The 142,252-nt window shown below is 47.3% G+C and overlaps 2 protein-coding genes and 1 pseudogene across 6 annotated transcripts; 1 reads left to right on the forward strand and 2 right to left on the reverse strand.

Moving 5' to 3' along the window:
• The first annotated feature begins 14,215 nt into the window (after nucleotides 1-14,215).
• Nucleotides 14,216-88,940, forward strand: LOC123817276 (speckle type BTB/POZ protein). 2 transcript variants are annotated; one of them, XM_045836879.1, is made up of 11 exons: nucleotides 14,216-14,377; nucleotides 34,517-34,619; nucleotides 66,204-66,347; nucleotides 66,999-67,120; nucleotides 69,441-69,592; nucleotides 69,714-69,841; nucleotides 76,299-76,476; nucleotides 81,858-81,913; nucleotides 82,601-82,723; nucleotides 86,085-86,227; nucleotides 87,701-88,940. In XM_045836879.1, exons 3-11 carry the CDS (start codon nucleotides 66,270-66,272, stop codon nucleotides 87,843-87,845), a joined length of 1,125 nt encoding a protein of 374 aa, XP_045692835.1. In that variant the 5' UTR covers nucleotides 14,216-14,377; nucleotides 34,517-34,619; nucleotides 66,204-66,269; the 3' UTR covers nucleotides 87,846-88,940. The 2 variants fall into 2 exon arrangements, with proteins under 2 accessions (XP_045692835.1, XP_045692836.1); XM_045836880.1 differs by lacking the exon at nucleotides 34,517-34,619.
• Nucleotides 37,022-37,626, reverse strand: LOC123817176 (annotated as a pseudogene).
• Nucleotides 88,941-104,670: 15,730 nt separating the features above from the next.
• NXPH3 (neurexophilin 3) lies at nucleotides 104,671-109,611 on the reverse strand. 4 transcript variants are annotated; one of them, XM_045837039.1, is made up of 2 exons: nucleotides 109,478-109,611; nucleotides 104,671-106,308 (listed from the first exon to the last, which is right to left on the reverse strand). In XM_045837039.1, exon 2 carries the CDS (start codon nucleotides 106,225-106,227, stop codon nucleotides 105,604-105,606), a length of 624 nt encoding a protein of 207 aa, XP_045692995.1. In that variant the 5' UTR covers nucleotides 106,228-106,308; nucleotides 109,478-109,611; the 3' UTR covers nucleotides 104,671-105,603. The 4 variants fall into 4 exon arrangements, with proteins under 4 accessions (XP_045692995.1, XP_045692994.1, XP_045692992.1 ...); XM_045837038.1 differs by having other exon boundaries at nucleotides 109,469-109,611; XM_045837036.1 differs by lacking the exon at nucleotides 109,478-109,611 and adding an exon at nucleotides 108,696-109,122.
• Between the last annotated feature and the right edge of the window lie 32,641 nt (nucleotides 109,612-142,252).

The following is a 142,252-nucleotide window of genomic DNA, read 5'->3' on the forward strand; positions in this document are numbered from 1 at the left end:
TTCAGGGGGCGCATAGTCTAGTGGGGAGACGGGTTAACGAATCATCGCGCCTCAGGTGTTCAGGGGCAACAAGGGAGGAAGGCATCTGGGCAAGGTGAGGCTTGAGCTGGAGAGAGTGGGAAGATGAAAGGAGGAGGGAGTGAGCTTTGGCTCCGCCGCCAAGTGGGGAACGGGGTTTTAAACGGCCTGGCTCCTCTCCACGCTGCGGCCTCCAACGGTTCCAAGTGAGAGCTCGGGCAGAAGAGCGGCTCTGCAGTGAGACATCTTCCAGCTCAACTGAAGATGTTTGAAAATGTCGTGTGAGCTGCCAGTGCATCTGGGATGGCGTGCTCACCCACAGGGTCTCCAGAACTGAGCGCACCAGGTGAGACTCAATCCAGCAGCACTCTGTTAGGTTATAATAGGGCTGATAAATGTGAAATTCCAGACAAGTTTGAACAAAAGTATTGTTGATCCCTAACCCTGGGCGGCCTGATGCCTCCGGTTTCTAAAGATCAAAGGCCTTTCACGTGCAGTTAATTCTCAGCTATGTGTATAAGGGAGGGAACCAGCCTGGGTTTTTCCAAACACTGTTTTTAGTTTGGGGTGGACTGTACTTAAGTCTGCTTTGGTCAAACCACCAGGCCCACCTCCCCAGCTGTTCGTGCCCAGGTTCCAGGTAAAGGGTTTTTTGTGTGCCCTGAACACCCCTTGCCTGCCCACAAATGTGATTTGGGGTAAAACCATGGAGAAAGCTGTTATGGAATTAAACATTAGAAGACAGAAAAATTACACAATACTTTTCAAAGGACTTAATGAGGCAGGAATTAAACACTGTGGCTAGTCTTCAAGGGAGGTATTTAGGAATGCATGATGTGTTTTCTCCCAGCCCTGTGACGCCCTCATGAAGAGGACTGGGCAAGCACCTGCACCTTCTAGAAATGAAACAAGAAGTTCGAGAGGGTTGGGTGACCTGCAGGCAGTCCCTGGGTGTGTCCCTGAGATTAGCCAGAACTCAGAGTTCCCCAGCTGTAGTTGTGTCTGGGACCTGGGCGGTTTTGAGGGAGGGGAAGCAGAGCTCCCCAGGGGGCCATTGCCTCTGCAGCCCGGTTCCACCTGTCACTGGGACAGTTTGCACATTTCATGAGTGGTGCCGGTCACTTTCCCCAGATGCCCTGGCAGGGAAATTGTCCCGGGTCTCTGCGGGATCGTTCGGCCCCGCCTTCCCAGAACGCGCCAGCTGTCTTTCGGAGCAGCAATCTCCTGTGTTCGCTGGGCCCCTCCTTTCCTGAGGCTTTTCGGCCCGTGGCCTGTTGTCTGTACAACACTCCTGGGGGGAGCTGAGGCCAGGAACAAGTCTCCCGTGTTTGGGACAGGGGGCTTGAAATGCGTCTGCCGAACGTCACAGGGCTGCGAGAGGGCAGGGCCCCAAAGCCGGTCTCCGCTCCCACGGGTCAGGTCAGCGGGCGGCGCCCTGCTGTTGGCGTCTTCCATTCTAGGAGAGCTCCGGATAGTGTGGAGGGCCGACGCAGGTGTGCTGGCTTTTTTTTTTTTTCAGGTAAGAACATTAAAAAAAATCTAGTATCACCATTAGTGGCTTATAAAAGGACATTTTAAACTAAAAGTTTTAGGAAAAGCTATCCTTCTTAGAATAAAGGACGCTTCTAAAGAAATGAAAGTCGGAAATCATAACACCATACAGAAAATGACATGTTAATTTTTTTTTAATTGCAGAAAACGTTCAATGCAAAACATCCAATGCAAAACAGTTGGGTATTTCATTATGATTGTATGTCTGAGACAACGAGGTCAGTTCAGTTTGGGGGCGTATTCCACAGTGCGGTCCACAGGAGATGGGTTGCCACATGAGCATGCCCACAAAGAGGAAAGCAGCCTGCAATGAGGTTTTTCATCACCTAGAACATTCTGAGAGTGGAAACCACATCCTCTGACCGGGGCCACTCCCGCCTTCCCTCTGCCGGCCAGGAGCAGACTCTGGAGGCCGAGGGGCTCCCCAGTTAGGACTCCACTCCCCTACTCCAAGATCTGCTCCCAGAATGTCCAGGCCATGGCTTTGCTCACCCAGCTCAGAGTGTCCAGAACGTACTCTGGAAGCATTCGCCTGCTGGCGAAAGCCGATTTCTGGCAGACTCAGCCCTCAGACTGGGAACCAGCGGGCTGTGCCTGCCATGGCAAGAAGGACGGGAAGAGGAGCCAAGAGGGTCTTGGAGTGAGGGGTGATCTCATTCAGCGCCTTCCACGTGGCTGACGAGCAAGTGCACGAGGGTGGCTGGGTTTTCTGTCCGAATATGCCCAACTCGCTGTTCCTTCTGGGAGAGGTGGAAGAGGGAAAAGGCTCCAGGCATTTCCCAAGGGGAGAAACGGACTCTCTTCCTGCCCACTGCTGTATTTCGTCACGGTCCGTGGGAGGCCAGAGCTGCTAGAAGCACCGTGTGTCAGCTTAGGCTGTGACTAAGCACCATTTCCTCCTCCTCAGAATCCAGAACTGCCGCGTTCAGACCCAGTGCCTAGAAGGAAGGCATCACTCTTACAGGAAGGCTGGGAACTCCCTGAAAATTTATGTAAAGGTGTGTGTGTGTGATAGCGTAAGTGCTCACACGTGTCATTCTTCTGTAAAAAAGAATCCATAGCACTCTTCAGATTCTCAATGGGGTCCATGCACACTGTGTAGGGTCTTGCATTAGCGGGGCTCATTTCATTAAAAGCGATTCCCCAAACCGAGTCGTGTCATTGGGCGCCGGAGTGAGAACTCGTGCAAATGGAGTGAGAACTGGTCTCCAGTGCTGCCTGTGCTGTGCGGTGGAGTGGGGACTGCAGAGGCGCCCGAGGACAGCGGCCCACCCAGTGTCGTTCCCGCTCGTCTCCCAGCTCCTCCACACTTGGTTGGGGACCGTCAGATTTAGTGAATAAAAATAATGCCCAGCTAAATGTGGATTTCAGATAAACAACCCATCATTTTAGACATACTTCATCTAAAAATTATTCCTTCATTACTTGAGATATACCAAACAAGCATGGGTTGTTTTTCTGAATTATGGAAATGCAAATGTAGCCAGCATTCTGGATGTATCTGACAGGGCTCTGTGTGGTGTTAGTCATTACCACACATGTTCCTAGGAAAAGGAGGGCACTCTCCAATACATACATCACTGCTTGCAGTTCTGTGCACAGGGCTTCCAGGGATTTTTCTTCGGGGCCCAGGGGAGGCGCAAGCCCAGACTCAGTCAGCAGGGGGCACCATTTTCTTTAGATCCCAGTGGAGTTTCAGGGGTAAGGGGAGCATTGAATTGAAGTCTATTTGCTGTTTCTGTCTCTCTCTGGAGCTCAGTTTCCCCCTCCACCACTGTGCCAGAGTGACCTCCGTGAAACCAGAATCTGATCCTGTCACTGCGTCACTCCTTACGTCACGTCCAAGGTTCCTGGCGTAACTTAATGCGGCATCAAAAGCGTTTCAGGGTCCCAGTGAAGTTTATTTTCCCTGGTCCACGGCTGCAGCTTCCGCCCTATGTAATCCCACACACCTCACACTTCCCGACACCCTCATTCATCACGAACTATCTGCAGTTTCCCTGCACACTAACTACAAATTGTCGTGCCTTTGTGCCCAGAATTCCCTCTGCTTGGAATTCCCTTTTCCACCTGGTGCTTCTAATGGCTCCATCCGTTCAACACATCTCCCAAGTACGTACTGAGACCATCCGTGTACCAGGCTCGGTGCTGTTCGCTGGACCTTGGGTGGGGAAGGTGCGGACTGCAGCCCTGCCCTTATGCATGTCACCATGGGGGATGGGAGAAACAATAAACAAGTAATTAAACCAGTGAGGTGCTTGGACTTAGCTCAAGGGTTAACTCACCTGACTTCCTGGAGCAGAGTTAATGGTTCTCTGCTCTGCGTCCTCTGATGGCTTTTCATTTTCAGGGTCCTGTATTCTAACACCTGCAGTCACAGCTGGGAATGCGGATGAGTGAAGAGCCTGCTGCGTTAATGGGGGAAGGGGCTGGGGTGGGGAGGTGGGCAGGCATGGCCTGTGACAAACTGGGAATGTGTGTCCCAGCTAAAGGGGACAGTGGCTTTTTCACCTCCTTCCAATTGTTCCCAAATCTGCTATTAAAAAAAAAAAGGAAATACTGATTTTTACCTGAACTTTCCCAGTTTTAAAAAATTCATTGCCAGCGATACTAACTAAGCATGCCTGTAGGTCAGATTTGGCCTGTGGCCACCGGTTTGCCACCCACCATCATGTCACATGATATCATTGTCTTGCATCTGATCAGTATTCACATACACTTTCTCCCTGGAGACTGTGTTCTTGTGTCTTTAGCCCCTAACACAATGGCCACACATGGTAGGTGCCAGTCGAACATCAATAAACGTTGGCAGAAGGACCAAAACAGGGAAGGGAGGGAGGCAGGGAGGGAGGCAGGAGGGAGGAGGCAAACTAGGAACAAGTTTATTGATGGGAGTTTTTATTACAACTGCCTTGCGTGTGGGACACATGGAACAAGACAGCCTGAAACTAGTTATTTCTGAGTGTGCAATGTATGCATGAGTGTGAGTTCTCGTGTGAGCAGGTATGACAGCTGAAAATTGTGTGAGAACCACCAGGTCCTTTCTGGGTGGGCTCCCAAGCCATCCCTCCCCCTTCTTGGCAGAGGAGGGGAGGAAAAGAATGCAAGGCTCATGGTGGACTCCCGGCTTCCGTCCAGGCCCCGTAGTCCTTGGCACTGAGATCAGAAAGAGCTTTTATATAGGCTTTTGGCTCCAACCGATACATCCTCGGGGGAAGGTGTCTAGCAGCTGTTGCCGCCCGCTGGAGTGCCCACTGCATAGCAAGCAGTCGTGGGGGGCAAAGTAAAATGCATTCTCTTCTCACTTGTCCAAGACGAGATCGTCAAAATGACCCTTCCCCCTGCACTGGGGATCAAAATTCCCAGGTTAAAGAGGGGTGCGGGTGGCTTAGACTGCCCATCACAGCGCCCAGGAGTCTGAGCAGGAGCTTGACCACTGAAGCAGGAATCTGCTGATTGCTGCTACTGGTACGCTGTCCTTTTCATCAAGAGGGGATGCGCCTTGAGCCCACACAGAGCATCATCCCATGTGTATTCTTGCTGCCCAATGAACAAGGACGTATCTTTGGAAAATAGACATCTGAGGCTTAGAAAGTATATTTTGCCTAGTTTTTAGGAGAAGTAAGTAGATCATGTAGGAATCAGAGCTTCCATCTTTGCTCCAAACTCTTGTGAGGTCTGGAAAGTGTGATTTTCTGAACTGGAGAGGGTGGAAGGTATTGGACAGCCCGAAGTACTTTGGAATCACTTGTTAAGCTAGACTCTGGAAATTTCTATCCCATGATGCTCTCTCTGGTGAGAGAGATCTTGAAAGCCAAAGCTATCTCCAGCCTCCAGGGTCCCTCTTGCTTCCCACCAGCACTCGGCCAGCTAGAAGCTTTGAAGCAAGACTTTCCAGGAAGCAATCCTTCTTACAGGCAGTGCTGACTCAGCCCGGACTCCAAGCTCCAAGCCTGGTCCCTGTCCCAGAGTAGCCAGCAGAGGCACAGGGACATAGGGAGCCGTGACCCTGGGCTGTGGGTGTGCTGCTGGGCGGAGGGGGAGTGAGGGGGGTGCAGGAACAGTGAGGCATGGACCCCGAATGGTTGAGGCTTTCACTAAGGGAAAGGGGAGAGAGACTCAATAGTGGCTTGAACCCAGCACCCTTGGACAAAACCTATCTTTCCTAAGTTCCCAGAGGCAGGGATGGTGGCAAAGTCAGACCCTTGAATCTGAGAGCGAGAACATTCTTTGATACATTCCCCGGCGGCTGTCACTTCTAATCTGCTATGGGGCGAGGGCAGGACTGTCTCTTTGGGGCCTCCGCTGGGCTCTCAGACATTCTCCCTCCCAAGTTACTGCACTTGGGTGAACAGGAGTACCAGCTCCCTCTCTCCTCCCCACTCCCTTCCATCTCTGCTGCTGCTTCCTGCTCCCCTCCTGCTTGCCCTTCCTTCCTCCTCTCCTCCACTGGCATTTTCCTCTCTCCGCACTCCCTCCTCCCTTCCCGCCATTCTGATGGCAAATCCTTTCCCTGGCACAGGCCCTGCACTTGCTTGCCAGCCCTGCTGGGTTACTCTCCTCGTTTCTGTAGCTTCTGTCCAATTATTTCTTTGGCCAGGCTCATTGGGAGCCCTCTCCTCTGGCCACCCTGCCTCCTTCTTTCCTGCTGCTCTAGCAGTGCTATCTATCACCCACGATTCCTATCTATTTGGGGATGGAGGTGGAAAGCTCGTTTGAGTAGACCGGGAGATGCCAGGCAATCCCTTCTGTGTTCTGCTCTGAGGGCCCCAGCAGAGTTAAGGGAAGACGGCATCATTTCACAGGTCACTAAGGGCCGCAGGACCTAGTTTTAATGAACGTGGGATCAAAAGCTCTTTAGAGTCGGACAGTCCTTAAAAACCAGGGCCCGGTGACAGGAGGGAGTGGAGGCCCTGGCCATCCACGGAAAACAAAGCGGTGACTCACAGGCGTCGAGTAGATGCTCCCTCGCTCATCCACGTTCCTGAGTTTCTTGTCTTTGGCTTGGGAATTAACTGTGAGACTTTTCCAGCATAGATAAAAATAGAGCTCATAAATGCCTTCCTAGGCACTTTTCAACAAGGTGGCCTTTTAAGGCAAAGCTGGGCTCCCAGCACTGGGCGTGAGTCAAGGAGCCCCTTGGGCCGGTGTTCAGCGTTCTCACAGGCTGCTTGCTGACGGCCTGCTGACAAGCCTGTGGCCAAACAGTGGACGCAGGAAGAGGAAGCTGCTGGAGGCTTTTGTGCGTGAAACTACAGCAACCAAGTTCCTGCAAGGAATGTTTATTTCACTCATTCATCCATTTATTCATCACACAAGCATTTCTCTGAATGCTTATTACGTCCCAGGAATGCTGCTTGCTGCTGGAGATACCATAGACACAAAGGAATAGGAATCCCTGTCCCCAACACAGAGAGGGTATCAGGCAACCAAGAATCAGAGGCTATTGCAGTGGGAGGGGAAATACGGGGAGACGCAGCTCAGGGTTAGAGGACACACACAGCTTCCCGGAGAAACACACTAGGTAAATCAAAGCCTGGAGACTCAGCAGGGAATTAACCTGGGGAAGGTGGGGGTGGGGGCAGAGGAAGGTGTGGATGGAGATGACTGTTCTGGGAAGAGGTAACAGCATGTGCAAAAAGAAGAACTTGGTTTACTTGGGGAATTGAAAGTAGTTCTGTATATGACTGGAAACCATGTTGCTAAGCGGTGTTGGGAGGGTAAGAGAGCCATTAGAGACCAAGGCACGGTCACCGGTAAAGAGCCTTTCACACCCACTAAGGAGCATGGACTTTATTTAGAGGGCAATGGGGAGCCACTGAAGGGCTGTATGCAAAGAAGTGACTCGAGAAGATTGGCATTTTAGAAAGCTCACTCTTGTTGCAGAGCAGAGAATGAACTGAAACGGGGAAGCCCAGAGGCTGGGAGGCAGGTAAGGAAGCTGCTGTGATTCAAGGGAGAATTGGGGAAGTGTCAAGAAGATGGGAGGAAGTAGGCTGCACTGGGAGATAACTAAATCACAGAATTGTCTGAACTTGTTGTTGAATGAGAAGTGGGTTTGAGAAGTCAGGAATAATTACCAGTTCCAGGCTGGAGTTACTCGGTGAAACAGGGAACACTGTGGAGGAGAAGCGAGTTTTAGATCTGCTGACTCTCAGTGCCCACGGGACATCCAGCCGAAGGTGTCAGGTTGGTAGTTGGGTGTGTGAGTCTAGAGCTCAAGAGAAAGACCTGGCTCAAGATAGACTTGGAATATTTTTCGGCAGATGGATGGCAGTGGAGCTGTGAGAGGGAATGAGTGATCTCAAGGCAAGTGAGGACAGTGTGAAGAGGAGAGGAAATGAACGGAATCCAAGGAAAGCTGGTATTCAAAGGATGGCTAAAGGAAGCAGCCAGAGAGGTAGAAGGAAAACCAGGAGCAGAGGTCTCTTGTCATGGGCCTCTGAGCTCATTTCCCCCTTCTCCTGCCGGGAGCTCTCCTGTGGTTTGGATCCCACGGGAGAGACACCGGCTGGTTCTGCCTGCCCTTTTGACCCACCTCCCACAGACTCCCACTTGTTCCCTGTACTCCAGCCACACAGATTTTCCTTGAGTTTCTAAAAAACTTCATGCTCCTGGCTTTAGGATCTTTGCCTCTCTGGACCGCTCTCCTTCCTTATTCCCCTTCCCCACGCCCTTTGCTTGTGAACCTTCCCTTCAGGCTTCAGATCTCTGTCCAAGCCTTTTCTGACATTCCAGATAAGTCCAGGGCTTTCTGTCTTTGTTCATCCAATCATTCATTCATTCATCCATTCATCCACCCATCCACCCATCCATTCATTACATACTAACCACCCTGTATGTGTCAGCACTGTGCTGAATGCTGGGACATCATAGAGAGCCAAACAGACAGGTCCCTATGAAGCTGACAAATGAGGAAGGGAGGCTGATAGTAAACAAGTAAATACTCCAAACAATTGCAAATGCTTGTTAGTGTTGTAAAGGAAGTAAACAGGATACCTTGATAGAAAATAACAGAAGGCCCTTCTTTTGGATCAGGTGGGTGGTCAGAGAAGGCTCTCTGTGGCTGTGAAAATCAAATGAGATCTGAAGGGAGAGGCAGAATCACCCATGTGAAGAGCTGGGGGCGGGGGGGGGGGGAGGAGTGTTCCAGACAGAGGGAACAAGCAAATACAAAGGCCCGGGGAGGGAAAGAGCTTGATGGGCCTGATCAGTTCTGGACATTGATAGATGCCTAGGCTCGAGTGAAGACAGAAGGAAGTGATGGGAGACGTCTTTGAATACGAGACTCGGGTGGGTGGTGGTATAAAGCTGGGATTTTATTCTTGATACAGAGAGAAGCCATTAAAAGGTCTTAAGCAGGGATCAGCATGATGTGACTTAAGTTTTAATTAGATTGGCCTGGGTGCTGAGTGAGGAAGGGATCGAGGGCCGAGCAAAAAGAATCAGGAAGCCTAATTAAGATCCTCTCATTGTGGTGCAGGCAAAAGAAGACCGTGGCTAGAACTTGGATAGGACGGGGGAGATGCAGAGAGTGGGTGAGTCTGAAACTAGAACTTACAGGGACTCCTGATGGATTCGATGGGAGGGATCAGGGGAGAAGAGGAGGCGAGGGTGTTCATCTAATTTCTGGCCCGAGTGAGTGGAAAGAGAAGCAGGCTGGTTGGCTTGTCGGGCCCAGTCCCGTTTGCCCAGCTGTGGCGCCTTGGAGACAAATCGTCAGAAGCCCAGAGCTTGAGAAGCACGTGACACTCAAGAACCACTGGGTTGGAGAATCTTCATGGTTCCTTCCAGTTTCGAATTTTATTTTGTATTTGAGACGGAAAACTCTCCATGAATAGGGACAATACTTCTATTTCTTTTGCCTCCTTCTGTGGCGAGGTAGGTAGAGTCCTGCGCCCAGGGAGCATTCAGTAAGCGCTAGTTGACTGCTCACTTTGGCACAGACCTTCTATAATTGAATTTTAGATTAAATTCCCTTTTCAAAATAGGATTCTAACGCAGAGTAAACTTGCAATTGAAATCAATTCTCTTTGATAAAGTAGAGCCATGGCAAGGGTAATCTAAAATTGTAGAATCCAAAGTAATTTCTATTTGAGTTGAGGCAGAGAAAAAAAAATGTGTTTATGCTAAGCTCATTATCTGCATTTAGGTAAATGTTCTTTTAGGGAAAATGCCAACAGGTGGTGGATCAATCCCAATCAGAATAGGACCAAAAAAAAAAAAACCCCGCTGAAAATAATTCATAATGGTGAAGATAATCTATATTTGGTAATATATTCTTTGTTGAAAATAAATTAATCTGCTAAAAACTTGTTTTAAAGCAATGAGCAATGACTTCAGGGCAATTTTTAGACCTGTTTTAAAGATAAATGAGATGGAGATGGAGCTGTATTGTCAGTTCAAGACAAAAATCAGAGGAAAGCTAGACATTTGCAAACTTACCATTTCCCCTTCTCTTTCCCACTGCCGTTTCTTTGCGGTTACTCTACCTTCAGATATGTTTCCTAGCCCTCTTTCTCGGTGAAACCTCAGAATGTCAATATCTATAAGCACATTGATCAAATCCTCAAATAACTACACCGTTCCCAGCCTTTTGTTTTATTAAAGAGAGAGGTAAAGTAACAGAATGCCTTTTACGTGCCAAGCACTTTGGAACAAATGCCATGTCGTTCCGTGCTGCTTATTACCCTGTAATGAATGCCCCGTTTCACAGATGACATGGGAGGGCTGGCAGTCCAGCATCTGACCCGCTTCCTCTTTGAGATGAGTCCCCTGCGATAGATGCTGTCAGTGAGGAGTATGGAATATTACACAGTGGACACTGTGGCAGCGAGATGTGTTTTGTTGCCCACCATAGTGGTGAGGCCTCAGGATGTGGCCTAGGTTTGGCCAGCAGGGTGCTGAGCATGGGGCACATGGAAGGAAGATTAGACATCCTTTCCAGTGGCAGCAGCTGTGACCGCATGTCTGGTGGCGGCACTTTGGGGCAGTGCCCAACAGTTGGACCTCCTGGCCAGAATGGCCTGCTAACGAGGACTGTTCTTCCTCTGCTAGCCTTTGGTTTTTCGGCTGAATTTCCAAGTCTGATTCTTCAGCTCCTGTCCATTTGGGGAGCCAGAGATATTTCCTCAGTAAATTCCAGTTTGGGTTGATATAGCCAGAGGTGGTGCAATTCTTGCAAACCAGAGACCCTGGTGGACCTGTGAGGAAACAGACTCCCCAGCCAGAGAGCTTGTTCAGGGATGCCAGCTTGCAAGTAGTGCTGCTCTGGTTGAGAAGTCCATGCTGTTTCCTCGATTTCATGCTCCCCTAAAAAGGGCACGGAGCAAAGGAGTGAGCATGGTACACAGCTTAGTAGGACTTGAAGACCAGTTGGTACTGGATGAACACTGACCCTAAAAAACCACATTTGGTAACATACCCACAAATCAGCACGGTCTACTCTTTACCCAGGACTGTGCTATGCTCCAATATTATCTCAGTTAACTCGCACAACAATATGATATGTTGGGCATTATTTTCTCCATGGTTTTGATGGAAAAACGGAGGCTCAGAGACATTTGTCCAAGTTTATATTATAGTGTCAGTGCTGGGTTTGAAATGAAGTCTCCAGATAGGGAGGCTGAATCTCACTCATTAAGCCACAGCTGCCTCACTGTGAAATGTAGTCAATCAATCAATATTTTTCCACTGCCAATTTCTATTAACCCCAGCATGGCCCCAGCATAACTTTACCAATGTATTCTTGTTGGCATGCTTCCTTGTGTGTGGTCTTACACCCGGGTCCCAGGGTGTGTCACCTGTCTCTGTTTCTTTAGACTGGAGACCTCCAGAGTACGGTACCACATCCCTACTAAGGATCTTCCTGCTGATCCATCTCTGATTTCTGTGTGGGGCTCCACCATGGCAGGGTGCTGGGCTGGGTGTTCATTGACTGGCCATCTGAATAGCTGTATAGAAAGGAGAGGACTTCATCTTTCAACAGTGCTCATAGCCAAAACGGGAGTTTGGACTCACTTCTGTCCCATTCTGTCCCTCTTTATCTCCCCTGTAACTTACTGGACTGTAAAGTAGAGCTGAAAGTCCTTATTGGCTAAATAAATACCAGGCGTCTCAGGGTCATTCGGGACAAAGCCCTAGCTCAGACCTGATTCCTGAAGGCCAAGGAACACTTTGTCATTTGTGTTTTGGAATTAAGAAAACGAGTTCTGCATGTTTCCTACCGTCACAAGGGGCAGTGAATTGAATTGGTGCCATTGTAAGCTTGATTGTTGTTGCATAGATAAAAGCCTCATTAAGTCCCTCCTGAGGAGAGAAGAATTTTATTCCGAGGACAGCGTTGTGAGAGGGGGCTTCTCGCGGTTACAACAACAAAACAATAAATGCAGCAAATAATGAAATAACTGCCCTCTCCCACCCCCTCAAACCTCGTCAGGAGGCTGGGTGAGTTTTTAATTAGTGCTGCTTTTTCAATAAATCCGTATCTGTACGTGGCGCTGATTCTTCCCTGGATAAGGGAAGATGATAATGAGAATCCTATTTTTCAGCCCCACACTAAAGGGATGCCTAGTATATTTAATCATGTTGTAGAAATCCTGGCAGCTTTCTCTGAGCCCAGCCTCTGCTCTAATTACATTTCTAGATTTTAGTAAATTGAAAGGGAAAATGTAGGAACAAAATAATTAAAACCGAAGAGGAAGTGCATATTAAAAAGGAGAAGCTGTTTAAAATTCTTCTGCACAGTGCTCCCAAGGACGTCGGCAGTCATTTAATCAGATCCACACCAAATCAAAGTCCTTTGTACAGAGGCTGGTGGGATGACATCTCAGGCGGGCGGTATGGTCCCCATCATAGAATGGGAGCCTCATTGCATCCGGCTACAGATGGGGATAGGACTCTTAGGTCCTGCCAGATCTCTAGGGATTCAAGGCCAGCCTGGAGAAGTTGCTGGCAGACTCACTAGCCCCCACATCTGGCTCAACTGTAATGATTAGCCCAAGTTGTGAGGTAGCTAAAGCATATTGTCCTTGCCTCCTATTTCCTTGCTCTGACCATCCCTTCCCCACCTTCATGCTCCTCCTCCAAGGAGTGAATACTCATTTTGTTTCTTTCCCGTTGTCCTGTGAAAGCTAAAGTCAAGAACGGACAGCCTTGTGACACCAGGAGTCAATTACTAGTAACTGCTTACTGGGTTACCGGTGGGGCACTTTGAATTTTCACAAGGACTAAAAACCTTGCTGGCTTCAGGTAAAGGAATGAATGTTTGTTGATAATGTTGATAATGAATCATGTTGAGTGAAATCTAATTGGAAAGTTTCAAGCATCAGCCTAATAGGTGACAAAAGCTCTTTTTGTTTCAAGGGGGGAAGGCACAAATTTAGAATCCCCATTTCTTGATCACTTTTACTGAAATTCAGTTTGGGCAAGCTCTAGGAGCTTGGGGTGTTTTGCCCATGATTCCTAGGACATTTTAAGCTTTGGAATTGTAGGGGCTGCCTGTGTACTTGAAAGTGGAAGGCAGCCTGGTATTGTCAGGGATTTCTTTCCAAACCCCTATAGCTTTCTTTGCTCAGGTGCTCCCAGCTTTCCTTGTCGAATAGACTCTCCAGCCACCTGCACACTTGTGGCGGGAGACAGTGAGCAGTGTCTCCAGGAGACGGTCCCACAGCAGTAGGGCTTCCGGAAGCTTTTCCCAAAGCAGGACACACACTTTGTCACCCCACGACCTGCAGGTTCATTTGGTTGATCTTTTGGGTCCAATGCCTCCTTCAGCATCTGCGTGTGTATGTGTGTGTGTGTCTACATAATGATACTATCTCAGTGTGTAAGAGACAATGCCTGCTCAGGATTATTTGGCTTGATTCAGTAAGAATAATTTTTAAAGTTTAAGCTAAAGACAAGAATCGTAGCAATAATAAACATCCCATCACTGATGTTATTACTGTAAGTGGGAAATGACTTATTTTTCCTCTCAGGGCCAAGATACTCTGAGACTTTTTTCTTTTCCTAAGCTCAGGAATCACTGATGGCCCCTGAGAGCTAAGATGTGAGGCCAACTGGGGACCCAGGTGTCCAAGACAACAAATTACCACTGAATCAGCTTCTTTTCAGTTGTTATTTACATGTCGACCTTCCTCACCCCCAAAATGGTCCTTTTTATTTTTGTTTCTAAATGCTAAATTTTAAGTTACTTAAAAGAATCTCTAGCATTATCATGAAGTTCAAAATACGTTTTACTGACAGAAAAAACGACGTAATGCATGTAAAAGTTGTTGGTAATTCATAAATTGCCTGCAAATATAAGTTGCTGTTGTTAAATGCCTTTATTGTTACACCGCCCACCCCTCTCCCCTCGGTGTGCCTCTATTCGGTCCTCACACCTCGGAGCAGCTTGCACGGGCCCTCATGCGACCCCCTTCGAGTTCCCGCTTATTTCTTCTAAAGCCCCTCCTTCCTTTCAAATCCCCGGGCCCTTGAGATCCTTGAGACGCATGCGCGCTGGGAGAAAGTAGGCGGAGTCCTGAGGAAGTAGGAGGAGGGGCAGGAGAACCCAGAGAGGGGCGGGGAGTAGAAGGGGCGGAGGCCGCGCGGGGTGGGGCCCGGCGGGTGCGCGCTCGCTGCGTCGACGTGCTGACGCTATGACGTTCCGGCCGGTGTGTGTCGGTGTGTGTGTGTGTGTGTGAGTGTGCGCGTTCAGAGTGTGTGTGTATTTGTGTATCGGCGGTCCCGCAGGTCCCGGATGTTGCGGACAGTATGAGGCGAGCGCAGGGGGACGGGGACCAGCAGCTGTTGCCGCCGTTCTCAGGTGAGTGGGGGGGAGGAGAGTCGAGGGAGAGGGTTGTCTTGTCGGAGTGGGGGGCGCCTCCCTTAAGAGGTGATTGACCCCCCCACTCCACCCGCCCCCTCCTCCAGACACACATATACTCTTCTCTGCCCCTTTTCCCACATCCCGGGTTACGTGACTTGTGAATGCCAGAGCTTAATCAGCCGTTCCTTCTCTCAATCCCAAGCATTCAGGAGACACAAACGCGCCCCCTGCCTTCAGCCCCCCCCACATCATTTTCCCAGCCCCATCCCCCTTGCCAAATAGTGAGCTGTCGCCTGCGGCGAGATGGGTGACTGCGCATGCGCGAGTGTGAACGAGCTCGGGGTGCTTGTTCGCTGCCCTCGGGGCGCATGCGCATCGCTGTGTTGCAGGGACCTGCGGGATAAAGAGCCCCTTGACCACGCGACCGCCTTCTTCCCCGGCAGTGGGCTAGACTTGCTGCCAGATAGCGTGTTGCTCCTATCCTAAAGGGAGAATTTAAATTATTCGAGGGCTTTATTGACAGAGGACTGTTTGCATCTGGTGTTGCCTTAGAGACTCCCAGGCTACAAACGCTTTCTAGAGCCAGCGTGCCCCACGCTGACCCTTCTTTTGAAACTGTCACTACAGCTTACAGTTCTAGCATTACTTTTCTTGACTCCCATCGTTGTACTGTGTCTTTAATGCAAACATCCCCTAAATTTTGGAGTAGGTGCCCAAGCCCATTCAGTTACTCTAAGCAGGGGATTTTGGAAGGATTTCTGAGGACTAAGGGTCAAAAAGGAAAGTAAAGGGGGTTTCCTTGTAGCAAAATTCTTATCTTCAAAGAATTAGATAAGGTATAGAAAAAGAGTACACAATGTAAGGTTTAGAGTAGTAGCTGTAAATCAATATATCCAGGTTCTCTCCTCTCCAGGCCTCTTATTTATGTGACCTATTTACCTCTTTCTTAGTAAAAGAAGGCGTTCCTTAGCGCTTTCGTTTTAGCTGTACATTATTGATGCTTTGTGAACGTCACATGAAAACAAAAGCAATCTGAAACTACTGGTGGACAATAACTTATCCAGTGGAGGTTTTAACTCTAAGTAATGAGAGTGCAAGTTACAAACAGCAATTTAAAACTAGGAACTTTACACTACAGTAATATTTCAGTGATCGAGGCCCTGCTGGCAGACTATGCATGATCCTTTCATTTGCTCCTGTGTTGCCACTCTTTTGCATACTTTGCTGTTTCTTACCTCTGTCATCAGAATAGGGTGAGGAGATGATAAACTCTCACAAACAGAGGGTTTGCTGAAAAGCACTGAAATGAATAGCCAAATTGTTGGGCCCCAACGGTGGGGGTGGCGGGACGGGGTGCATTTCTGTTTTTCAGGTATCTTTGCCAACTCTGCCTCCTATCTGGATAACTGGGAATGGGATATATTAATAAACCTTATTTTCTGTTCTCTTTCCTTTGTGTTCTTTCTTTGATATTCTTCTCTCAAGGCTTTTTTTGGTTGTCATTTTTAATTCTAGGCCCTAATGTTCTTGGGCCTTAAAGTATACGGGTATATTCTTTTTCACTTTCCCATTTAACTCTGGCCTTTGCATGGTTCAGCTGTCTTTTGTGCTGTTTTATGTTGCCATGGTTACAGTGGAGCCAAGAGATGACACAGAGGAAACATAGGAATTTGGGGGGCATATGTTGTCCTTGCCCTAGGAAAGAGCTGGAGAGTCTTTTTTTTCCTTGTTTGTACACGAGGAGTGTTAAGTTATAGTGACACTTAGGGAGGGGTGGTTGGTGTCCATTTGGTACTTTAGTGACCTCTCCTTTTAGAGCTCTGGCGGGGCGGGGTGGGTGGGGGGGTGGGGGGGTTAATGTTGTCAGTGACCAGACTTGAATCAGGTTCTGGTAAAATCCTGAAGTAAAACTATTGAGGTAATAAATGTCCATTTCTCTTCTTGGTAGGCTTCTATCTTCTAGGATGCTTTGTTTTTATCTGGAAACATTTCATCTGGTTGAATTTACTGAAGCCTCTTTTAAAATTGCTATGATACCAAGGCATGGTATGCTTTCAGGATGAATATCATTAAATAAGTCTTACTGGTGCAGAGCTGTGTTTAAAAAAAACTCTTTAAAAAATGAGTAACACATTTACATACATATGAAACAAAATTCAAAAGGTACACAGAAAAATTGAAAAATCTTTTTTCTACTGTCCTTTCATCCATCTTGTTACCCTCCCCAAAGGAAATTGTTGTTACCCGTATTGTGTTTACCCTTCCAGAGATGGTTGATGCTTTTACAAGCATGTACAACTATATATTCTTTGTCATTTTTAATAAAGGTTTTATTCACTTACTTTTAGAGAGGGGTAGGGAGGGAGAAAGAGAGGGAAACGTCAATGCTTGTTGCCTTTCATGCGCCCCCTACTGGGGACCTGTCCCAAAACCCAGGCATGTGCCCTGACTGGGAATCGAACCAGTATTCCTTTGGTTCGCAGGCCGGCACTTAGTCCACTGAGCCATGCCAGCCAGGGCAGCATTTTTATTTTTAATTGTTGTTTTACACAAATGTTAAGAAACTATACCCATTAATCTTCACTTTGCTTTTCTCATTTAATATTTGGCATTCAGTTAATAAAGTACATGGAGTGCCTCCTTTTAAAAGCTGGCGGGTATTCCATTGTATAGATGTACTATCATTCACGCAGCTCTTATTATTGGAAATTTAGGTTGTTTACAGAGCTGCAATTAATTTTGTGTATATACTTTTCATGTACATGGGTGTCTGTTGGGTAAATTTACAGTGGAAGGGCAGAATCAGAGAATATATGCATTTTTAATGTTGTTCAGTATTGTTAAATTGCTTTCCAGCAAGGCTGTATGAATTTATATTCCTGCCCGCAGAGTATGAGCTGTATTGTCAAACATTTTTAATCTATGTGTGCTCTTTTATTTAAAAATTTAAAGTTCATTATATAGCTTGTTAAGCTGCATTACACCAGGAGTTGTGGATAAATAGCGTTGCTGTTTTGCACATGGGCGTGGGGGTGGAAGATACTATTCAACTGAAGAATAATGTCATGGGAGTCAAGCCCATGCCTGGATAATACACCAGCCCGTAACAGTGCTGGGAAGACGTGTAAAACCTATATTCTCACTTCTTTAACTATTATATGCCAGTTTTTCTATGTGAACTGCTATAAGTCCATAAATGAGGTTTTAGGATTTTTTGATAGCTGTGACTCAAAATGCTTTATACAAGTGGACTGCCATTCTATTGAGGAATAATTGAAAAGCTAACTCAGTTAAAGTATATTGGTACTACCACTATTTAAAAGTGTGCTGAGTAAAAAATACTTCATTGTGAGCTGTGAGGAAATAGAAAAACATTAAAAGATGTCTGTTCCTGAAGGAGCTTACAGTCCTGTTGGAAAACTAAATCTACTGAGTATATGAAATAATAAGAGAACAGAAAACAGAATGAACATTAATACACTGTTCTAATCTGAGAGGACTTTGTAAACAAAGGATTAAGAGTTTTAAGAGAGTTCATTTGGGATATCTTCCTAGAAGAATTGTATTATGAGCCCCACTTTTTTTTTTTCAACTATTCAAGTTAAAAAATTTGCCCTGGCTGGTGTGGCTCAATGGATTGAGCGCTGGCCTGTGAACTGAAGGGTTGCTGGTTCGATTCCCAGTCAGGGCACATGCCTGGTTTGTGGGCCAGGTCCCCAGTAAAGGGTACATGAGAGGCAACCACACATTGATGATTCCTCCTCTTTCTCCCTCCTATCCCCTCTTCCTAAAAATAAATAAAATCTGTTTAAAAATTTAAATACACAGAAAAACTGAAAGAATAGTACAGTTATCATCACCTTATGCCATTATCCCCTAGATTCAGCAGTTGTTCATATTTTACTATACTTGCTCTATATCTGCACGTGTGTTTATATGTATACATTCTTGTATTGCAGACATCATACATAATACATTAATACTTTAATACTTTGAATACGTTAGATGCATCTTAAAATACATTGTTTTACTTAATTGTTCTTCCAATGCATTGCCATAGTTAAGGCAATTAACAGTAATTTTCTAATACCATCTAATACCCATTTCATGTTCAGATTTTCCCATTTGTCTTGAAGATGACAACTTTTAGCTATTGGTATTTTTTTTCTCCAAACATGTCTCTTTAGTCTCTTTTTAAGTCTAGAACAGTTTATATAGAAGCCACATAATACTGATTTTTTTTTGAAGAGCCCAGGCCATTTGTCTTGTAGAATATGTCACTTCTAGAATTTTCTGATTGTTTTCTCAGTTTTATTTAATTTGTTCCTTTATTCCTGTATTTCCTATAAACTGGCATTGAAGTCTGAAGACTTGATAGACTCAGGTTAAACATTTTTGGTACAAATACTTCATAGGTTTTGCTCTGTACCTCTTACTGTGTCACAGTAAGAGAAATGTAATGTTGTAATGTTTCACTATTAACGATACTGAGTTTGATCATTTTTTAAGATGATAAATACCATGCATCTCTATTGAAAAGACTTTTTTCTTTGTAATTAAGAAGTAATCTGCAGAGTGGTGACTCTTTGGCCCTGTGCTGTTATGCTTCCCCAGCAATCTTTCATCTGACAAGGACGGTCCTTGCCAGTTATTTCTTTGGTTGTTGTAAAATGGGAATTTTCTAATTCGCGTTCCCCCAGTGTTCTGTAAAAGTTGCCCTCATCAGTAAGGAATAAATTATAATTTCTACCAAAAAGTTCAGGTAAATTCTTAGTTTCCCCTTTAATAGTTTTCTGAGTCAGGAGATGGCATAATAATCACCTCCAACGGTGGCAATTGTTTCCTTTTCTTTCTTTTTGTTTTAGCATGATTATACACTTATGGATTTTAATTTATTCTATACTTTACCAAAATTAACTTTTCTTTGATGATCAAGATGTCCCATATTTAGCCTGTGGAAGCCCTTTAAGCTTGATGTATGAGCACTTCCTTGCTTCCTTGCCTTTAGTACAAGAAGTTTCTGGCTCACTTTGTATTTTCCTGTCCCAGATGTGGAACCCTTGCCTCTCTGTGTGTGCATGCACGCATGTGTGTGTGTGTGTATTACATTTTCCCTTTTAATATATTATGTTGTTCATCTCCCTATGGAGTTTCTGGAACCAAATTCTAAAAAATAAAGGTGCCTTTATTTTAACACAATGCACCTAGTGTTTGACTCATTTCCGTGCCACTGGCATTACTGGATTCTGGACCTTAGACTTCCCAGATTCCCTTTCTTCAGGACTCTGTGAAAGACAGGTAGTGTCTCTGAAGAGAGCGTTACTCCCTTACACTCGCCACCCCCTTAACAAAAGGCTGGCTGTAGAGGAGACGGGAGAATTTCTCTCATGAGCAGTGTTGCTTTTTTCCTGAGATGAAGGGTACACAAAATGAACTTGAGAGACTGAAATTGTGTTTATAAGCTTTCTGGGAGATGTGGGGTTTTGATTGTTATATAAAAACATCTTTGTGTGTGTGCATATATGCACAAGTATTTATTTGTCTTTTCTCTCTTTTCCTCAAATTACATACATTTCTGTAGACAGTTGGAGTGTTATGTAAGGTTATGCTATAATAGCATAGTTTTTTCACTATCACTAGATTTTCAGAATAAAAAAGCAGTGAGACAAATTGTTCTTAATTAGGGAAAATTTTCAGATAGGCCATGAACTTTAATATCTAGCCGTCTCCACTCAGTCTGGAACGGTGCTGAATCCTGTGGATTTCTCCTGTGCACTGTAGGTAGACTCAGGAGCAATGGTGGTGCATCTAGTGTTTTCTGAAACTCCATCATACTAATGAAGGTTGATACAAATGAAAGATACAGTGGAACTGCATTCTAAAGCTGGTTTTAGCTGGACTAATTTCTGCCTTAGCAGAAAATGTGTGTATTCCACTCCTATGATGTAGTGGCATTTTGAGTAAACTTACTTGAGTGAACTGATTGCAATTACTCAAAGCCTGACAGTAACAGTATTCTGATATTTATCTGAAATTTTTTTTTCTTTTCACCATCTTGTCATATTTACCTCCAGACATTATAACATTATTCTCAACCTGGTTCCATAAAGCAGTACTGGCCCCACGTGAAATCCCGGTTGTGTATTCAGGGAAGCACACCTGTTTCTCGTGTTTGTTTTCAGGCGTGGTGAATCACTCCGAAAGGCTGCTGACACGTTTGTTACCAAGACCCAGTAGTTTTTTTTTTTTTTAGTTTTGTTTTTGGCAAACTTTCACGCTAGGTAAAATGATTCTAAGTATTCTGCTCTTTGGGAAGGCCTCTTTGGGAAACCCTCGGGCCTTCATTCTCCCAGCTGTGGTCACGTCGTCATCGAGTGGGAGCTGCCTACCTGCTCTGTGTGGCAAGGCTGGTTGTGCCGCTTGGGGAGAGCTGTGTGCAGACCTCGGAGTGGCCATGAAACCTGCAGACAGTAACCCTTATTTGACCACGAAGGCCTTTTTTCTAGACTGTTTCTTTTAAAGAAGCTGTTGGCATAAATCTTGCTGTGACATCAGCTACATCAAAGAAGGGTTTGCAGTAGTTTCCTGAAAGCCTCTCATTCTTCCTATTTACTTGTAGGAAAAACTATGTGTAATCATTCATCTCCTTAATTCGAGATTTATGTAATTCTTTCCTGGTATTTAGGAACAGGTATGACTTCTTGCTTCTGTGATTTTGACCACTTTAGATATGTCATATGAGTGGAATCATGCAATATTTGTTCTTTTGTATCTGGCTTACTTCACTTAGCATAATGTCCATGAGATTCATCCATGTTGTGGCATGTGTCAGAATTTCCTTCCTTTTTATTTACATTTTACTCTCTTTAAGATTTTATTTAATTATTTTTAGAGAGGGCAAGGGAGGGAGAAAGGGAGGGAGAAAGAGAGGGAGAGAAACATCAGTGTGTGGTTGCCTCTCACACGCCCCCTCCTGGGGACCTGGCATGTGCTCTGACTGGGAATTGAACTGGCCACCTTTTGGTTTGCAGGCTATCATTCAGTCCACTGAGCCACACCAGCCAGGGCAGTATTTCCTTCCTTTTTAAAGCTGAATTATATTCCATCTTATGTGTTTATTCATCTGCTGATGGACACTTTGATTGCTTCCATCTTTTGGCTATTGTGAATAATGCTGCTATGAACATTGTAAACGTACTTCTTTGAGACCCTGCCTTCAGTTCTTTTGGGTATATACCCAGAAGTGGAATTGCTGAATCATAGGGTAATTCTATTTTTAATTTTTTTTGAGGAAGTGCCATACCGTCTAATGTAGTGGCTGCACTATTTTACATTCCTACCAACAGTGCACAAGGATTCCAATTTCTCTACATCCTCCACAACACTTGTTATTTTCTGTTTTGTTTTTTTAAAATAGTAGTCATCCTAATAAGTATATTTTAATTTGTTTTTTTAAACTTTATTCTCTTTTATTGAAACTAAGTGTTAAATTTTAACAGAATCAGGTTTATCGTGTTTTTCCTTTGTAGTGTGTGTGTGTGTTTTCTGAATGAAGGTCTCCTCCTCTATACTGAGGTAATAGTTACATCCTATATTTTCTTCTAAAAGTTTTAAAGTGTTGCTTTTTCACATTCAGCTCTCTAATCCACCTAGAATTTATTTTGACATTTGGTGTGAAATAGGGATCTAATTTTTTTCCATGAGAATAGCCAGCTACCTCAGCATCATTTATTAAATCCCCCTACTACTTTATATTTCCAAAATATGAGTATTTGTGTCTGTATTTTCTGCCCTGTACTATTAGTCTGTTTGCATACTTAATCATCATAGCTTTGTAATAATTGGTCATATCTGGTAGGACAAGTCTCTCTAACTTTGTTCTTTTTTGTTTATCAACCTCCCTGAAAAACCCTGTCAGATTGGTATATTTTAATGAAGCCATTTGTGGTCTAAAATATATTGACATGATATATAGAATGGTTTTTCCAGAAAAAAAATTAAGCTTCCCTTATCTAGCAGCTGATCATTAAGTTTGTCTCGTTCTGCATGAGGCTAAAATTTCCATTTAATTTTTAGTTTTTTGTGAGTGATTTTTATTTTTATATAGGGATCTGATCTTTCAAATGGAGGAAAAGAAACTTATTTAAAATAGCTCATATAAAAGATTTATCAAAAGGAAATAGCTGTCATACAATCCAAGGAAAAGCTGAACAATCAGGCGTCAGAAAGCGCTGGAACAAAAACAGTTCCAAGGACTTCGGCAGTAAGAGTTAACGGACGCTAGTGTTCCACCACAAACATACGTCAGTATCCATGAGACGTAGTTCAGACTCCTGAGTGATACGTGATTTGGTCAGCCTAAGGCTTGATTTCCCGTGGGCCAGACATCTGCCCCAGGTTCCACAGGGGTTGAGGATGGGGAGAAGGGAGGTTTGGTACAAACAGCAATGTTGGGAGTGGCTGGATTAAGAGGGAGATCCTCTTAGAGCAGTGGTTCTCAGACTTTCTGGTCTCGGGACTATTTGTACTCTTAAAAAATTATTGAGGCCCCAGAGAGCTTTCATTTACATGACTTATATCTATTGATATGAACCAGATTAGAAATCAAAATGGAAAACATATTTTAGAAATATTGATTACTTAAAAAAGTAACATGTTACTTTTCTCATGGTGACATTAATATACAGGGGTGGGCAAAAGTAGGTTTACAGCTGTGAGTACCTGAAACAGTGTTTATTCTTGTATTATTATTTATTAATTCTTGTATTATTTATTTGTATTACAACTGTGAATCTACTTTTTCCCAACTCTGTATTTTTATGTAAATAACTTCAAAAAGTTAGTGAGCCCTGGCTGATGTGGCTCAGTGGACTGAGTGCCAGCCTGTGAACCAAAGGTCGCTGGTTTGATTCCCAGTCAGGACACATGCCTGGGTTGTGGGCCAGGTTCCCAGTTGGGGGCATTCGAAAGGTAACTGATTGATGTATCTCTCTTTTAAAAAAATATATTTTATTGATTATGCTATTACTGTTGTCCCATTACCCCCCCTTCATTCCCCTCCACCCTGCACACCCTCTCCCACCCACATTCTTCCCCTTTAGTTCATGTCCATGTGTCATAAGTTCTTTAGCTTCTACATTTCCCATTCTGTTCTTGCCCTCCTCCTGTCTGTTTTCTACCTACCATCTATGCTACTTATTCTCCGTACCTTTTCCCCCCTCTCCTCCTCCCGATTGATGTATCTCTTATACATCAGTGTTTTTCTCCTTCTTTTTCCCCCTCCCTTACCCTCTCTTTAAAAATAAATAAAATCTTCAAACAAATTAGTGGGAAGAGTGCAATTTTTTTTGTTTTTGCAAATCTTGTAAATATCCACTTAATAGAAGACAACTAGATTCTCATTTCTTTTATAGTTAGTCTGATATGATAGATTGTTTTGGTTGAAGTATATGAAGAAAATATGGGCTCAAATGATGCAGTTGGAAAAAGGAGTATTTTCAGACAATTGTGCGTATTCTTCTATGGTACTACACCAGAACTTGACAAATGGTAGTTTCTTATATGTTGCAGTGTGGAATCTGAAATCATATTGATGCTACTGTTATGTTAATCCATTGATATATCTTACACTTTGAATGGATCCTTTACCTATACATGATTTTATAAAGTTAAGCAGATCTTCCAAATGACACATTTTATAGTGCCATATCAAAAAACCACGTTAGTTGCCCTGGCTGGGTGACTCAGTTGGAGTGTTGTCCCATACACCAAAAGGCTGCAAGCTCAGTTCCCTGTCATGGCACATACCTAGGTTACAGGTTCAATCCCCAATGTGGGAATGTGGGGGGGCGGTATACTGGAGGCAACAGATCAGTGTTTCCCTCTCTCTCCCCCTCCCCTTTCTTCTCTCCCCTCTTTCCTTTACCCCCCCCCCCCCAATGAGCATATCCTCCAGTGAGGATTGAAAAAAAAACGCCACATGTTAGTTAATATCACCAACCATCTCACCAGAAAAGTTTTTGGAATCTGTCAGGCAGCCACAAGATTTCCAAATTTCTAATGTTCGATTAAAGGTTTAGGTTTTATCATTGGCAACATATACTGTCAGGTTTTTTTTTGTTTTTTTTTTTAAGTGACAGACTCATTTCATTTTCAAGAAAATGTCTGCTAAATAGTCATGTCTGAATAACCAACCAGTTTGTGCTTTGTTCCAAGTGAAAGGAGTGTTCTGTGAAAAAAGCAGTTCAACTTACAACTCAGAGTCACATGTGCTTTTCCTAGAGAAAATCATTGTACTTGAGTATCCTGCAGAAGTGGTTTTTGCATATTTCTCATTTCATGCAGAATATTTATTTACTTATTTATCTTCACCTGAGGACATGCTCATTGATTTTAGAGAGGGGAAGGGAGGGAGAGAGAGAGGAAGAGAGAGGGAGAGAAACATCAGTGTGAGAGAGAAACATCCACCTGTTGCCTCTCGTATTCACCCTGACTGGGGACTGAAACCCCAGCCTAGGCATGTGCCCTGACCAGAAATCAAACTATGACCTTCTGGTTCATAGGGCGGCGCTCCAACCAACTGAGCCACACCGACCAGGGCCATCACACAAAATATTTAAAAGACCTGTACTCAAGAGTTTTAGGTTTATAAAATTTATGGTTTTTATTGCTTCATCAGAAACATTTTTAAGTGAAATTGACTTTTTAAAAATCATCAGTATATGGTGGTAAAAGACATACAACTCTGGTACAGTTGGATGCCATTACCTTGATTTATGCTAAGGCATCAGCAGTTTTACCCATTATTGATTTTATATCACCAGTGGAAATATCAACATAATGAAAAAAGCAAACAATTTCTTAGTATTATGAAAGTAGTTTTGACTTCATGGATCCCGTGAAAGGGACCTCCAGGGATACACAGACGACATACACTTCGGGAACCACAGCCTTACGAGAGGGCATGGGTAGGGGAACAGAGGTCCATAACTTAGGTATAACTAGTGTTTCATGGTAGAGTTTTACTGGGTTGCTAGGATGTTCTTTAATGTCACTTAACAGGACATAAAAATGAATGGAATATTTTAAAAGATCATAAAATGTTTCCAATTTCTTGTTGAACAACTGTGTTTTTCTAGTAATTACTGTTTTCAGACAACAGTGAGTTTAAGGTATGCAGATTTTTAGCCAGCTATTCTTTTAAGTATGTGATAATCTTAGGGTAACTCATTTTAATATAGCTTCTGAAATTTATGTCATCATAGTAGCACATTGAAGTTTAACATTTTTTTCCAAGAATTGAATACATTTAAAAATCTGAGCTCCAAAAATTGCATTTAAGAAGATCTTGCTTTTGCATAGAAGGGAATACCATTCCGGCTTTGTACCTCCCCCTTCCCAATTTAAATATTTTATGACAGAGAAAGGAGTAATGGTGTTAACTGACTTCATTTCACCAAATATCTATCTTTTGACTATAAACAAAAGGTTTTGTAAAAGGTAGGGGAGGAGTTTGTTCTGAAAAGAGCAGGGCGTTAAACCAGTATAGCATACTTTGGTATTCAGAAGAGGAAGAGGCCATTCGATTGGGGAAGTTGGGGTGGGAGTCAGGACTGTCTTTGTGAAGGTTACTTTTGAGCTGGGTTTTGAAGGTAGGTAGTTTGAAAGCTGGAATTTTAATTGGCAGAAATGGGAAGGGATTTCAAAGGAATGTCATGAACAGCAATGTGGTGGTGGGGAAATGCAATGCGCGTTAGTAGTATTGGGTGCGTACCAGAAATAATGAACAGTGTAGCATTGCTGAAGCAGAAGACGCATGGAATAATGGGAGATAAGACAGGAAAGTAAATTGGCCCAGAACATGGAAGGTTTTCTACCAAGGCCAGGCAGTAGGTGTTTAATGTGGTAAGTGATGGAGAGACTTTGAAAATTTTTTATTGAAAAATAGTATGATTAGATGTGCTTTCAGAAAATATATTTGACCTCATTCATTTATTATTTTATTCATTTACTATTTTTTAAAAGATTTTATTTATTTATTTTTGGCCCTGGCTGGCGTGGCTCAGTGGATTGAGCATGGGCTGGGAACCAAAGTGTCCCAGGTTCGATTCCCAGCCGGGGTACATTCTTGGGTTGCAGGCCATAACCCCCAGCAACCGCACATTGATGTTTCTCTCTCTCTCTCTCTCTCTCTCTCTCTCCCCCCCTTCCCTCCCTAAAAAAAATAAATAAATAAAATCTTAAAAAAAAAGATTTTATTTATTTATTTTTAAGAGAGAAGGGAAGGAAAGGAGAAAGAGAGGGAGAGAAACATCAATGTGTGGTTGTCTCTCACACACTCACCTAACCCGCAACCCAGGCATGTGCCCTGACTGGGAATTAAACCAGCAACCCTTTGGTTTGCAGGCCGGCACTCAGTCCACTGATCCACACTAGCCAGTGCTCATTGACTATTTATTTTTTTAAATATATTTTGTTGATTATGTTATTACAGTTGTCCCATTTCCCCCCTTCATTCCCCTCCACCCTGCATGCCCTCTCCCACCCACATTCCCCCCTTTAGTTCATGTCCATGTGTCCTAAGATGGACTATTTTTTAAAATAGTTACTTTGTGACACTTAAGCATGAGGATTGGTGTATACAGAGTAGGATAAGAGTAAGTTGACAGTTTGTATAAAAAATAATACAGTAATTAATAAATAACACAAGAATAAACTTTTGTATGCTCAAACCCAGGGGGCAAAAGTAGGTTCACAATTGTTTGTATGGAAAATAACACAATAAATAATAATACAAGAATTTACTTTGTGTTTCATGTACTCACAACTTTAAACCTACTTTTGCCCTGTATAATGGTGAACCAAACAGAATGTCCTTATTCTCATAGAATGTATAGTCTAGGAAAAGAGCCTCAACAAATAAACAAATAAAATTACAAATTACTGTAAATGTTGTGAAGGAAAGGAATAAATTTGAGGTAAGGGAATAATAGGGAAATTTAGTTGGAGGAACCTGGGAAGACCTTGCTGTGGAGTTAAATATTAATTATCCACCTTATGTCAGATGTTATTCTGGGTGCTGGGGATATAGTCAACCAAAACAGACAAAAATTCCTGCTCTCACAAAGTATATAAACAAGATAAATAAAATATATGTTAAAAAGTGATTAGTCCCAAGGAGAAAAAGGAAGCTGGAGAAAGAAATAGGGAGTGTTGAGGTAGGGTTGCAGTTTTAAATAGAAGGGCCAGAGACCATCTCACTGAGGTTGTAATGTTGGAACAAATATCTGTAGAAGGTGAAGGAGTGAATCAGAATTCCAGACAGAGGGAGTAGCAAGGGCAAACACCACGAGGAATGTATGTGCCTGGCAAGTTCAAGAAACCAGCGAGGAGGCCAGTGTAGCTGGAGTTAAGTGAGCAAAGGAGAAAGGGGAAGAAATGAGGTCACACAGGTTAGTGGGAGAACCTGTAGAGCAGTGCTTCTCACCCCTAATTGCATGTTAAAATTTCCTGGGGAGCTTTTAAAAATCCTGATGCCTGGGCTGCACCTCATACCACTTAAATAAGGATCTTCGCAGGTAGGACTTGGTGGCAGAGGCAATGGAGAGAAATAGATGGATTTAGGGAGTGTGTTAAAGAAAGAATTCATTTAATTATAGATTGAGTGTGGGAGTTGAGGGAGAAGAAAGTGTCAAGGATGACTCCCAGGTTTCTGGCTCGAGCAATTGGATGGGTAGAGGTGCCACTTACTAAGACGGGAGTGGGGGGTAGAGGACTGGGAGGAGTAGGTGTGGGATTTGGAGGGAAGATCGGAAATCAGGAGTTCAATTTTAGACATGTTAAATTTGAGATGTGAATGAAGCTAAGTATAAGTATGTTAAGTAGATAGAAATATATGAGTGGAGCTTGAAGTCAGAACTTGAGTTAATAAATTTATATGTTACCTGCTTATTGGTAGTCTAAAAAGTATCTGAATGAGATTATGTAGGACAAATCGGATAAGGAATGCACTGGTTAGCCCATTCCAGTAATTTCAACAAGAATTGGTGGTAATATGAATTAGGATGGTAGTGATGGCACTAGCATAGAAAGAGAGAGTTAGAGATTTAAGGACCTTGTGGAGCCCACATCTAATAGTAGTGGACAATAGGAAGGAATGAAAGATAGCTTTGAGGTATCAAGTCTGGATGAATGATTGGTCTGTCAGCAGATGTAAAATAAGCAGAAGGAGCTGGTTTGGCAGAAAAAGATAGTGTTTGACTTGGCATGTATTGCCATTCAAGAGAGGCTACCTAGCAGGTAGGCAGTTGAATCTCTTGCACTGGGTTTTGTAAGAGCAGACGAGGTTTCCATCATAGATTTAGGTTTCATTTATATATAATTGACTCACCATGGGAATGGTAAAATTTATGAAAATAACAACATCCAAAATCTTTATTGTGACCAGTTAGGTCTTCTGAGATATATACAGTCCTTTCCTGTTTCTGGTGCCGTGCTTTCCCTTGTTCACCAAGTTGAAGCTGCACTGGCCTGCCTTCTGTTCTTCCCGTGTACCCAGCTAGGTCCTCCTTCTGGGCTTCTGCACTTGCTATTTTCCCATTTTGACTCTTCCCTTCCTCTTGGTAGAGGGAACAGGAGTTTGGAGAGAAAAATTCAGAAGTTAATATCTGCCAAATAGAGAAAATTCCAAGAGATCCTTGCCAAGGTATGCGTGTGGATGAGCTTCTGCAGTGGAATGGCCCTGGGAGCCGTGGAAGTTGAAATGCTGTCAACAGCACAAAGATACAGTGTCTCAGTACATAGGATCGTAGTGTGCCCCCGTGCTCAAACCTGCGGACCGGAGATGTTAAATTGACCAGTGGTAGTGCCCCTCCCTCCACCTTGGTGGTCTGATGGTGCGATGGTGGTGGTGGTGATGGTGACCTTTGGAACACAACTTGTCTTGATGATGTCTTGACTTGCTGCCATCCTGGCACCACTTGTGGAAACCTACTCTGCATGGGTGAGAAACTTCCTTAGTGAAAATTAATGGTCAGTTATTTCAGACACTTCTAGTTTGAAGAAACAACATGAAAATAGAAGCGAAGCTAATTGCATGTAGATTTTTTTAAAAAATAAGATTTTATTTATTTACTTTTAGAGAGGGGGAAAGAGGGAGAGAAACATCAGTGTGTGGTTACCTCTCATGTGTCCCCTACTGGGGGCCTGGCCTGCAACCCAATTGAACCGGTGACTGTTGGTAGGCTGGTGCTGAATCCACTGAGCCACACCAGCCAGGGCTGTGTGTGGACTCCGATACATTTAGGGACTACTTCTCTCCATGAGGTAGTATGTTACTCCTTAAGTGGTGGTGATAATAATAAATGTGAGTAATGCACTATATACACAAATTCTTAAAAAGAATTGTTTGTAATTTCAAAATCTATACTGTATTTTCTTTTCAGAATAAAAAAATTTTGCTTTTTCTGTAATACAAATGGAAACACAGAAAAAAAATAAAAAAAATTTCATGTTACTAAAAAATAATCTTTTAAAGTAAATACATAGATTCTGTTATATAGATGCATCATATTTAATTTGGCCAGTTCCCTACTAATGAATTTATTTTTTCTCCAGTTTTTGCTTATAAGTTATGCTATGATGAAAATTCTTGTATATAAATTATTATATACTGAGCAGGAATTTCTGTGTTAACAGATATGCAATGTTCAGTTTTTTTCTTAATTACTCTTTAAATATTTTTGTAGTTAAAAGGAAATTTAAACAGCATTAAAGGACATTGTAATAAAAGGAAAAATCAATTTTATTTTTTTTAAGTATTTTAAAAAAGATTTTATTTATTTATTTTTAGAGAGGGAAGGGATGGAGAAAGAGAGAGAGAGAGAAACATCAATGCGTGGGGCCGTGGCCTACAACCCAGGCATGTGCCCTGACTGGGAATTGAACCTGTGATGCTTTGGTTCGCAGTCCGAGCTCAATCCACTGAGCTACACCAGCCAGGGCTAATTTTATTCTTTTACTAACTCGTTTGTTTTGGTTTTTAAGCACCTATTCTTAGGTCTCACTAGACCTATCGAAAGAGAATTTTGGGGTAGACGAAGACATATACACAAAACAATTACATTTCTGGGCATCTTCTGTTAATTATGAGGTAAGGGAGTCTAAGTAACATTTGCTAACTGCTAAGAAAGCAATAACAAGTACTATGGGAATTCAGAGTGAACTCAGGTGATTAGGAAAAGCCTCAACCTGGATCCAGAAGGGGGATATTCAAATAGAAGGTAGGAAACCATTCCTGGCTTTCAGAATGGTATGAACAGATTTGAGGAAGGCATGTGGGGGAAAGGACACGTGATTGTACATACGAGCTGACAAGTAGTAGCGTCTGGACTAATGGGAGAGGATGGCTCATGTGGTAGTGTGATGGAGAGGCTTGTCCAGGGTTAAAGATATACCCCACGTGACCAAATTTATTTTTAGGACATCTGAAGTTGTATGGATCTATAAAATAAAGCAGATAAGTAGGTGTGGCCCAATTTAAGAAGAAGTGAATATATTAAAGTCTCTTTTTATAACAAATATAGGTTGTTTATTTATATAAGTTAATTAATTAATTTTTAAATATTTTATTTATTTCTAGAGAGAGGGGAAGGGAGGGAGGGAGAGAAACATCAGTGTGTAGTTGCCTCTCACGCACCCCCTACCGGGACACCTGACCTGCAACCCATGTGCCCTGACTGGGAATTGAACCCATGATCCTTTGGTTCATGGCACTCAAATCCACTGAGCCACACCAGCCAGGGCTGAATTATTTAAATAGTGAACTTCCCCATAGATCTTGAAGTTCTCATCACAAGAAAAAATGTTTTTTGTAACTCTGTGTGGTGATGGATGTTAAGTAGACTCACCGTGGTGCTCATTTTCCAGGATGTATATACAGATATGGAATCATATGTTATACACCTGAAACTAATACAGTGTTATTTGTCAGTTGCACCTCAATTTTTAAATGAACTTCCCAATACTTAAATACTTATTTTAATACGTAGTTTGACAGACATGTTGCAAGTTTTGTGGATCTGGGTTTCTTCTATAAAATCAAAGGGTTTAGACAAGTGGCCACCAAAGTACTTTCTGGCATTGAAATTGTTACATGACCTTTCTAGAATACCTCGATTTTATGAAGTAAATTGGCCTGTAGTTAGGCCGATACTTCTGTCTCTGCAGGCACCATGATGTGCTCCACACCTGTGGCAGCAGAGATCCTCAGCTGGATGATCCTCTCCCAGCCTCAGAGGTTTAGATTGATTCACCTTTAAACACTCAGTTGTTCTCATCATTTATTCCTAAGTGACATTTAGAGATTTTCGTCTGAAAGAATTTTACTGCTAAGATTGAACCTCAAGAGGATGCTGTGAGGTTGAGAGGAATTATTACATAGTAATAGTCCGTTTTAAATTATCCTCATGTAAATTATCTGTGGGAATTTATCTCACGCTGTAGAATGTAGAATTTCTTCTACATTTAGTTCACTCACATGATGTTTTTAATGTATGGCCATGCTATGGAAATACATTTTTTTTGTTAGTTCAGCCCAAATACAATTTTAGATATAAATCTATAGGAGAAATTACACAATACATTCTAAAGTAAAATGTTAAGGACTTCCTTTTTACTGTCTGTTTTGAATTAATTAATTATACCACTTTTCAGCTCCTTAGTGTGGATAATTGAGAGATCACTAATACTTTTTTAAACTTAGAGACTTTCTCTTTAAAGTACACAATCATATTCAAAGCTAATTAGTGACATACTTTAAGTATCTCCTTCCAGCCCTGGCTGGTATATAGCTCAGTGGATTGAGCACGGGCTGTGAGCCAAAGCATCGCAGGTTCGATTCCCAGTCAGGGCACATGCCTGGGTTGCAGGCCACGGCCCCCAGCAACCACACATTGATGTTTCTCTCTCTCTCTCTCTCTCTCTCTCTCTCTCTCTCTCTCTCTCTTTCTCCGTCCCTTCCCTCTCTAAAAATAAATAAAAATAAAAATCTTTGAAAAGAAAAAAGAAACCTTAAAAAAAAAAAGTATCTCCCTCCAGCCTCACAGTCTTTTCACTAAATTGTACTATCTTGGACCAAAATGTTGCCTTTAGAGGGAATCAAGGTAAGGTGTCATAGGTGACCCACTAGCTTTTCTTGCAAGTTCTGTCAGAATGCTGCTAACTTGATGGGGTCTTCAAGATTCAGGATCCATCACTGTTTTCCAAGTAAACTCCGTTTCTTCGTTGTCACCAGGGTTGATTGGTTTCATGGGAAAGTGGCTAACCAAACTGCAAGGGGCTGGCAGATAAAACCTCCTGTACTTGGAGGGGTAGCCTTTTCCATGACCAAGAAAACATGTCTGCTCAGTCCATTCTCCTAGCATTGTGTATTACTAAAAATCTAATAACAGTAGCTAATGTTTACTGAGCACTTACTGTGTGTCAGGTACTACTCTAAGGGTTTCACATGTATTTAACTCATTTGATCTCCACGGTAACCTTATGGGAGAGGTATTCTTTATCAGTATTTTACAGGTGAGGAATCTGAGGCACAGAGAGGTTTTTAAGTAACTTGCCCGAACTCCTACAACCACTGTATTGGACTAAGCAAAAGATCACTTGGAATCTTAACAGAGGGAAGTAATTTGATCTGGATTATCATATATTCATTCACTCGTTTTTAAAAACATTGATTAAGTGTCTACAATTTGCTGGTCACTGTCTAGACACCAAACTTACCAAGGTGAATATATAACACAGTTAAGTGCCCTCTTGGTACTCTGAATCTAGTGGAAAAGACAAATAAATGCAACAGCAAGAGATTGACACATTCAGAGTGATGAAGAGAGCCCTGGCTGGTGTGGCTCAGTGGATTGAGTGCTGGCCTGTGAACCAGAGTCACCAGTTCAGTCCCTAGTCAGGGCACGTGCTTGGGTTAAGGGCCAGGTCCCCAGTAGGGGCTGTGTGAGAGGCAACCACACATTGATGTTTCTCTCCCTCTCTTTCTCCTTCCCTTCTCTTCTGTCTAAAAAAATAAAAATAAAAAATAAAAGAGCTGATGAGAAAGCATTTAATTTTACTTGAAGAGATTAGAGTAGATGTTTGCAAAGAGGAAGGAAAGGCAGTCTGGGTCATGCAAAGATGCCGCAGTGAAAAAACGGCTTGTTCCGCAGGAATGAAACAAGAAAGTATTGCATTAATTAAGGTAATACTGCAGTATACTAATGTTCTGAACTGATTAAGCTGGTTGCTGGTTGTGGGGATCAAGAGAAATAGACCATTTTGGGATATATATCTGAGGTAAAATTGACAAGACCTGGTGATTGACTAAATCAGGGCGGGGAAATGGAAGTGCGGGGGTAGTGAGGAAGCTTGGGAAGTTAAGGATAGCTCCAAGGTTTCTAGTTTGAGTACTTGGATGAAGGGCATGATTACTGGAAAACTAGGTGTTCGGCGGGGCGGGAGGAAAATGGGTTTTCATTTTCATTGTCTAGCCACGAAACAGCTCGTAGCAGGAAGTTAGTTTGTGGTACGGAAGAAATACGCTTGCACATGGTAACTGATACCGTGGGAATTTAAGCAGTGGGGGTGATTTGTAGTGATTTGAATTGGTAGAAGGCAGGAGTAAAAGTAGAGAGGGGCCAGTACTCCTCTATTTTCAGTAAATCCTTGTTTAAATTTTTAGGTCCTTTTTTATTTGCTTTTACTTGGTAGAAAGAAATCTTTTGAAGTAAGTGATTCAAATAACTCTTATTTATGGTTGTTGGCCTAAAATTCACATGAAAACTCTCTTGTTATTTTGATTATGGTGGTAATTGAATGTGCATTTTGTCAAAATTCACAGACCGTACTGTAATTTTATGTAACAGGTAAATTTTACTGTATATAAAAATTCTTTTAAATATGCATTCAGAGTTTATCCCAGAGTTCTGTGGGTGCTTTTCTCCTGTATTCTTTTAACAGTATCTGATTAGAACTTTTTATAATGCCAAAACCTCATTTTAACAAATTCCTCTAAACTTTGTCACCAGTTCTTTGACCAAGCTCACAAATCAGAAAATGGGTAGACTTAAATTTATCTATTCTTTTCCTACTCAGTTATCACTGTTTGAAGACAGGGAGGCAACAAAGGAGCTGAAGAATCTACAAATTGGATAGTGAGCACTGTATTGATTCCAGCCTTTTTTCCCCCCAGTAAATTGTGAGTGATTGCACTATATATATCTACAATATTTTTTAAAGTTTCTTTTTTAAATAAGCTTTCATCTTTAATTATAGTAGGAATTAAAATAAACATCATAATTTCATTCTAGAATAATGAAGATAACAATATTGTCTTTATTGCCAACTATAATGTAAAGATATTTTAAATTAGCTAAATTAACATCAGTTATGAAAGTCAAAGTTTATAGACATGCAATGTTTATAGAAGTGATTGGGTTTTACTTATAAACTATGTGGAAGTCTCGAGGACATTAGACATTAGTTTTTGGTAATTTTTGTGCAGCAGTAGACTGAGACACCTCCATTCCTCTACTGTACTGTGCTTTGACTGCTGGGCCTTGTATAGAGTACATGCTCATTAAAAACCCACACAATGAAAAAAACCCCAAACTACTTATTTTTGGAGGTTATTTGCATTACGTGATTTGATTGGATAAACTTTTGTGGCAAGTAGGGGAAGTAACCAATAAATATGCACTTTGGTTACCAGACTGTCTATAGCCAATCATGAACCATTATTTTCTTTTATGTCATAGTAGCTTGCCATGTAACAGGAACCCAACCAAATATTGCTTTACTTTGTTTTTTACTTAAGTACAAGCTCAGTGTTAAATTTGATGTCTTTAGATTTGACTTTTGGATTAATTTCAAGTATTCAGTTATTTTCTCTTCTTCATCCATTGCCGCTTAATATCAATCTCAAGTCCAAGAAACATATTCTTGTGTGTCTTGGAAACAGTAGATTGTATTGAAGGATGTAATTATTTCATTTTGGTCTGAGGCCTGCTCTTTGATTATGTGATTGGAATATTTGTTTTCCTTTGCTTTATAATTTTTATTTGAAAACTCTTAACCTAAAATATTTATCTACGAATCTGTGGAATTCAGCCTGGTAGATGGGACATTGAATTCCCTTCAGTAGAATTTGCCAGCACCCAGAAGACTTTTTCTTCAGCTGCAGCTAATCTTAAAGGGCCTATCCAAATCATATACTTACAGGTAAGGGATTCTTTATTAGTATTAGAATTTGGGGACCTCCCACATGATTTTTTGGATAATATCATAGGCAGGACACTTTCCAAGTAACCCTTTTATTTCATTTTGTGGCCCATTTAGTTCAGTTCTCCCTCCCTTTCCCAGTTGATGTTGTGTTGGATGCCTGGAACTATGTGCTCTGAGTCCAGTGTCTGGCATTGGCACCGATCATTTGTGATGTAGTTGGAACTAGGGTTGAGCAGACCACCTCATTTTAAAAGAGATGCTTCTGGCCCTCAGTCTAGGACTTCCTGCGCTTGGTTAGTTCATGTGTAGGTATGTATAAGGCTCACCTTGATTCTAAGTGCTTCCCATTAATCTTGAAATTGCTTTTTTTGGCGGGGGGTGGGGGGAAGATCTCTGATAATAGAAGAAACCAGGGGCAATTTTCTTAAGAGAATTAATGTTGGTTATGGTTGATTTACTTGGGCCAGGAGAAGAAAAGAATGTGTTGGAATAATCTCACATTGAGTGTTCCTAGATTGTATTTTCCTACTTAAAAATTAGAGGGTGCTTCTGCTGGAAACAAACATATTGTATTAGATACAGTGCATTTCCCTAATTATAAATTAAAAAAATATTTTTCACATTTCAGTGTAAGACCAAAGTATAATGTTTTCTGCCCCCACCCTCAATTTGATAGCGTTCTATAACTGAAGATAGAATAAATACTTACACAGTTGACCACTTGAACAATGTGGGGGTTGGGGTACCAGTTCCCACGCAGTTGAAAATCCATGTATAACTTTTGACTTCCCCAAAACTTAACTACAGTCCCTCAGTATCTGTGGGAGATTGGTTTCAGGACCCACTGTGGGCAGAAACCAGAATCTTATGACACCCAGGTTCCTCATACACAATAGTGTAAGTGCATAGACTTGGCCCTCTGCACCCCCAGAATCTGCGATTGGGAAATCTGAGGATGCAGAGGGCCGACTGTGTATTTTTTGAAAATATACACTGCTTATAAGTATATATTTCTGCTTATAAGTGGACCCATGCAGTTCAAAGGTCAGCTATAATAGCAAATTATAGGACAGTAAAATGAGAACTTTTGTCTATATTTATTTTGATTTTAGAAATTTATGTGCTCCCCCATACATGTACACACACACATTCACACGTGCACTTATTCCTAAAGTTGCCTGATATTCACATGGTCCTTTGCAAATACTTCCTATTAAACAAAGATGATAATTTTCAAAGTGGATAGTGTGAATAACTTAACAGTTATTATCTACTGCATGCTAGGCATTATTCCAATTATTTAGTAAACACCACTTTTAAAATACAGCAGGAGTTGCTTCCTATGTGCTTTATTAAACACTTAAAAATTTTTTTTTATTAGTATTTATGCCAAATATACTCCCTGGTCATAAGTCTTTGTTTTTTCAGTTTCTTCCAGGATATCTTGTTCTTCTGCACAAACTCTGTTTCTGGTCTAAGAACAGTCTACTCTTTTTCAGTAAGGGTCATTGCAGTGTGGTAGGTCTGAGGGCTCGTGTGTGTGTTAATCCGCCCTGAGCACTGTCGGCTCTGTGCCCCATTTTAGGAGTTTTGTTCACCTGGATGTGCTCGATGACCAGAGAATCAACATCTGCACCCTTAAGTTCAGCATGACCTTCTGCATTTTTAAGCACATGTAGCAAAAACTCGGCACTCCTTTTGGGCCACCAGCTCTGTGTCCAGCCCCACTGTTTGGCCTGGGCACACCTGCCAACTCCACCATTGTAAGGACAGAATGGCACACATTGCTTCTGTAAAGTGACATCCTTCGGATGCTTGGTGGCTTCTTGATGGTGCATACATCGCTCCATCCAGCATGCCGACGTGCATACCTTGATGGCCTGGGCAGCTTCACTGGTGTTCTTAAAGTGAACATGAAGAGTTGAACTTGGTGATTTGTGTGATTTTATGGTGTTTTCTGGGTCAAGTGAATAGCAGACCATTCTCAGAGTTCACCTCTGGCTGCAGCTATTAATACTTTTATTACCTCTGGAATAATGCACTATTCCAATTAATTTTGGGGTAAAAAGCTGAATTAATAGGGATCCTTTACCAGTGGTAAAGATAAGAAACTAAATTGACTTTTTACTGTGGATAACCATCTCTGGATAAAAGTGGCCAGACTGTATATAGAGGAATTCAGTCATACATGTTATTAAATCCGTACCCTGATCTCAGACAGAACTGGGCCTCCTTGTAATTAATAGAATCTGCAATACAGGTTTGCTCACTTGCTCTCCTTGTATTTCCTCTCTATGCCCCACAAATTTATTTTCTATCAGTATCTTTTACAAATATCTGAAGGAAACAATAACACTTAAATCTTGTAAACAAACAAGTACCACATATCATTTCTGGTAAATTTTTGGCTGGAGTTTTTCCACTTAATTCATAAAAGATATTTCTGGCCTTTTCTCTAGGGGGAGATGGTCTAAATCTCACTGGCTCTTCTGCCTAAAGGTTTGTTTCCGTCTCTGTCTCTGACCACCCCGGATGAGTATCAAGAGGATAGACGCTCAGAAATATGGGGAATCAGGCAATTGTGTGGGAAGTATGTATTATTGATACAACATTTGATAGGGCAGTTTAGCAATATCTGTCAAAATAAACAGTGCCCTGCTCCTTGGGCTTGGCTGCACTGATGTTCAGATATACCTATTTGCTACGTTGTTTGCAGTAGCAAAATCCTGACAGCCACACAACAGAATTCTTTGCAGCCGTTAGAAAGAGTAAGGTATGTGTGTGCCTGCAAGAGAATATCAGAGAGGATGTGTGTGTGCTTGCTGATACATGCTCCTTTTGGTTTTCTGTGTTTTTTGTTTGTTTCTAAAGAAGAAAAGAAAACTGGTTATCTTTAGGCTTTGGAAGAGGGATTTGGGTGCCTATAACTTTTGAATTATTCTGTATGTGTACTGCTTTTCATTTTCAAAAAGCATATGAAGAGAGGCAGATAGAATTTTAACAGTATTTCCAAAGGAGCATAGAACTTTAGCTCTGAAAGGGACCTTAGAGATTCTTGGACAGTTGCTCTCAATTTAAAAATGAGAAAATTTAGATTTCCGAAAGTATTTGCAAAGCTTGCACTAGAATTCAGGTCCTGAAAAGGCAAAAGCTTATAAATATATTGGCTTGTATTCTTATTCTAAAAGTTTATTTAAATGATTTTTTTCTTGTTGTGAAAAATTGATTTTGGAAGACCAAATAAAATGTTAACCTTTCTAAGACAGTTTTTTTTAAACTTTAAATTCTTTTTTGTAAAGATTTTATTTATTTTATTTTTAGAGAGGGGGAGGGGAGGAAAAAGAGAGGAACAGAAACATTATTTTATTTTAGAGAGTGGTGTGTGGCTGCCTCTCACGCACCCTAGGACCTGGTATGTGTCCTGACTGGGAGTTGAACCAGCAACCCTTTGGTTCACAGCCCGGTACTCAATCCACTGAGCCATACCAGCCAGGGCTAAATTCTTTTCTTTCAATTGTATTTTATTGATTTTGCTATTACAGTTGTCCTGATTTTTCCCCCTTTGCCCCCCCTCCACCCAGCACCACCCACTCTCTCAGACAATCCCCCCACCATTGTTCATGTCCATGGGTCATGCATGTAAGTTCCTTGGCTGCTCCATTTCCTACACTGTACTTCACATCCCCATGGCTATTTTCTGACTACCCATTTGTGCTTCTTAATCCCCTTACCTCTTCACCCTTTCCCCCATAACCCCCTTCCATCTAGCAGCCATCAAAATGCTCTCTGTATCCATGATTCTGTCTCTGTTCTTGTTTAGTTTGATTTTTAGATTCAATTACTGATAGATATGTATTTATTGCCATTTTATAGTTCATAGTTTTGATCTTTTTCTTAAGTAAGGCCCTTTAATATTTTATATAACAATGGTTTGGTGATGAAGAACTCCTTTAGTTTTTTTCTTGTCTGGGAAGCTCTTTATCTGCCCTTCGATTCTAAATGATAACTTTGCTGGGTAGAGCAATCTTGGCTGTAGGTCCCTCCCTGTTCTTCATGACTGAATATTTCTAGCCTGCAAAGTTACTTTTGAGAAATTAGCTCAACAGTCTTATGGGAACTCCCCTATAGGTAACTAACTTCTTTTCTCTTTCTGCTTTAAAGATTCTCTCTTTCTCTCTAACCTTTGGCATTTTAATTATGATGTGTCTTGGAGTGGGCCTCTTTGCATCCATCTTGTGTGGGACTCTCTGTGCTTCCTGGACTTGCAGGTCTACTCCTTCATCAAAATAGGGATGTTTTCTTTCATTATTATTTCAAATAGATTTCTAATGGTGTTGAGGTCCCCACTGAGTTCTTTGAGCATCCTTATAACCAGTGTTTTGAACTCTATCTAATACATTGCTTATCTCCATTTCATTTAGTTGTTTTTCTAGAGTTTTGATCTGTTCTTTCATTTGGGCCATGCTTCTTTGTCTCCTCATTTTGGCAGCTTCCCTGTGTTTGTTTTTATGTGTGAGGTAGAGCTGCTTTGACTCCGTGTCTTGGTAGTGTGGTCTAATGTAGTAGGTGACCTATAGAGTCCAATGGCACAGCCTCCCCTATCTCCCAAGCTGTGGCCTCAAGCTGTGCCCTTTGTGTGAGCTGAGTACACCGTCCTCTTACAGTTGAGCCTTGATTGCTGTTGGCAGGTCAATGGGAGGGATGTACCTGGGGTCATTCAGCTGCAAGGACTGGCTGTGACCACTGATTACCACCCTCTGCACTCTGTGGAGGATCAGCAGTTCGGGGGCAGGATGGTGGTGCTCTGATGTGGTCCATAGCTGTCCACTGGGTGCACAGGCTCTGGGGTTTCCTGGGTGGTGCAGAGCAAGGTCAGCCCCCACCTGTGGTTTTCCCAGGGCCATTCTGCCTGGGCTGTAAAGCAATCAGAGATGGCTGCTACCTGTGATGGGCTTGGAGATTCCCAGGCAAAGCCAAGCTGTGAATCTAGGGTGGCTGCTGCTAGTGCTGGGCCTGGGGCTCACTGAGGCCAGCTGCTGTTTGAGAGCATTTAGGAAGTTGTGAAGCATGAGCTAAGACCAGCTTTTCATGTGGAAAAGTAGTTTGGGTGGGCCCATAAGTTGGGTGGGGTGGAGTTTCAGGGGATCTCCTGAGCTAAGCAAACAGTGTTAGCCAGGTTGATGGAGTCTCAGATATGGCACCAGCTTGTTGGCTTTGTCAGGGGAGGGTTCAGAAAAGGCACAATGGCTTTTGCTCGCTTTGATGCCAGACACTTCAGTTTCTGCCTGTATGCCACTGGTGCCTTTCATGCTGCTACCCTGTTGATGGAGCTCAGAGGGAGTGAGTCTGAGTAGGAGAGTCTGTGTGTGGCTTCTTTAAGAGGAACTGCTTGGGACTCCCGAAGTTTCTTCCCTGACCCAATCCCTGCTCATTTTTGCAGCCAGAAGTTGTAGGGACTTACCTTCCTAGTACTGGAACCCTGGGCTGGGTGGCCTGGTGTGAGGCTGGGACTCCTTGCTCCCGAGGTATCCCTCCCAAAGTTTATTCACCACAGGTGGATGTGGGACCAGCCCATTCCTTGTCTGTACCCCTCCTACCAGTCTGGATGGATGTGGTTTCTTTAATTTCATAGTTGTCAGACTTCCATTCAACTTGATTTCTGAAGGTTCTGATTAATGTTTGTTTTAGATTTTAGTTGTAATTTTTATGAGGTTGAGAGAGGAAGCGAGCCATGTGTGCCTACACGGCCATCTTGACTAGAAGGAAGTCAGTCAACTTTTTTTTTTTAAACAGTTCTTAAAGTCCTTACCTCTGGCAGTAAAGATAAAGTGGTAACTCTTACCCACATTTTGTAACTCTGGAGGCTCATTCCTCTAAAAATGAATTTATTTTTGAGTTCTATAGGTATTTAATATTTGAAGTAAATTTGTGTCTAGAGTCCAAAGCTTCCCTTTTTTAATTTGAATACCTGACTGTTCTGATTTATAAAATTGATTTTACTGAGTTTTTATTTGTCTAATATCCAGAAGTGAATAGCTGGAGAAATAATTTTTATGACTTTTAACTGGCTTGCTACTTAAAAGCAAAGTATACTGTAAAAGATGGTAATAAAAATTTTTTTAAACTATTTTTTAAAGATTTTCTTTATTTTTTACTTTTAGAGAGAGGGGAAGGGAGGGAGAAAGAGGGAGAGAAACATCAGGCTGTGGTTGTCTCTCACACACTCCCTACTGGGGACCTGGCCTGCATCTCAGGCAGGTAGCCTGACTGGGAATTGAACTGGTAACCCTTTGCTTTGCAGTCTGGAGCTCAATCCACTGAGCCACACCAGCCAGGGAGGTAGTAAAATTTTTAAAGGAGAAAAATTTATATGTTGAGAATTTCTGTTTGTGAAAATATGAACTGTTTTTCTTTTAGCTCTTAGTTGAGTCTTTTCCTGGTTCTTTAAGGCCAGAAACATTTTTTCTTTATTTAAACCAAGCCATTGCAAAGTTATTCTGAAGAAATTGGTAGTGGTCAGGCTGGTAGTTCAACATGGGACTAGCATCTAAATTGCATTCATTGAATATTTTTTATGGTTGATTGACTTTAGGATTCAAACAATAAAAACATCAATGTAAAGATTAGTTGTTGGACTTAGGATAAAAATCAATCTTTGCTTGTGATTCTGCTACATTTATAGGTGGGGAGTGTTACTCTTCCATAATTTAAATCATCCATAGGCCTCTCTCAAAATAGGTACTCTATTTGATAATAATTTGGCTAGGCTGATAAGATGAATCTTTGCTTTTCAAAGGAAAGAATTTTCAGGAAATAGAGTAAAGCCTTTTCACATCTTGAGGATCAGCATCAAATCATGTTTGTGCAGTTTTAATCAGTAAAGCTTTGGTTGAATTGAAAGGAGAAAAGGTTAGAGAAGGCCAAGAACAAATAGAGTTGCAAATTTGTCTTTGTAACTCTACACGCATAGGGAGGAACCCAGTGTGTGTGACCACTGTAATTCTGTCGTGAAAGAGCCGTGGAGTTGGGGAGTTGTCTTACTCTGAACAGTCATACTAGGTAAGATTTTAAAGCTAGGTTGGAGGATGTCAGTGATTGAGGTGTTTTCTGCATCCTTTCTGATAACGGAGAGAAGAATTTGGTCCATTTGGATTATACATAATGGGTAACTGTGCCTCTTCAAGTTCTTTTTGTACTTCAGATAATTTTGAACTCAGTGTCCTTAATTACAGTTTGATTGTTTTTCACCAATGCATTATTTTTCATTTATCCACGTTGAAATTCTGGAAAAATCCTGCTTTTTCCAACATAATTATACGAAGATGGTAAAATAGCTTGGATTTTGGTCTCAGCTCTGGGCCTGGCCTCCTCTGTGTACCATATCACATTGGGCCAGCCTCTGAGCCGCTTTGGGGTTCTGGTCCCTGACATGTAAAACAAAATCATTTAACTGGATGCTCACTAAGTCCTTTTACATGTCTAGATTTATGTTACTAATGTCTTTATTCACCAGAGCTGTGTGAAGCACCTTCTGTGCGCCAGGCACAGTGCGGGACGCTCTGGGTGCAGGTCCCTGTCTTCAAAGAGTAGCCAGTCTGTAGGAGGGCATTCCCTTCACTTTACTCAGGTCACTGCAGTCTTTTCCTCCTGAAGGATTAAGCAGCATTACCAAGTCTTCTTGATCCTTATTATCACTTTATAAGGCATTTGTTAAAACTGTCGGTATTATTTACATCTCCAAAAATACTCTTTATTTGTATGTTTATTTTTCTATTTGTAAGCCAGTTTCCAGTCACAGAAAACAGATTCCAGATCTCTAGTCTCATTATTATTAGTTGAAGTTTTCCTTAATGGATAGAAAATAAACTATGTGCTATACAGTAAGGTTAGTGGTCAGAAAAGCTAGTGATTTCTTTAAGGCAAATACAAAATAATGACAGAGTCTAGAGGCTTGATATTATACTTTTTAAAAAGAGAAGCATAAAATGGATATAATAGGAAACATTTGAAAGATTAACAATGGCTTTGGTTAAAAATGTATACCTGAAAAAAAAAAGGAAAATTTAGGAGAGTTTCTTTTGGATGCCAAAAAGAGAAAGATCAGGGTGCTACTTTTGACTTTGAACAGGCGTTGTATTTGCAGAGCCCTCCACTGTCCAGGTTCCGGTTTTCAGCTTTGCAGGACCAGAATGTCAGTATTAAAAGTGGACTCCGAAGAGATGATCAGGTTGTAGACTGTGGACAGTGTAGAGGATTAATTCATGTACAAATGCTGTAGTCAGAGAAGGCCTTTTTAAAAGATAAACACTGATGGGTTGCCTCTTGCATGCCTCAAGCTGGGGACCTGGTCCACAACCCAGACATGTGCCCTGACTACAACCAGCAACCTTTTGGTTCACAGGCTGGTGCTCAGTCCACTGTGCCACACCAGCCAGGACTGATTTCTTTTTTAAAAGTTCATTGCGGCTGCTATATGGAGACTAGATTGTGCTATAGAGTAAGCTGGGAGATAATTAGAAACCAGTTAACACTGGTTTAGGTAAGAGAAAGTTGCACAGAAATGGACAAAATTAAAATAGGTAAATGGAGTATATGTTAGGAAGCAGGACTGCTGACAGGACTTCCTGATAGATCAGATAGAAGATAGGTTTTGGGTTGAGCAACTGGGTAGAAGATAGTTTCATTTAATGTTTTAGTCATGTTAGATATCTCAAATTGAGTATAGTTAAGTAATGATAGAAACTTTATTTTCAAATTCTGTAATCTTATGGCAAAAGGGAGATAGAGATCTCCAGAGAAAAAGACCCTGTTCCTCAGAAACTCAGACTAGAAGGTTGCTCTGGCATGTTAGAACAGTACACATTTTGGTTTTCAAATGAATGGTGATTAGCGACTAAAGCATGGAGAGTCATTCTAAAAGTATTAGGGCATACGATTTGTTCCCAGGGTCCAGTCTTGCACGTAGATAGGCATGAGCCTATCAACAGTTGGCCCAAATTTCCACTAATAATGGTGCTCAGCCCCTGACCGGTGTGGCTTGTTCGGTTGGGCAAGGGGTCGCCAGTTCCATTCCCAGTCAGGGCGCACACGCCTGGGTTGCAGGTTTGGTCCCCTCTGGGGTGCGTCCAAGAGGCAACCAATTAGTGTTTCTCACATCCATGTCTCTCTCCCTCTTTCTCCCTCCCTTCCCCCCTCTCTAAAAATACATAAGTCTTTAAAAGAAAATAACGGTGCTCAGAACTCATTAGAACAAAAGAGCATACTTTTCAACAGAGTTGCCACTTGAAAAATGAAATTGGAGTCTGAAGCCGGGGTATGTGAATGTGCCTTCCCTCAGATGTTTTTCCGGTTCCTGCAGGGTGAATAAAAGACGGTGCCTGACCTGAGAATCACCTCGTCACATGAACTATAAAGTATTGGATTAGGGAGTGAAAGACTTCAGTTCTGAACTCAAACCCCTTCATAGCTGTGTGACCATGACAGATCGTAACCTCTGAGCTTCTGTTTCCGTATTTGTAAAACACATCCCCTGCATGCCTTACAGAGCTGTTTAAAATCCCAAATAAGATCATGAATGTCAAAGTACTTTGAAGACTGAAGCACTGACTACTGCTTGTGAGAGAATGCTTATACAGCTTAAAGCAACAGAAAAGACCTTGGAAGTTTTTGTTTCTGTTTTTTGTTTGTTTGTACCAAGAGGATGAGGTAGGAGTGTATGGGTTGTGTCTGTACTGTGAATCTTGAGGTTATGTTTCTGCTAGGCTGTAATATTCAGCTGTACAGACATGTTCTACATGGTCTTACTATTCTTAACCCAAGTACCCTGTGAAATAGAGGACTCCAGGTACATTTACAGTACTATAAAGATGATAAAATGTACAAGCAAGTCTGGTTTTGCTCTCTCATTAAGTTGTTAGAACTTTATCCTTACCCATAACATCAAAATGAAAGGTAGCAAAATATGGCTAGTATTTTTTTTTTAGATTTTATTTACTTATTTTTAGAGAGGGAAGGGAGGGAGATAGAGAGAGAGAGAGAGAAACATCAATGTGCAGTTGCTGGGGGTCATGGCCTGCAACGCAGGCATGTACCCTGACTGGGAATCGAACCTGTGACACTTTGATTCGTAGTCCGCGCTCAGTCCACTGAGCTACGGCAGCCAGGGCTTGGCTAGTATTTTTTACTTTAGTTTTTTTCCCCTTTATTTGACCTTTGAGCTATGGAGTGGGATTTTGTTTGGTTTACTTGGGAGTATCCTTTCCTTAAGAAGTGAAATGTAGAAACATGGCAGAGGCTTGCCAGCAGTTGAAAGCAGCCATTGGCCCTGGCCAGGTAGCTCAGGGTTGGTTAGAGCATTGTCCTGGTCATCAAGGTTGCCAGTTTGATCCCCAGTCGGGGCACCTACAGGGAGCAACTAGTGAATGCCTAAGTGGAACAACAAAGCAATGTTTCTCTCTAAAAATTAATTAAAAAATAAATTAAAATGGAAGGGGAAAAACAGGCTGAGGATGGAGAAGGTAACAGAAGGAAGAAAAACATATTTGAAAGAGGAGAAAAAGCTTAAAGCATTTCAGAAAGTCTTAAGTTTTCTTTTAAAAAATCTGTCTTTGTGTATATAGGTATTAAAATTTGAGGTGGCTCAAGAAGGATTGGTCTGTAGAGAGGGAAATGAGTAACGCTGGGGAAGGATGGAGGACAAGGCCACAGGAGGTTAGAGGGTAGAACAGAACAGAGGTCTAAGGAGGTCAGAAGGTCGGAAAGGAGAGAGAAGGTGCTCCACGGGGACATGGTTCCCGGTGAGGGTTGATGGTCTCTCTGAAGATATGCTGGATTACTATGAGTATTGTTTTTATTTAAAATGTACTTTTTTACTGAAATATATGGAATTGGTCTGTTTCCTCCCTCCCTCTTCAAGCAACCCCCGTGCTATGTAATTTCCAACTAGGAAAAATATTTTACCAACAAAAGCTGGACTTCTCATTATTGAGAATATAGGGACTGAATTCACTGGCTTTTTAAGTTTTTTTTTAAAAAAGATTTTATTTATTTTTAGAGGGGGAGGGAGGGAGAAAGAGAGGGAGAGAAGTTTCACACATCATTGTGTGGTTGCCTCTTGCACGCCCCCTGCCCAGGGACCTGGCCCGCAACCCAGACGTGTGCCCTGACTGGGAATCGAACTGGCGACCCTTTGGTTCACAGGCTGGCACTCACTTCACTGAGCCACTCCATCCAGGGCTTCCCTGGCTTTTTTTGTTTGGATTTCGATTATAGTATTGTTTATTGAAAATATTGCTATGATGTCGATTTTTAAAGCTTTTCTAATTCCTCTGAATTCATTGTTTTTTGAAAGTTTTTTCAAAAAGCCAAACAATTAGAGAGATTGTGACAAACACCTTCGACTAAAGTCCTCTTTATTCACTTTCTCAGCTCTTTTCCCACCCTCACTCACCAGAGGCAACCATTACCATAGATTTAGTATGCATTCTTCCAGTGTGCTGTGTGTGAAACACAAAAATGTGTGTAAGATATACATATAAATAAATTCTGTGGAAGTCTTTTTTTTCCATTTATTCTTGTTTTTCAACATCTGTTCCTCTGGATACGTATAGATCTAGGTCCCTCATTTTATCTGTTTTATTTTTATTTCACCGTATGACTGTTTCACAGTTTTTCCAAAACCATTTGATGGATATATACGTTGTTTTCTTTTCTTTCTTTCTTTTTTTTTTTGCCATTAAAGACAAAACTCTAGTGAACAAAACCCTTATACATATCCCTTATGGTTTTCTCCTCTTCCTCATTCTCTTAACTTTTTGTTGTTTTGGTGGTTTGTTTCTATTCTAAGTACCTTTTTTTTTTTTTAAAGGTTTTGTTTATTTATTTCTAGAGAGGGGAAGAGAGGGAGAGAAACATCGATCTGCTGCCTCCCGCATGTCTCCAGCTGAGGACCTGGCCTGCAACCCAGGCATGTGCCCTCAGTTGGAATCAAACCGGTGACCTTTCAGTTTGCAAGCCGGCACTCAACCCCGCAGAGACACACTAGCCAGTGTCTAAGTATCTTCTATTTGAATGTTTCCCCTTGGTCTACCACTTTGGGGAGAGGGAGGGGTCATTTGAGGAAGAAGAAGGGATATGGAAAATCTTCCATAACTTGGAATGGCAATCTTTTTCTAAGGCCAGAAGCCCTGAAAATTTCTTTTCCTGTGGATTCTTTCTGGAATTTGATAAATTTGGCAACTTTTGCATGTTAGTATTTTGTGATTTTATTGTCTCACATCCAATAGCTATTTTTCATAAATGTCAATAACTACTCACCTCTCCCCCTTCTAAGTTTCTTTTACTACTTTTAAACTCCTGCCCACTAAATGTAGGCCTGTTTAGTGATCTCCAGTCCAGTGCTTACAATTCTTATGTTACCTTGTAAGTTCAGCATGATCCAGATACAGCTGATATTTATGAAAGAGTTTCTTGGAGTGTTCTTAGTCAAATTAAGCATTTAAAAAATATAAGCCTTCACCTTAAATTGGAACTGTTGGAGGAAATTTTGCTCAGAAACCATCTGTTTTAATTATCAGTGGTTTTCAGTTACAACTTTTTTCTGGAATCTTTAAATCCACTATACTTTTATTAATTATTGTGAGGTTGAGTATATTTTTAATTTTTATATTTCATATTTTTTCTCTTTAAATGTGGATCCTATTCTGAGCGTTGAGCACTTGGAATGCTGAAGTATTACAAATGAAAACTGTTACTCTTTAATAATAAGGCTGCCTGCTGTGAGTATTTGAGTAGGAATTCTTTAACTAGTTTGGGCAGCTATCTCATGTATGAATATATATTCACCTATCTTAAGAATTTGAGAAGAATTTATATGCTACATATTTTTAAAAACAATAAAACTTAAAATGGAAACCTTAGTAATAAATAACTGTAGAATATCAGATGGCTGTGTATTTTTTCTCATATTTATTAAGTCTTAGGATATGGATCAGGTGTGATTGGAAAGGCACCTTTGGGTGTAGGTTTGCTGCGTCTTTAACTGGCGAAGCAGCTCATGAAAAGAGTAAGCCCTGCCTGCACGCACAGAGGTGCCTGTCGTGTCTCCCAGTGAGTGAGCTTTGTTCGGTGAACTGTCTTCCATGTGCCCTTGCGGCCAGGAGGTTTGAACGGAGTGCGCTACCTGCGCTGTATGACATCAGTCCTGCGTTTTACCCTGTGGAGAAATATTCCTATTTTAAATCTTTCTTTAGAATAAAATTATGTTCTTTATGGAATAGGAGTTTTGTTTTCCTCCCTACTTGGGAAACTCCATAAAATTTCTGTTTCTAAGTAAAAAAAAATTTTTTTCCTAACTGTAGTCCCCTTCTTGGGCTATTTCATGTGGATACACAATAGAAACCTTTATTGTTTCTGTGTTAGTCAAAAGATAATATTCTTAAGTTCTTAAAAGAACTTCTTGAAATTATGTTTTGTTTGCAAAATTTTTAAAAGACACCTTTTTCTCTGACAATAAAAATAAAACATGCTTGCCCTGGCTGGTGTGGCTCTGTTGGAAAGTTGATGCATGGACCGAAAGGTCATGGGTTCAGTTCCCATTCAGGGCACATACCCAGGTTGCAGGTTCGATCCGTGGTTGGAGTGTGAATGAGAAGGCAAGCAATTGATATTTCTTTCTCCCATCGATGTTTCGCTCTCCCAATCTCCCAAAGCACCAAAAAAAAATGTCCTTGGGTAAGGATTAAAAAAAAGTAAAACATGCTTATTTTTTTTAAGGTTTTATTTGTTTATTTTTAGAGAGGGAAGGGAGGGAGAAAGAGAAAGAGAGAGAAACATCAGTGTGCGGTTCCTGGGGGCCATGGCCTGCAACCCAGGCATGTACCCTGACTGGGAATAGAACCTGCGACACTTTGGTTCACAGCCTGCACTCAATCCACTGAGCTACGCCAGCCAGGGCTCACATGCTTATTTGTTAAAAACTTAAAAATAACAAAAAGTATAGCTTTAGTTATATAAGAAGCAATCACTCAGTCTTCATGCTGCATCTTGTCAGGTGGTTCCCACAGCGATTATGCCAGTGTTTACCTGCACCGGCCGTGCAGGAGAGTTCTTGTCTCTGGGCTCACCCGGCATTGTCATTAAAACAGGCGCTGCACATTTTTCAGGGGAGAATACAATTTAGTTTGTGTCAACTTTATATAAGTCTTACCTGTGACTCCTTAGTGTTAATAAGAACATAACCCTGAAACTTGCAAGTAAAACAAACTCTGATATTAAATTTGGCATATAGCGAGGGGAAACATTGTCTGTTCATTTGTTTTAACTGTATGAAGTTACTGTCTAATCTTTCAAGAGAAATCCAAAAGAAAAGATTAATTCAGTCGTTTATTAAACAAGCGTTTATTTCTGGCCTTCCGTGTGCCAGACACTGACAGGGTGCAGCGACAGAACAGACAAGAGTCTCCCTTCTTCCATTGCAAATACAGCTGGGAAGATGACTTTAAGTGTTGTAACAAAAAAAGTTAGAGGAGGAGGAATACAATTGGGGTTGCAGGGTTGGGGATTGCATCTCTACGAGTGTCGAGTGTCGGGGTAGGCTTCACAGAGCTGGTGACTGTTATGGAAAGACCCAGCAGTGTTAGCAGCGTGCCAAGAGAATGTCTCAGGGAAGAGTTATTCAGGTGGAGAGAAGGGCGAGCACAAAGCCTTGAGGCAGGAACAAGCCTCTTTTGTTTGAGGAACAACAGCAGAGAAGGGCAAGGTGGCTGGAACGAGGTGAGCTCAGGAGAAGGTAATTGGAGATGGGGCTGATGAGGTAATGACACCCAGATTGTGCAGGGCCTTTCAGCCACTGAAAGGATTTGGCTTTTAGTTGGAGTGAGATGGGAAGTCATTGGAAGTTTCATCAGAGGCAACAGTCATACAAAGAAGTACTTGTATCCTGGCTTTGCTTTTTCAGAAGCTTTTGCTTATCTCTTGTAATAATTTGGGTATTAAGTAATGGCTCCAGGTGAGTAGATATATGTAGATTTAAACATTTGTGTCAGTATTGAAAATTTTCCTGAAATGCAGATCTTATATATTGCATATAAATTCAAAGAAAGAGGGTATAGTAAGAAAGACTATCTGTAGGTATTCTTCCTAGTGGCCCTGCTCTGTTACTGAGTTCTCATCCTAAATTGTCTTGCAGGGGGAGAATCAAGGGTGCATTCTGCGTAAGACATTTATTTGCCCTTAGACATTGGAAGAAATAGATAGATATTATTTATAGTAAATATTAAATATATTCAGTAAAAATATAAATGAAATTTACACACACACACAAAAAAGTTGACCCTTAAACAGTTCAGGTTTAGGGATGCCGACCCCCTCATGCCATTGAAAATCTGTATGTAACTTTGACTTCCCCCAAATTGAACTACTAATAGCCTACTGATGACCAGAAGCCTTACTGATAAATCCGTGAACACATGTTTTGTATGTTATGTATATTATGTACTGTATTCTTACAGTAAACTAAGCTAGAGAAAAGAAAATGTTACTAAGAAAATCAGGAGAAAAAGTACACTTACAGTGTTTATTGGAAAAAAGTCTGTGTATACGTGGACCCATGCAGTTCAAAACTGCGTTGTGCAAAGGTCAATTATATATACACACCCTGTTGGATTATTTTAACATCTGTTGAACATTTTCACTATGAAATATAACAAAGATACACAGTGTAACTGCATAAAGGTTAATTATAAAAAACAAGTACCTGTATAACTACCAGTAAGTCCTAGAAATAATATATCATTGCCAGCACCCAGAAGAAGCTTGCTGTGTGCCCCTTCTAGTTTATAACCCATACTTCTTTGCACAGGGGTATGACGAGTCCGACATTTATGATAATTATTTCCTTCCTTTGTGATTTCACCATTGAGGGTTTTTTGCACACTAGTACAGTTTAATTTTGCCTGCTTTTGAACTTGATAGAAATGGAATAATACTGTAAGTGCTCTTTTGTGTCTTCTTTCAGAACCCAACAGCGTGTTTGTAACTTTCATCCATGTCACTGTGTAGACCTGTAGTTTAGTTTTATTGCCCCACAACATCTATTACATGATTATACTCTACCACACTTTGTATAGCCATTCTACTGTTGATGTTTTTGGCTGTTATGAACACTGTTGCTTTTAACTTTTTTTCCCTTTAATGTGTGCTGACAGAAGTTTGCAGGAGGAGTTTCTCTGGGCCATCTCTGAGAGTGGAATTGCTAGATCCTTAGGTGTATTAGATAATAAACTGCTTTTCCGAAGTGGTGGTACTAATTTGTTCTGCCAGGAGTGTGAGAGTGACCCTGTTCCTCTTCTGTTCTTCGTAGTCCTTACCAGCATTGTTGCTCTTTAACCTTCGCTGATCCTTTGGGCCTAAAAGTGCTTGTTCCACCAAATTAACCGAGACACCAAAACCTTAAAATATATATAGAGAGAGTAAAGGACTAAAGGTATTGGTTTTGACTTTAAGAGTCAGATTCAGAGCATTTTTAGCTGTTAAAGTTCATTAATAACTTCTGCATAAGATAGTTACTTATAAAATCTTAAAGGCGTGTGTCTGTCTGTCTACCCTCAGAGGGTCAGGAACCTTGTCTTTTGTTTTTTTCTTTTTCTTTTTTTTTTTTTTTAACTACTCTGTCTCAGAGAGTGTCTTGCATAGTTGGTGTCCGGTAAATATTTATTAGATGGACTCAGCCTGAGTCTCCCTGTCTTCTCTTAAATCTTCTGAGCCCGGCTGTCCTGTTTTAACACCAGTAGTTTAAGGTGGTTTTTGGTGAGGGCTCCTTCCATTCCTAGTAGTAACCAGATTTGGTTTACCAAAATAAGAGAAGCTTATTTGTACAGTGTAACAGTTGAAGATAGTGTTTACATTTTCAGGAAAAGATTATGTTTTTAAAGAACTACCCCAGTGCATGCAGCACTTCCCTTTCCTGCGAAAGGGAAGACAACAGCAGGATTTCCTGTCTGCATGAGGCTCCTGGAAGCCTTGCGACCACTTTTATTCCTTTGTCTGTTTTGAGTCACTTTGTAGGATATGGGAGATTTTTAGGGTGGTATGGGGTGGTGTCTAGCCGAGTTATCTCACCAGCCTTCAACAGAAACCTCAGAGTGACGGCTGTTTATTAAAACTATAGGATGCAGCCCTGACTGATGTGGCTCAGTGGGTTGGGCGTCATCCCATAAAATGAAAAGTTGACGGTTCGATTCCTAGTCCAGGGCACACACCTGGTTGGGGGGCGTGCGAGAGAGACTGATCATGTTTCTCTCACACATTTATGTTTCTCTCCCTCTTTCCCCCTCCCTTACCCTCTCTCTAAAAATAAGTAAATAAAATCTTCTTTAAAAACTATAGGTTACATTGCTTTGTTTAAATGCATCTTGTGTTGGTGTAACAGACCCACAGAGCACTTTCTTAAAAGGGTATTTTACATAAAAACTTAATAGCTATTTTTTAAATATTTTGTGAGGTAGCTGGCAAAAGTGATCCCTCCTCTCTTGTTGATGTGGGGGCAAGCCACCTGTTTCATTTTTGCTACATTCATAAGCCGTTTCATTAAAAGAATTAGCTTGGATTTTCTGACTTTAATTTCTAAGCATTATCTTTTTGAAAGATGACTAAAAAGTACAGCACTCAGGACTAGAGATATGAGTGGTCATTTTGACGTGCAAACCCTAGCAAATGCATCACCCGCTTTTGTAAGATTCTCCCGTTTCAGGACAGCCAAAGGAAGGAGGACTTGTGTGAGATTCAGAATCTGGTTAAGTCTGATTCATCGTCTCTATTTCCAACAGAGATTTCCTGTTAGACAAGACAAATTAGTCTCCCTACTGACTTAGTGACTTTTTACATAGTTTTATTTTAAATATAGTTTAAGATAATGAGGAAAAAAGTGGAATGGAATGCATACAAATATTTACCATGACTTAAAAAAATGCACATCTCGAGTGCAATCAACTGTTTCAGTGCAAATGATGTGTAAACTCAAAGTCATGGAAGGTAAGCATGTAAGGTGGTATTTTTAAAAAATGGGAAAAAAATAATGAGCATTACAAACTGTGAAAGAAACATTTTTATAAATGCCTTCAAAAAGAAGTTTTATTCCAAATATTCTTCCCTAGTGTAAGCCGGAGTTATTCAGACCTGTGGTGGCTGTCGGGTGCAGAAAGGATTAGTCTTTTTATACTAAAGGTGGACGGGAGAAAAGATGTTTGGGTTTAAATTTTTAACTAACAGTTGATAATACATGATTTTGAGACCTCAGAGGAAGATTATCTTTCTCCCTAGGACAGACCTTCAGGGAAGTTAGGGTTGCAGTTTAGAAAAGGGGATACCTTAATCCCCGGGCGGGGTCGTCCACCCCACGGCTCTTGTGGCCCAGGATGGCTGTGAATTCAGCCCAACACAAAATCGTAAATTTACTTAAAACCTTTTATTTGCTCATCAGTTTTCATTAGTGTTTGTGTATTTAATGTGTGGTCCAGAGACGCCAAAAGGTTGGACAGCCCTGAGCAGTTCATGGGCTTCGTTTCATTCTATAAAAGGAGTTTGGTTTAGAGCAGATCGGCTTTGTGTGTGTGCGTTGGGGCCCATCTCTCTGTGGGGAACTTTAAAAGATCTTCCTTCCACTCCGGCTAGCATCATGGGTTTTTTCTTTCTTTTTTTAAACATACATAGATATATATGTACATTTATTTATTCATTCATTTATTTTTACTCGATTTCAGAGAACGAGAGAGAGGAAGGGAGAGAGAGAGAAATATTGCTTTGTTGTTCCACTTATTTAAGCATTCACGGTTGTTTCTTGTATGTGCCCTGACCTGGGATCAAACCCACGGCCTTGGCGGGCGTGAATGATATTGTAACCAACTGAGCTAGCTGGCCAGGCCTGTGACTGACATCTTCAAACTTTTACTTTGTGGTATGAGATTCTTGTCTCAAATGTTATGTACGTTTTTACAGTGTTTTAGTGGGTAAAATAGGCGTTATTGCATGTTAATCATTTAAATTCTGACACAAATCATTGGGAGCCAGGACGTTCTGTTAAGACAAACATTCTGTCTAACTCCCTAGTTTTATCTGCCTGTGGGGTTTTACTTTTTCCTTGTGTCGTGAATTTTGTAATGAACATTCAAAGCTGAGAACTTCGTGCCCATCCTTTGTTTCATTTAGGTTAGTTAGAACCTTAACATTTACATAGAAATTGCTTTATTTTAATAACTTCAGAAAAAGAGAGAATTTCTTTCCTGCCAATATTTGCTAGGCCAGGAGCATGGGTCCATGTAAACAATCATCAGATTTCTTCAGTAAGACCATAATTAAAGAAGACGAAAGCACCTGTACACCTTGGTCTCTCATAGTTAGAGGGAGGTCTAGGTGTTTCATAAAGAAGTATATCTAGCCCTAGCTGCTGTGGCTCAGTGAGTTGAGTGCTGGCCTGCAAACCAGAGAGTCATCAGTTCAATTCTCAGCCAGGGCACATGCCTGGGTTGCAGGCCAGGTCCCTGGTGGTGGGCACACGAAAGGCAACCGCATATTGATGTTTGTCTCCCCATCTTTCTCCCTCCCTTCACCTCTCTAAAAATAAATAAATAAAATCTTATTTAAAAGAAAAGAAGTATCTCTAGAAAATACTGCTTCTGTACTTTTAAAAATATTTAAGCTAGATAGTATTATAGTAGTTATTGCTGAAGAGACTTGGTTACCCATGTAGTTAATTGAGGGGGCCCCCCAAAAGCCCGGAATTATCTTCTGGAGGGTGGGCCCCTTGTAGTACAGGTTTCCCCCCCTGGGTTAGTGTTCTAGGAGCCCGTCTGTAATGGGGTGCCAGCTGATGCTGTTGCGAGAGATTGCGTGTGCCTTCAGTGAACTTATTTTGAAGAGTCTTTCAGCACGTTTGCCCATTTCCTGGTGGGTGATTGATGAGCACACCTGCCCACACTGCGATGCATGTTCAGCAGTTTCTGACCAAAAACGCCCCCCACCCCACCGCTGACCAGTGCCCCACCCTCCCTTTCTCCCAGTCTCACCCGAGCGGCTCCCCTGGATGAAAAAAGTCCTCAGAAGGTAACATTTTGCTGATGTGGAAGAGGTGAAACAAAAAAACAGCAGAAGCACTAAAAGGCATCATGAGTTCGGAAACTGTTTTGAGCAGTGAATGAAAGGTCCCGACAGGTGTATTGCATCAAATGGAGAGTACTTTGAAGGTGACTGAAGTTTAAACATGTAAGAATAAGTACACAATTTTTATAAACAAATTCTGGGTTTTCAGGGAAACCTCTCATATACCAAATCCTCTGGAGCAGGTGGACCTTTTCAGCTTCTGACTTATTCTAAATTGCATGTCTTAAGTCCAATTTAGACTTTATTTTTTGATATGTAGTCCTTGGGCCGTTTCTGTAGCCAGCTTGTGTTAGCAAGAAATATTTTTAAATGGCTTGACTAAAGTATACATGGCCAAAGAGAACTGCATGTCGAATTTGGCTTCTGTAAAGGGGGGACCCTGTGGGGTCATCCAGCCTCTCCCTATTTGTTTCACGTAATAACTTGTTCTTGGATTCCTTGCAGATCAGATACGCTTAAACCGTATTAGGGCCAAGCCTTTCACCTGTTAACTATTTGGATTTTATAGGTTCTTCCTAGTTGTAGTGGAAGGGAAAGGGTGAAAAACCTCTCAAATCTCAAAACAACTTTGGGAATATAATTACATATAAATAGAATCTTCTTAGGCATAAGGTTTTATCCCCCTACCTCTTCTCTCTTCCCCTTCCCTTCCCTTCCCCCTCCTCTACCTCCTTCCCCTCCTTCCCTCTCCCCATCTCCTCTTTCTTTAAAAATTCTGTCTTAGCTCTCGTTTTAGAATAAATTTCCTCAACCTAGAGGAGAAATCTTTGATAACACGTGGGATGTGTTAAAATCTTCGTCTTTCCTAACTTTGCTCTTTGTAGCCTTAGAGATTTTCTCCAAAGCCGTTCAGTGGAGTCAACACATTATTAAAATTCGTGAAAAGAGAGAAGTTGCTGATCGTTTGGTTTTGCCTACCTAACTTCATTTCTAAATGTATTTTCCTTTGGAACTGAGACCCACTTTGAAGTGAAGTAGCCCCTTTATAATCAGGTTTGTTTGCTGATTTGGATTCATGTCATCCCATTTCAGATGTCTCCCAAATGATGGAGTTTGACAGTGATGTGCGGAGAGGCTTAATCTGATGAACCTGTCTGCCTTTTTTTTTAAGCAGTTGGAGGAATTTGTTTTTTCCTAGTTGGGGTTCTGTAATTAACAATAGCAGCATACCACCTGACGGTGTTACCCCAGGTCTTGTGAATCCTCTGATGGTGGCAACCATGGTTCATTCTGCTGTCTCCTGCATCCAAGTAGAGACAGGATTTTTTTTCTTTCCAGTCTTGTTTTATAGATATATTTAGCTCAATAGTTATTTTTGTCTAAATTGAAAAACAAGCACAAAACTCAGAAAGTTTCTTTAGGGTCTAAGGAGACACAATCCTACAAGGCTGTTCATCTGCCGGCCTCTTTCCAAAGAGATCTCTGCATTTGTAGCAGAGCATTCGCTACGTTCACCCTGCACATATTTCACATTCACCCTGCACATATTTCGGAGGTAGGGAATTATGCTAATATGTCTGTGTCAACAGCACTCACATAATAGATGGTTTTCAGTGGACGAATGATTCCCTAGCTCTTAAATTGGCAGTAAATTTTTCTGTTCTTTTGATTATTTTGCTAACTGAAAAGTTGCATCCAAAGTGAAAATTATTCCATATTTTAACCTCTGAGCTGGCTGCTAAGGTCTCCTTGGGGGCAAGGACACTTTGTAGTTATTTATAACCTGTAGAAAAGGGCAGAGAGACTGTAAACAGCCAGCGCACACTGAGGTATGGGAGTCAGTGGGAGCATTCTGTTGGTCATCCCACTGCCTTCCATGACGGGAGACTCTTCATGTACCTTCTTGTTCATCTTGACTTTGTCTGGATGAGACTCACTAGCCAGGCCATTCTGTAAAACTCTACCTCATAACACTTACATTGAGGAGAAGAAGGAAAAATAACCAATTTATGTACTGTGAACATACCTAATCCTCAGTCATTTTAGAGTCTGTGCTTGCCTAAGAAATATTTGTAAACTGGGATGATCCTAAAGGTACTGACATGCACATGTAATACTGTACTTGTTTCTGAGTTCTCCTTGTACACAACAGTTCCAAGAACAGTTTCACTCTTAATTAGACAAGTATTTGGCTGTGGCAGAAAACATATTCTGCATCTTAGCCTGGTATAGAAAAAACTTAGTTATGTATCTAGACATGTTTTAAAGATATGTTTATATATATTTATATATGTATACATGTTGACACATATATTTAATGTTACTTATCTTTGCATGCCAATTTTAAGGGAATCAAATCCATGTCAGATAGTATGAAAATTATAGGTCAAATCTAAGTAAATGCCAAGGATCTGCCTTATTTTATCAATATGTTGGAATTTCATTGTGTAGAACTTAACTGGAAACAACTTGGCGTCCAGCCTGCATCCCTGACGGCTGCTGCAGTGGTGCGTCCTGGACCCGGCACCGGCTGACTCCCGAGAGTCTGCTCCTTGCCGTTGTCTTGTGGATTCGGGAACTTCTCATTGAGCCCTTTTCTCCCAAGCTTTCTTGGATTTCTGTAATCAAAGAAGAGTGTAGTTTTGGAATGCATTGAATGAATTTTTAAAAGTTAGAGTGAGATGAACTGATAATTTTTAAAATGTTCTGTTTTAAAAATATGCCTGGGTTCCTATGCTGTTATTCATTCAGCAACTCCCAAATTTTTAACATTTTAACAGGCACTCATTAAGGAAAAATATGATCCCACAGCACAGTGAGTCTAGTTATTCAACAACAATTTCATTGAACAAATATTTATTGAGCATCTGTTATGCTATTAGGCACATGGGGATGCTCTTCTCTCATTAAGCTTAACTTCTAGCGGGGAAGACAACAGACAAGTGAAAAAATTAAAACGATAATTTCAGATGGCGGTAATAAAGAAGAAAATAAGACAGGGTAATATGATGAAAGAATGGGCTAGAAGTGGGCTTCAGATGGTGTGATCAGAAAGGTATTACATTTGATAGGACCTCTAAAGACAAGAAGGAGCCAACTATGAAAAGAACTGAGGGAAGAAAGAGCCTTCTAGGTGGAGGAAAGAGCCTGTTCTGTTCACTAAGCAGAATTAAAGGCCTGAGCGACTGAAGCATGGTGATTCAGAAGGGTGAGTGTTAGATGAGGTCAGGGAGGTGCACTGAGGACTCAGCTGTCGGGACAGAACACAGATTTATTCAGATAGCAGTGGAAGCCACTGAAGAGTTCCTGTCTTGTTTCTCATAAGGGTCTGCTTTGTGCGCCATCTCATAATCTCTAAAAATTATTTGTAAATGCTGCTGATTTCTTTAAATTTTACTTATTTATAAGCCCTGGCTGGCATAGCTCAGTGGATTGAGCTCGGGCTGCGAACCAGAGTGTCGCAGGTTTGATTCCCAGTCAGGGTACATACCTGGGTTGCAGGCCATGACCCCCAGCAACTGCACATTGATGTTTCTCTCTCTTTCTCCCTCCCTTCCCTCTCTAAAAATAAATAAATAAAATCTTTTAAAAATTTTACTTATTTATCCATTTTATTTACAGTATTGATTTTAGAGAGCGGGAGAGAGGGACAGAGAGAGAAACGATGAGGGGGGTGGGGAAAGAGAAACATTTATTGGAACATTTATTGTTCTACTTATTCATGCGTTCATTGATTGATTCTTGCATGTGCCCTGACCCAGGGTGGAACCTGCAACCTTGGTTTATTGGGACAATGCTCTAACCAACTGAGCTACTTGACCAGGATTAAATATTTTAAATTTATTGTTTGGAAAAGTAATATAGTCACGTAATTCAAAATTCAGAAAGTAAAAAGGTAACACAATGGAAATTCTCCTTCCCAACCAAATATCCAATTTCCTTCCTTGAAAGTAACCAGTGTCCCTAGCTTTTCAGAGCCAAGGTATGTATATATCTTTAATATATATTGAAACAAATGTTTTGCCTCTTTAAATAGAATGAGCTTCCTCATTTCTTTTTTTTAACAGATGCTTATTACATTGTCTATCTGAGTCATAATTTAATCAAGCCCCTGTTGATGGGCTTTTACATTATTTCCATTCTTTTGTGATTACAAATAGTGTTATCATGAGAAACATTTTACATTTGTCATAATTAAATACATCAAAAGGGTCAGTTTCTAGAAGTAGAATCATTGGCTCAAAGGGTATACATTTCATATTCATTTTTATATACATTTCCCTTCATGAAGATTGTAGCAATTTATGCTCTAATCAGAAATTTCTTATAACCCTGGCTGGCGTAGCTCAGTGGATTGAGTGCGAGCTGTGAACCAAAGCATCACAGGTTCGATTCCCAGTCAGGGCACATGCCTGGGTTGCAGGCCACAGCCCCCAGCAACCGCACATTGATGTTTCTCTCTCTCTTTCTCCCTCCCTTCCCTCTCTAAAAATAAATAAATAAAATCTTAAAAAAAAAGAAATGTTCTTTTTACCCTGGGCAAGTATTATCAAACCTTTTTTTTAGATTTTATTTATTTATAGAGAGAGGGGAAGGGAGGGAGAAGGGGAGAGAAACATCAGTGTGTGGTTGCTTCTCATGTGTTCCCTGCTGGGGACCTGGCCCACAACCCAGGCATGTGCCCTGACTGGGAATCAAATCAGTGACCCATTGGTGCAAAGGCCAGCACTCAATCCACTCAGCCAACACCAGCCAGGGCAGAAATAAACATTTTGATCTTTGCCAGCTCACTGGTGAACCAATGAGTGGTTTAATTTGCATTTATCTTATTATGAATGAGAGCGTAACATATGTTCACATATTTAAGAACCTTTGGTATTTATATTTCTGTAAACTATTGACTGTTCTTTGCCCATTTTTCTTTTAGGCTATTGACTTTTCTTGATCTTCAAATTTGCTTAATACTAAATACCTCTCTTACAAAATTAAAAAACAATGTTATTTGTCAAGTTATGTCTCAGTTTTTAAAAAGTAGTTATCTTTAACTTACATATTTTATAAAACATGAACCCAATAAGGGACATAAGAGAAACCCAGTTTTTCCTTTGCTAATTGAGATCTCTTTGATTGTTCTTAGTTTTATTTTAAGAATTATCTCTAAATTTTACAGTAGTGCACTTTAAAAAGTATTTGGTTAGGCTAGATTGAACTGCAGAAAGCTTACACATAAGAAATATTCAAAAGTCATTCAAACCTTGCACAGAGAAAGTCAGTATGACCTATAATAATCTGACCTTAGGGTAATGAGAAAGCAGTTACTACCTCCTGGACTATGTACAATTGAAGACACTGTAACAGAAGAAACGTAAATGCTCCTTGGAAGTCACTCAGTTACTCAGAAATATAACCAAGTCTTTCTATAGTTTAGTTTTCTCTCTCTTTCTGTTCTCTCTCTCTCCCCTCTCCTCCTCTCTGCCCTCTCCATCTCTATCTCCATTTCTCTCAATTGTCAACAATCTTTCTGGCTTCTTCTGTTTTGGGAAATGCAAACGTCTCTCAGGTTTAAAATAGTTATGACATTGGGATTTTTCCTTACTTGGAAGCTGTACAAGTCTTTAAACCAAAAGAGAAAAAAGTGATAGGCTTTTAAAAAGTCCCTAACAAACCATTCTTTGGCAAGAAGCTATGTTCCCAGCCATCTAGCTTGCACATGTTTGTGTATTATGTTGAACCACATAAAATTGCTGATATTTGGCCTACAGAACAATTACATGGTTCAGTCTAATATATCTGCAACCTTATTCCTATAATTTTTAAGGCTGTGGACATAAGACTAACTCATAGATATCATGTGTGTGATATGCCTGCTGCTGGCTTTTTAAAAAAAATTCTGTGGATGCCTGAATTAGATCAGAGGTGGAAGGATGCTTATAGAGAATAAAAGAAGGATAAAAAATAACTGCATAAATTGTCTATGTAACACTTTTCAGAGAATGTGCTAGCTTAGCTCTGCACATACTGCAGGTTAAACTACTGCAACACTTCCCCCTGTTGCACAGGGAATTCATCTTCTATCCTGAAAGAATCCTGATTATGTAAGAGTTCAAATTACTGATTTGTTTTCAAAGTGAAAGAAATTATAATGTCTTTCCCGCCATGTAGAATGAAGATACACTTAATACTAGATGAAAAACTCAATTTTACCAGGGCCGAAACTTGAGAGTGCGGGGCTGGGAGTTTTTGGCTTTGTTTGTACATCATCCAAAAGAACAAATTAATGATTTTCATTACATTGCAAATCTAATATACTCAGCACTGTTCAAAGGTCTCTTTTAGAGATATGTGAAAGAAGCAAACAAAAGTTAATGAACTTGAATATCAACTGAATAAATGTTTCAGTCATCAAAGTATTTTTGCTGAATGCCTTGTTCTAGGCTGGCTGTGCTAGGTGGTAAAGGGAGTACAAAGACTAGTTTCAAGTTCCTTTAAAAGTCTGCTAGAGGCCATAGAAGTGTGTTCATAGGCAGAAAAGAAGTGCACTCTGTGTAGGTTCGATTGAAGGTATTATCTGTGCATCATAATACCTGCTAGGAAGCATTCTGTTTGAGATTGTTATTAGTTGCTAACTGATAACTACCTTCATTGGAATTTGGGCAGTATTGCAGTCCACAGGTATTTCACTGTATTTTGCTGTGTATAATGTGCACCCCTGGTTTGTTTAGTGTTGCCCATGTATAATGTGCATCTTTATTTTTCCCTCAAAAAGTTGGGCAAAAAGGTGCGCTTTCTATACAGCAAAATACACGTAAGTTTATTTCTTGGTGTGACTCAGAAGAGGTATAACCTCACAGGTCTGGATTTAATACAGTGAACAAGAAAATAAATGGTGGTGTATAACAGATATGCTCAGCCTCATGGTTGTCAGCATACTGGGAAGTTTGCTAAGCTTTGGAGAATACGTTTCTTATTTGGGAACTTGGACAGTTTGTCTTAATTTGTTTGAAGTGAAGAACAATATACTCGTATTTTGGTGCTAGTTGTCTCCTTCAGAGGTTCTCAAACCATGACTCTCAAATGGATCTCCTCTTTCCTAAATTGTTTTTTGCTGGGTATTCAGCAGTTGGCATGAAGTGCTAGAGAGTTCATGTAACACTGGCTACACATTGCCCATGGTGCCTGCTATGAGTGAAATTAATTAGACTTGTGCTATCTTAGTCAATTTCCCTCTCAGCAGGTTGTGTGCTTAGAGCTCCTCAGCATCTAAGGCTGATTCTCCAGCTTTCCTAGCTGCTGGGTTGGACATTTTTTTAAAAATTGGAAGAAAGGTAATGTTATTTAAAAAAAAAAAAGACTTGGCTACAAAATGAGTGAGAAACAAAAAAGAAAAAAATGGCTAAGACCAAAGTAGTATTTTTTCTTGTTGGTTGTAATAATGGATCATGGTTCAGTAGCAATAGCTAAGCCATTAAAATAAACTCATTTTTAAATTTGTCCTGTTCTTAGACTCAGAGAATTCTTAAACTGTTAATTGTTAGATAAAATTGAGGTATTTTTAAACTTCAAAACAAACTCAAATTTGTATTTTATGATTGCTCAGTATAGGGCTGAGCTTGCACCCAACACCTCCAGAGCTTAATTTTGTGCTTTTAACTAACATGTGGAATTCACATCTTCATTGCCAGCCTGCCCGAAAGATAATTTCAAGTAGGAATTTGTAAGTTTCACTCTGGCCTCTACTACACAAATAGACGGTCTGTGACAATGTGCTTTCTGTGTCCAGTGCCAGCCTGCCTTGAGCACAGGTGTAGCATTTGGTCTCTTTTCTTGATGTTATCATAGGGCCACGAATTGCATGAACCAAGGAAGCTCAAATGCCAAAGCAGTGCTTTGTTTGCTCAGTTAAGTGAAACAGCGCATCCATCATGTGTAAGGCAACTCCGTCTGTGATTACATGGGATGCTTTAGTTGTAAACGCCTGTAGAGCAGTGTTTGAAACCAGTAGCAACTTGCAGTAGTTCCAGTGGTGGTACTCTGTGAGGGTGCTACTAAACCTTACTCCTCCTCCTCCATGACTTGTATGTAAGTGGTCGGTGCTGTGTATGAGATGATAGATTTTTTGTTCATTTATACCTCCAAATGATTGGAGGCAGTTTCCAAAAATACTTAACATATTTAAAAAGAGTAATCACTTGACAGAATTATAGCAAAGGGGATAACAACTTTAAGTAAATAATAAAGCTGTTATGGAATGAGCATGTAGAATAACCTATAGCTTCAAGAGATAAGGCACAAATTTGTCTCAAGGTTTCTTCGTAGCCAAGCAAAGGGGGCAACATGATGAGATTCATATTGTCCGTCCATAGCTAAACACAAACCAGAATTCAGGAAAGAATTTCTGCAGACAGTGTTTGATATAATGGAACACATCCTTACTTTATTCCTACAGTTAATACAATATGTTTTAAAAAATTAAGCAGAACAGTACAAAGAAAAGTACACACTGAAGTAGTTATCTCAAATCTAACAGATGTTTTTGTATTGTATGTTTGCCTCAGGTCATCCGTATTTTAAAAGAAGTATGAGAGATCAACTTGGAATGTCTTGTATAGTTTTCCCAGTCTCATTCTCCCTCGCTCTCCCATCATGAGTCTGACGTGTAGCTTGTCATTTTTGTTTACTTCTACTGCATGCATATATCTGTAAATAGTATATAATCTAAGTTTGTATAAATAATTTACTACATATGACATTGCAGAAATTGCTTTATTAGCATTGTGTTTAATTTTTTTATCTCCATGGTACTGTAGATCTTATTAATTAATTTTAATTCTAAAATAGAGTTTTCTAGTATATAAAAACACCTCAATTTAGTTACCTTTTCCTTCAAATGGATTTTCAGTTTGTTTCTAGTTTTTTGCTGTTATAAACAATGCTGCATTGAACATCCTTGTCTGTGTCTTCTGTGCCCATATGCGTTTCTCTAGGGCAGTGGTTTCTCAAAATTCGGTTTCAGGTCCAGCATGTCAAGATCACCTGGGAACTTTGTTAGAAATGCAAATTCTCGGGCTTTTTCCAAACCTCTGAATTAGAAACTCTGAGGGTGGTTCTACTTATCAGGTGCTTCTGATGCACCCTAAGATTTGATAACCATTATTCTAGTGCAGTACTTTAGTTTAAAGTAGACTCCCTGAGTCTTAGTGTACGCATATACTCACCTTCACTAGAAATGGCCAAATTCCCATCCAAAATATACTTTCCCACCAACGGCATATGAGAGTTCCTGTATCCCCATACTGGTTTTGTTGATTCCTGTTTCCTTGCAGGTCTGATAGGGGTAAAACGTTTTAGAGCAATTTTGTTTCCTTTTTTGTGAACGATATTTTGATAGAGTAGCTGGCCTTTCTCAGTGATTTTGTAGAAACAATTTATATATAAATTTGTATATCAGTGAAATTCTTTGTCATGTGATACAAACTTTTTGTCTGTTTGGTTTTATGGTACTTAAAAGATTGGAACCAAATTCACCAATTTTTTGAGTGGCTTTTGTGTTTCGAAAGGCCCTGGAGGGGAGAATTTTTAATTGAATTTGATTTGCTACTGGGACACCCTGCTGAAATAAATGTGTAGATGTTATTTGAAAATGGTCTGAGGTTTATGAGAGAGGTCAAAGTTAGAGAGATTTGGGAAATATTTGTGTAAAGGCAGAAATTTGACACTGTTGGGATGGATAAAATTGCCATGAAAGAGAATGTAGGTTGAGAAAATGACTGGGGATTAAACCGTGGGGAGCAATAGTGGAGGGAGAGAATCCGACAAAAGACTGAGGAATGATCAGAAAACAGAGAGGCCAAGAGCAAGTAGAAGAATCTAGAACATTGAATAGTGATGGGCTATAAGTGAGGAGAGGTCTGTACTGGTGCAGAGAAAGGAACACATCTAGGAAAGGGTCCATGTTGCCCTTCAAGAGAGCAGCTAGCAATGGGTTGAGGAGTAGGAGGCTACTCTTCATAAGTCTGTACTGCAAGTGTAAGAGAAGGTGAGACAGTAGGTAGAGAGGTAACAAGATCACTTTCCTTTAGGAGTAGAGTGTGTGTGTCCCAAGTGAGGAGCTAGTGACATAGTTGTATGTGGTGATTGTTCACTATGCTGTCTCCTCCTCAGGCAGCCTTTTCATAGATGTACTTTATATACCCATTGAGTAAATTCGTTTGGTAAGATAACATTAAGTATTGTGCACAGGATTAAAACAGGGTGATATAATTAAGGGACTGGGTTAGAGTAGGTGACTTCTGAGGTTAACATTTAAACTTGAGATCAGAATTCCAAGAAATCATTTGAAATCATTTGATAGGCATAGAGAATTCTAGGCAGGAGACAAAGTTTCCAGTCGCTGGAGGGCCAAACAGAAATAGGAGGATAATACGCCATTAATCTAAAACGTTCTTTTGCTTCTTGGGTCAACCAGGGTGAAGAGAGAACAGAAATCTTTGTCCCCTAACTTTGGAAATTTTGTGTAACCTTCAAACTGGCGATGTCAAGGGTTCCAAGTCCTCCACCTCCGGCAGAAATGTCGAGTGGCCCTGTAGCCGAGAGCTGGTGCTACACGCAGGTGAGCCCCTGTTTTCACCCCGTGAGTTTTGCATCTTGGGAGGGTTTGGTGGATGAAAGGAATAAGATTTCTTTCTACATTGGATTTTTTGCTTTCTCTGGAGCACAGCTGCTACATAGTAGATAGATAAGGTACTTGTCAGCTTTCCAATCCTTGGTTCTCCAAGTGGAATCTGAATCCCCTAGGCCAATGTTTCTCATTGGAGGTTGAAAGGGGGAAGTTTTTGAAGCGAGTTCCACTTATATCCTCCTTGATGGAAATGTGTTCCTCTGTTGGGCAACTCAGAAGGAACCTAGATTTGAGATTTTCAGCCCCAGGCAGTAAGTATGGTGTCAATATCTCAATTGTCAAATATCGCTCTGAGCAGAGGCTCATGTTGGGTGTGGCTTTATCATCTGCTTTCCCAACCCTGCCCACGTTTCCCTCACTTCCCATTCAGTGTTTCTCAAAGTCTGGGGGAAGTTGTGAAAGCAGTTGGTCACTGGGTGAGGGACCTAACGTGGAAAAACAGAGTCTCCATGCTGGCCAAACAACGCCACCTTCCCTGGGGCTGTGCAGAGGGGGAAGGAGGGGGCGCAGTGATCTGATCTTCAGGCTGTTTTATAGGTTGCCCGCTTCCTGTTTAATTGCTTCCTGGTTTTCTATCAACAGATCAAGGTAGTGAAATTCTCCTACATGTGGACCATCAATAACTTTAGCTTTTGCCGGGAGGAAATGGGTGAAGTCATTAAAAGTTCAACATTTTCATCAGGAGCCAATGATAAACTGAAATGGTGAGGAAGAATATATCTAGCTATAAAAATTTTTGTAAAAGTTGCCTGTTTTGCTTGGTTTTACAGCGAGACTGACAAGGATGTAAGATCTTTGGAGACAGGGACTTTGTACTTAATGTATTCCCCAGAGCCCAGCACAGTGCCTTGAATATACAGGTGCTTGCTGTCGGGTTGGCCAAAAAGTCCGCATGTTTTTTTCCACAAAATAAAGACACATTTTTCATTTCGCCAGTAACTGTTGATTTGGATATTTTGAGTATGTCGGCTATCTCCAATGTGGTATAATGTTGATTGTTCTCCATTAATGCCTCAATTTGATCGCTGTCGACTGTAACTGGTCTACCCAACCGTGGAGCATCGTCCAGCGAGAAAGCTCCAGCACGAAACTTCACAAACCACCTTTGACACGTTCGATCAGTCACAGCACCTTCTCCCTACACTGCACAAATCCTGTGTTGCGTTTCAGTTGTAGGGTAATGTGGGTGAGTAAAGAGGGCCGGTGTTGTAAACGATACCCGTGTCTGGTGCGAGCGCCGACCGCCAGGCAAACCTAGTGCGAGTGCTGCTGAAAGGGGCGGTGGTCACTGAGACCCAGCCGACTAAAGTGGGGTGTGAACAAGGACTGACCGACCATCGCCAGACTTTCGGATGGTTCAAGAAAAATAAGAAGTCTAGATTTCAACATTTAATCTCTTGACTTTTGAGTTGCCTGTTTTTTGAAAAAAATAAAGATTTATTTGCTTATGTAACTGGAATGCCCAGGGTGCAGGATGGTTTTGAAGCTTGGTTCGATCCAGCAGCCCAGGGGTTGGACTAAGCACCCCGTCTCTCTCTGCTCTCCACGCTGTTGGCGATCTCAAGTCTAATTCTGTGGTGGTTGAAGGATGACTCGCATTAGTAATGGGCATAACCCACTACCATCCAACAGAAGCCTCTGAACTTCCTCTGAATGGTGTGGCCAAGAATATGTCGCACCTGTACTGATTGGTTTAGGTCTGGTTCCCTTGATCCCTGTGGCAAGGAGAACATGATCTGAGTGGTGGGTCAGTGGCGTCCAAACCATGGGTCCTCTTGAGGAGGAGCAGGCAGTTACGGATGCTCTCATGTGCTCGCTGCAGAGGCCAGAACACATGTCTGTGAACCAGCAGTTTTGACCTCGGATAACCCACTGAAAAGTTAAATAATTCCTCATTTAGTGTTTATTGGCTATGTACTTTAAGCAGTGTACTACTCGGAGCTGAGAGAATGCTTATTCTTAGGCATTGTATTTAAATCTACATCTTCAGCACAATGCATAGAGATGTAAGTGGCATATGCACCCCCTGGAGAGGCACTGGTTGGGCCACCTGTGTGAGAGAGGAGTCATAACACTGGCAAGGCCTAGGGTACATATGGCCTATCTGGTAGAAGCAGTATCTGAACCACATGTAGTTCAACTGACATTTACAGCTTAGCTCAGTTGAACCTATTAAATTTTGTCTGAATTTTGTTTTGATTCATTGGTAACAGATTGGCATTTCTGACTGTATAGCTTGGAGCTATAACCTATGTAATGGGAGTTTACTTTTATCTCTACTTCCTCCATATGCCTCCTTTATTTTAATCTTATAATATTATTGCCAGATAGATAAAATAGCTTCAAACATTTATTTATTTATCTATCTTTTTTGGGGGGGGAGAAAGTGGGAGAGAAACATTAGTGTGTGGTTGCCTCTCATGCACCACCCCCTGGGGACCTGGCCCACAACCTAGGCATGTGCCCTCACTTGGAATTGAACCAGCAACCCTTCAGTTTGCTGAATCAACCACTGAGCCACACCAGCCAGGAGATAAAATATCTTTAAAAGATTATGTACTATTCCCATATTTCTCTTGAATACTTTTTGTCTCCCAAGGGGATATTCAAGGGCTCTTTTTTCCCATGGTTTCACCACAGTCCCAACAAAATGAGGGACTGCCTCTCCTGAGATCGAGGATTAGAATAGCCCGATTTCTAAAATATTTTAAGGGAAAAAAAGGAACTTGGGAGATAATGAGAAAAGAGGTAGAGATGTAAGGGATGTGTTGTCAGATTCTAGAATGCCCTTTATTTTTGTTACTTATTTTTTAAAAGTTGACTCAGGTTGCTCTAGAAAAGGGGTTCCTAAGTGGCCATTCTGTTGAATTGGAATTTCCTGGTTATGGGGCCTGGGTTGGTTGGTTGGTTTGTGTTTTAAACCTCTCCCTCTCTAGATTCTGACGGTCTAGTCCTCTCCTACCGCTTCCCCAGCCTATAGGCATGAATACTTTGAGCATGTTTTTTCCTATCTGTTTTGGACAGGTGTTTGAGAGTAAACCCAAAAGGGCTAGATGAAGAAAGCAAAGATTACCTGTCACTTTACCTGTTACTGGTCAGCTGTCCAAAGAGTGAAGTTCGGGCAAAATTCAAATTCTCCATCCTCAATGCCAAGGGAGAAGAAACCAAAGCCATGGGTAAATGTTCTCTTCTTTGTTGATTCTTTGTTTTCACACCCAATAGCTTCATACACTGACAAGTTGTAGGTTTGATCCGATTTTTTGAGTCACTCTAAATATGACTTTTTTCCCACTTCAGAGAGTCAACGGGCGTATAGGTTTGTGCAAGGCAAAGACTGGGGCTTCAAAAAATTCATCCGCAGAGATTTTCTCTTGGATGAAGCCAACGGGCTTCTCCCTGATGACAAGCTTACCCTCTTCTGTGAGGTGAGTGCCTCTGCCCCACTGTGAGCCCAGCATCTCCCAGGCGCGATGGGTATTGGCAGATTAAGTGTACCGTATCGGGGATGGAGGCTGGGAAGAACCCCCAAGTGAAGCGGTGCCGCGCCAGCGCTATTTACGCGACTGAAAACTGCCATGGTTGCAAGGTTGTTGGGCATCTCAGCTTTCCACTCGTTACTGTCCTTACAAAGACTGTCCTCACTCAGCCTTTGGCCCCAGTCTTGGTATGTGTGATTTTTGACTTGCTTGGGTCAGGATTTTGGCTTTTTCATTGCGGATGTTTTCAGATAGCATTTGAAAGGGACTGTCACGTCATACTGAGGAGAAGGGCAAGCAAGTACGTACGTATATTTGTTTCTTAAACTTGGTGGCTTCTCCTTGAGTATGAAGCCCACATGCATTTTGACTATAGATCACTTTCTTTTCTGCTCTTTGAACTAGGTGACTTATCAGATGTTGAATGTCTCCTGGTTGTCTTGCTAGAGTAATTGTGAAATAGGAAGGCAAGAACCCTCTTTTCTAGAGTGACAGTAATGTAAAGCTCACTCAGTTAGCTGAGAGTTATCTGTAGTCAGCTGGGAGAGTCCTTCTGTCCCCAACAACCTAAGAGCCTTTCTCAGGTTTTCAAGAGAAGCCTGGAAGTAAGATTCCCAATACGAGTAAGTTGTTTCATGCTGTTACTAACACATTTGTAAATACTCATAACCTCACAGTGTAATAAATGAATACAACCTCTATTCAGCTTAGATGTCAGTGTTTCCTAGACATTGCATGGTCAGTGAACCACTTCCTGAGCAGCACCACTTGACGAGAATGACCACTGTCCTTCCATGGGCAGAGTGCAGGCAAGTTCCCTACAATAGGTTCACCCTGTGAGTCAGTGACAGTGCCGAGGGCATGTCACCACATGTGCAGCCGGGAAGAGCGTCCCTTAGGAATCTTGCCCTTTTGCAGAAGAGGCCTGGCCAGTAGTAACACGCTTCTTTTCTGAGTCACAGCTCATTGATTATTTCCACAGAATAGTTCAAGGTGGTTAGGAAGTTTTGGAGGTTAGTTTATGAAAACACCACACTGAATACATAAAATGCTGTTTGCAAATAGCTACCTTCTCTTCTTTCCAGTTTCTGAATAAAAGGAGGAAATACTAAGGTGATGACATCTAGATAACTGTTGCAGTTACTTTCTGTTTTATGAGCTTGAAATTTGAATTCCATGTAAATCTAGCTAGTTATAAACACAGTTGCTCAAGTAAGAAATGAAAACAACAGGTGGTTCTGTGTGAGTTCAGATGTTATATAAACAGTCCATCAATTTAATCTTCACCTATCTGAAAGACCTAAATTCCAGAAAAATTTTAAAATAGTGGGAAATTCTAATTTCTGTTGAAAATGAAAGCCAGTCTTAACTGTTCTCTGAAGAAAGCTGTCTCCTCTAAATATTGCATCTGGCGGTTCAGGCAATGCCGTAACCTTTATTGTAGCATCTTCAAGTCCGCAGTAGGTCCATCCAATTTTTTCTCATATGCTTCCCTCCTCCCCTAAGCTCCAACCCCTGTATTGACATTCTTGATTTGGAAACCAATTATCCTGCCCTCACTTGGCAATCTCTCATCCTGTGGTTAAAACCGAGGCTCTCTCTCCCCCTTCACTTCCCCGTCTAAAATTCTCTTAGGAGAAATCCTGTGGTTAAGTTTAGATTTGCCTTACTGACTTAGAAGGGAAGTGAGATGACACTTTGGAAACGAGGAGATGTTGAGCAGGGAAACGTCTGCTGGGTTCTGCTGATGCCATCGGTTTCTTACCATCGAACCAGGTATGCCATCTGTTCCTCTCACACTTCTCTGTTGGCCACAGGTGCTGCGTGTTGCTTCTCGTACTTGGGCCGGTGCCTAGTGAGACTCAATTCTGTTCCAAGGCTCTCTGTGGACTTAGTAGCATTCAGCACTGCAAGACTGTTGCGTGGGGGCGTGTGTTGGATGTGTGGGTTTTAAAAATGTCTGCAGCTCATCTGAGTTCGTAGTGCTTTACAAAGCTGGGTCGCTCTTTGGTGTGAGTTCTGTCCCTGTGACCTGTTGCTCTGTTTTATCTATGGAAAAAATATATACAAGTTTATTTTAGTTCATATTTTTATTTTCTTTATTATTGGTTTAGTCAGTTTTTTTATTGTTTAGAGGCTTTTGCGGAGTTGATGTCCACATACCAATTTAGATTACGAGTACTCCACTGCTCCATTCCTCACTCAGCCTTTGGCCCAGACACTTCTGTCCTATTGTGATGCAATAGTTTAGTTGTTTCATAAATTTACTTATTTTTTTGTATGTGCCCAGAGGCCACAAGAGAATCCTAAGGTGCAAGACTGAGAACCACTCATTTGTGTGTTAGGGCTTTATTTTAGTAGTTATTACTTTAATGAATATTTAAATGAGGTTAGATTGCTGACTCTGAAAATGCCAAACGGGTGGTCTTGCTTATAATGTCCCACACTGGGTTCACTTTCAATTCTTAGTGGTGTTTTTGTCTGACTGTTAGGAAATGAGGCGATGAGGCGATTCTTCCAAGTTGACATTGCTCAGTTAATGTATTTGGAAGCATTTTCAAAGCATTCCTTGAATCGTCTCTTCCCACAATCCTGTGAGCTGGGTTGTCCGACAGTCAGCTCTGTTATCCTCATTTCGTGTTGCTGGGGAGAGAAGCAGTGCCTGGGGAGGCCAGGTAATTTTTCCCTAACTCCGTGTGCGGTGAATCAGCGTCGGCTTTCCATTTTCTGTCTCCAGTCTGCTGGGCCGATCTGAGTGGAGCCGAATGCCATTCACGCAGGGGATCGTGGGCTCTGCCGAGTTCTCTTAACAGAGTATTTATTTTGGTAATGAAACAGAATCAAGAAAGCTTTACACTTTTAATTTTCTCTTTAGTAATTTGGACCACAGGAAATCTACTTGAAATATTTTAGCTTCTGTTGACACTTCTCTCCATTTCTTTATATTGAGAACAAGTAGCTGTTAACAATGAAAATGCATCTATTCCATCTTCATTGTATATGCCTTTGATAGGTAGAAGATTCCAGCGTTTCTTTTTAATGTTGCAATTATCATTGAAATATGAAATACCATCAGGAAATAAGAAATAATTAACTCTTAAAACATTCCTTTCCTTCTCAAACATAGAATATCCCTTCATAGCCCGGGAATATGATTTTTGCCAAAATTTAAATATGTGGGTCTATTCATTTTTTCTTCTTTATCATTTTATTAATGGATTATTTGGATATATTAGTTGAGCTGTATGAAAATGCCAATATTTGTTTCTGTCCTACAGAAATGACGATTTAGTATGCAACAGTATTATAGGTTATAAAATACGCTAATGTAGTAGTAACCCTACGCCCCAACAGCATCACCAGCACTAGAACTGACCTGTGTTCCCCCGACCCCTTGGACCTGCTGTCTCCCTACTCAGGAGATGCTGAATAGCTGTTTGAATTGTATGTGATCATCTGCTGCTTTATTATTTATATGCCTGAATAGTGTATTTTTACATTTGATTGGTTTCAAGCTGTATAAAAATGGCGTCAGAATATATGTGGTCATCTAGGACTTGCTCTTTTCAAATGTTTCTAAAATTTATATTGTGGAGGTAACTGTGTAGTTCATTCATTCCTGGTGCTGGGTAGTGGTTGTGTGACTGTGCAACAGTTTATTTATCCCTTGTTGATGGACATTGAGAGCGTTGCTAGTCTTTTGATTAGAAGTAGTGCTGCTGCTGTGAACAATCTGCATACAGTCCTTTTCCCCTCAGTTGTTCTAATTACATAAAAGTTAAAAAATATATTTCCATGATTTTTTGACTTTTTATGTTTACATAATTGTATAAGAATTGGCACAATCTTTAGTCTTCTATGAAATTTTCTTTTAAGAAAGAAGGAATTGACTTTAAAAGTGAGTCCCTTTTACAACTTGAAACTCAGGGCTATAGAGCCTTCCTGAGACATTTTCACGCAGTCATTTGTAAGACGACACAAATGTCACCGTCACGTCATCTTCACAGCTGTAGTTCTGAATGAGTCTCCATAGTCAGCTTGATAGGCATTAAAAAAATTATTTAGTTTTTCTCAAAATGGTTTCATTTTAGCAGCGTCATTTGCAGAGGAAAAACAATCCCTTTCTAAGTTAAAAGTTTGGGCTCTGAAGACTCATTCGTGAATGCCATTTAAAATTTATTTTTAATTAAGCGTATTTAATGTCGGTAAGAGGTGCCAGACATTTAGAGCTCTGGAGACTCCAGGCATCCGTATATTTCCAGAACAAGTCTGGCTGCAACAGCAAAGGTACATTCTCCTTCCTGCTGTGTCCCTGTCTGTGTCTAGAGAGAGGAATTGTTCCTGTGAGAGGAGTCACAGTTCTGGGCCCCCGCTCACTGCCAAGCATGCATCTAACCAGCGGAGGGTCCACTGGTAACCCGAGTTTGAAATTCACCTTCTCTCCTGCCAGTTCATTTTACCCAGTCTCGTAAATTGCCGTCAAGTGTTAATGACTTTTGGCTCCTGTCATTCTGGTGTAATTCAGGCTTAGGACCTAGTGCCAAAAGCATTCTCCATTCCCTTCATTGGTCATCCCAAGAGATTCTTGCTATTTTCTATGGGGAAGTTGGCTTGGATTGATTTGGTCTTTTCCTTTTTAAAAAAATGTAATCAACTATATTTTGAAGCTGTAACTGGAAACAGACAACTTCTACTTTTGTTATTGATATTATATCAAAGAAGTAAAGGTATTAATATGAGAGAATGGCTGAACCAAATTAGAGATCTTACATAGGACAAGAAAGAATCTCTGTGTGGTAGTTTGTGCTGGGTTTCAGGCTGTTAAAATAATGCTATAATCTGGCTCTGATTAATGTGCTGTTTCTGCTAAGTATATTCATAATTGATTAACTTGGCTGCTTCATTGCTCAAGACTATAACAGCTCATTTTAAACAAATGAATAAATTTCTTGACCTGATAGTAAGTATCGCACTCCTGCACAGGAGGGACTTTGGGTCATTTGGATGGGGCATTAACTTTTCCTCAGGGTTTATGACTGCATTGAAGAGAATGATTTCCATCTTGAAGGTTAAAAGAAATTTGGGTCATTGAGGATGTTCTTAAGCTGCCTTTCTCCTCTAACTCATAGGAATAGCAAGAGCGGGCAGCTGAGTCTCAAGGCGTATGAATTCCCCTTGGAGTTCAACATTTCCAACCTAATACGATGCAGGAGGAGAAGCAGCACAGTAGTGGTTGTCAGGCAGAAGACTAATCTGCTGAGTGTCTTCTTCAGCTTGGCCACTGAGATTTATTTTATAATGTTATATGACTTACAAATCCTCGTATTTGGTATGCTAACAAACTAATACGACTTTCACTGACCCATCTAGAAGTTACCTTGGTTTTTTTTATCTAGGCTGAACTGTTAATTCAACTGGTTAAAACATGCTGCTGCTGCAGCCATGGTGGCAAGTTGGATTCCTCTTTAAACCCGTTCTCCTCAGTCTATTCCAAAGCTGTAAGTGCATATCTAGCTGGAGCCAGCCACCTCGTGTATCATTGTCACAAACGACTGAGTAAGGGTGTAAATGGTGTGTGATACCCACTCAGTTACCATACCAGAGTGATCTTTCAACCCCAGTCCTGTTCATTAAACTAACATTTGTGAGGAGTACCAGTAATTTATCAGGTCCTGTGGGAGCTTCATTGTATTTTCAAGCTCCAGACCTAACTGAAGTAAGTGAAGTCCTTTCAGGTATACTAGATTTTTCTCTGTAAAGAGTTTAATTTAGCTCTGGCTGGTGTGGCTCAGTGGATTGAGCGCCAGCCTGTGAACTAAAGGGTCGCTGATTCGATTCCTAGTCAGGGCATATTCCTGGGTTGCAGGCCAGGTCCCCAGTTGGGGGTGCATGAGAGGCAACCACACAGTGATGTTTACTCTCCCTCTCTTTCTTCCTCCCTTCCCTTCTGTCTAAAAATAAAATAAAATAAAATCTTTAAAAAAATAAAGAGTTTAATTTAAATGATAGTTTCTATAGTACTTATCTGTATTTAACCTTTTGCTTAAGGTAGAATAAGGTAAATACTTAAGGTTTAACATTTGTTTCTGTCCGTAATTTTCCTCTAATGGCTTTGCCCAGGTTTTCAGGGAAGGGGAGGTGGAGCTTATTAGAAGTTGGAGGAGAGGAGATTCGTGGGGCTCTCTCCCCATTTTCCTTACTGGTGCAGACTAAGTATGATTGTGATAGATCGGATTGCTTGATCCACAGGATGAATCCTTGATTCGCGGAGGTGGTTTCAAGAGAATATGACTGACATTAGTGTGTGGATGTACTGCATCAGTGAGGGAAAAATAATCTCTCTTCCTATTGGGAAGAAAATTCCTGGTAACAAAAGCTTTGGACTGTATTCCCTTGTCTTTCACAGGTGAGTGTGGTGCAGGATTCCGTCAACATTTCCGGCCAGAACACCATGAACATGGTGAAGGTTCCCGAGTGCCGGCTGGCCGATGAGTTAGGAGGACTGTGGGAGAATTCCCGGTTCACAGACTGTTGTTTGTGCGTTGCCGGCCAGGAATTCCAGGCTCACAAAGCTATCCTGGCAGGTTAGTATCCGTTCGTGGGGAGTGTTTGCTTCGGTGAAACAAGGAAAAACAGTGGCTGCATAATCACCTTTTGAATAACTTCAGCCTTTTGAACCAGTGCAAAAATTTGCAACTAGGTATATTTTAAAATTGTGGTAAAACATCTCCATAAAAATGATATTTCTGTTTTTCCTCTCTATAGTGGCCTAGGCTACCATTTTTAAGGAGTGGATGACAGTATGTATTGAATACCTTTGCATCTAAGAACAGGTGTCAAAATGCAGATTAAGATATCAGGTGTTAGTCCCTAGACAGGGACTTAGGGTGCAACAGAGAGTATGTTGGACTCGGGACTAAACTCACATCCAGCTAAGTCCCCAGCCCTGGACGTCTTAGCCCTTTCTTCCACATGAACATGAGAAGAATGAGACTATTGCCAGTGACATGTAGGACCAGGTCTTATTCTTACTATGTGTGGCCCTTCAAAGCTCAACCCTACCGAACAAAAATCTTACTCCTTAGTATTTAATGTCTCTCACTAGGGATATTTAAATTTTTAATTTAGTATCTTTAAGACTAGAAAGACTGACACAGAGGAGGAACTGATAGGCAAGGCCGACTTTATCTCACTGGAAGCACAGCAGTCAGCCACAAACTTCCCTTTGGGCCGTAAGACAGAAAACGGCATGAACCTTCAGGCAACAAATTTCTTACCAAGACCCTCAGCTCCATTATTCTAAAATAATAACATATCTGGTAAAAACCTCTCAACTAGGTGTTACCATGTATTGATAAAGAAAGTCATCAGGATATCAAAATTACAACTAAAATATAGAATAATCATCACTCAGAATCATCAGAAATTGAGTTGAATGGCAGTCTGACAGTCACGGAATTAAAGAAACCACATCCATCCAGACTGGTAAGAGGGGCGGAATCTCAGAGAGCTGGTCCCACACCCACATGTGGTGGCTAAGAATTCAGGAGGGATATCTCAGGAGCGAGGAGTCTTAGTCCCATACCAGGCCCTCCAGCCCAGGGTTCCAGTGCCAGGAAGAGAAGTCCCCATAACTTCTGGCTGCAAAAATGAGCAGAGATTGAGTAGGTGGAAGAAACTACAAGAATCCCAAGCATTTTTTCTTCAAGAACCCACACAGACTCACTCCCTCTGAGCTCCATCACCGGGGCAGCAGCTTGAAAGGCACCAGTGGCATCGAGGGAGGACTCTAAATGTCTGGCTTCAAGGCAGCAGCTGAGGGACAGCTTTCACCAAGAGAGAAAGGCAGGCAAAAGCCATTGTCCCTTTTCTTTCTTTTTTTTTTTTAAGATGTTATTTATTTACTTTTTAGAGAGAGGGGAAGGAAAGGAGAAAGAGATGGAGAGAAACATCATTGTGTCATTGCCCCTTACATGCCCCCTACTGGGGACCTGGCCCCTCACCCAGGCATGTGCCCTGACTGGGAATTGAACTGGCAACCCCTTGGTTCGCAGGCCCACACTCAGTCCGTTGAGTTATACCAGCCAGGGCCATTGTCCCTTTTCTGAGCCCTCCCCCCACACAGCCACAGATCTAGCAGGTGGGTGCCATATCTGAGGCTCCATCGATCTGGCTAAAACTGTTTGCCCTGCCCTGGAGATCTCTCAAGATTTTATCCCACCTAACTTATGGGCCAGCCCACCCAAACTGTTAACCATGACATTTCCATATGAATGACTGGTATTGGCCCATGCTTCACAACTTCCTGAATCCTCTCAAAACAACAAGTGGCTTCAGTGAGCCCCATGCCTGGCACTAGCAGCAGCCACCCTAGATTCACAGCTTGGCTTCGCCTGGGAATCTCCAAGCCCCGCACAGGTAGCAGCCATCTCTGATTGCTTTAGGGGGCTGGCCTTGCTCTGCACCACCCAGGAAACCCCAGAGCCTGTTCACCCAGTGGGCAGCTATGGACCACATCAGAGCACCACCATCCTGCCCCAGAACTGATCCTCCGCAGAGGGTGGTGGTCAGTGGTCACAGCCAGTCCTTGCAGCTGAATGACCCAGGTACATCCCTCCCATTGACCTGCCAACAGCAATCAAGGCTCAACTACAAGAGAAGGGTGTACTCAGTCCACACAAATAGTATACCTCCAGTACCTTGCTTGGGAGATAGGGGAGGCTGTGCCACTGGACCCTACAGGGCACCTACTGCATTAGACCACACTACCAAGACACGGAGTCAAAGCAGCTCTACCTAATACACAGAAGCAAACACAGGGAAGCTGCCAAAATGAAGAGACAAAGAAGCATGGCCCAAATGAAAGAGAGCTCAAAACTCCAGAAAAACAACTAAATGAATTGGAGATAAGCAATCTATCAGGTGCAGAGTTCAAAACACTGGTTATAAGGATGATCAAGGAACTTAGTGGGGACCTCAATGCCATTACATAAAAACGATCCAGTTAGAAATGAAGGATACACTAATAGAAATAAAGAACAGTTTACAGGGAAACAGCAGTAGAGTAGATGAAGCCAAGAATCAAATCAATGATTGGAACATAAGGAAGCTAAAAACAGTGAATCAGGACAAGAAGAAAAAAAGAATCCAAAATAATGAGAATATAAGCAGCCTCTGGGACAACTTCAAGCATTCCAACATTTGCATCATCGCGGTGCTAGAAGGAGAAGAGGAAGAGCAAAAAATTGGAAATCTGTTTGAAATATAATGAAAGAAAACTTCATTAATTTGATGAAGGAGATAGACCTGTAAGTCCAGGAAGCACAGAGAGTCCCACAGAAGATGGATGCAAAGAGGCGCACTCCAAGACACATCATAATTAAAATGCCAAAAGGTTAAAGATGTAGAGAGCATCTTAAAAGCAGCAAGAGAAAAGCAGATAGTTACCTATAGGGGAGTTCCCATAAGACTGTCAGCTAATTTCTCAAAAGAAACTTTGGAGCCTAGAAGGGATTGGCAAGAAATGTTCTAAGTCATAAAAAGCAGGGACCTACAGCCAAGATTGCTCTACCCAGCAAAGCTATCATTTAGAATCGAAGGGCAGATAAAGAGCTTCCCAGACAAGAAGAAACTAAAGGAGTTCATCATCACCCAACCATTATTATATGAAATGTTACAGGGACTTATTAAAGAAAAAGATGATCAAAACTATTACCAATAAAGTGGCAGTAAATGCATATCTATCAACAATTGATTCTAAAAAACAAACTAAGCAAACAAGAACAGAGACAGAATCATGGAAGACAGAGATGGTTGGGCTTTAGGATGGTTGCCAGATGGGAGCAGGGTGGCAGGGAATGGGTGAAGAGGTGAGGGGTTTAAGAAGTTCACATAGGTAGTTACAGAATGGCCATGGGGATGTAAAGTACAGGGTAGGAGAGGGACTGGCCAAAGAGTTTTTATACACATGGTATGGTGTGAAGATTGAGGGAGTGGGTCGTGCTGGGTGCAGGGGGTAAGGGGGGAGAATTGGGACAACTGTAATAGCATACTCAATAAAATATAATTTTAAAAAAAGAAAGTCCAGCTCTTAACAATTCCATGCTCAGCTAGTCCCTTGGCACTGCCAAGAACTTTTTACAGTTAGCCGGCTCCCTTTCTTTTTCTCAACAACAGGTACTTCAAACCTTCACCATTCTCCTTTAATCTACAACTCCTAAAAGAGGACCTTGCCACTTCTTCCGAGAGAAAATTGAGGCCCTTTCCTTTAGCTCTTGCCTCTCACCTCCCCTGCATTCTCAGCGGTAGGCGTGTCCTTCCTTGTGTCCACAGCAGACTGTGCTTTCTCCTCCTGCGTCCTGCCCCGTCCACACTGCCTTCTCAGAAGCCTCCCTCTGCCACGGGCTCCCTGTTACCTGGTGTCTTCACCGTCCCTTTCTCCTGTTGCCTCCCTTTACCCTCAGCCTGTAGACAGGCTCGGGCTTCTCCCTGTGGTTACTCTTTCACTTTTATTTTGGAGCTAAGTTTCTCAAGTTGGTGCATTCACTGTCTCTACTTCTTTCCTCCCACTTATCCTCAGCTCACCTTCGTGCAGGGAAAGCAGTTTTCCAGAGTTACATGACCTGCTAGTTCTTAAACTTGAGGGACTCTTTAGTTCATGTATTGTTTGACTTCTTTCTCTTAGTTTTCTTCTGGATTTCTTGCTACTTCTACTCTGGGGCCTTCCTCCTCTTCACCCATCAGCCCTGTGTTCACTCTGCTTATTCTCCCAGGTGATTTTATTTGTTCTCATAACATCAGCTTCTGTCTGTCCACTGCAGACCTCTAGAGTATCACTGCTTTGGACCCTTCCCTCCTTATTAAAAGTATCAGCCCTTTAGTCTTCAGCTTCTGTAATGTGTTTGTTTAGTACCTTTTAGTCTGTAGACCTTCTGAGATAAGAACAATGAAAATGAATATGCTTTGAAATAGATTAAAACATGGAGGCTCAGAGGATTAAGTGATTTGCCAAAGATTGTGTGGTTAAAAATGGCAGATCTAAAAGTAGTCCTTTCTGACACACTGTAGGTCAGACTTCCAGTTACCTGGTAGCTCCGAGTCCTACTATACGTTCCGTCCGTTCTTCCTCTCTCGGGTGGAGATCAGTAGTCTCAACTCAGACCCAAATCCCTGATTTATTGGACAACGTGATAAAATTTGAATTCTTAGCCACCATAACTTTCATGGTTAAAATTAAGTTTACTTATTATTTATGTGTTCATTAGACTAGAATTGGGTATTATTTTTTTTTTCATTATTCCCACCCCTAAGGGAAAGAATTAAATTATCCCTAATGAGAGACATTAAATAGTAAGGAATAAGATTTTGTTAGATAGGGTTGAGCTTTGAAGGGCCACAAATGATTATAATATCTAAGACGTGTTTTGCCTCTTCGGGCTGTTATCCTCTCTGCTGAGAACGCACGCCTGGACGGAGCAGAGCACTTGCCATAAACAGACACGCTGCATCGCGTCGGTCAGTGCCATTCAGCCCTGTTCGTGACCTCCTTGCTGTGTGGTCTCTGAAAGTGGGGGAAGTAGGTGTCGTTGTTCCAGGCAGAAATCTGGGTAGCAGAACATCCTGCTTAGACCCCAAGGGACCTTCCATTTGAACCCCCAGATCTACCCAGAGGATACCATTGTCATCCAACGTAGGTAATTTGAGTAATTTCCCTAAACTGGGAATGGTTGCGATCGAGCTAATCAATTTTTTTGGAAGTAGCAATTTTCCCCCCTATATACTATAATTATTTACTTACTAGTATAATGTAAAAACAGGGGAGTTTTATAATTCTGGCATAATTTGAGGCTAAGACCCTATCCTGTACCAGTGCAGCAGGGAAGCAAAGGACCTCCCCTACATAACAGGAGAGCCAGGAGATTCCAGGGTGGTAACCACATCTGTGTCTGTGCCTTTCCCTTTCCAGCCCGTTCTCCGGTGTTCAGTGCCATGTTCGAGCACGAAATGGAGGAGAGCAAAAAGGTATGTGTCGGGATGAAAGTACGTCTTTTAGCTGGGTGACCAGATTCAGATGGTTTTTCCAGTCTGGCAGAAGGTTTATTTTTCTGATTACTTTTTCTTACTGGGTTCCTGAAATGGAATACAAATCCCCAGAGTAGACACTGAGAGCAGAGAGGTGGTCCAGGCGGGCTCTGGGAAGAGCAGGCTCACGCGTCCCCGGGCAGACCGTCCGAACATTCGAGGGTGCGGGTAGCAGACGTGTGTTTCTACTCAGGAGAAGGAAGGTGGAAATGAAAGGTACAGTTGTCTGGCTGTTTTACCACACACTGTTGTGGTAAAATAAAGGCAGTACCTATGATGGAGAAAGGCTGTTGGAGTCCAATATGACAAAGAGCAATTTTCCATCCATATTAGGTTTTGAATGATTCTCTCCTCACCTGTGCTTAAAATGAGACGTGTTTTGAGCCTCGGCCAGGTCGCTCGGTCGCTCGGACCATTGTCCCACATACCGCCGGGACGCAAACCGGCCGGTGTTTCCCTCCCACACTCGTGTTCCCCTCCTCTCTCCTGCTCCCTCACTCCCGTCTTCCCTCTCTCTAAAATCAGTGAACATGTCCCCCGATGAAGATTTTTAACAAAGAAGAAGAAAGTGGTTTAGGGAGTTTTATTCTGTTGGAATGTTTCTCACTTTCGGTTTTTCTGCCTCAGAATCGGGTTGAAATCAACGATGTGGAGCCTGAAGTCTTTAAGGAAATGATGTGCTTCATTTACACGGGGAAGGCTCCGAACCTGGACAAGATGGCTGATGATTTGCTGGCAGCTGCTGACAAGGTGAGATGAGAACAGAAAAATAATCACAAAACTAGGAGTCTCTGTGACCTCTGGAGTTTCACGACGGGGCTGCTAGGTTGCATTGTAGGTAAGATGAGCTTCTGTGCTAGTTTGGCTGGACAGTCCCGGTCCACGCTTGGTCACAGCACAGTTACCGACAGCACCTTTTTATTTCCAAAAGTAGCCTGCTTCGAGCGGTGAGCGACACGGTCGCCCTGCCTGCGGAAAAGAAGAGTGCGTTTGCCGCGCGCCTCCCGTCCCGACCCCATCTCGGATTTAACCATAGTGAGACCAAAGGCTCGGGTGGTCCTAACGTTTGGATTCATAACTTATAACTTGGCTATATGATTTATAAAGTGTTCTTGAGTTCACTAACTTTTATTTAAACTTTTTCAAGAAGAGAATAATCTAACCAGTGTACTGGTTTAACTTTCCCCTAAGTAGTTATTGAAATATTCAAAATTATAAAATGATTAAAGCTCTTTGGGGAAAAAGAGATACTACTACGATAAATACATACTTTGATTGTAGGATGCATTTTGATTTGAGAAAAGGTGTGAAAATGAAAATGTGGATCTTAGCAAGGAAATAACGGTGACCACCTGAAACAACGTGCTGGTATCCCCACAGTAAGCTTGGGGGGAACGGTTCGTGAGATTCTGGGTCTCACCAGGTCACATGGGGTTTGTGTGCTGCTGTTTCGGTGCAGGATTTCTCAGGACCTTCGTTTTGGTATGTAGGGTGCACCCTGAGTTTACTGGACGGGAATAGGATAGCATTTCTCCACTTTAGTTAACCCTGGACTTCTTTTCCTCAAGGATCACCCCTGGGATTCGTGTTCCCCCAAACACACCTTAGAAACCTGACTTTCATTGTGTAACTACATCAGAGAGAGCTCAGTGACCTGCCCTCCGTGGCCCCGTGGCCGGAGGAAACACGGTGCAGGTGTGCGAGCGATTCCTGTTTACCCCGAGGAAGCTTCTCTTGCACGGGGAAGGGGAGCCGAGGCAAGGGGTCGGAGGGCTTAGACCTGACCAGTACGAAACCCTGGGAGAGAGGCGGTTCTCTGCCGGAAGTGCCTCCTCTTCCTGCCTTGAGGCTGCAGCACAGTCTGAGGGCAGAGCTGGCTCTGACGTGAGGGCGCAGAGCCTTTCAGGGTTTGCTCGTGGGAGCAGTCTCCTTTCCCCTTCCTGTGCGTCCCTGAGGACAGAAGAAAGTACCTGTGTTTACAGTGGATGTTTTATCTTTATTGATCTGCTTTTTGGAGTACTTGTAGAGGATAAGGCATGTAAGCCCAATCGATGCTGCAGATGAAAAGGATTGAATAATAACCAAATCCTCCACCTTCCAAGACTTGATTAGCACAGCTGAGCAGTGCAGACATCCCACGCCCTTCCAGTCCGGCTCAGTTCTGACCAGAGGAAACTTGCTTCCAGTGCGGACAGTAAGGAAACAGACCCTGTGAGCTCTGGGCCTTTGGCTCAGGTCAGGTGCGGGAACGTTGAGGCTGAGTCGCAACCTCTCAGGGCCACGGTCAGACAGTCCGTGGCCCTGGGTTTAAATCTCTGCTCCTCAGCCGGAGCACCTACTGGGAACCTGCTGTGGGTGCTCAGAGCATGGGGATCAGCCTGACCCGACGCTCGGGGGGTGGTATTTTCAGTGCAGTGTGTGAACTTGTGAGTTTAAAAGATAAAGCGGTTGAATCACAGCAGTGTTTTATATAAATTTATGAATGAGAAGTAACTAAAGGGTGTGTTTTCAAACTTTCCCCTTAGATACTCTTTGCTCCAAGCTTATTTGAAACATTTTTACCTTTATACCTCCTTGTGAGCTTCAGGAAAACAGAAAAAGAAATCTTTCATGGAAGGATCTAAACATCTAGAATTTACCCTACAGGCTGAAACAGCTTCTTCTGAGCTTTTCCAGTCTCCTGGGAACATGTGTAATTAGACCAAAAACAAAACAAAACACATTGGCCAGGCCTGGGAGACACAGTTGCAATCTCTCGGGTAAGTACTGCCATTAGGCAGGTTTTTCAGAAGTATAATTAAGAAAAAAACTTGGTCTCCCAAGGGACAAGAGTGGCTACTTTTGTCTAATTGTACAGTAGGGATCAGAGGTATTCACCAAGTCCTTTTAAAAGAATGAATTGAGAAAGGGCAAGAAGAATGTTCTGTGCAGCACAGTGTAAAACTGAACATTTACTCAGCCTTTTCCAGCCCTTAAAACAAAAACCTAATTTCTTGCTTGCCTAGTGTCATTCCTGTTTTCCATGGAAACTGTTTTCCAGTTACTCAAATGTAAAAAATTAAAGCTGCACCAAAACCAATAAAACTCTCTTTTTGCTGCAGGAGGTCACAGCGCCAGCAGATAGGCCTCCTCACCCAGGAGCGATGAGAATAAAGCTGCCCTGGTCTGATTGCCATGACTCAGCCCGGAGGAGCGCTGCGTCACTGCGTTCTGGGCCCCTTAGACGGGACCTGTACGGAGACCGGATACCCTCGATCAGACCCCTTTCCCATGACCTGATTAACGACTTTTTATTTTGTGCCTTCTTTTATCCCTTCCTCCTCCTGTCCCTGAAGTTCCTTAGTAAATTCATAATCTCATATTTGAGAGCAGGGAGTACAGTTGCATCAAAACAAGTCAACTAAATCAGATGTGCCCAGGATTAACCCAGACTTTCATTTCCAAAGCCTTTGTACCCTTTACTTGGAAGGTAGGAAGTGTTCAGACTGAAACTGGATCCAGGGTCTTTGTTGCTTTGTTCTCTTACCCTGAGAATCTTAACCTCAACCCCAGTAAAATAGGACTCCATTTATCCTTCTCTGTTTAAAAGGTGGCCTTGGTTGACCCTCATTCAGGAACAGCTGGTGGCAGAGGTGCTGGTGAATGTCACCGCAGGGCTCCTCTCCACAGCCTGGCGGTCCAGTTGGGAGGCCCTGCCGGGCTAGTGACAGTGCTGAAGTGGACAGGACTGTGCTTCACTCTAAGCTGGCTCTAAACAAAAAGGTTGCAGAAATTTCCAATGTAATGTCCCTGGTGACTTGAAGCAGAGAAATGCCTCCTTGTAAGGGTAGAAACACTTTAATCACAGTTGGGACAGGGTGCACTTGGGGATGCAGGTCTACTTCATAATTGCCTTTTTTCTCGCAGGTAGACCGTAGGACTGGAGTGGTGGGTATGCAGGCTGTTCTGGCCTTCGGAGTGTGGCTGTGTTTGTAATTGCAGCTGTAGCCTTCTCACAGCCTGCAGCTTTGCTCGGGCGTCTGCGACACGATGGCACGGCTGCGGAGAACAGCCTCAGTAGCGCTCAGCCCAGAGCGACGCCTGCTCTGACCGCGGTGCCTGTGTTTTCCAGTATGCCCTGGAGCGTTTGAAGGTCATGTGTGAGGATGCCCTCTGCAGTAACCTCTCCGTGGAGAACGCTGCAGAAATTCTCATCTTGGCTGACCTCCACAGCGCAGATCAATTGAAAACTCAGGCAGTGGATTTCATCAACTAGTGAGTTGGCGTCTTCAAAGTCCTCCTTTCAGGGTAGTTGGGATAGCTAGAGGAATGAGAAAGACTTTGAATTAGTGAGTAAAATAGACGAGAAGCGTCATTAACCTCTTAGTAGTAAGTACAGAATTTTCATCTTTCCCTTCATCTGGACAGTGTGGAAGATGGTTTTGCTTTCATGGGTCTAATCTGATTGCTGAGTGAAGAGTTTCACTTCCTTGTAGTGATCAGAGTTGGTGGGAACGACACTTGCCGGCCAGAAGGGGCTGTGTGCCACAAAGGGCAGCATCTTTCCCGCGCAGGCGCTGGCTTGGGGAAAGGCATGTAGATCTCGGGGCGAGCAGAAGTGTGTTCTTGTGAGGGAGTAAGATCCACCTCATGGTTCGTCATGGGACGAGATGAGGAGAAGAGAAGGGACCACCAGGAGATGAGGTGGTTAAATACAGTTCTGAGAAAGAGATGTTCCTTCCAGAGGATCTGTGCCTTCAAACTGAAATGACCAATGACCTGGCCATATCCCGTGCGGAAATAATTCTCCGTGGGGTGCGCTCCATTCCCCTGCCCGCTGGGAGGCAGAAGTTGGAGAAAGCCCGAGGAGGAGGAGCAAGCCAGACCAAGCCCTCACAACCGCAGTTCTGGAGTGAGGCGGGTCTAAGAGGTTGCCAGGGGGGGAATGAACGTTATTCCACACAGAAAGGGCCCCCGAACAGGAAGTGATGTCCTCTAAGTCTGTCTGTAAGATTATTTGAAGGTTTTATTTACTTATCTTTAGAGAGAGGGGAGAGAGGGAGAGAGCATCGATGTGTGAGAGAAGCATCCATGTATCGGTTGCCTCTCGCGTGCCCCCAGCCAGGATCCTGGTCTGCAGCCCAGCCATGTGCCCCAGTGGGGACCCTTCCAGTCTGCAGGCCAGCGCTCAGTCCACTGAGCCACACCAGCCAGGGCTGCAAGATTATTTTAAAGGAGTTATCGATTGAGGCAAATAACCTCAAGAAGGGGACCACCAAATGGTCCTAGTGAGTGCTCCCTCTGTGCTGGAGAGGTTGTTGATGCTTTGTAGAGTTAACTGTTGGGTGAAGTGTGGTTAGCACCCCCTCCTTTTTCATAATCAGATAGGCCCCAGGCTCTGCTCTGCCTTCTGGTTAGGGCACTAGTAAAGGGCAAAGCTAGAAGGAAGCTCAGAGCTGTCCCTTCATTAGCGACATAAAGAGCGTGGACAGTGTAGCGGAGAGCCTGAGGAGCAAGCACTTCACCTTGCAGCTGATAATGTGGTGGTGCAGAGTTCTGGGTTTCAGAGTTCAACAGCCGCAATCTGGTCAACTCTGCGCACTGTCTAAACAAGCAAATTCTTATGCATATTAAAGGCTTTCTTTTTGAGTGTCTCTTGTAAACTCTGGGAAATTAGGCTGTCTAGCTGGCTGTTCAGTTATTCTTCACTTACTCCTTTGGTAACCCAGCTCTCCGCATTTCTCCTAGTCACGCTTCGGATGTCTTGGAGACCTCCGGGTGGAAGTCCATGGTGGTGTCACATCCCCACTTGGTGGCTGAGGCGTACCGCTCTCTGGCTTCAGCACAGTGCCCCTTTCTGGGACCCCCGCGCAAGCGCCTGAAGCAGTCCTAAGATCCTGCTGTCGTGAGACTCCGTTGATTTTCCTGAAGCGGCGGCCACTGTTGCTGCCACTGACCACCAGGTAGACAGCGCAGTCTGTGGAGCTTTGACTCTGCTGTGGGGGAGACTGCGCTGTGGCCCCAGACTTTTAAAGCAGCACTAAATAAACTTGGGGAAATGGGGGGAGGGAAGGGCCAGGGACTCGGGGCTGTTCGACCTAATGAAAACCCTGTTGCTGTGTCACTGTGTTCCCTTTGGCCTGGCCGAGTGCGATCCCGTGGGATTCGGTTTAGGCGCTGGCCCTGAGGACATCCTGGCGGCGTGGTACTTGGAGAAACCTGCCTGCATCTGACGGAGCAGAACCAATCGTCAGGGGCCTGGAGCAAAAGGAAAAAGGAAGAAGGACATTTAGTTTTAAGACAAGGGGAAAGAAAAGGAAAGAAGAAAGGATTTTTGCAGAATTTCTCAAAAATCAGTTTGTGGATTCCAGTACTATTTATATTGAGAGAAGTTTCAGTCCATCCAACTGTGCTAAAACTGGGATATTTGTGACAAACTCCTCACCACCCTGCGAGTATCAGAAGAGCTCTTTGGCCGTTAGCACTTACTGTTTGCAAGAACAGAGTATATCCTTTTGTCCCTTTATGAAAAGTGACGAGTGAAGGCGAGAGGAGGAGGTTATTTGATCTGGAAGATGAGTGTTCTGATGTGGTGGCTTTTGCAGAAAATCTTTATTAGTGTTGAAAACTGGAAAAAAAATAATTCACCCAGAATTCATACTGTCTTGACAAGAACTATGGTTCTCTGTTTTTAGATATTGTGGAAAATGTTTTTTGGCATTTTTCTCTGATTTTATTTCTTGTTCCTCCCCCACCCCCTTTTCTTAAAAAAAAGGAAAAAAAAAACACAAAACAAAAAGAAGAGAAAAGCAAATTTTATTATTCATGCTGTGTGAAAAAAATCCCAGCCCTGATTGCTCAGCCGTTCGTACCTGCGCCTGCGCAGGAGCCAGTTCTGCCCCTTCCAGTTCACCCCTCTTCCTGCGGGGGAGAAGTTCCAAATGTTAATTTTTTTCTTTTTGAAAATATAAATAATGACTATTTTGTACTGTGTGGTATCTCTGGTCTTTTGTTTCACCCATCTGAGTTGTCTTTTGGGTCTGAGTTCCTTAAGGGATTTTGAAGGCCTCGGCCGATCCTTCAGCTGGCAGAGATGGGGTCTGAAATACCCGAGCAGTGGGGACTTGCTGCATCTCCCTGATCTCGCGCTGCCTCCGCGAGCCGCCAGCAGCCGCCAGTCTCTTGTCCTCCCTGAGCTCATCACAGCCCACACATTGTGCTGGGGGTCAGGCTTCTGCCTCTGCCAAGGCAGGTAGTGCGAGTGGGCTCTTCAGACCCGACACATTTTAAGACCTCCTCTCAATGTCCTTTCTAGTGAAGTATAAACACATCCAGGGGCCGGGGGCGTGGAGATTAAATAAAGGGACGTTATTATCTCCGACTGGGTCTGTCACTGACTCGAGGTGTCTTCAGAAAAAGGGATGTCTGAATGCCCAGTGAGCTCACAAGAACGCCCCGGGCCCCCTCTGCCTTTCGCACGGCAGTGGGGGATGGGACGGTGGGGGGCACTGGGGGGCGCACTGGCCATCTGGCCAGGCGATGTCTCAGTTGGCCTTAGATGGAATGTCAACTTGTTTCACTTTCCACTTCCCTTCAGGGACTGTAGCCTTCGTGGATATTTCAGTTTCCATTTATCTGGCTGCCCCTGCAATGGAGTAAATATTCATTATCCGTATAATCAAAGACAGGATCTGCTTATTGGAAACCGACCACTCCATCGCATTGTTTGGTTTCCCCCTAAGGGTCACCTGTGTGAGGAAGTACTCAGTTCTCCGTGCTCTGGCCGCTGTCCCTGTGCCTCCGCGGTCCTCGGCCTGCAGATCAGCGCACAGCCCCAGGGGTCGGCAGGCCGGGTCTCCCGTGCCACGTGGTCTCCGGGGCAACCGAGTTCGCTTTTGGCAGTTCTCAGTTTTCAGAGAACGGTGCACACGGTGTCTCGTGAGCTTCCCAACAACTTGAATGTGGTAGGACGAGTGACAAACGTCTTCCCATTTTATAGATGAGAGAAGTTAAGGGACTTGCCTGAGATCACAGCACTGTTGAGTGACAGTCCTTCTAATGTAGAACCCTGAAAAGATTGTCAGCAACGGTAGCAAGTTCCTTTTGTGAAATGTTTAGGTACGAAGTAGGAGGCGGAGCGTCGTCTCTGTGGGAATAGCAGGAGCAGAGCTCTGGAAAGATGCCTCTGCCTGCTCGCTCTTCAGCGGTTCCCGGAGGACAAACCAGACCTCAGATGTGCTTTCTTCCTCACTCACGGAAAGCTGCGGGTTTGGGGCGGGTGGGTTCGGAGAAGACGTCCTCAGGAGGGCAGCGGTCCCTGCACCGAGCTCCTGGCAGAGTGGAGGTCTCTGCTGGGATTTTCCCGTATTTATGGAATTTCTAATGTGGGCTCTGCTGTGGGCGCAAAGCCGTTAGGGTTTCAGGTACAGGTGAAGCTACTCCGTGCTGCTCTGTCATTGTTACATTATTTCTGGACGTGTTTGTTTGTGTTTCAATGACACAGCTGAAGCCATCTGGTTGTGACAACATCAGAGCCCCAGCACACAGTTCGTAAACCTCCCTCTGCCACCGCCCCCTCCCTCAGCTCCCCCACATCTGAAATTTAATTCACGTTAACTCCACAATCTGGGGCATGTGCTCTCGCTGCAGAGATGGCCGTGCCAGTGGAACAGTTGGAGATTTCAATTCCGCAAGGAGATGGCTTATTTATCGAAACGATATTTCAGGCAAGGAGTTTCAGAGATCCTTTGGTGTCGCTGTTTTGGGTCCAAATTGAGTATCTGGTATCACTGCCCCGCTCCCCTCCCCCTGTTGTCAGCCCCCTATATCTGGACATGGGGACAGTGAGCCATCCATGGAGAATTGTCCCCATTCCCCGTGTGGAGATGAAACCTCTCTCTTAATGGGCATCTCAACCACCTTTATGGGTTTTAACTTTTCAGGTGAGAGACGCCTTTTCCTCTTCACTGCTAAGTCAGCTAGCTGGCCTTTCAGGCCTTAAAGAGAGTCCTCTTTTTAAAAAAAATTCCAGCCAGAGACATTAAGATCTTTTCTTTGGCCAAAAAGATCTCTGCCTTGACCACCACTCCGCGCATGTATTTATGAATCTGGTTGAAACCTATGACGGCTTCTCCGTACTGTGCGAGCCCCGTGCGGACGAAGAGAAGCAGCTGCGTGCAAGCAGAACAGCAAGCGGAGGGGGGCTGGGTCACACTCTGAAACCGACTGTTGCTTTGTTCTGGCTCTTCGGCTCCTGCAAAAGAACAACGAGATTCTCCCAGCATACTGTGTTGGATCCTTTGGTTTATCTTTGTCAAAAACAAACCCTTGGCTGGAGCCCAATATTATTTCCCACAACTAATTATCTTTTTAATCAGCCTGGACCCAGTGCGTTTCTTTGTCTCGTGACTTTTCACCGAAGTCTGCCCGACGTCGTTTAGATTCGTTTCTGACGGTTGGCTGACTCATCTCACATTCAGGTGAGGACCGCTGGCCTGCTCTGTCTGCACGTGTGTGCGCAAGGTGGATGTGTGTTTCCCCTTTTAATCTCAGAGGCGACTGCGCCACGGTGGGGCCTTTGACCCCAGAGGTGGGCACCTCGTGGACACGGTGAGCAAGAAAGTGAATGCAGGACGGTCAGCACTTGGGATAATGAGCTGGGAGAACCAGAAGCTTTGACCTCCAGATGAGGGCGGAAACTTGAATGCTGTTGACGGATAGGTCTTCGTGCCACTAAACTGTTAGCAAGGTGATCAACCCCCCGCCCCCGAAACCCTGTAATGCTAGGGCGGAAGCTGGCATGTGGAATACCGTTTGGTTCAGATTCCTGCAACCCCTAAGAAAAAAGAAGTTTAGACTTGAGGGAATTCAGTACAAGCAACAAATGGTGAACAAGTCGAAGGGGATCACCTCTAGGGGGAGAACAGGGAGAAAACACTATGGAGATAGAATAGGTACGACCCGGGTGTGGGAGGAGCGCAGCACCTGCCCGCGGTTTCCAGACCTCGCGGGAGTTGTGAGCACGCCCCGGTGCAGCTCCCGTCCATCCCAGCAGCAGAGCTTGGGAAGGTGATAACATAACTTCCTCAAGGTCACTCAACCTGGCCCCTGGCCAAGGAGCAACAGAAGGCAAAGGAGTAGTTTCGGGGCATAGGTCCAAGGAACAGAGTGCGAAAATCCAGCAGTTTGCCAGGCAGGACAGAGGACGTACCTGCTCCTACTGCGCAGTTCAAGTAAGGGGAGAGTTTCAGCCCTCTCGAGCCCCTTAAAGGTGAGCTGTGGACAGACTGAAGAGAAAAAGAGGCCCCCCCCCACATAGTTCACCTTCCTTTCGTGTCTGAGAAAACAGACATCCAGAAAACTGCGAGGACATACTCAAGGTCACAGAAATGAAAACTCAGGCCACTGATCCAACAACCGACGGCCGAGCACGAGAAGGTGCCAGACACTATGTGAGGCTGGGCTTGCGGCGGCGGGTAGGGTCTCTGCTCCAGTCTGGTTCCATCCAGTGAAGGAGGCAGGGGGACGGTCTGGGGGACGGCCTGGGGGACTGAAAGCGTAGATACTGACTTGACGCAAAAGGAGGTCAGTGGTTACCTTGGAGCAGTTTCTGTCAAGTGTTGGAGGCAGAAGCCAAGACCGCCGAGAAGGTAGGCACACAGATTGCGAGCTACTGTCTCCAGAAGTTTGGCAGGGAGAGAGGAAGGGAATCTCTCCCACCCACTCCTAAGAACTTATGTCTCAATTTAGTCAACACATTTATTTTTGTCTGGAAGTCATCGTGTACAGGTTGTTCCATAAAATTAGATACTTTCATAACTGGTATTTGTAACAAAAGTCATGTTTATAGGATAATTATAGCTTTAAATTGAGAAGAGACGAGCACCTTCAGCCCTGCCACGATTTTGAGAATGGTTTCCTAAAGACAGACACGTGTGTCTGTACTTCAGCCTGTCCATCATCCAAGTAAAAGTTTGCCTCACGCTTACTGGAAACCCCTCAAATGTTTTCACGAGCCAGTGGCTTGGTCCGTGGGGTGCTGCCAAAGGAATATCATCCACCCCCCCAGATACGCTCTGATCGGTAGCGCTGGTCAGTTTCCGTGGTGTGGGTGCTCCCCCCCGTGGCCCATTTCAGACCTCAGCATGCAGGGGTGTCCAGCCTTTTGGCGTCTCTGGGCCACACTGGAAGAAGAAGAATTGTCTTGGTCCACACATCAAATACACAAACAACAACAAAAACAATGTTTTAAGTAAATTTTTTAAAAGACTTTATTTATTTTTAGAGAGGGAAGGGAGGGGGAGAGAGAGAGAGAGAAACATCAATGTGCGGTTGCTGGGGGCTGTGGCCTGCAACCCAGGCATGTGCCCTGACTGGGAATCGAACCTGCGACACTTTGGTTCTCAGCCTGCGCTCAATCCACTGAGCTACACCAGCCAGAGCTTTAAGTAAATTTATGATTTTGTGCTGGGCCACGTGCAGGTCGAGGGTTGGGCGCCCGTGCCTTGGCGCAGAGTCGGGGAGGGGCGCACAGCTCACCCTTAGCATTTCCCCCGTACGGATGAGCACACAGATGTATGAAACCTCAAGAGCACGCACAATAGCAGAGTATAAAATAATTAGGAAGAGGTGAATTCTGAGTGTTACCTTTGCGATTAGTCGTATGTTAATACAACTTAATTTTTAACTGGCCACTCGTCAACGAGCTCTTGAAATGCCTCAGGATTTGACCGTTGGCTCTGGAGGGCCAGTGTGAACGAGCCCTGACACACCACTCACTCGCTGGTGTGGTCCCACGTCTTCCTGCCAACACCTGTGCGCCTCGCCGTCTCCGGGAAGCCCGCACTGCCCAGCTCGGCGGCAAAGTGGAGAACCGCTTTCTGGCATCTGTAGGTGAATCGGCATTGCTGCATGGACCTATAGTCACATGAACACATTTTAATCTCTGCTTAAATGGTTTTTTCTCTCCCTTACCAGTGTTGGAAGTGTGTGTTTTATTGAGACACTAATGAGAAATAGGCCTATCCCTGACAGGCAATCCGGTATCATCCTCCACCGCCCGGAGACCAGGGCTGTGGTCTCGGGTGAGCGTGTCCTCCCGCCCTCCTGCCCTCGTCTCACCGGCACAGAAGTTCGGGAGGAAAACAGAAAGGACAGGACATTGGAGAGTGGTCAGCACATGAACAGGTGGTTCCTAGGGTTTCCTGTGACCACCAAAGTTTTAAAAACTGTGCTTTGGTTTGGCCTTTTAAGAAAATTCTTAGAACGCTTTCTGTTTCTTTTGCTAGTAATTGATTTATACATTTGCTAGATGGTGTGCCAGCAGCTGTGCCAGTTTCTAGGGATAACCAGTGAGTAAAACTGCTTCTCGTTATGGAGAGATAGTGTCCTTAGGACCACCCCCCCCCCCGAATACATAATGTCCCACTGAGGTGAGTGCTCTGCATGAATGGATGGGGCACGGTGACAGGCTGGGAGTGGGGAATCCATCCCACCTGGGACATCCGGAAAGGCTTCCCACAGACAGCAGCGTTTGAAGGCGAGAGCTGAAGGATGGGGAGCTGTCAGCTTGGTAGCGACGGAGTTCCTCGAGGAAGAAATCGCATACATTAAGCCCTGAGTCAGGAGGGAGCGTGGTGCGCTCCAGGCGGCCGGGCGGCCGGGCGGCTGGGGCGGAGAGAGGCCAGGAGCACGCTGGACACCCGGCTCACAGGGCCTTCCCAGGTCATGTTTAGACTGTACGGGGCCTGTATGAAGCACAGCGGGAAAATCACTGAGCTTTAAGAGGGGTGACAAGAGTTTCATCTTAATAAGCTCTTCAGCTGGAATATAGCAAAGTTAATGTTGAAAGCAGGAATGGAGGAAGGCAAGAGATAATGCGAATGAGGGGAATGGCAGAGCTGGAACAGCGCGGACGTACTTGAGAGATGGAGGAGGCAGATTGGCAGACCTGGATGGATCGGATAGAGGAGGGGTGAAGGGGTGACTAGGACGGACTCCCCAAAGTACAGACCGATGGGAATATAAACAGGCTTGATGGAGATTTGGTCGTTAACTTCACTCAGTGGTGGTGAGATGCCTTGAGAGGCCCAAGCGGGAGGCGTCACGTGGGCTGTTGAACTTGGGAGCCTGGGCCTCAGAGCAGCGGGGGAGCCTGGAGAGAAGGTTCTGGGGAGGTAGTTGCTGGTTTGTAGGTATCGTTGAGGCCCTGGAGTCTGTTGGGTCTCCAAGAAGTGCAGAGTGAGGGGAGAAGGGGGCCCAGGACTAAACCTTAAGGAGCTCTTATATTAAAAGGCTGGTGAAAGAAGATAAGCCACAAAGGAGAACAACTGGTCAAGACAGGAAGAAAACATGTAAATACATGTTTAAAAGAAGCAATACAAAATTGTTGAAAGTGTCAAATGCTCGAGAATAAGAGAATTTTAAAACGCTCATGGAAGCTAGCATCATGAAAGGCGTTGGTGACGCCAGCCAAGGGCCGTTTCAGGGCAGGGACCCCGGCTGGGCTGAGGGGAGGGGCGGATGGGAGGCGAGGAAGGAGGCAAGAGGAGTACAGGCCAGTGGGTGGCGGTGAAGGGAGGGGCACGGCTGGGGCAGTAACCAGAGGAAAGAAGTGAGTGAGGGCCGGGGGTGGTCTGCTTTTCCCTACGTGAAAGCAGCACCAGCGTGTTTAAAGCTGGTGGGAAGGGTCCAGTAGAAGTGAAGCAGTGGGCGCTCCGAGGGCCAGCAGAGAGCAGATCCTCTGCCGTGAGGTTCCGAGAGGGCTGCGGGGAGAAGGTGGGGTGGCCTGAGGCAGAGGAGGGACACTCTCTCTGGGTCTGAGGGGAGTCCTGCAGAAACAAGGGGATTTGTCTGATACTGGGAAGTTGAGCACGTTTTTATCTGGGGGATGGGTACGTCTTTCAGTGTCCATCAGGAAATAAGGGCAGTGGCTGAGCATTCCTGGAGAGGGTGGTGGGTGCACAGCGATCTGAGCTGCCGTTGGGGAGGAGCTGGTGAGAGTGCAGGCTGCACGCGGGGAGGGTCCAGCGCAGGTGGGTGTTGGCAGAGCACAGCACCTGGAGCCCAGGAGCCTGGCGCCGGCCTCCCGCCACACTCACGATGCTGGCCGCAGTACTTGCCAGTGTGAGCCTTAGTTTTCTCATCTGCAAAATGGGCCTCTCTCATGGAGTTCTCCTGGGACATGAATGAGGAAAGTGTATGTCAACTCCTTAACACAGCGATTGCCATTGAACGAGGGCTCCAGCAAGGTACACTGATGCTGATGTTACTGTTACTGCTACTTCATTCTCGTTGGTTCTAACCCAAGCCATAGGTAGTCTTTTGAGTCCATTGCCTCGTACAATTTCTGGGAATGGAACCTAGATCTGCGTGGTAAGACACTCGGCTGGGCACCTTCGGGAGAGTGGGAATCTCCTGAAAGCACCCCGGGTGCTCTGGGCTGGCACCTGCTGTAACGTGTGCAGGAGGGGGAGTCCACGGAGGTTTCAGGGAAGAGTCCGCCTGCGCCAGGTCTCCTAGCCATCTGGAATAACTCGTTCTTCATGTACGGTCACCACTGTCATCATGAGTGTCATCTCCAAAAGCTAGGAGTGCTTGACACAAGGCGCTCCGGGGAGGGGGGTAAGAGGCAGGGTGGGGGCACGCCAACTTGTGTTAACAGGTGTGAACATCGGGCCTGGGGAGAGGGTGCAGGTAACTTTAGGACCCAGGAGCCCTGTTTCTTGGACTGTTGCTGCCTCCCAGGGAGCCGGGAAGGATGGGGGGTGCACACCTGCCAAATCAAGCCCATCTTCTTTTTTACACATTTTTTTTTCTTTTTTAGCTTCTCTTTTTCTCCTGTTCTGCCCCTGATGTTCCTTCTTCCTGGAGCACAGAAGCCTCCATTTATTTCTCCTTCGTTTTCCTAGACATTTCTCTACCCCGTCTCCAGTCCTGCTCACTAGAGTGACATCTTGAGCCTGATCCTGCCGCATTAAAAAATAAAAAGAAAGGCGCAGACACACACACACACACACACACACACACACACACACACCCCTCTGCCTACAACGAGCCCTCCAGTGCTGGTCTCTGCTGAGATGTGGCAGATGGCAGAGCCTGACTGAGCAGCAGTGGCCCCCTCCGCGCCCAGACCCAGGGGCTGCTAAGATTGGTTAGCGGGGCATTTATATACCTTTCCACCCCCTTGCACCCCTCACCTGCCCTCAGTGTCCCCACCCACACTAGCCTCATTCCCATCTACTGCAGATGCCGCCCTGCAGGGTTTAGCTGCCTCTTGACCTGTGTGTGTCTCTCCTTTGTCCCGTCCTTGTTTGTGAAAGACGCCCACGATAGAAATCAAATTCAGAGTTCACCCATGAGTCAAGGTGTACTGGCCGAGCCCTGTGCGTACCCCATGCACTTGGCCCTCCCCAAGGTGTGGAAGAAACGGGCCACGCAAGGCCCAGTCCCCGGGGACTCACTCTCCGGTACAGTCCAAGCTGGTGCTCTTCACACACCAGTTCCCAGGGGTGCCAGCTAGGGACCACAGGCCATCCAGGCTGACAGGAAACTGATCTATGCAGTGGAGGCGACCTGAAGACGGGCAGGGGGCGGAGACATCAGGGTGTGTGGGGTGGGCCACCGGGGCCAGGACTGGGGCAGGAGGGGCTCTCGGTGGGGAGGGCCCTGCCCTGGGGGTTGAACCCTGTGCTTCTCAATAAAGACCCTTCGGCCACCTGTATTCCCTGAGCCTTGTGTTGTGTTTACGGGGACAGGTCCCGGGGGACTGTGCCCCGGAGCCCCTGAATGTGCCCTAGGGGCTTCCGGAGTACAGAATCAAAGAGAACAAAAGTAAGTTCCTTTGTATAAGTGTCATCTTCCATAGACCTGACAGAACTCCAGCCTTCCCTGTGGGGTTTCCCTGCACATTCTTCTTGCAGCAAGAATGAGTACCCATGGCCATTCGCCAGCCCGCCCGCCAGCCCGCCAGGGCCCAGAACCCGCCCCCTCCCCGTGTGCAGGACTGCACTCGCAGCCGCGCACTCCAGCCAGACACCGCCCCGGCTGCTGTACCCGGTCCAATGCACAGCGGCCCTCGGGCAGGTGGAGGTCACCCTCATTTTACAGGTGGGGAAACTGAGACACAAAGACGTTCAGTCACTTGCCCGAAGTCTACAGTTAGGCCAGCTGACTCCGGAACCTGTGTTCTCAGCAGCTGCACTATGCAGCCTCCCTGCAAGAAAGCCAGCCCTGCCCCTGCCCAGCGGGCTCTGCTGTGCCGTGAGCCCTGGGAAGGGGGGACATGGGGGGCGCACTAGATGGCAATAGCCCCACACTGACATGATGCCACTGTTCACAGAGCCAGCCTGCCCCTCAGTCAGCGGTGAGCAAGTCAGGGGAGCACAGCCATCCAAGACCCCGAGAGGCGAGGTGACTAGATCAAGATCACAGGACAGCTAAGGTGCTAGCCCAGCTCCATTTAAACACATCGTAGCTGGGCATGGTGTCGCTTTGAGCCCACAGTGGGGGAGCCTGGGCTCCTTGGGACCAAGCGTGCCACTTACCTGCAGGTGGGACCACCCGCACACCATGAAAGGGAGCCTGGTGTGAGGGGAAGAGCAGCACTGGGTTAGGAGCCCGAGGCCCGGTTCTTCCTGTGACTCCCAGTGCGCCCCACTGCGCCCCAGGAGCTAACCTGGGTCTCTTCCAGCCGGAGGACCTGGGCCTGTTGGAATGGGATCAGTGCAGCAGCTCCTCGTCCGGTCGTCACTCCCTTTTCCCACGGTGGCGGGGCGGAGGCTGTGCTCACACCCGGCACAGCGTCCAACCAGGCCCATGGAGAGCGTGGTGTGCAGGACACCTGGGCCAGGTGAGCTCACGAGATCCACCTCAGAGGTAGGGCCTCCTGCCTGTGGGGGGCCTCCAGGCCCGCTGGACTGGACACGTGGAGGGGGAGACAGCTGTTTCTTGTTTGTCAGAGGCGGGGGTGGGGAGGAGGGGTACATCCACATTTCCTGCTGTCCCCAAGTTGGGAGGTACAAAGTGCTCCAGACGCAACCTGAGTCAGGGGTAGGAACAGGCCCTTCAGAGGACCACAGAGGAAGCAAGACGCGCGTGCACTTGGGGCCAGACGCTGGAAGACAGGACGGGGTGAGCAGGTGGGACCGAAAGGCCTGGGGACCAGGGCGGGGTGTGAGGCGGGCAGGATCCGCAGGGCGAACGACAGAGCCTCCCGGCTTCGGAACCCTGCGGAGAACCTTTGGGTCCCGAGAGGCGTGGCCTACTGGCTACCCCTCCCCCTCCCCCAGTTCCTTTCCACTGGGGGTTTCTCCCTCCACTGGCCGCTGACATCACCTGGCCCCTGTGGGACATTTCCTTTCAGACAGCGGCTCCCACGTGGACCGAAACCTCTCCCCCTGGATCTCCTGGCACCGTGGACACCAGCTGGAACTTACAGAGGCTTTATTAGACAGTATTTGTCGAGTGAATAAGTACTAAGAGAACAGAAGGGTATTAACGTATGATGTCCACAAAGCTTAAAAATAGCCTGGCACGGAGAGCCCGGGTTTCCGGATCTGGCCCTGCCGGGGCTCCGGGCCGGGCCGGGCTCCCTCCTCCTCCTGCCTTCAGAGGGAGGGGCCAGGTGAGGCCCAGCGCCGGGGAGGGGGGTGTCCCTCCTAGTCCCCGAGACACTACATGGCCCTAGTCACCCCCTTTCATCCACTCCCCAGGGGGACAACCCCTAGGAAAGTCCCCGTTTGCAAGGGCACGGGTTTCCCCTGGAGGGTGCAGGGCTGCCCCTGTTTCTTAAGCCAGGTCTGTTCCAGAGGAATCAGAACCATGGCGGCTCCCACCCAGGGTCCTGGGCAGGGCCAAGGGCTCAGGGGAGCTCAGGTCTGAGTCCAATCAGTCTCTGCTGGTCTCAGTGTAAGCACAGACCACCACTGACGGCTTCAGGCTCAACGGCCTGGCGCTCTGCTCCCCGAGGCTGGGTCTGCCCTACGCCCTCACTTGGCCGTCCGCCCAGCCCGAAGCACGGGCCACGCTGGCTGGCCCACGCAGTGTGCACCTTTGTCTCCTCGTGGGAGACGCACCTCGCACCCTCGGGTTCCCTGGGTGATGGGAGGGCAGCCGGCGCTCTGCCCCGCCGACCACTCCCCCCACCCTGTCCCAGGCCCCCTTCTGCACTGGACTTCCAACGCTGTGTTGTCACAGGTAATTAAAGGTTTTTAATTAAATTAGGATCCCATCTGTCTGGGATCAGTCAAGCCCTTAATGAGGATTCTGTGTCACCAATGTCAGAGCGTGGATGGGGACTGAGACATGGGCGGGCTGAACTGGGGGACTAAAGGCCTTCCAGACAAGGCGGGAGAATCCTTCGGAGCCCCTCAGCGGCGCCCTGCAGTGCAGCTGCAAACCGTTCTACCTCCCCCAACGGAAGCCGTGTGCTTTGATGCAGGAGACAGGGCGGAGGATCAGAGCTCCCCCGGCCCCAGCTCGTCCTGTCAGTGAGTCTGTGAGACCTCTGACGTGCTGCACGAGAGGTGAGCACTGTCTCCTTCCCACCAGTGGGGACACCGCGGTCCGCAGAAGTAAAGTGCTCAAACACATCCACTAGATCTGCTGGGGCCAGATTTAACTGCTAGAAATGGAGACCCGGTAAGATAGAAACTTGATAGAAATGAGACAGAAATTGGATTTTTTTCTTTCCCATAAAAATCTGAAGACAGGCAGCCTAGGGCTGGTATATTTCTATTCCACAAATGTTTCAGGGAACAAGATGTTTCCGATCATTTCTAGGCTACGGTTCTTATTCTCATGGCCTAATATGGCAGCCAGAGCTCCAGCAATCACATGCATATTCCAGGCAGCAGGATGGAAGATGGAACAAAGAAGGGCTAAGCTGTCTTAAGGTTTCTGGAAGTCACCTAATGGCCCTTTTGCTACAGCACTGCCCATATCCTAGTCACAAGATCACACCTTGGCACACAAGAGGCAGAGAAATGTATTTATTTCAGGCAGCCATGTGTGCCCAGTTAGAAACCAAGGGTTTCATGACTATGAAGAAAGGGGGAATGGATGCTATAAAACCATCATCGGTCTCTGCCACACGCGTTATGGGGCAGAACCAGGGCAGGAACCCAGGCCTCTCACGTCTAGCCCGGGTCCTTCCTCATGGCTGCCCAGGAGCAAGGCTGCAGCTGACATCAACCCATCTCCAACGACAAAGAGGAGGAAGTAGGTTTGCTGAGCAGTTTATATGATTCTCCCAACAATGCTCCGAGGGAGGCGGATGCTGGTTTTTCACAGAAGGAGGCTCTGGGAGATTATGTCATCTGTCCAAGCCACCTAGCTAATAAATGACAGACCCCGGATGGGGACCCAGCTCCATCTTCCCACAGCACTTACGTGGCTCGCTCGTTGGCGGCCTCTGTGGTTCAGGAAGCGCCAGCTTGTGTCTCCGGACCACCCAGCCAGGCGGCCCTGCATGAGAACCAGGCATCTTTCTTTCAGGTTGTTTGTTATCAGGTCAGGCCCTGACCTTGGCAGGTGGACAGGACACAGGACCCCCACCCCATCCCGGGGGGCCGGAAGCCAGCCCCCAGCTGCGGAGTGCCAGGTCCCCTCCGCCACGTGCGCCTCGGCGACGGCAGCAGTGGCCACTCTAGGATCTTGGCGTTGTCGGCAGGTGCTGCTCCCACCCTACGCTGCTCCTGTCTCGTGGGGCTGGCGGTTCTTCTCCTTGCCTGCCACCCCAGCCCCCGGTTCCCCTGACAGGGCCGTAAGGCTCAGAGTCTTTGGAAGTAACGTTTCTCTCTCCCACTCTCAACCGTGACATTGGGTCACTTTCCAGCACAGAGCAACTGGCTCATCGTACCCCCCACAACCCCTGCACCAGCAGTCCCCAGCCTGCTGGCCGAGGACCGGTACCGGTGGGGTCAGCGGCCTTGTAGGAACAGGTGGACGGGGAAGCTCGCCTGAGCGCCACCTCCTACCCTCCCCACCTGAGCTTTATGTCCTGTGCCCACCCTCACCACCCCCACCCCGCTCATGGAAAACCCAGTCCCTAGTGCCAGAAAGATCGGGGACTGCCGCCCTGCACACATCCACTCAGTAATCCAGGTCCCTGGTCACCCCATGACCTTTGGATGCCTCCACCCCCCACCCCACATCCTTCCCTGAGCCTCCCCACCCACCCACTGCCTCACGCGTCTCTGAGCAATGGGCCTCGCCAAAGGAGTCTGCCACATGCAAGGTCACCAGCATTCCTGCCAAAGAGGGGGAGGGGGGTGACTCAGTTCCTGCTTGCTCATCCCAGGGAAGGAGACCGAGGAGGGAGGGGCCCAGACACCCGTTTGCTTTGCCTCAAGCTTCATCGGGGGGAAGGCTGGGCCCTGCCGCCCGTCGACCTAACGAGCATCCCCTCCGATGAGCTCCACGGGCTGCTGCGCAGACTCACCCATCAGAGAGGCAGCTGCCGAGGCCCCACCAGCGCCTGTACCAAGTCCAAGTGCAGAGATGGTCTCCAGGGGACCCCCACGTCCACACTGCGGGCCTTGCCCTCAGGAGGCCTCCAGTCCGATGGGGAAGGCACAGACCCTGGCTCTCAGGCTTATGGGGAGATGCCATGCCATGACCCCAAAGAGCCCCTGGCCTAGCAGGCATGTCCTAGGGCCTCCGCTAGGATGGAGGCGACAAGAACCCACCCTGGGGTAGCCCCCAGCTAGGCAGAGCATTCGGGGAGCAGGGCCACCGGACCCGGGCCTGGTCACCGAAGGGTGGTGGTGGGTGGGGAAGGGTGTGTGTCCATCTCAGTGGGTGGGGTCCCTCTCCCGGGGCGACGCCGTAGCCATTGCTCACCAAGGGGGCAGAGGTTGGCGCCTTTGTAGCCAGAGGCAGCTGGACGGACCCCTTACCCTTGTGAAGACAAATGGTGCAGGAAGTATTGTAATGGCAAGAATAGTAGGGCCCAGAGGGTGATTCCAAAAGAATTACGATTTCGGAGGGTATCTGTCAGCAAGATCCTAGCTGAGAAGAGTGGCCGGGTGATGGGGAAGGCAGAAAGGAGGATGAGGCGGCGGCGTGTGTGTGCGGGTGAAATGAAGTTATTAAAACGAACCCACCCCCTGCGCAGGCAGAGCTGCGTGCCAGGCCGGCCAGCCCTCCAGCTGTCGGCAGCATCTGGCTCTCTCCACAGGAGGACAGGAGCCAGAGGGGGCGGGTCAGAGTGTCCCCGGGTCCTGCTGACAGTTCGGCCAGGCCAGACAGAGGGGGCCCCAGGGCCACCTCTTGCTACGCCCCCCTGCTCCGGTCCTCTGGTACCCACAGGGGCTCCTCGCTGGTGTCTGGGGGGGCAGGCACCTGCTGGTGGGACAACGCACCAGATTCTACAGCTGTAAGCCCCCTGCTGCAGGGCCCGAGGCCCCGGGCCCCTTTGATCACTGAGTCCCCATCCCCACGGTGGGGAGGGAGAGGGTGGCGTGGCCGTGGGGGAGTGTCTCAAGTCCGCCCCGGAGAGACGGCCCCAGGAAACACGGTGCAGGGCAAAGAAGCTGGAATAGGAATGTGAGCTCAAGTCATGTGCCCTTTCTGAGTCACTGACGCAAGGTGGCTTCCAAGGTCCCTCCAGCTCTGCTCTGCAGTGTGAGGGAGACTGGTCCCTGCCGGACGCTGCTGGGCAGGGAGGACAGGCTGGGGGTGGCAGGACCGTCTTCCCCTCCTGCTAGGACTCTCCTCACGGTGGCTGCATGGCCAAAGAGGGCCCAGGGGACCTGAGCGCTGCCCTCCAGACCCAGGGTGACCTCCAGAGAGGACACTGTGGTCTTGGCAGTGAGGGTTCAGCCTTCCCCTCACTGTTCCCCAAAGGGCCCAGCCGACTCCCAGACAAGGTGCCACCAGCAGCCACCCATTCCAAGGCCCTCCTGTGGACTGTGGCAGGGCAATGGCCGATTTAAGTCCCTGTCTGTCCCCATTCCACCCTGGCCTGTGCCCTCACTCTGAGGTCAGACTGCAATCCCAACACCCCTGATGCTCCGAAAGGGCCCTTCCCAGGAGCAGCAGGGGCAAGTCGCAGCTGGGGGAGAGTGTTGGCGACGAGTCCTCATCCCGGGCAGCCGGAGCCGGAAAGGAGCCTAGAGTTCATCTGAAGGTCCTCAAAGCGTGGCCCCTGAGCGCAGAGCCGCAGCACCCCCCACCCCGTGGGCGCTGATGAGAAAGGCAAGTGCTTAGGCCCCACCCAAGCCTGCTCGGGATGGGACCCAGAAATCTGTTGTAACAAACCCTCGTGGTGGCACAGAAGCCCATCCCCCATTCGAGAACGTCTGGGCCGGACCAGCCCCTCATTTCATAGGGAGGGAATATGGAAAGGGACCCAGAGAGTGGACATGCCCCAGGCCACAGAGCAAAACACTGACGGACCAGGGACACCCAACGGGCCCACCCAGATGGCGACCCAGGGAGTAACAAGGGACACCCTTCTCTGGCTCACGCCACCCACCAGATCCCCCTCCCTGAGCTGCTTTGGCAGACACCACCGCCCACCGGCTGTGTGAGCCCTGCAGCCCCGCCAGCTGGACTGTGGGGTGCCCGGGGGGCCCTCTCCCCTGACAAGAATCCAGTGCCCTGGGAAAGCTTTATTCCCTGCTCCAAGAACAAGATTCGGCACACAGAAGTTGACAACCAGGTGATTTCACAAGACTCCCCACCCCCACCCACCCACAGACAGACACCACGGAACAGGTCCAGCACGCCCTCCAGAGTGTGGCCTCCCCCAGCCCCACAGCCAAGAGGGGAGGCGACGTCTCCCTCTGGCCCCGATCCCACAGGCAAGACTGACATTGAAGGGTGGCCGGCTGGACAAGGAGGCTCCCAGACGAGCCAGCGGGGCTGGGTTGGAGGAGGGGCACACAGCGTGCGGTGGGGGGCTTCCACCTACGGCCCCAGTGCTGGGAGAGCCACGGTCACCCCCATCTCAGCCAGAGACGGGTGTCCCATCCGTGCGGGGAGGGGTGGGGGCACAATGGCAGGAGAGGAAATTTCATAAAGGGGTGGCCTGGCTGGGGGCAGATGGCCGATGATCTACTTGTCGTGACATTGAAGACTCCAAAGTCACCGCTTCAGCCTCAGGCCGAGCTCAGTCCGCAGTCCAGGACGAGGGGCTCCAGGCTGCCCACTGAGCGGGCCCGGACAGCCCCTCCTCCCCCCGCCCCGAGCGCTGGCCCCCAGGAGGCCCCATCTCAGCTGTCCCCCTCTTCCTACTCGGTGTCAGCGCTGAGGAAATAGCCCTCTGCTTGTTGCTGTTCCATCTCAGGATGGCAGGGAGGGAGCTGAGGTTTCGGGCTCCTCTCCAGGACTTTACTGAGGCCACGCTGGACTGCCCGGCCCCGGACACAGCATCTGCCTCTCACTCCGTGGGGACACCCCGTGAGGCGATGCGGTGAGCCCACTCCCCCTCCAGTGCACCTGTGCCCTAGTCGCTCCAAGACCTCAGGACGGGGCCTGCACGTGAGAGCCCTTCCCCACCGCGTGAGACTTGGCCTCTCCTTCTCTCTATCCCACTCGCTGCCTGAGGCCCCTCCCCTCCCCTGCCCAGCGTCCAGACAGATGGCCTCCTGCGTGGGCAGGCCTGTCCTCCCAGCCCCAGCCCGGCCCCTGCGGCCTGCCCGGGCTCAGCCGGAGGGGTAGTACGGAGTGTCACTGTGGGAGTTGTAATCCGGGCACACCTTCTGGACCAGCCTGTAGTCCGCGCTGTAGAAGGCGATGTAGACGCAGACGACTTTGAAGGGCTGGGAGCAGCTCCAGGTGGCTGAGCTCTGGGCGTGGTCTCGGGAGCAGGTCTTGGCCGGGTCGTGGGTGCAGAGGGAGGTCCGGCGGCCCCGCTCCACCTTCTCCCACTCCATCCGGCAGTTGAAGATTTTGGAGGCCTTGGCTTCGATGAAGATCTGCTGCTCCTGGTGGAACTCCACGGCTTTACTGGGGGGCACGAGGCTGATGGAGATGTTGCCCTGGCCGGTGGCGTTGTGGCGGAAGTGGACGCTGAAGGTCCCGTTCCCGTGGTCCACGATCTTCCCCGTGACAAGCAGGTTCAGGGTGACCGTCTTGATGTTGGAGTAGAAGTCGCCCCAGCCGAAGATCTTCTTCACTTTGGCTGAAGGGGAGGGGCTGTGGTTGGGGCGGTTGGGGGGCTGCCCGAGGAAGCCCCAGGCCTCTCCAGGCGGAGCCAGCAGCCCTAGAAGAGTCGAGTTGGCCAGGGGACGGGCCTTAGGTGAGATGTGGCCCCGCTTCCGAGGCATCCGGGGCTGGGGCTGGCTCTCGTGGTCATCACGCTCAGGGTCCTCGGAGCCAGGGGGCCCATCATCCTGGCCACAGATGACCTGTGGGGGGAGTGGGGATAAGTGTGAGAGTCCTGTCCCCAGAGGACCCAGCAGTTCTGGTCCATTGCTTCCCGTCACCAGCATCATCTCTCTCGGTCTCTCCCACTGACTCGGGGCTGAGGGGCCCCTGCACGCTGCCCATGTATGTTAAGGGCTGGGTGTACACCGGCTGCCGTCACGGTCCCATCTCACGTTCTGACACCCAGATCACCCTCCTCCACCTCTCCTCCTCACTGCCTTGTCTCTGGCCACTATTCAGAGTCTAAAAGGATGGATGAGGGTTCTCTGCAGCGGACCACGCCTCCAGGGGTTTGTGGCCCTCACCCCTGGGGATTGTGCAGTCAGATGGGGGAGGCCCAACCTGATCTTGGAAGAGCCGCTGTCCCATAGCAGAAGCATGTCCCTGTGCTGACAGAGCCCCCAGATGCCGCAGCAGCAGAGTCCCTGCCTCTGTGGAATCCCAGGCTGATGGGGGCAGGGGGGCCACAGTCTCTGACCTCAGAGCCCCAAGGCAGGTAGGAGAGCTCCTTCCCAAAGCTGGAAGAGCTCCCTCATTTGGCAGGAGAGGTACAGCCCCTGCCTTTTGGGGCTTCCTAGTCTGCTGGATGAGGAGCCACCCTGCCCTAGGACAGCTTCTACCCTCAGGGCGACAGATGATGGAGTAAGAAAAGGGAGCCCAGTGACATCCTCTCTCAGGTGTAAATGCAAGAGGACTGGGGCCGGGGGGGGGGGGGGCTGGAGTGAATTTCACACTGAGGACGGCCCAGGGGGCAGCAAGCCGAACACCCCCACGGGGATGCTGGCGATGACAGGCTCGGCATTGCTTGCGCTCTGAGGTTGGGGTTCTTCTTACCTGCATCTCACAGAGGAGCACCCAGTTTTCGAAGGCTGCATCACTGTGAGGCTCGGTCACCCAGGGTCAGCCCTCCCCGCCCCCGCCGCCCCGTCCCAGCCTGGCAGACCAGATGTGCCCCAATCCCCATCCCCACCCCTAATCTCCTGTCAAACTGCCCAATTCTGCTGGACCACTCTGGCAACAGGCGACTCCTAGGGCAGCTTCCTGGAAGAGTGGCGGCCACGGCCAGCGGGACAGCCTGACCGAGCTCAAACACAGGACAGCTCTGGAGGGCGTCCAGGAGCAGACAAGGTTTCCTGAGGGCAGCTGCCCGGGGTGTGTCTGCGCAGCCTTTGACGAGAGCACTTACCCTCTGCGGCTATGTTACCAGCACCGGGGGCACCTGCTCACGGCGGGGTGGCATCAGGATTTGAGGGTGTCCCTGGGGGGGGGGGCTGGGGGATGCCTGAGGGCTGGGGTCTGGAGGGGTCCCCAGGGGTTTGGGGGCTTCTGCTCCCTGTTCTGACCCTGGCCAGCGGCGGATGTGTGCAGTGGCCCTGCCTGCCAGGCCCCAGGGATAGGGTAGGACAGCAGGAGGGGAGGCTCCTGGGGGTTAGACCAAAGGCTACAGACCTGTGCGGGCTTGGCCCCTGAGGGTCACAGCTAAGTGGGTGGAGGCTGGGGAGAAGGGCCGCAGGTGGGATGAGAGAAGGGAAGGGTTCTTCCACACAGTGAGTGGCAAAGGGGAGATGGCAAAGGGGATTATTGTTTTGAGGAAAGGGGCAGATCCAGATGTGGAGCTGAGGCTTCTCCAAGACAGGATGGGGGTGGGGCGCTGGGTCGGAGAGGAGTTAAGACCTGGGCTGGGGCCTGGGGTGGGGTTCCCGGGCGTCCTGGGCCACCCAGCAGCCGCGAGCAAGATCAAGGGGAGCAGATCTGGGTGCCCAGCTCAGCTGCCGCGAGAGCCCGGGGCGGGAGCCGCCTGCCCAGGTCCTGTGGGGCTCGGGCTGCGCGCAGCCGGGAGAGGAGAGGAAAACAACAGGCGGGGAGGGCGGGAGCGGGAGGGAGCGGGAGCGACGGACGCAGGGGCCGACCCCGCCTGGACCGGCTCGGCGCGCTAGGGGACCCACAGCCCGGGGCCCTCTGGGTCCCCGAGATCAGGAAAAAGCCCAAGCCCCCTGACTTGGCCAGTCACCAGCTTCACAACCCACCCCCTCGCCCCCTCCACGCGTCCCGCCTGGAGGCGGGCGCCTGGAAGGGGTCGGGTAACCCTTGGCGACCTAGCTGCCGGCCTTTTCCCTCGTGCTGGTCTCACCTCCCGCCACCAGCGGCCGAATGGGTGGGCCAGGCAAGCACCCGCTCTCCGCCCCTATTAACCCTTTCTGTACCTTCTTGGGTCTCAGACCCGCCCTCTCCCCCAGCCTCCAGGCGTTCCCTCCATCCCGGGGATGTTGGGGGGAAGGGAGAAAGTTTCCGGGCTGCGAAGCTTCCCGCGCTCTCCCCCAGTCCTCCGAGCCCCTGCCCTCCGCGCAGCTCCCCGCGGACCGCTTACCAGATAGAGGCTGCCCTGCACTAGGAACACGAAGCAGCAGCGAGTCAGTTGCATCCTTCTCCTCTGCCCTCTTGCCCCTTTCTCTCTTTTCCTCTCGGGGTCCCAGGCCCGTGCCTCACCCCTGCTCTTTTTAGGAGCGCCGTCCCATGCTCCGATTGCTGGTGACTCGCGGCCCTCGCTTCTGCCAGTCGCCTCGGACCGACCCCGCCCCCTTTGGTCCAGCTGTGCAGCCGCCGCCCCCTTTCCCTGGTCCAGCTGCGCGCCGCGCTGCCCCCTCTCGAGGTCCCAGATGGGCGCCCCGAGCGCCTCGAGGGGCCCCAGCTGCAAGGCGGCTCTGCCGCTCCAGATCTGCGCTCGGCGCCCCCCTCGGTTCCAGCGGCGCCGCTCTCGCCCAGATGTGCTGGGGACCCGCGCGCGCGCCCGTCCCTAGTGCTAATTTCCCTGACCAGACGGCCCCTCCCGCCCCGTCGTGGCGCGCCCCCTGGCGGACGCCCCTGGCGGCGCCGAACCCGTCCTCCGCTCCCCGCGCAGCACCCGCCAGACTGGAGCGCTCCCGGCGCCCAGGCGGCTCCTGCTGCCTCGTCCCTCCTACAGGCGGCGGCGGCGACGGCAGCGGCAGGTACTGTGAGCCCAGCCGGTACCTCCGGAGTTAACTCCTCCCCTGCCGGCCCGCAGCCCGGGGACCCAGGACAGAAGAGGCTGGACGGGCCGGGGAGGGGATAGGGGATGCTGGCGGCAGGGATAGGGTAGCAGCCTGGGGTTAGGCACCCTACCTTCCTCACCGTCTGGCCGGGTGTTAGACATCTGCGGCCCTACGCTCAACCCTAGGAGACCTGGAATTTGGAAAGACCATTTTTTCCAAATCCATTCCAAAACAACAAAACAAAACAAAACAAAAGTCTTCCTTAGTGTGACCTCTCCCCACAGTCGAAAGTCCACTTTCTATCTGTAAAACTTGCTTCCTTGCTGAGGGAAGTTCTTCTGGGTGTCTAGCCTGTACTCCTTTTGTTATGATGTCAGTTTCCTTCCTCTTCTGCTTTGGAGGGGTTCCAAACCCCTACTCAGAGGGGTTGGAATAACTGTTCTCATACCCTAACACATACACACACAACTTCAGTGCAATCGCTGTGACAGGAAAGTTTGGCTAATGCCCAGGGCTGAAAAGGCTACTAGGGGTCAGGCTAGACACCCAGAAGAACTTCCCTGAGAACCTCTTCTGAGGCTTCTGAGAAGAACTTCTGAGGCTGGGGTCAAGGGTCAGGGTTCGTGAAGTGGGCGAGGCCTCCGTGTTCTTTGTTCTCACTGACCCTGTGACCCGGGCAGTCACTAGGCTGGGACATGGGGTTCCTATTCCAGGGGGGGTCCTTGGTTATCCCTGGTCTCTGCAAATTTCCAGAGCAACGAGGAAAACAAGACCCTGACAGGAGATTCTCAAAGGTGGGACCCTCCCCCCACTCATCTCCACAGTTCCTTCCTGGAATTTTAGAGCCCCTTTAATCCTTAGAAAAAGCAAAGGTCAGGTCCTAGTACCCGCTGAAGGTTGTGAGGGTGAGGAGGTGCCTGGCATCTGGAAGGGCCCCGGCCTGGGCTGGGCCCAAGGGGCCCAGTGGGTGGGCATTCTGCTCTGTGGCCCTCGGGTCCCAGCTTGGTCTCTGGCTGCAGCCCTCAGCAGGCACCCAGCCTCCTCCCCCACCATCTGCCAGGCGGGTGCGCTGAGAATGCAGATGAATCTTAATACCAGCCTGGGCCAAGTGCAATGAGGGAGACAGCTTCTGCAGAACCCAGACAGCGTCACAGAGCCCCCTGCGCTCCCAGGCACTCCGGGCCATACCAGGTGCCCCAGCCCTTCCCTAGTGGAGGTGGTGGTGAGGCGTGCGTGTCTAGTCAAAGACCCCAAAGGCCAGGGGAGGAAGGAACAGATAAATCCTTGTCTGGCCTTGGGGCCTCCTGTCCGGCTGGGAGGAAGGAGCTGTCCGCCTGAGCGTGGGCAGCTGGTTCCGGCGTGCAGCTAGGCAGAGGCAAAGCTGGGCCCACTCCTTGTACATCTCCAGAAGGCCCTGTCCCCAGGAGAGCGGTGTGGCCCGGCTGAGTAAGTACAGCTTTGCAAGCCAGACAGCTCTGGATTTCACCTGCTGTGTGACCTTGGGCAGGTTGCTTTGGTTCTCTGGTGCCAGTGTCCTGATCTGCTGTTGCAGGAACTAAGTGAGGCAAAATGTACAAACAAAGCTCAGGCACAATGGCTGGCGTGCAGTCGTGGGAGTGCAGCGAAGGGAAGTTCTCGCCTTCCCGCTTCCCACGCATTTGCTCCGCCTGCGCCTCCTGCCAGGCTCACCCTCACTGCCCTCTTGGCCATTCCCGGCTCTCACTTCCTTCAAGTCTCCCCTCCACATTCATCCATCAACCCCTCATCAAGCCTGTCCTCGGGGTCAGGCACCAGGCCAGGGGCTGGGATACAGAGATGAATGGGACACCGTCCCTGCCCTCAAGGATCTCACTGGCTGGTGCTGAACCAGGACACGGAAATCGATGATTAGAACTCAGTGTGGTGAATGGAATAATAGATTCCTGTACTGGGCATTATGGATGCACCAAGCATGGTGCAGACAGGGGCAGGGTGGGGCGGAGATGGCTTCCCAGAGGAGGTGATGCCGAGGTTACGAGGAGGAACCAGCCAGGCGAGAGGCGCTGGCTGATCCAAGGTCTGGAGGCTAGACGCCGAAGCAGTTTGCTGTTCCTGGAGCTCAGAGGGGAGAAGAGGAAGCTGGAGCAGAAGGCTGGGACCCGCTGATGAAGGGTTTTATGTGTCAGGTCAAGGGACTAACTAGGGCTTTTGTTTATGAGGATCTACCGCAGGGCTTTAATAAGGAGGATGGCGATTACAGTCAGATTTGCATTTTAGGAAGCTTTTGGAGAATTCACTGGAAAGAGGAAAGCCTAGAGAGAGAGAACCAGTTAGGAGGTAAGTGCCGTGGCTGGAATGTCCTTAGGAAGTGAAATAATCAGGGTCTGGTGGTTGCTGAGGCTGGAGAGGAAGGGAGAAAGGGAGTCGGGTGTGATGCTCCAGTTTCTGGCCTGGGTAGCAGGTGGGATGCTCGCTGAGATGGGTGCCGCAGGCGAGGGAAAGAAGGTGGGTGCTGGGGAGAGGGGCGGTAGGGTCGGCTTTCCTCATGGCAAGTCTGGGAGCTTTTGGCCTCCCCAGGAGGGGAGAAGGTCTGGCCGTGGGTATTAGGGGGGTTGGTGGCGCGGGCTATGAAAGGATTCACAAAGAGAAGAAAATGCCTAGTAAAGTTTTTATTCACTCTCCAAGAAAGCAGAGGGGCGTGGTGTGGAGAGATACATGGGCATTGAGGGGCGGGGGCTTTGAGCTTTTGTTGGACCATCGCTGGATTAAAAAAGGGTGGGTGGCACAGCGGTGTGGCCCCGGGCGGCTGGGGCTTTGTAACCGAGGCTGCGGTTTGTTCCATGTTATCTTCCCCCCGTGGCCACAGGGAGGGTTAGTGCTGCTCTTGCTTTCCAGTAATTTCCCATCCTGAGGACACAAGCTCAGAAGTGTAAAATGACAGTCGTGTTTAATGAGGTCACAGGCCTGCTCGCAAATGGCACCAAGACAGCAAATGACGCTGACTTGATCTTTCCACCGGGCGCTGAGGGCGTGGATATATAAGGGGAGCAAGGGGATTGGATGGGGGGGTCCTGGGCACTCTGACATTTAAGGGACGAGTGGAAGAACAGCTCCCAAAGGTTCTTGGGTAGGAGCAGGCAGCCAGGGGCCAGGAGGGCAGGCGGGCTGATGGGCTGTCTTACTTCAGTGGACCAAGTGGAGCGGGGTTATTGTACACACAGATTCCGAGGGGTCCCGCCCCAGGGAAACCTAATCAGTAGATGGGGGCCCAGGAACCTGTATTTTTATAAGCCCCTGCCCTGCCCTGCCCTGATGCCCACAGAGGTGACCTCCAGACCTCACTCAGACACACTCTGGTGTGGGGGGAGCATCGGGAAAGAGGGAATGAGAAGCAGCTCAAAAGAGTGGAGTGGCCTGGGAAGGCAGAGACGGAACAGAGAGTGCTGAGTTTGACCGCGATTCTTCCACAGCTGCACCCAGCCTCGGTCCCTCCGGCTGCTCCCGGGGCGGGAAAACAGCGTGTAGGCATGCTGGCGGTGACGCCAGGCCTTCAGGCTCACCTTTCTGGGTCCTGCAACTCCCCTCCCCCGCTACACACCCTGCTGCTCAGTGAAGAGGACAGGAGTCTATGCACTACTCCCACCTCTCAGTCCGCACCCGGCCCCCTCAGCCCGTTTCCTCCCTGGATGCGGGTTAGCTGAGCATTTGCTTAGCACTTCCGATGCCTTCACTTGCTTCTTCGGAAGAGTCCTATTTCCCACCAGCCTCTCCACTGCTGCAGAAAAGAAAACGACGCAGTAGGTGCCTGGTCAGTGCCTACTGAATGAACGGAAAGTGGGGTCCCTCATGGTCTGAAAGGCAGAGAGCGGATGCCCTTGAGCCAGCTGCAGCAGAGCCGAACCAGGAGGAGAGGTGGAGAAGGTCGTTATCACAAACAATCATTCACATTTACCCGGCCATCTGCATTTTAAAGCATCATGGTAGAGTGCTACGTGGAAGGGACTAGCAGAGCCCAGAAGGAAACCCTGATTCAAGTGAGGGGCCAAAGACAAATCCCAGATAAATTATTTTGCTGTATGTGGATCAGCCTGGGTAGGAGGGGAAGGAAAGAAACTTCTAGGCAGAGGAAGCGACTCTGCAAAGGCCAGAGATGAAAGCACGCCTGGGACGGGGCTCTGATGAGGACGAGATGAGAGGAAGAATCGTTTGTTCTACAAATAGTCACCCGGTGTCTGCTTTTATGTCGGGCCCCGGGCTGGGTGTGGGGGTACAGCTGTGAGCGGAGCGGCTGAGGTGCTTGTTCGCATGGAGGGTCTGGGCTTTGGGAGAGGCGGAGCTTGAACCGTTAGGCCTGAGAAGACACGAGCTCTGAGATGGTGGCAAGTGGTATGAAGGACGAACAGCAAGTTCTGAGCCAGAGACACTAAGGAGGGGCCCCGATTTACCTGGAAGGAGTCAGGGCAAAGCCTGAGAGAGGCGGCCCCTCGGTGGAGATCTGAAGGAGGAGGAGGCCTTGGCTGGCCACAGGGCCGGGGGAGGGGCCTCCCAGGCAGAGGGAACAGGGCGTGCTCAGGACAGGGCGTACTCAGGAAGACTGCAGTGCTTTGGAGGAGCTCAGGGAGCTGAGTGTGGTGAAGGCGGCTGGTGAGCATGGGGTCTTGAGCCAGAGAGCCAGAGAGACGGGTGGGGAATGGATCTAGGGCTTGATGGATCTAGTTAAGGTTTGGGGTTTTTTATCCTGTGATTAGGTGTGTTTCTTCTTTTAATTTCAAGTTTGCAACAGGGGTCCGATTTGCACTCGGGAACGATCACGGGAAAGACCGCTCTGACCACAGGGTGGAGGGTGGATTCGGGAGGACGGGTGAAACAGGAGGCTGGCGGGCGACGGTGGCCTGAATCAGGGCAGAAGCCACCGGGATGGGAGGAGGCGAAGACCTTGGAGGGTGTTCAAGGGCTGAGATGGAGAGGAGTTAGACGCCAGGACAAGGTGCTGAGGAGTCAAAGATGACCTCCAGCTTTCTGGCCTGAGGACACAGCCCGAGGAGCAGGGGGACGGGGACACGCAGCGCCCTGCCCTGGACAGGCGGAGGGCAGGTGCTTCAGGGAGCTCAGGTGCGTAGCTGGGTAGCTGGCTGCAGGGACGAGAATGGGCTGATGAGCCTCGGGAATCATCGGAGGTGAAAGTGTGAAGAGCTTGCAAAGGACACTTCTTGGGAGGGTGTGAGACGGGGCTGCTCGGGCCCCAGTCATGTAGGAAGCAGGGACAGGAGACGGGGCACCAGGGCTGCAGAGGGGCCACGGGAGCCGAGGAAGCAGGAGGCAGAGCCCTCGTCTGAAGGTCCAGGGGGGAGCCGCCCACTAACACCCAGAACCGTGCACGCCTCAGGCTTCGAGAGGTCATTCTGTCTATACCTGCGCCTCTCCCAGGACTCGCCAGCCAGGAGGGCCCTCCAGCCTGTAAAGGTCCCCCCCACCCCCGCAGTGTTCCTGTAGAGTGGGAGGGGCGAGGACGCGGAGCCCAGCAGCCCTGGATTTAGAGTCTGGCTCCGAGATCTGCTTTCTGGGTGACCTTGGGTGAACCTTTTCTCCGCTTTCCTGCATTTGAAGTGGGATCATTTGACAGGGTGAGGCCGTGCTGGCTGTGAGAGCATCGGCCTCTCTACTGGGCACACGGTACCCCGGTCTTTGGTCTGGAGTGAGCTGGTGGAAAGCGCTTTGTAATCAGGGATGCACTGAACAAAAGAAGTCTGGTCACGCTTCTTCCTGCTACATCTCAGGTGGCTTCGCAGGTGAGAAGCAAGGGGGGCAAACAGGGCCTGAGCTGGGCTGCCAGACGACAGGGGCTCTGGCACAGAGCCAACACCTGGCCGGCGGCCGGCACCTGGCACCAGGTCACCTGGCCGCCACCTGTCAGCTGGACCCATGTTGCTGTGGACCACGCCAGCTCCCACAGGGGGCGATGGAGAGGCGCGTGGGCGTGGCGCTCTGGAGGCAAGTGGGGTTCATGCACCACCTGGTGGACACTTGGGGTGCCTCCTGTGGACGCTTTGCAGAAGCAAGAAAAGCGAGGTGGACCCCGCCAAAGCGTGTGGTCCCCCAGAACCTACAGGTGCTCAGATCCTCTCCACAGGCCCGGTGCTGAGGAGCTTAATAAAGATTCCTCAAAACAACGAATCACTCTAGAGCCAGATCACCTGGGTCGTAATCCTGGTTTTGTCACTGTCTTCCACAAATGATTTCACCTCTCTGTGCCTCAGTTTCCTCATGGGTATAATAACAGTATCCCCACAGACGGTTGTTGAGAACAGCCTCTGACACATAGTAAGTGCTCAGTAAACTCTGGCTATTGCTGTATTCGCATTCACTGACTCATTCAGGTTTTCAAATGTCAGAAGCTTGCAGGGAGGCAGGTCGGTAGTGCAAATAGCCTTGACTGGGCGGGGGAGAGAAGGTTCCTACAAACTGGGGCACGGACACGGAGCCTCGGCTCTGTTATTTGTGAAGTGGGTCAATGTAACATCTGTAGTGAGAAGTTCCGCTTCCTCTGCAGGGAAGGGGCACGTGGTGCGTCTAGAGGCAGGACACCCCGGGGGGTCACAAGCTCTCCTGCATCTCTGGCCCTCAGGTTTACCTCGTGAGGTCTGGCCACGTCGGCCGGAATTCAGGGGATCTTGCCTCTCTGGACCACTAAAGGACACTGGGGCTACAGCACCAAGTGGCAGTCACCTCCAGCAGTCAAGTCGTGTCCCTCCACCCCGTGCGTCCCGCCCTCCTGCACAGGGCTGCCTGGGTGCTTCTCTCTTTTTCTGGCGACCACAAGGGCCTGGCTGCGCCTTTCATTTCCAGGCCGGTGGTGACGCCTGGCGGCAGAGGGAAGAACAGCCGCGACCTCCACGCCATCAAGAGCCGGTACTGAGAACCTCTTCACAGCGGGGCCCCTCTGAGTGGGGGAGGGGAGAGAGGGAACAGACCCTGTCGGGGGAATCCGGGAGGTAGGAGGGACTCCCGGAGCAGCCCTGACGGGGCTTCTGCTGGGGAGACGGAACCTAGGGTCTTCCCTCCCAATCAGATCAGAGAGGGGAGCCGAGGCCCGCTGAGGAAGGGGCAGGGTTGGGGTGTAGCCAGATGACACACCAAGTTCAGGGGAAAGACCTTGGTTTTCTCCGGCCACACCATTTGGGGTCACTACTGTTTCACGTTGGCGCCCCAGCCCCCTGAGATTTCCATGGGGACAGTGCAGGGCAGTGCATGGGGAGGAATGAGCCTGGGAACCCCCATAGCCTGCGCGGGTCCTCAGTCCTGGCTGCTCCCAGGCCTGCAGCCACAGAGGCCTGAGCCCAGCAGAAGGTTTGGAGAGGCCCCAGGAAGGACACCACCTGGAAATGCTCTTATTACCCCTGTTTTGCCTGAAGCACCACGGAGGCGTGGCTGCCCACACCTGCTCTGGGCAAGCTCACTCACCTGGGAACGCTGCGAGCTGGTGGGGGCCTGACCTTAGCTCGCTCATTCCTCAACGCCAGGCCTAACATCGGCCACCTGTGGACATGGGATTCCACGGACTCTGCCAACTCAGGGTAACCAAAATCACACTCAGCACAGTCTGACCCACAGACCTGTGGCTTCCTGTGTCCCCCGCTCCGGGAAGAGCCACGCACCCCATCTGATTAGAACCTTGGTGCCAGCCTTGCCTCGGGTCTCTTTCCCCGATACCCAGCTGTATCTCCTCCACCCCATCGCAGGCTTCAGGACTCCATCCTCGCTCACTGCGACCCCAGCAGCCCTGGACGCGTCTCCCCTGGCTTTCCTTGCCCACGGCACAGCCAGAGAGAGGCTGATTTCCAGGGTGCAAACTAGACGGTGCCCCTCTCCTGTTTCAAACCCTTGGGAGGCCTCTCATGGTCCCAAACCTGCCAGGATGTAGTACAGCACCTACTGCACATGAACCAAATTCTCGTTTAATTGCACCACCCAACGAGGCGGATTCTATTGCCGCCCCATTTCACAGATGAGAAAACTGAGGCTCCCAGAGACAAGGTGGCTTCCCCAAGGATCCACAGCTAATACTCTGCTGGCCTCCAGCACCCACTCCTTCACCCACCGCACCAGTGTGTCCTAGGGTGAGGTCTTTGTTGTGTTGGCCAGGAGATTCCTCTAACGGATATTGCAGATGAACGATTTTAATTTTCATGGAAATATGTTTTGTTTGAGCTTTTCAATTCCCTTTTATTTATAGCAAGGGAGACGGGTTTCCCATTTACGGAAATGGGTAACATCCCTTTAAGTGGAATCTATTTTAGGAAAAGAGGTAGCTAATTGAAGGAACAGTAGTAAGAGGATGATAACACAGGTGCAGCGTGGATGTGGAGAAAGGGCGTGGGCACACTCCCGCCACGTGCCGCCCGCCGTGCTGCTCCTCGGGAGAAAGTGCAATGTTTTCAGCGTGCTTAGGCCAGTGCTCCGGCCCTCTCGCCCCCCGGCTGTGGCCTCTGAAACATTTGCAGCTCCCCAGACACACCCGGCTTTGCCTCTGCACTTTGCACGTGCTGCTCCCTCCGCCCGACCTCCCCTTTCTTCTTGGCTGTGGGGCAAACGCGTGCTCACCCCAGGTGACGCCCCCCAGCTCTGGCATCATTTTCTTCTTGACGCTTTTCTGAAACGGACCTCTCCTACCCTTGCACCCCCAGAGCCGCCTGACCTCACAACATTATTGCACTTTGTTCTCCCCTCTTCCCTCCCCGGAAGTCCACAGGGACAGCCTTCCCTGGCCCAGCACCTGACGCCCAGAAGGAGGTCAATGCACGTGTGCAGTGAATGAGCTCCGTGGGCGGCTCGCAGGAAGCGGACCAGCTAAGCCCCGCTGGGAGGACTCGGAGGCCGGTTCCAGCCGGTTCCAGGAGAAGGTGGGTGGGGACCTCGAGCCGGATGTCCATGGCGGCGTGGAGAACTGGAGGAGAGGGTCTCGCGGAAGCAGATCCGAGGACCTACATGGGAGCTTATGATCTGTCCAGGGGGAATGTCCATTGAGGGGGAAGGTCCATTGAGGGGGGAAGTCGATTTGTTTAATGAGCCATGCTGCCATGGTTCAATAAAGCCAAATTCTCACCTTCCACCTGACAAAACGGATCCCAGAGGGATTAAAGATGGAACGTGAAATAAAACCTAAAAATATTAGAAGACAATTTAGAAGAATACTTCGCTCACCTTGCAGGGACAGGAAATCCAGAAGCCATAAAAAAAAAAAGAGAGAGAGAAAAAGAAAGGCTTGGTTATGGGGAAATAAAAAGTATTTTTGACGGATGTAAGTTTCCATAAACAAAATAAAAAGACCGACAATCAACTGGAAGAAATATTTGCAACTTGTATAACAAAGGGTTAATACCCTTACTATGAAAAAAATGTTATAAACCAATAAGAAAAAGGAAAACATAACGTGCACAAGTGTAAAAAACAGTCCACAGAACATCTATTTGAAAAGAGATTCAGCCTCAGGAGGAGGGGAATACAGATAAAAGAACAATGAGATGTGAAGTTTTTGATCAATAGACTATTTCTTTGGAACAGTCTCAGACTTACAGGAAGGACAGAGCAGAAAGCACAGAGAGTTCCCACAGGCGCCTTCCCAGGACACAGTTTCCTCAACTACTACCAACTTACAACTGGTACTTTTGTTACAATGAAAGAACCAATACGGACCTATCACTTCCTAAAGTGCATAGTTTATTTGCATGTTCCTAGTTTTTTTCTCATGTCCTTTTTCTGTGCTCAGATCTCATCCAGGGCAGCCCCTTACACTCAGTCTCCGCAGCTCCCCTTGGCGGTGACCTTCTCAGCCTCGTTTTGACTCCTGATGACTTGCACGATGCGAGGAGGGCCGGTCGGGTATTTTGTAGAACTCCCTTCTACTGGAGTGTGTCTGATGTTTTTCTCACAGACAGGGGCTGCGGGTTTGGGGGAAGGTGACCACAGGGATAAAAATGCACTTGTAAGCGCATCACGTCAAGGCTACACACCATCTTCGTGATCTGCAGTACTGAAGTTGACCTTGATCACCTGGCTGAAGTAACGTTTGTCAGGTGTCATCACTGTAGAAGGATCCCCTCCTCTCCCAGCCCGCCCCTTTCTGTACAGTACTCCTTAGAAGGAAGGCATTCTGTGCAGCCCACAATGGAGCAGTGGGGGGTTCTGCGCCCCCTCTTGTAGGATGAAGTATCCGCACCGCTTATGTGGAATTCCTTTGCACGGAGATTTGTCTCTCCCCATCACTCCGCTCATTAGTGCCTTCAATAGCATATTTAAGTCAGTATGGGCTCATGAATAGTTACGTTATACTTTGGGTTTTAATCCAATAGTACTTTATTCCCTTTGTTCCTCCAATGGATGTGATGTATTTTTTTTACCCTGTGGATCAGAAAAAATGGCAGATGAACAACCCGGGCTGAGGCAGCCGTGGGCGCCGGCCGCCCAGAGAGGGGGCTGCAGCGAGAGCGGCATGTTCCCGCCTGGAAGCACTGTGGGAAAAAGAGCAGAGGCAGAGCCACGTGTGTCGTCTGAGCCCACTTTTAACTAAGAAGAAGGGCTGACTAGCTAGCTCTCCATCTCCACGTGTCCCCTGGCAGCCATATTGGCCCACCTGCAACACACTCTCCACCCAGTGGACACCCCGGGGATTCCTGGGCTCTCAGTGCCTTTCTGGCGCCCCCAGAATAGCCCCCCTCACAGTGGCCCACAGTGACCCCTCACTGGAGCTCAGATCAAATGTCCCCCCTCGGACAGCCCTTCCCTGGCAATTCCAGTTAAAGCAGCCTGGTTCCTGCCCCAGACCCCACCCCTCCCCTCTGCCTGAGCCCAGAGAAGTCATTACTGTTTGAAATACTTTATTTTTTTGTAAAGATTTTATTTATTTATTTTTTGAGAGGGAAGGGAGGGAGAAAGAGAGAGAGAAACATCAATGTGTGGTTGCTGGGGGTCATGGCCTGCAACCTAGGCATGTACCCTGACTGGGAATCGAACCTGCGACACTTTGGTTCGCAGCCCCCACTCAATCCACTGAGCTACACCAGCCAGGGCTATTTGAAATACTTTAGTTCACTGTCTCTGGCCTCCTCTCCCCCAGTGGAATGAAAGTCCCATTAGGACAGTGGGCACCGTATTGTCTTAATTTGCTCCCATAGCCCAGGCTTAGCACCGGGCCCAACGCATAGTAGGTTTCAACACTTCTTCCTTGTGGAGTGAGCCACCCTAGAGAAACAGGAGAGGAGACAGTCCTCCCTCAGCCACGCTGGGGACTCAGGGCTGTGGGGCTGGGAGGGGAGTGGGGAGGTGGTCGGCTTTCTCTTTAGATCCCTCCAGTTTGTCGAAGCTGTTACAAAGAACACGCAGTGCTATGGTTTGTAATTAAAAAGAAAATCCAATAAAGTTAATTAAGAAAAGAAAAATTAAAGTTTTCATTTCCTGGGGAAAAAAATTTAAAAAAGCAGAAGGCTTGGGGAGAAGGGCTTCCAGGAACTACTGTAAAGGACACACGGACAAAACCAAGGGGGAGGGTGGAAGCAAGGGAGGGAGGTGGGTTTGGCTGGGGTTGGTGGGGAGTGGTGGGGAGAAAATGCAGACAACTGTAATTGAACAACAATAAAGTAATTTATATATATTTTTAGAAGAAGCAGAAGGCTTTCTGTGGGAAATGGTTGGGTGTGTTGGGGTGCACAGGTAGTCGCCTGAGGCTGGGAGGCTGGGGTGGGCTGAAGAGGATCGGGGCTATGGTAGCAGAGGAGGGGTTGGTGCAAGACTGGGAGGTTCTAGAATCATTATGGGAGGGGGTTTGGGTAAAAGGGGTGGGAGACAGAGGCTGTGCTGGGGGACTTGTTTGGGGGGAGCTGGAAGTGGGTTGATTTGGGGTGGTCGGTGGGGAGCATGGCTGGTGGGGTGACCAGGGAATCCCTGGCCATCCCACGGCACCACAGCTGGGACTGAGGCCCTTAGTCCCATCCCTGGCCCCAGCCTCTTTTGGGGCTAGTCATCTCTCTCTCTCTTCAGTTTACCCAGCAATAAAGTAGGGATTGACGCAGGCGACTCGAAGGTCCTCCCAGGTCCTCGCAGCTCCTCCCAGGTCGGATCAGTCGGACCGACTCCTGGGACTCAGGGGAACTTGCTTTGGGCCAGCCCGGCAGGCACCCTAGCCCTCTAACCACTATGAAGCTCTGAACAGGCCGCCTCCGCCTCCGAACAACAGAGGGCGCTGCGGTGCCGCCGCACGTAGCCGGGCTCAGCGCCTTCCAGAGTGGGTCGCTGCCGCTGCGGTCCGGGTGTGCCCCAGCGGTCCACCAGTTACTTCCCTGTCCACCGGGTTATTCTCTCTGCAGCCCTGGTCACTCCAGAGTGCCTGCGGGGCTCGAGAGTCCGCTTCTTTGGGTTTGGGATGAAGAGGGCAGGCTGGATCCGGAGCCTAAAGGAGCTCACGAAGTCCTTCCTTCCACGCCCCCTTGCCTCTAATCTCTGCCTCCCCCCGCTCTGTCCCCCCCCCCGCCCCCGCCCCGCGCATCTCTCCCTGGCCTGGGTCCAGCCCACGACATCTGTGAGCAGGATCAGCTTTGAGCTGCATGCCTTTCACTCCCGTGTCTCTCTTCATCTCATCCCAAGAATGGCCTGTTCCAAGCCTCTTTGACCCTGCCATCTCAGGCCTGGAAGGCTCTTGGGCGTGTCTTGTCCCAGGATCAGAGGAAGCTCTGCAGCCTCTTAGATGTCTAGTTTGTCTCTGCTGGGATTCTGGCCACTGGGGCCACCCTCCCTGAAGCTGACTGGGTGTACAGATGATACCAGACCCAGGAGAGCATTGAGGACTCCGGCTGCCTGCTGGCCCAGCCCCCAGCAGGGCCAGGGAAAGGGGGTCCCACTGGTTCCGGGAGCTGGGCAGGCCCCATTGTGCAAGACTCACTCTCTGGCCTAGCTTTTGCCCAGCTGCCACAGGGGAAACCTATGTGTCCCTGCTTCCCTGGTCCTCCACTGCCCCCAGGGCCCTCCCCAGCTGGACAGAGGGCCCCCATAGGCTGTTGGCCCAGCACATGTAGGAGAAGGGTGGTGTGAGTGAGGCCTGGCTGGTGGGGCTGCGGGGGAACATGTGGACGGGCAGGCTTCCAAGGAGGAGGGCCCTGCACTGGTGTGAGTGCGGAGTGGCGACGGTCTCTCCAGCCAGGTGCTCTGGGCTGGGATGCTGAACGGATGTGAGGGGAGGGTCTGACTGATCCCCTCACCCTGGGACAAAGACCCCATGCCCAGGCCCTCACTCTGATTCCCCCTCCCCACACGGAATCCCGTTCTCAGGACGGTGCCGATGAACCTCAGTGAGCTGTGGGGACCGGACCAACGGGCAGCTCCTTTTCAGGGTATTCCCACACTGTCATCGGTTATGGGACCAGATGGAGCACAGGCCTCTAAGCCATAGGGACCCAGCGAGGGGTGTGGCCAGGGTAAGTCAGCGGTATCAGGAAGTCCTGGGCCTGACGTCTGATCAGTTTCCCTAGCACTGTCATATCCTGCTGCATGGTTAAGAGTCTGCCAAGTCCAAGTTCAAATCTGGACTCTAACACTCGCTCCCAGTGTGTCTTTGCCCAGGAAGCCCTTCAATGTCCTGAGCCTCACTGCTCCCACCGGGGGGGAACTTAGATAACAGTATCCCCAGTACCACAAGGTTATTGTGGGAATTAAATGATAGGGTATGCAGTAACTACAATAGCAAACACTGAGTAGGAAGTGCCAAGAGCTCTTCTAAGCACATGACGTGAATTAATTCATTTAATCCTCACTATAAGCATATGAGGTCTGTTCTATTGTTATCCCCGGTTTGTAGGCAGAGATACTGCCTTCGCCCTCACGGAACTTCCAGTCCAGTGGGGAGACAGAGAAGTGAGCAAAAACCCTTTGAGCCAAATCAATACGTACGCTTCAATTAAATGAAAATTCAGGCCATAAATGTTCGATCTCTAACTGGGTCCTCCTAATCCCCCAGGGCAAGCCCTTGTTACAGACAAGGAAACTGAGGCCCAGAGAGGCTGCAACACTCACCCAAAAGTGCACAGCAGAAAGGATGGAAGCGTCATTGTCTGATTCTGGCGCCCACGCTCTTCTCCCCCAAATAAACACAGATATAACTTAAGCAAAAATGGTGTCCATGTGATTAGAGTTTGCAGAAAAGTCCTCTGGCCCTCTTCACAAACGGAGGGCTGCAGCTCCCAGCCCCCTCCCTACGCATTCTCTGTACAGATCTCCAGGGCCATCCCTGCCTTTCGGCCCGCTGCTCTGCCCCAGAAGCTGTGGAGTGCCGAGCGATCGCTTCTGCCTGGTGAGACTACAGGAGGTGTCACCTGGGAGGTGACATCTGAAGTGGGGCTTGAAGAACGAGCAGGACTGTGCCCGGCGAACAGGGAGGGAGGCTCACCGAGGAGAGGGGATGCTGCAAAGGCAAAAAGGCGTGAGTGTTTATGGCGGAGGAAGGCAGCAAGGGTGTTCCGTGGAGCCCGGCAAATAAAGCCAGAGGGCAGGGCCGCCTAAGGGAGCTGTGTTTGTGAACCCATGAGAGCAAGCGCCTGGGAGGGAGGCACCTGAGACCAGAGAAAACTCGGGGCGAAGCCGTGTTTCTGTGGGGACAAAGCTCTCACTAGAGGACTGCTGCTCTGGCTGCAGGGTCACTGGCAGCACGGCCACTAGAAACAGCCACTGAATCAGCACTGTCCCCCAGAAAGAGTCACTCAGGGGTCTCTTACTAGTCCTGCCCATCTGAGGGTCTGGGTGCGCTCTGCTGTTCACAGACCTTCAGTGGCAGCCAGCCCTGGCTCACGGGGCCACGTGCAGGCCCTGGGCCCCCACATGGAGCTGAGTTGTGTGTGCGTGTGCACTAATCTGTGTGTGCAGAATGTGCTGGAGCTATAGGGGCATGTGTGCAGACAAGTGTAGAAAAACGTGTGAATTTTAGTGCGTGTGAAGACACAGAACCATGGGCAGTTGCCTGTGTAAGTGTACACCTGGTGCAGCTCCCACGGGCCATCAGTGAGAGTGCGCAGGGGTTTCTACGCGTGGGTGCGGGCTGGTATACTCTCATGCATGTGCATACATAAGTTCAGGTGTTTGTGGAGACAGAACTCACAAGTGTGTGTGTGAATGTATGTATGTGTACATGTATGTGATGACCCCTAGGAGGAATCTGGCTCCAGGGGAGGTGGAAGGAAACAAGCCCTGGGCAAAGGCTCTGCATCCTGTGAGATCAGAATTCCAGGGTTGCTTAGAAATGGCCAACCAGGAGGCCCATGCAAATCAGATGTAAGTGACATGCAAATAAGTGCACTTCTTCCTGACCTGGGCTGGGGCCCCAGAAGTCCTCCTGGAGCTGTGGGGGTGCTGGAAGCAGTGTTCTTTTTCACCTTAATCCTTCCCAGTTTGTAGATTAAGGCTCCAAGCCCCATGAGAGATGCCATGGCCACAGAAGCTTCCAGGTGCCATGGGCCTAATTCCCTGGTGTGGGTGCAATGAGGAGGGAGAAGAGTGAGAGAGTTGGGGGGCCTGGGTGGGAGCTCCCAGACCCACCATGGAGAATGGATGTCACAGCGACAGCTGGCCTGGTCTGCGTCCGCTGGTCAGGCGCAGTTGTTGGGCGCCAAGGCGAGGGATTAAGGGCAGACAGAAGGCTTGGCGGTGGGTGTGCAGGGGCCCTGGAGCTTCCCCTGGGGCTCAGAGCCCAGACCGATGGGATAGAGCTGGAGCTGGGAAAGCTTCACACAGCCCTCGCTCCTCCTGGGTGCAGGGCATCTGAGGCCCAGGGAGGGCCCGCAGGTCACCCAGCATGACTTCAAGGGGCTGAGACCCACACAGAGGCCAGGCCCAAGCTTCCCACTCCCTAGGGGTCTGCATCCCGACTCAGGCACATGTGCTGCACAGGTGGTGCTCACACCTGCATGTCCCTCGCTTGCAGGCTCTGCACAGCCTCTGCATGGAGTGTGCTCACGGCACTGAGCACAGGAACTGGGCACACCCATCCCCCAGGCCGGAGCACAGGTGTCAGGACATCTGCCCGCAGATGCGCACACAGCCTCCAGCCGGCTTTGACTTCGCCGTCTCTCTGACACCCGAGCACATGTCTGCGACAGGCCAGCGGCAGGGAGTGCATGGCTCCCTCACCCCTGCGAGCTCCCCATCATAATGCTGGGCATTTTGCCATGTCTGCTTCCCTGATCCAGTTTCAGATTCACACGCAGCTGGGGGTCCAGCTGCCTCCAGAGTGGGGGACTTGGGGTTTGCCTGACTCCTGGGTCATTTCTCCATGCTAACAGGTCTATTACCTGAGGCAGGGCCTGTGACTCTTCTGCGCTCTTGGGGCCCCTGCAAACAAGAGCTCTGTGCCCCCCATCAGACCGGAGCTCCCTGGGGTCAGTGCCTGTCCTACTGTCGGGAGCTCCCATCAGGCAGACTGCCCCCAACCTCAAAGCCAGCACTTGGCCCCGCACCATCCTAGGGGTATGAGGTGAGTGGATAAACAGCCTTGCTCCAGGACTAAGCCAAAGGTCAAAAGTCACACCTCCTGAGTGCCTGGAAGGGAAATCCAACCTGGCCAGGACCAAGTCTCCATCCCGGCTACAAAGGCAGGAGGTGTCTTCCAATACCGCCTTGGCCACAGGTCCCTCCCGCTGTCCAGCCAGAGGGAGCCCTGGAAAGTAGTGACACGGGACCTGTCCAGCGGCTCATAGCCCTCCTTTCCAGGAAGTCCTTCTTTTTTAAAAATATATATTTTATTAATTATGCTATACGGTTTTCCCATTCCCCCCCTTTATTGCCCTCTGCCCTGCATACCCTCTCCCACCTGCATTTCCCCTCTTTACTTCATGTCCATGGGTCATACATGTAAGTTCTTTGGCTGCGACATTTCCTGTACAATTCTTAACCTCCCTCTGTCTATTTTCTACCTACCATTTGTGCTATTTATTCTCTGTACATTTTCTCCCTACCTCCTCCTCCCACTCCCCCGCTGATAACCCTAATGTGATCTCCATTTCTGTGGTTCTGTTCCTGTTCTAGTTGTTTGCTTACTTTTTTTTTTAAGATTCAGTTGTTAATAGCTGTGAGTTTGTTGTCATTTTACTGTTTATATTTTCTATCTTCTTTTTCTTAGATAAGTCCCTTTAATATTTCATATAATAAGGGCTTGGTGATGATGAACTCCTTTAACTTGACCTTATCTGGGAAGCACTTTATCTGCCCTTCCATTCTAAATGAAAGCTTTACTGGATAGAGCAATCTTGGATGGAGGTCCTTGCCTTTCATGACTTGGAATATTTCTTTCCAGCCCCTTCTTGCCTTCAAGATTTCTTTTGAGAAATCAGCTGATAGTCTTATGGGCACTCCTTTGTAGGTAACTGTCTCCTTTTCTCTGGCTGCTTTTAAGATTTATCTTTATCTCCTTCATTTTAATCTTGGGTAATGTAATTATGATGTGCCTTGGTATGTTCCTCCTTGGGTCCAACTTCTTTGGAACTCTCTGAGCTTCCTGGACTTCCTGGAAGTCTATTTCCTTTGCCAGAGTGGGGAAGTTCTCCTTCATTATTTTTTCAAATAAGTTTTCAATTTCTTGCTCTTCCTCTTCTCCTTCTGGCACCCCTATGATTTGGATGTTGGAACATTTAGAATTGTCCTTGGAGGTTCCTAAGCCTCTCCTCATTGTTTTGAATTCTCGTTTCTTCATTCTGTTGTGGTTGAATGTTTCTTTCTTCTTCTTCTCCAAACTGCTGATTTGAGTCCCAGTTTTTTTCCTGTTACTGTTGATTCCCTGTATATTTTCCTTTATTCCAATTTTCAGTCTTCACTCTTTCCTCTATTTTGTGACCATATTCAACCAATTCTGTGAGCATTCTGATTACCAATGCTTTGAACTGTGCATCTGATAAGTTGGCTATCTCTTCATCACTTAGTTGTATTTTTTCTGGACCTTTGATCTGTTCTTTCATTTGGGCAATTTTTTTTTTTTTGTCTTGTCTCACTTGTTACGTAGTGAGGGGCGGAGCCTTAGGTGTTCAGCAGGGCAGGGCAACCGACGTCTCTGGGTTGTGACGCTGTATGTGGGGAGAGGAACAAAGACGCTTCCTCCGCTCTCTGCCGGATTTCAGTCACTTCCCCCACTACCCACAAGCAAACTGGGCCCTTCTGGTGCTGATTCCTGTGTGGGTGGGTTTGTGTACGTCCTGGGACCTTGTGGGTTTTTCCAACGAACTCTCCTGTGAGGCTGGGAGTTTCTCCCGCTGCCTCAACCCCCACAGGTGTTTTCAATCAGTGGTTTGAGGCTTTATTTCCCGAGCTGGGACCCTGGGTTGTGTGGTCTGTTTCTCTCCCCAGTTGTTTCTCCCGGGTTATCTGCATGCAAATGTGGGGCTGCATGGTCCGCCAGCTTCCACCTTGTCACAAGTCCTCTCTCCGCTGACTGCCCATCTCTGACCCTCTTACCAGTCTGGGTGAATGTTTCTTCTTTAACTCCTTGGTTGTCGGACTTCCATACAGTTCAATTTTCTATCAATTCTGGTTGGTTTTTGTTTTTAAATTGTTGTTGTCCTTTTGGCTGTGTGAGGAGGCATAGTGTGTCTGCCTGCACCTCCATCGTGGCCGGAAGTCTCCAGGAAGTCCTTCTTAGTGTCAGCCTCGAATCCGCATGCTGTGGCATCTCCTCTCATTTGGCTTCATTAAACTCTCACATAAGGGGACTCCTGACCTTTCAGTGTTTGGAGATGTATTGTCCCTGTTGGAATAAATAAAAGGTGAGGGCCAGAAGGGACCGCAGCGACCATCCCAGGCCTGTGGGAAAACCGGCCAGTAGAACTGAAGGGGCTGACCCAAGGCCCATAGGAACTAAGGTCAGAGGCTAAGGGTCCCTTCTCCCAGCTCTTTGTCTAGACCTTCCTTGTTCTAGCAACCTCTCCTGGGTCTTCTTCCAACCCCAGTCCTGCCCTCAGGTCTCTCCTGAGGGTGAGTATGGACCTTGGCCTCTGCCCAGAGCCCGTTCGGCCCCCTGCAGCAGCTGTGTGAGTTCATGGCTGCGGGAGAGCAGGCCACTGAGGCTGGAGCTGCGGGGAGGGAGGTGGGCAGCAGGGGCTGAGGCCGAGTGGAGACCTTCTGTGGGAGCTGGTCCTCCCCCGGCCTGGCCACACCCCTGAGAGGCGCTTCTGAGAAAGTGCAGGTTCACCCCGCTGCCCAGGAGCCATGGGCCCAGTTCAGGAAATGGCGGGTGGCTGGTGAGTGTTTCGGGATGATGTGACCAGCCTCTCTCTGCTCCCGGCCCGGCCCCTCGGGAGATGTGGGAGCAGGCAGGCACCTGGTGGCTGGGCAGGAAACAGACCCTGTCTTAGGGAGCCTCCAGCCTCGCGGAGAAAGTGTTGCCCTGACCTCAGGCCTCTCCAGCGTGAAGGGGAAACGAGGCCCCTGACCTCAGAGAGCTCAGGTCTCCAGCAGACAGCTGGCCCCACTTTCCCTTAACAACTCACGAGCCATCCCTCCCTGTGTGGCCTGTTTAGTGCCTGCTCTGGCCGCTGTTTGGCATCTATCTGCCTGAGACCCCTCATCTGGCTTGTCCACGGTGGCCTGGACGCCTGGCCTCCAGCAGATGCTGTTGAGATGGGGGAACTGTAGGTGCGAGCTGGGTCAGAGGCCAGCTCCCGGGCAGAGCCCAGGAGGTCCAGTCAGGCGCCAGGAGCTGCTGGTTTTTCTCCCAAACACAGACTTGGCTCCTGCCCGGACTCCCTGCCTCCCCTGGGCCGGCCCTTCCGACCTCTCTTCCTCACCGCTGCCAGAGCGACCTTCCTCCAACCCACATCTGAACGGTCACTTCCGGACCTCAAACCTCCCCCGGCTCCCCCGCACCCCAGAAGAATGTCCCAACTCTGCGTCCCAGCTCCTTTCACACGCGGACCCACAGGCCTGCCCGGCCCCCTCCCAGCCTCTCACATTCTCTCCAACAGCCCCGAGGGGGCCCGCTCCCTCCGCCGGCCCCGGGGAAGGATGCCCCTGTAACCCTCTGTCTCCCCGGCACTAGTCACCCTGTGAGGCCTTGCTTGGGTGCTGGGCCTGGCTGCCACTCGCCTTTGAATCTCCGCTGCACGGCAGGGCACACCGGGGAGACAGGCAAATAGCCGACCTCTAACCAGCGCAGCCTTCCCACGCTGCCCGCACCCATCTGTCCAGACTCCTGCTCGCCCCTCTGAGCTCTTTCCTGTCACCTGTCACCGCCTGGGATGACCTCACGTGCTGACTGTTTACAGCTCAGTGTCTGCCTGGGCCACTAAAGTGGGAGTTCAGGAGGACTCCAGCATCGTCCCTGCCTGGAGCTGCAGGGCAGGAGGACAGCCGGGCGGTTCTGAGAGCCGGCACTGGCCTCGGGCCTTCGCACGTGTGACCTCCTCTCACCCTCCGAGCCTGGCTACAGTGGCTCCCACACTTTCTGCCCTCTTAGAGAGAGGTTCGCCAAGACCCCAGGAACCCGTCCAGGGACACGAGGGTAGTGGGTGGGCCCTGAGATGGGAGCTCAGGCCTCACCCGCTGCGCCGAGCTGCCTCCAGAGCAGAGCAACGGCCTCGGGACGTGACACGGCTGCAGGCTTCTCCAGACCATGTTGCTGCCATTTCTCTGCTGTTCCTACACCCACGTCTCGTGTCTCTGCCTGAAGCTGAGGGGCACTGGAGATGAGAGGGGAGCGGTCGGCAGCTGCCACGGCACGTGGACAGCAGTGACCAAGCCAGAGAGTGGGAGCAAGGTCAGATAACAGGAAGGACTTCCAGACCCTGGTTCCTTGGGGACATGAACTGTGTCTTCTTTCTGCAACAACGAATGAATGAGTGACACTGTTCCCTGGGGAGCAAGCAAGACTTTCCTTGTCCAGCCAGAAGACGGCCTGCTGGGATGGCCGAGGGGCGGGGGCACATGGCTGGGGGGCAAGGGAGGGGCAGTGAGGAGGACACGGGAGACCTCTTGGAGCTGGGCTGGGAGGGAAGGGGTTAAGCTCACCCCCTCACCACCCGGGCCTGCCTGCTCAGGCCCCTGACCAATGTATGCTTTGGCTCAGGGAGTCCGCTGTTTGTCTGAGGCGAGTCCCCTGTTTGCCCTCCTTCCCAGAGCTATTGGCAGGCCCCTCGTCCCACAAGCCGGACGGCCAGCTGTGTAGCTGTCTGGGGCTGTGTCTGGGGCAGCGGGGCGTGAGAACATCTGGGGACGGGCGTGCAGACAAGGCCAGGCAGCGGGGCAGGGTCCCCTGGGCCTGCTGTGGTAGTACAGAGGGACGAAGGTCCAAGGGAGCTCCCATCGCCCGGAGACCCGCGGCTGTGCCCCTGACTGAGGGTCTCTGTGAGCAGGAAAGTCAAGGGCTCTTCCCTTCAGCAGCGTGCAGAGGCGGAGGGAGTGTGCTAGCTCAGAGCTGGGCGCACAGAGAGTGCGTGCCTGCGGCCCCTGCCCTAAAAGAGGGTGAGAATTAGGGACAGAGAGGCTGCCTTCAGACAGAAGATGCACGTGCAGCACAGGTGTGGCGCCCACCTGTGCTTTCTCTTCTCACCGCTGGGCTGTGATCTACCAGCCCCTACCACAGTCCCCACCCCCACCCCACCCCTGGCCTCTGCGCACTCGCAGGACCAGGGCAGGGCCCCTTTTCTTTGCTCCTACAATACCCTGTTCTTTCTTTTCAGCTCACATTCCAGGTGTCACTGATGATTTGGTTCATTGCCTGTGTCCCTGAGTCTTCTCTAGGACCCCCGAGGTCCCCTCTCTGCTGATTTAATACTGTGCTCCCAGCGCCACACTCGGCGTCTGGCTCACAGTGGGCGCTCAGTGTGGAGAGGGAGGCGGGGCTCTCAGGAGGTGTCCATGACAAGATATCATCACGTCCTTCCCCTGCTCACAGAAGTTCACGTTCACGGCTTCCTGAGCCCTCCCTCATCGGCTTTCTGATTGAAAGGCCCACAGTCAACGGCCACATTGTTCCCCAAATTCACTTCCTGTAAGCATTCCTTTAGCCCTAATAGCCCTTCCTCCTGTCCACCCCCCTACTTTGGTTGTCTTCAAAATCCCAGTAGGGTCGGCGCAGGGTATCCCGCCCCTGACAAGCCCCCTCGGGCTCCCCTGAAGTTCTAAAGTGGCTTCTTTATGTGGGGTTGGCCTCCCTCTTGCGAACGGGTGTCCCAGTGGCCAGAGTCATGGCCTCACCAACCTGCACATTCCCAGCATACCTTGTGCACATTAAACAGCTTTTTGGTGAATGGAAGTCGAAAAAGAAAGGGCCCACCCCTGGTCCTCCACCCCCGGCCATCAGCAGGCTCACTGCCTCACAGTCCAGAGAGGGCAGAAGTCTGTGGGAGGAGGAACAGCGACCAAGACCCTCAGTGGCTGGTGTGGCAGAGACACACTAAGGTGGTCCCCAGTGAGTCACAACCTCATATAATCCCCTCCCCTTGAGCATGAGCCCAACCTGTGACTTGCTCCTGACCATTAGAATCCGACAGAGGTGAAGGAGTTTTGCAGATGTAATTAAGATTCCAAATCAGTTTATTTTCAAATATCAAAAGGGAGATGAGCCCACCGGTGTGTGGCTCAGTGGGTTGGGCGTCGTCCTGCAAAGTGAAAGGTCGCTGGTTTGACTCCCGGTCAGGGCACATGCCTGGGTTGCGGATTCGGTCCTGAGGTTGGGGTGTGTACGGTAGGTAATGGATTGACGTTTCTTTCTCACATCGATGTTTCCCTTCCCCTCTCTCTAAAAATAAATAAATAAACAAACAAACAAAATCTCTTAAAAAGGGAGACAGTTCTGTTGGGCCTGGCTTCATCAGGTGTGATCGCTTAAAACAGGTGCTGAGACCCTCCCTGGGATCACGAGATCCTCTTGCTGGGCTGAGCAGGAACCTGCCCAGCAGTGAAGGGGTTCAGGAGAGGGCCCTGTGGCCGGGAACTGTGGGCGGCCTCGGGAGCCGAGAGCAGCCCCTGGCTGGCAGCCTGCACGAAAACCAGAACCGCAGTCCTGAAGCTGCAGGAACTGGACACTGCCCACCACTGTGTGAGTTTGGAAGAGGACCTTGAGCTCAGGAGCCAATGCAACCTGGCCGACACCTTGACCACAGCCTGTGAGACCCTGAGCAGAAGACCCAGTTAAGCTGGACATAGAGTCTGACCCATGGAAACTGTGAGATCTAAAAAAAAAGTATGTGTGTGTTTTAAGCTAGTAAATTTGTGGTGATGCGTTACTGGGCAACCAGTCCGGGTGGGCTCGAGGCAAGGAGCCCCAGGGAACGGCGCTAGGGGAGGGCCATGGGTGCGAGAGAGCCCTGGAGAATGGGAGGCTACATTCAGGCCGTCGCCCAGCCCCTACCCGTCTGCGCCTCTGGACCTGGCCCATCTACACTGGGGACCCGGCCTGAGAGTCCCTGTGGATTCTGAGTGGTCTCAGTGGGTGCCTTGTGGGGGACATGGCTTGGGGGTCCTGGTCTCTGAGTGTCCTTGACTTTAGACCACATTCGGTATAAGGCTAACTGTATCGCAAACACTGCCCCGCCATCCTAACGCCAACTGTAAGGCCCCAAATTACCACAGAGGCAGGTGAAACACGGATCCGCCCCCTCCATACCCCCTCAAGGAGACCAGGCGCCTGCTTGTGGCCCAGACAGCTCCGAACAGACAGCTGCGGCTCCCCTCGGCTCTTCTGCTGCTGTTGGCTGCAGGGGAAGAGTTCACAGCGTCCATGGAGGCTGGCAGCTGGGGATCCAGATGTTGGGGCGCCCGGAGCCTGGGGATAGTGTTACACCCAAGTGGCCGGTCTGCTTTCCTAGGAGGGATGGGCATGTCGGGGGGTGTCTGAGATGGGAGAATCTGGACGGGGCTGTTTCCCACTCAACCCGCCCAGTTCTGCGCCAAGGACCCTTCTGAGGTGTGGGTAACTTGGAATCAGCTAAAAGTGGGGCTTGGTGAGTGGACCCAGGTTCCCAACCAAGATGGGTACAAACTGCCACCTGCTTTGAGACTTCCCTGCCCCTGAAGAGAGCCTGATTCAGATGTCCCAAGACCCTGCCAGAAGCCTCCAGCCAGAACAGCTGGTGAGGGGAGCCGGACCCCCTCTCCAAGCCCTTCCTTTTGTCCACAGTGAATACAGCGGGATTTGGTTTCTGCGCTGACACTCCCACCCCCAGCCCAGCCACTGGCCCAGGGCTCCCATCCATCCTGTCTCGGGCTGGGCCTCTCCAGGGTACAGACAAAGAAGGCATCTCAGGTTCCCTTGTCGGGGAGCCCGCCCTTTGATCTGCCCCCTCCTCCTACCCTGGGGGTCCTGGGGTGCCCCAGGGAAAGCTCCAGCCAGGGACAGGCACCTAAAGATAAGATCTGGGATGGGAGGGAGCCCAGGGCACAGGGGACTTTAAAAGGGTGCCGACTCCCCCGCCCCAGCTCACCTCCGCCTGCTCCTTCCCAGTACATCCCCCAGCCTCTCAATTCCCCACTGGGCCCTGCCTGGGAGAGCCTTAAAGCCCCGAGATTATCAGGTGCTCCACTTGCCCAGCAGCTCTCTGAGGGAAAGAAGCCCGTCATCACACAGAGCCCTAATCTTTTCTCAGGATGGAACCCCAGACCGGATGCCGCAGCAGCACCACCCGGGGATCAGAGGTCCAGTCTCTGCCCAGCAACCCTGCATCCCAGTCGGAACTGGGGAGCAGAGGTTGGGCATCTGCACGTCCAGTGAGTTGCCAGGCTGTCACTACAGGGCCATACTGCCCCTTTTCTCTCCCTTCCGCTCCTCCGCTGCTGTGAGCTGTATTTTTCACATCAAGTCATTCACTTTTACCTTCTCGGTGATAACTGTAGACTAGTCTCCTGTGATGTGTCTAAAGGTTGATCCTTGTGGAAACAACGACGATGGACAAAGAGCGTTTGGCCTCGTGAATATCGTTCACTGGTGAGCTAGGCGGCGTACTGTGATGCGGTGTGACTGTGACAACCAACCCTCATCGTTTATGGAAAGGGGAAGTGAAATCAATTCAATTCCTTGTCCAGGGTCGCACAGCTGGTGAGTGGTAATATTGAAACAACCCTTTTGGTCTCCAGAAACCGAGCTTCCGAACCCTCAGTTACTCTGGAGGGAGGGAGGCCTGAACGGACGTACTTGTCACCTGGTTTGCTGTTAGAAACTGGGGTGAAATGGAGCCAGTGATGACCACGTTGCTAAGCCTGTGTGGGTAAAATATTATCAGTTAAAAACGGAGTACTAACAGACAATCAATAATTAATTGCATTTCTAAATAAAGCATCAAGCCCAGATGGGTGAATTCTACCAAGTATTTAATGAAGAAATTATACCGATTCTCTATAATCTTTTCCAGAAGATAGAATACTCTCTAACTACCAGACAAAGACACTATAAAAAAAATAATAAAACCACCCTGGCTGGCATAGCTCAGTGGATTGAGCACGGGCTGTGAACCAAAGCATTGCAGGTTCAATTCTTAGCCAGGGCACATGTCTGGGTTGCAGGCCATGGCCCCCAGCAACCGCACATTGATGCTTCTCTCTCTCTTTCTCTTTCTCTCTTTCTCCCTCCCTTCCCTCTCTAAAAATAAATAAATAAAATCTTTAAAAAAAAATAAAACCACAGACCAAAATCTCTTATGAGCATAGATGTAAAAATCCTCAACAAAATATTAGCAAATTAATTTCAACAATGTATAGAAAGAAGCGTATACCACAACCAAGAGGGATTTATCCCAATATGTAGAGCTGGTTCAATATTTGAAAATCAATTAATGTAATCTATCACCTCAATAGGCTAGCTAAAAAAGAAAATGACATGGTCATATCAATAGGTACAAAAAAACATTGAACAAAATTCAACACTCACATGATATAAAAAAACTACCAGTAAACTAGGAATAGAGGGGAACTTCCTCAACTCAGTAATAAACATGTACAAAGACCCTACAGCCAACATCGTACTCGATGGTGAGAAACTCAGCGCCTTCTCACTGAGATGGGGAACAAGCCAAGGACACCCCTCTCGTCGCTGCTGGTCAACACGTACTGGCGAGTTGAGCTAATTGAGTAAAGTGAGGGGAGAAAATAAGTTATTGAGAAGGAGGAAATCAAGCTATCTTTGTTCACAGATGATATGACCATCTAAATAGAAATTCTGAAAAAACATCTACCAAAAAAACCCCTCATCCTGAAATTAATGAGTGATTATAGCAAGGTTAATATACAAAAGGCAATCATTTTTCTATACCAGCAAAGAGCAAGTGGAATTTGAACCAAAAAAAAAAACAACAACAACACTTTACCACTTACATTAGTATCTCCTCAAATGAAGTACTTAGATATAAATCTAACAAAATGTGTGCAAGATCTATATGAGGAAAACCACAAAACTCTGATAAAAGAACTAAACTGAGAGATATTCCAAGCTCATGGATAGGAAGACTGAATTTTTTCAAGATCTCAGTTCCAACTTGATGTATAGATTTAATGCAATTCTAACCAAAATGCCAAAAAGTTACTTGGTGGATACTAGCAAACTGATTCTAAAATTTATACGGCGAGGGAGAAGACACAAAATAACCAACTCAATACAGAAGGAAAAGAACAAAGTCAGAAGCTGATACTGCTCTTCAAGACTCACTATAAAACTAGGGTAATCAAAGCAGTGTGGTGTGAGTGAGAGAACAGTCAGGCAGACCAAGGAACAGAACAGAGAGCCCAGAAACGGAGCCACGTAAATACCGCCAACTGATCTTTGACAAAGGAGCAAAGCTAATGCCATGGAGAAAAGACAGTCTTTTCAACAAATGGTTCTGGAACAACTGGACAACCACATGCAAAAAAAAGAAAAAGAAAAAAATTAACTTGAAATGGATCATAGACCTAAATGCAAAATGCAAAACTGTAGAACTCCTAGACGATAACATGGAAGAAAACCTAACTGACCTTGCTTATGTGATAACTTTTTTTTGTAGTTTTGCATTTCTTTTTATGAATTTAGAATCAGATGAGAGGACGTGAGGAAGGTTACGTGAAGTCCACGGGTGGTAGATCAGGGAGGCAGAGGACAGCAAAGTGGAGTAATCTCTGGGATTGGATAACAGTGGAGAGATCCATACTTCTTTTTCACTGGTGGGCACAGAGTAGCCCACATCTAATATTTACAAGGTAACAACGAGGAGTTTCATGGTCTTATGCTTTGGTGCCAGGTGTGGTGCCTGTGAGGGGTCTGGAAACAAGAATCACTTGGACGTTTCAAAGGTATGTTATCTTAGAGGCATAAGAACAATGGACAGGCCTCACTCATGGCAAAGATTGACCTCTGCCAGGGAAGATACAGGCCTGGGGTGGGACTGCCCACCGAAACCTGCCCAGTTGGCAATTCATGATCGGACCGTCCTGTGAGGTTAATTTTGGTCACTCAGCTTGTCAGGCCTGCCACGTGGCTGCCTGAGCTCATCGGGTCTATTACATTGTCCCTTTTACAGTCACAAGTTGACCCGGATCTAGTGATGGGGAAACCCATGAGAACTTTAAAAAGGATGTTCACACACTCCTCATATTTAAGAAACACTGTCAGAGTATCTTGGGTTGCTTACCTTTTTTTTTTTCAGTTAGTAAGGAATGTGGGAGTTAAAATTAGTTAAACATCTTAGTCCCACCACTGACTAGCTGGGTGTATCTTGTGCAAATTATTTATCTACACATTTCCTGCCTATAGCTTTTTGAAAGGGACTAAATAGAATGATGCACAGCAAGTGCTTAGCCTTCTGCCTGGGCATATAGGGCTCTTGGTGAATAAATCTGTGCTTTACTCATTAGGGCGATGACATTTTAGATATATTACCCAAGGCACAATCAAAGAAAGAAATCACTGATGAACTGGACTTCATTAAAATTTAAATCTTCCGCTCTGTGAAAGAAAATGTAAAGAGAATGAGAAGACAAGCTACTGACTGAGAGAAAATATTTGCAAAAAACATATCTGGTAAGGGACTGTTGTCCAAAATACACAAAGAACTCTTAAACCCAACTGTAGGAAAAGGAATGCCTTGAATGAAAAATGGGCAAAAGATCTTAACAGACACCTCGCCAAAGCAGATATACAAACTTGGCAAGTAAGCACATGAAAAGGTCGTAAGCATCATGCGTCCTTAGGGAATTACAAATAAAAGCCACAGTGAGATAGCACTACACTCCCAACAGAAGGGCCAAAACCGAAAACACGGGCACATCAAATGCTGGGGAGCGTGTGGAGGAAAACGAACCCTTGTTCACTGCTGGTGGGACTGCAGACTGGTGCAGCTGCTTCGGCAGACAGTTTGACGGTTTCTTAGTGAACGAACATACTCTCCTTTAAAAATAGTTTATTTCTTATTGTACTTTTTCCTAAACTAATATACTCTTAACATAGGATCCAGAAATCGTGCTTCTTGGTATTTACACAAAGGGACTGGAAACTTATATCCACTCAAAAACCTGCACGTGGGTATTTATAGCAGCCGTATTCATTCTGGTAACTGCTGAAAACTTAGAAGCAACCACAATGTCCATCAGTTGGTGAAAGGACAAACAGACCAAAGCACATCCAGACGATGGAATAGTATTCAGCGTTATAAAGAAATGAGCTATCAAATCACGAAAAGACATGGAGGAATCTTAAATACGCATTGCTAGGTGAAAAAAGCCAAGCTGAAACATACTGTATGATTCCAACCATGCGATATTCTGGGAAAAGCAAAATTATGGAGCCTGTGGAAGGATCACTGGTTGCCCAGGGTGGGGAGTGTGAGGGGTGGATGGGGGACACAGGGTCTTTGGGACAGCGGAAGTTTTCTGCATGCCCCTGCAATGCTGGATTCGTGTCATTATACATTTGCCCAGATCCATAGACTGTAAACACAGAAACTTAGCGCTAATGTAAATACGGGTTTTAGGTGGTAATTATGTTCCAGCATAGGTTCACCCATCGTAACGAATGTACCGTTGGAGTACAGGATACAGAGAGTGGGGGAGGGTTGTTTTGGGGGGACAGAGACAGAAGATCTCTGGAAATTCAGTACTTCCCACTCAGTTTTGCTGGGAACCTAAAACTGCTCTGCAAAATAAGTTTATTAATTAAAAAAGAAGAAAGAACAGAGCATCGAGGGAGGAACTTTCGCCATTGCTTTGTTTTTGGAGGAGTGGTGGAGATCAAGAATGAATTTCTGTTGCATTGTGAGCATGTTGAGTTTGAGACGTTGGTAGCACGGGCGGAAGGCGGTCTGGAACAGGCAACCAGAACATGGGGCCTGGAGAGAGGTGGTGCTGAGGTAGCAAACTTGGGCCATTTCGAGTGGGGACAGGGGCCACCCTGCAGTGGGTCATGTGACACGGGAAGACAGCACAGCCTGGAGAGAATAAAGGGCCCAGGAGGGGACCCCGCGCTCTGGGCTGCGGGGTGAGCGGACTTGGAGCTGGTGGAGGAGCAGTTCTGGGCTTCCATTTCCCCTTCCGGGAGGCGTGTCCCTCGGAATGCGCAGGCGCAGGGAGGCTGGGAGGGTGAGGCCCGGGCGTGCAGAGCTGGATCCCACCAGAAGGAGGCCTGCGTCGGCGGGAGAGGGGCGTGGGCTGGAGGCGAGCAGGGGGCTGCTGCTCGAGGGTGGGAGGGAGGAAGGGTGAACCTCTTTTTCCCTCAGTCTGGAGTTGACAGGGAAGGCGAGAGGACAGAGGTTTGGGGGGTTCAGAGAAGGTGTTTATAGGATGAGAGAAGTGGGGGGCTGATTATAGACCGAAGGGTTGGCGTCCTCAGGGAGGACCCAGGGCTCAGGTGGAAAGACTAAGGACCTTCTCATGACTTGTTTCCATTTATGGTAGAGAAAGTGTCACACCAATAAAAACATTTTGGGGGAAACACCCATACTTCCATCGCTCACTTTGTTCAACCATTCCGTTTTCCTCTGATGTCAAGAAGTTTTTCCTGGCAGAGAGAGAAAGGGAGCCCGGGGAGGTCCTGTCCAAGACCTCTTCGTTCCCAGGGACGAGGAACAGCCTCGAGATCCAATATCGAACCTACCGAACTTGAGTGAAACAGTGAGCTCCCACGCCCCACCTCTCGCACCAGCTCCCCCTGGTCCCCGTCCCTCCTGCTGTCTTCCCTGGGCCACCCCTTCGCAGGGCACCACTCTGAGCCCCAGCTTGGTGGCGCTGGGAAGGGCCACAGCGCTAGTGGGGGGTTGGGTGGTAATTGAATCCAGGGGCCTTGAGACAGAGGCAGTGCCTTCCCCCACCCCACCCCCCGCCCAATTAGAGGGATTTTTTTTTAAAACCCAGGAAACAAATCCATATGGTCTGCAATTGTTTCTCAGGCTCTTTACCCTCCTGAAGTCGTAAATGTCGTGGACTTTTTAGCACGGGAGGATTGGGAAGGGGGAGGGCCCACAGGCTTAGGTTTCTCTGCCGGAGTCCAGTCCAGGATCTGGGGCCTTCGGGGGTCCTGCCGGCCAACCCCACTCGCTCAGCCACCTCCGTTCCCTCTGCAAGTCCTGGCAGGCGGCTTCCACCCCCACCCACCCGAGTCTCCTCTCCTCCTCTCTCCCAGGCCTTCCCCCAGCTCTCCCCCCAACCCGGCTCCCTTCCCCTCGAGCCCTGCCCACGCATGTCACTTTCCCTTTGCCTCCCCCAAATCCCTTGCACCGATGACCACTGCCCGTTGTCTCTCTGCTGTCCTCCCAGTGTGACCTGTTTCCACGTCAGATTGGGAGCTGACCAGGAACAAGAACCATGCTTTTCCTGTCAGTCTGGGGGCTTCTTAAGGGTTCCTCTAAGCAATTTTTATTTGCCTTAAATAGCCGAAGACACTGAAATTGGTCCTGAGGCAGACCTAAGGGAGAGTGTAGAGCTTTGCTGTTTACACAGGGGTGGCTCAGAGTTGGAGAAAGCCTGGAACCTGGGAGTCAGACTCCCGAGCCGCTGACCACATGCATCGCTGGCTGCCTCGCTGCTCCCTGGGGCTGGGGGCCTCCCTGGTGGAACCGGGCAGCAAAGGAAGGTGGGAGGGTTGAGGTTCGCTGCAAAACCAGGAGAGAAGCTCCTGTGGTCAGGAGCCAGTGACCTTGCTCAGGGCCTTCTAAGGTAGGAGGTTGGTTGCTTTGGGAGAGACCTGGGAGTTTATGGTTGGGGAGCAAGGAGCCTGCTTTCTGCTCCGAAGCCCAGAATTTGCTGAGCTTTGGGGATTTGTTTGCAGATTGTACCTCGCCCTTGAGATGCCCCATCCCCAGGGGGCGGTGAGAAGCGTCCAGGTATTCGGAGGCCCAATGTCTCAAACAGGCTCCCATGTCAGCTCTGCATCCGTGGCGTGACCTTGGGAGAGTCACATACCCCTCTGAGCCTCACTTTCCTCGTCTATACCACAGGGTGCTGATGCTATCAGCCGTTCAGCAAGCACAGCACTGGGTGTGGTGGATTAATTAGTAAGAGCCAGTCTCTTGATCTCAAGGAGCATACGGTTCAGGTGAAATGAAGAGGCGACTTCACTAGAAATCTAAAGGGGTTGGAGTGGGGACGGTGCGTGCGGGCCCTGAAGGCAGACAGGCGTCTGATGCATTCGTCTCCAGCCCCCAGGTCAGCTGCTGCCGATCTCAGCCATCATCCCCCTCGTGCCTTCCCCTCACCCCGCAGCCTTCCTCCATCCAGCGCCTGTCTGGAGGCCCAGGCTAGTCTGTCTCACAATTGGTGTCGGTGGGTGGCTTCCACGTCTCTACACCATCAGCCAAGAGTCGGGGAGGTGGAGCTGCTGGTCTGGCTGGAGTCAGAGGGACGACTTGAATGGCTTTGCCAACCTGTGTCAAGCTGGATTAAGTCACAGGGCTGGTTCCCCATGAATGTGCTTCTCTCTCTCCACTCTCCCACTCTTTCCGTCTGGGGACAGCTAGGTTCCAGGTTCTCCTTGGGGAGCAGCGGTCCTGGCTGGACGGTGTGAAGGCTCCGTGTGGCAGTGGACCTAAGCAGGTGGCAGGGGGGCTCACTGCATGGGAGAAAAATGCAGGTGGCATTCCGTGGGTGCTCAAGAACCCACTGTGCACGAGGGCCTGGGGGAGGGGTTCGGTGGGGATAGAGAGAGTTGCAGAAATGAATCAGCTTACAGTTTAATAAAAGATATAAAGCAAGGACTCAAAATAGCATAGAGTCCTTTCTATGCAAAGTGCTGAGGAGATCCTGGAGGAAATATGAGAGGGAGATCTGGGAGGGCGTCCAGGAGGAGGTGGAGAAGGGATGCGGCTACAGGTTGGGCGGGGAGAGGGCCCGGCAGGCAGCAGATGCAGCCATAGAGGTCCCAGTGGGAGGCATGGGCTGTGCTCGAGGACCCGAGGCACCCAGTCTGGCTGCGGGGTGGGGCCTAGACTGGAAGGCCAGGGTAGGGCTCTTATGGGGACCTCAAGTGCCAGGATAGAGTGGCAGTGACTCAGGTATCCTCTGTGACCTAAGGTTGTGCTGGATCTACCCCTAAAGCTTTAAGTTTTACAGCAAATCTCCAAGGGAGCTGCTGTTTCTTCCCATTTTACATCGAGAACAAAGGCTCAGTGACTGTATGTGGCCACCTTGCCCGAGATCCCAGAGCTGGCAAGTGGCAAGGCCAGGGTTTGAACCCAGGATGGTGTGACTCTTCAGCTCACATCCTCTCCACTTGTGTCATTGGGTGTTGGGGCCGGAATAACCAGCAGCAAAGGTGGGAAGACTGTTCTCGCAGGGGGGCCTTGGAGCCTTCATTTCAGGGACCCAGGGAGGGCCCAGCGGAGCCCAGAATGGGGGCTGGGGGGTGCAGTGTCTTGAAAAAGCAGACTTGTCTGAATCCTAGACAGAGGTCTCTGGCCCTGAGGAGTCTCCGTGAACAAGCGGAGTGGTGCCCACTGGGGATAGGCAGAGGGGTCCAGGCCAGAGGCCC

Source organism: Phyllostomus hastatus, unplaced genomic scaffold (genome assembly GCF_019186645.2).
Source record: "Phyllostomus hastatus isolate PE091 unplaced genomic scaffold, TTU_PhHast_1.1 phas_contig_210, whole genome shotgun sequence".
Taxonomy (NCBI): domain Eukaryota; kingdom Metazoa; phylum Chordata; class Mammalia; order Chiroptera; family Phyllostomidae; genus Phyllostomus; species Phyllostomus hastatus.

Excerpts from the sequence above, each read along its gene's own strand:
- LOC123817276 (XM_045836879.1), top strand. The coding sequence starts at position 66,270 with ATGTCAAGGGTTCCAAGTCCTCCACCTCCGGCAGAAATGTCGAGTGGC. Across the intron at positions 67,121-69,440 it reads GCCAATGATAAACTGAAATG|GTGTTTGAGAGTAAACCCAA; the intron begins GTGAGGAAGAAT and ends TGTTTTGGACAG. Across the intron at positions 69,842-76,298 it reads AGCTTACCCTCTTCTGTGAG|GTGAGTGTGGTGCAGGATTC; the intron begins GTGAGTGCCTCT and ends TGTCTTTCACAG.
- NXPH3 (XM_045837036.1), bottom strand. The coding sequence starts at position 108,749 with ATGCAACTGACTCGCTGCTGCTTCGTGTTCCTAGTGCAGGGCAGCCTC. Across the intron at positions 106,309-108,695 it reads TGCAGGGCAGCCTCTATCTG|GTCATCTGTGGCCAGGATGA; the intron begins GTAAGCGGTCCG and ends CTCCCCCCACAG.